Below are 143605 nucleotides of genomic sequence, written 5' to 3' on the forward strand. Positions count from 1 at the left end.
ACCAATGGGCAGAGAGAATTTCTTCTTTCTTTATAAAGAATCATTTCCATTTGACGAGTCAAGCTTTGGGGAGTTGTTTGATGTGGTGACTGTCAAAAGGCCGCTGTCAGGCTCCTCTCCTCCCACGGACATTCAATATGGCAATTACAGGACTCTAGCATTAAACAGTAAATATTAGTTGGTAGTGGAAGTTGGTCTTTTGATAGTGTGTGGAGAAACAAGCGGTAGAGGAAGTAGATTATGCATTTACCGGGTGAAAGGGGTTTGATCTTTCTTAAATATTTTGGATGTCCGCATGTATTTTTATCAGTTAATTCAACAATTTAATCAACTTGAGAAACTGTATATTGCTACATTATTTCACTTGTCTAAATCTTTGTGACATTTAAGAATTGGGATGGTGGTGCTGGTGGAGGGAGATTTGTTTATTGTACATATTCTTATTGTTAGATTCTAGTCAACCATAGTTTTATGCATTCTTCATATCTAAGCTAAGCTATGTGTCTCAAACTTATTCATGCCTTATGCCTCAAGCCTACTCTTCGGACACCAGAGTGTTGTATTTTTGATCTTCGAGATTGCATACGAAATCTTCATCTTTGAACCGATCGATACACTGCTGAACTATCTTTTCTTGTTTTGTCATCGAATTTTCAATCTGCATTGTTTTTCCTAAGTTATAGGAAGTTGGGGGATAGTGCTGGATTGTGATTAGCTAAAGATCTTTTTGGACATATGGTTTTAAATTTGCAACTTGCTATTGATTACATCTTGATTTTAGGTACAGGGGGGGAGTAACATGTTTCCAAATGGGGTGGTGGTTGTATGTGAGGCTTCATTGAACCAATAGTTATGCTATGTTTTCCTTGTTACTCCAGATAATGCTTCCCATTTGGAGAGGGTGGGTGAGAACTCCCTGCAGAAAACACATCACCGAGGCAGGCGGAAAAAACATAATTGGAGATTGATTGACGCCCGAAGATAGCTAATGTGCAGATCGTTGGTGCATAACGAGTCCCGTCAGATTTTCTGTTGGCAGCTCACTTTTGTTTCACATGTTGAAGCTGTTGAAATGGACGGTATCTGAATATCATAGTGAACTGCTTTACTAGTGAATATTTAATTCTTATCTAATTGTTGTTTAGGGTCTGGAATGTGAAAATACTCACTATGTCGTGTCGTTGATGGATCTGTATCTCTGGTTGACCTCTGGTATTTTTACTTGCATTTTACCATCAAAATGGTGGTATGACGCATCCCATAAATAGAGGAAACAATTTTGTTTGATATGAATTGTTTTTTGTCTGCTTCTCACGTCCATATTTCTCTTTGAGACCGTCTCACGGATACCAACGAGTCAATTCTATCTATATTCACAATAAAAAGTAATACTCTTAGCATAAAAAATTATACTTTTTCATGAATGACGACCAATCTCACAAATTCGATCCGTGAGACCAGTCTCACACAAGTTTTTGTCTTTCGAAGTTCAAAGTCTTCCGCATTGAATGTTAATCTGTTTTTGTTCCATGTATTGTTGAACAGTCAAATTATTTCTATTTGTAAAAGTTAAAAGGTAAATCTATTATAGCTACGTGCTTTAAGTCGATGGAACAAATTTTAAACTTCGAACTAAGAGATATCAAACATATACTTGAGATAATATAAAGCACTTTGTGATTTAGTAACTGTGGTTAACAGGATTCCCTACGGATAAAGTTTAGTTTCAGACAGGCACTTATATTCGCTTGCGTCAAAAACAAAACATGAGTAAATTTCAGAATTATCGTTCAGAGAAAAGGTCCAAGTACAAAAAAAATTTTGTTCGCAGGTTCTCTCATCCACATGAAAGATACATGAGAGCGGAAAAAAGTGCAACAAGTGAATCATCAAGTCATCTAATCTTCATCTATCAACATGGCTTTCTCATCTTGTTCTCCCTCACTTTCTGGGACATGTTCATAAGTTTTGCGACTATTCGATTCGCTGTTACCTGAGATAAAAGATACAAGAATGAGTATGATTGGCTTAACAAGGGCAAGTCTCCACTTTTGATTGAATAAAATTGTCACACTTGCTTCGGATTACTCAAAATGAAGCACACGGTCATCAGATCCTCATCGCATGAACCAAACCATTAAAAATGCATGAATTATCAGATAGGAAAAATGTACCACATTCGCTGAATATGACTCCACCCGAACACAATCCTTCCTCAACTTTCGTGAGTTGAAGTGTCATCCTAGGTCCGACTTCTTGAAGTTTAACAGCACTTTTGTTTGAAGCTCTGTTAACCCTACCAATGTCTGTCGGAAGACTTACAGTGGCTGCTTCGTCATCCACTTCGCTTTCTGATCCATAACCAAACCTTAAAGAAAGCAAAGAAGATGAGCAAAAATAAAAGAAATACATTTAGGAAACACCTGCATTAGTTTGAAAAACGATATGGGTTACACCAGCGTGATTCAATTAGAATGCAATGTATTGTGGTAACTAGCTTTTATATTAAAAAAATATCACCTTAAACTCGGCAGCGAATTTTTCGAACTCAAAGATAAATTTCAAAAGCAGGGACTTCTTTCCCAATCACAATTCGTCTTCTCCCCTACTTAACATCTCCAAGTCCCCGAGAGAGACAATAAAATGCATAGAGTACAGTACGTTCAAGTTGTAGATAGGATGTAATAGGCTATTGAGATTCAAGCATAAAACCAAGTTTTTTAAATAATTCTCAGGCTATGAATTCGATTGATATCTTCATTTAAAAGACTGGCAGAACCAAATCCCAAAACTGAACCACATCTAAAACCGATTAACACAATTTTAAATGATCCAAAAACCTATCAGGATCTAAACTCCACAGCAACAAAGTATAATTCAATCTACATAAATGAAAATGTAAAAAGTATATCCTGACTACTTTTAACATTTACCATAAACCTGTGACCTACGTCCATCGCATAAGTAAGGAAAAGGGGTTGTGTGTGTCAGTGTGTATGAGTGAGCGAGAGGAAGAGATCGTACTTTGTCACAAAATCACTCACATCCTGAAAACTTCTCAAATCTGGAACCTGATGGTTCTGCACAAACTTCCTAATTCTCCGGGAAACATCTATAGGCTGCAACTTGATGGAGTATTGCCGGAAATCGATAAGCTTCGTGTCTTTATTATAATTAAGTAACACAATCCTTTGGCACGACGGAAGTTTGACCTAAATCACATAAAATGATGAGATGGAAGTCAATGCTCGAGCTGCTATTAAATCTGGGTGACAGCTCACAAAACTTACAGTATGTATATCGATGGCAGGAAAAATGTTCTGAAACATTATAGTGGTAAGCTTTAGATGTTGCTCCCCTGTCCCGAAACCAGAGAGTACTATCTAGAGAATTCAATCAAATACCTCAGTATACCATAAAACACTAAACAAACTATCGTTAAGTTAATTCAGGAAAAATTATGATAATACCAGGGGTGGGTTTTTAAACAGATCTTTAGGGCATCTAGGACGCAGTTGAGATTGAGCAATATCAGAAGCTAGTGAGTATTCATGTATCTTAAATGTAAGAGTTGGGCCTTGCGGCGTCCTTGCAATCCGCAAGTATGGAGCGGATTCAGTTTTAGACAAAATGAGAAAATGTGTAACACCCATGGGCCCCGCAACATTCAAGAAGTCTTTGAGATTATTCCGCTTTTTTTCCTGAAAAGGAATGACAATGAGCAAACTACTAGCTGACTCAAAGAACTTTATATCCCATATATAAGACAACCAGATGAGATTGATCAATATAACCAGAAACTAAACTAGATCTAGATGCATCCAATTTCTGCATAACTTATCATTGTGCTCCATACTAATTGAATGAAACCCACAATTTGTTTCACAAAAGGCTTTTATACTTCTGGTGGTAGCTTACATTTTGAACAACCAAATTTTCATGTATTTTACAGGACTTAAACAACATTTCTTTAAAATGACCAGAAAGGCACATTTGAAGGTATAGAAGATAAAACTACCAAGCTTTGCATGTAACACATGGTCGCAATTGACCAGAAAGACGCATTTGAAAGTACCTTAATTGTTGCTTCAATTTCCGAAAACCAAATGCACAACCTCAAAAATTCGCAGCTCATTGGAACATATCTAACAAGAAAATCGGATTCTCATCCTCAATATGAACTACACACACGAATCACAAAGAAAATGCAGATTTCTGAAACATAAATCAACACCTACCTTGAGCTTTAGAGCAGTGAAAGGAAGCATCAATTTTCTTAAATCCATTTGCAGTTGTCGAAGTGGGCCAGGTAATTTCCCACGGGAAAAAACAAAACTCTTGGGAATTTTATCTCCTGTAACATGATCTACAGTCGGCTGTTTCTTACGAATCGGATTTACGAAGGGAATTCTCTTCTTCTGAATAATTAGAATAAAACACGGAGATAAATAATTAGAGCAACTAATAATCAAATTAGATACCTGAAGATAACTTATACAAGCAAAGGAATTTTCGACAAAAAAGTTGCTTACATTTCGGAAACGAGCCATCTCTGTTCGAGGTGCAAATTGACCTTATGGTTCAACAATGGCGACGATATTTTCTGATTTGTAACTCTCGACAGTCCCAGAATAGATTGGCACGACGGCTGACGATTAGGGGACAAGGGTTTTTTGCTTTTTATTGCAAATAATCCTAAACCCTACCAAAGAAAACTCAAAAAACAAATCTTTTTTGTTTGAACCCCGCGACATATTATTATAGAATAGAATAGGACTATCGGAGTAGGAAAAGACCGGGTTTTTTAAATAAATAAATAATATAAAAACTTTACAGAAATGTTGTTAAAACAACAGATTCCTCTTTTAATTTTATTTTATTTTTACCAATAATAGTTGTCCAAATTTCTTTTTTACTTTGAAAATATGTAAAATCTAAATCAAAAAAGTTGCTAGTAGGTCTCATGTGAGACCGTCTCACGGATTTAAATCCGTGAGATGGATCAACCCTACTCATATTCACAATAAATAGTAATATTTTTAGCATAAAAAGTAATATATTTTCATGAATGACCCAAATAAGATATCAGTCTCACAAATACGACCCGTGAGACCATCTTACACAATTTTTGTCAAAAATTGCTTGCATTTGAGAGAATAAATTAATAAATCTATCAAGTTACTTAAAATATAAAACTATTAGACGAAAGTATTTTGGTAAAATAAATTTTTTTTAAAAAAACGATACAAGTGATGTCATAAATTTTTGTCCTGAGAACTAATGATGAATACACAAACTACTGGTTTTCTAAGAAATAATAGCATCGTTAGCTCCCAATTTATAGTATTTATTTTAAAAAAAATACCTTTTTAAATTTAAAACGGATAAGCAATTGATTGATGGTTCGCACGATTCAAATTGAACAAGCAATAAGAAAATACAGCGACGCCACGAAAATCGAAATCATCAAATCAGATCTTAAAGTAACAGCATCTGTTGGTTTTGAATGATAAAATGAGAGGAAACTGTAACTGAATGACACCCTCCTCCCCAATGCCAAGGCATTCAGTCCTCGATCAAAACACAAATTATACGAGGAACTCGAGTTGATCAAACCTAAGGTGATGCTTCTCATAGACAATTTGATGTTCATCCTTAGGCAGCGGCCCCTGTACAAGCTGTCACTGGCGCATCCCCGTGTTTCTTCACAGAGCTGTATTTACGGGTAATGAATCTGAGAAAACAAGCTGTTGTTAGATTTCTCAAGAAAATTTTCTAGACGCGAGTGTTGACCAGCTTAGCTACGGATGACGTTACCTGAAAAAATCCCTCCATAACAATTCATACATTAACCAGTTCATTCCAGTATCCGAAGAGCTGCCACTGCCACTATCTTTCTTGTTAGTGACAGCAGAAATCATGCTGCAAATACAAGGTTCCAAAAATGTCACAGAAAACATTGAAAATGAAAATAAAATACTGACCAAATTAATAATGGCAACCAACCTTGAAGCAGACTTCTTCAGCTCATCGAACATGGAGCGAGGAGAAAGGCAACCAATGGCAAGCCAGGGGGATATTTTGCATGAGAAATTTGCACCATATATGCTGCTGTTGGTCGCATCTTTCACTCCATTGCGTGGTTTTTCCATGCATTCAGTTGCAAAATTTTTTAGTCTTTGCAATGCTTCAGTCTCACCTCCCATAAGAAAAGCATTAGCAGTTGTTTTTCCGTTCTTCAAATAAACACAACATCAATCCAATCAAGACCATATGATAACGATATTCCCACACTTCCCTCTCCCTCATGGTCGACAAATTTTCAACAGCACACCACATTATGAACACATATAGACACCAGATTAGCTTAGCATCAGGATGCAACAAAGTTGATAAAGTGACTATTGACTAGCAACACATGCGGTTATAGGGATTGTTGAGTAAAGATTCATACAATTGAACGTATAATAATTAGTAACTCTTACAACAAGAAGGGCACCATAATGTATGAGAGCAGCAGTAACTCTTACAACATGAATGACAGCATTTAAAATTCATCAATTATCAAGATACCATCGCATTATTTTATTTTATTTTATTTAATTAAATTAAAAAGATCTGCTATGCTGATCGTCATAAGAAAACATACTACTATCGCAGACAAATCCTCTCGCCAATAAAAATCAGTATTCAGAGTGACAATAAGGTGAAAGAACCTTCTTGCATCTAATCTTCACAGAAATCATATTTCGAGACGCACACCTTTCCACTTTAACTTCCAACCATTTCTTATAGTGAAAGAGATATCATGATTTTCTTGAATTTCTCTCATAATGTGCGAAAAGAGATAAAGAAGGGGAGGGGGTGAACCACATACACACATCATAAACCAACCTCAAAGCTGGGAGTTTATACAGCATAACTCACTTTTCGGGTAATCTCACCGTGCTTGGCAGCATAAATCTAGACCATGCACCCAAATTCTAGAAATCAGATGCATAAAAATTTAACAAAGACCCTAAGGCAATGGTTATCTGCGGTGAATAAACGTACTTTTCCTTGAAGATTGATTGATAATTTCAAATCAGTCAGTCCAAGATGCAAAATTTTTGCAGTAAGGTTCGAAAACTTAAAAAACAGTTGAAAAAGCCAATTACCTGACCCATGGTTGCATTTGGGTTAAGTCCCAAATCCACCAAAGATGGAATTTCACCTGGTTCGACATTCCCTCTCGTAGGTAACCCTACCAAGCGGTCCAAAGCTTCAATGGTCTTCCTCACCTTCAAACCTTTGACTTTATCTTTAAATCCTCCATAGTTGGTTGGCATTTCCTCCAATTTAAAAGGGAGATCATCCAAATGGTACAACGTGCTTCCCCAGAAGGAGTTCAATTCCACTCCCTCGTCCTTCATCACCTCCTCTATCTTCTCCTCAGCTTTGACTTCATCGTTGGAAACCTCTTTATGGACGTAGACGGCCTCTGCGCCAACAGCTTTAACCAGCTCCAGAAGGACGGTCTCTGGCCTCCCAATCCGGACCACAAGATCCGACCCTCGAGACTGAAGATTCTTCCGCAAATCCGAAACCGACTCTATGAGAAACGTAGCTCGATACGGGCCCGTTTTGTCGAACCCGGAAGTGGATTTTCCGTAGTCCCGCGGGTCGAAGCAGTAAACAGGCAGAACAGACATGGAGTCGTTGTTGGCGGCGGCAAGGCACTCGTTGTCGTGGACGCGGAGGTCATTTCGGAACCAGACGACTGAAGCGCGCCGGAGTGCGGCGGCGCCAGAGGGATTGGAAGGGCGTAGGGGGTTGGAAGTGAGCGGGTTTTGAAGGGGATAGGCTGAAATGGTGGATTTGTAGAAGGGTTTGGTAGGTGAGGGGGAGAGAGCAGAGGAGATTGAAAGAGACGAAATCTGAGAAGGGATTCTAAGATTGTTAGTTGGACTGAAAATGGAGGTGATTTGTTTGGGCGGGGAGAGGAAATGGGAAGGAAAAAGAGTGGAAAAGGAGAGTGAGATGGAGGCTGCGGGAACGTGGGGGGATGGATCTTCTTGAGAGGGTTGTGGATCCATTTTTGGGCTGCTGCACATTTCAATCTCTCCAAAATGTATGTGCTGAGGAGGTTAGATAGGTGAACTAGAATTCTTGTGTTCATAAAAAGACCACCATCTTTCTAAATTGTTTAAAGCCAAAAGAAAAAGAGAAGAATGAATCAAAAACACTATACCAACCACTCGGTTTTCTTTTTTTAACTCATTTGTGGTGCTTATTTTCTTAAAAAAAATTGATTATGTTAGAAAACGAGAAACATTGTCCACAGTATGTGTATATATATATATATATATATAAAAATTATATATTTGGGTTTGATTTATCTCCTCTGCGATAACATTTGGATTAAATGATTTGTGGCAGTATAAAAATTTGAAATATGTGAAGAATAGAACTTACACTTAACTCAACTCTAAAAGTTAGCTCAAAGAGAGGATTGTCCAAGCTCATATATACAACTCTCAATTATTTATCCAATCGATGTGAGACAATTAACACCCCCTCTCACGTCCAGGAATGAACATATGGAGCGTGGAGTTCACATATGACCCAATTATGGGTAGAACGGGTGACCTAATTATAGATAGTTTAACACATAACAGTGGAACCTGGGCTCTGATACCATGTTAAGATTAGGAACTTTGACCTAATTCAACCCAAAAAACTAACTCAAAGAGGAAGGATTGTCCAATCTCATATATATAACTCCCAGATTATTTATCTAACCGAAGACAATTAACAAAATCGATCCAAACTACTTGGGATTTGGATAATGAAACATCTATATGTGTGTGTGTGTATATATATATATATAATATCTATACTATTCTATACTATATTATTAAGTGTGTGGGCATGATAGTAACCACCCATAGAGGACACCAACATTTTCTTCCAACTTTACCCTCATATGATCCTAATATTACACTTTTGTTTTTTTTAATTCAACACATATTTTTATTTTTATTTTTTAAATCATTCAAATATCAATTTAGTCTCTCCATAATTTGTCAAATTTCACTTTAGTTCATCGATAATAATAAAAATATTGTACACACGTATCACGTGTGCAGAATAACTAATATATATATATCAAGTGCGATCAGCTCGCTGCTTCTCTCGCAAGCTGGAGATTGTATTTATTTACATATATATATATATATATATATATATATATATATATATATATCCAAGTGCGATCAGCTTGCTGCTTCCCTCGCAAGCTTGAGATTGTATTTATTTACAACAACAATTGAATTAATTACAACATACGATGGATCTCAAAGTGGACCAACTCAGAGACCTACTAGCCAAACGCGGTCTCAGCACCACCGGAACTAAGTCTACTCTGGTCGGTTGACATTGCTGCTTCTTTTTCCCCTGAAATCTTTTGTCACCTTTTTTTTTCCTTTCAAGGTTAAGAGATTGGAGGCGGCTATACAAGAAGACCGCAAGAAATCGGCGGATACAGATGGGGATTCAAGCAATAAGCGCAAGAGGCCGATGGATTCCGATGTTAAAGATTCTGATTCCGATGGTCAGCGCAAAATCAGGACCGCTGATGAGTTGGCAAGTATGAGTGTCAAGCAGCTTCGCGATGAGGCCGAGTTTCGAGGGATTTCTGCTACCGGAACTAAAAGACAGCTTCTCCAGAGGCTTTGCGCGGATGACAATCCAAGCGACAATGACCAAGGTAATATTTTACTGTTTCTTTCGGTGGTATTCTATTCGTCATCATGATTTCGTGAAGCTATCATTTTCGCTCGTTTGCGGTATCTTTGGATTTTGGCAGCACCGGAGGATAGCAAGGAAACTAAAATGGAAACAGCTGTGAAGAAAGGCTCTGCCGTATTGGATAAGTGGCTGCCAGACCATATTAAGGCCCAGTTTCATGTTTTGCGAGTTGTAAGAAAATAAGTGTTGCCTTATCCAAATAGCCCGTGATTCAGTACACAGTGCCTGTCGTGACTTTATTTCTCATGCAGGGTGAGGAAATTTACGATGCCATGCTGAATCAAACCAATGTCGGCGACAACAATAACAAATTTTATGTCATTCAAGTTCTTGGTACGCCTATATTCTTAGTGTCTGGCGCACAATTCCATTTAACTCTAGAATTTTATTATGGATAAGAGAGATATTTGATGCTAACCAGCATGTTATGGTTTAATGCACTTTTCTTCGCGATTTAAAGTATTTAAGGTCTGTTATATAACTTAGAAATCAAGCACATCAGGCAATAATAGTTGCAGCTGTACTACTTTATTGTCCTCTACCCATCATTGAATATCATAGGATAAATTTCACTTTCATGGCCAAACTTCTAATTGCAGAATCTGATGCTACTGTCCAATTCATGGTCTACAGTAGATGGGGAAGAGTTGGTGTGAAGGGACAGGATAAATTAAGTGGCCCCTACAACTCCCAACACACTGCCATTTCCGAGTTCGAGAAAAAGTTCTTTGACAAGACGAAGAATTATTGGTCCAGTCGCAAAGACTTTGTGCATCATCCAAAGTGCTATACTTGGTTGGAAATGGATTATAGTAAAACTGAGAATGAACCAGCGGTGCGTTGTTTCAAATGATTAACATGTGATTGTATCGATCAAGCGTGAGAAATTTTACTAGCATTTGCACATAGATCATCAACCTGCTTCGTATAAAAATCTTGGCTTGTCATTCAAATTCTTTTTACGTTGTTTAGCAAAGCTTAGGGATCTGAAATCCTTAAGAATCATCTATAGGTTCAACGAAAACAGGAATCTACATCAAAAACTGAAACTCAAGAGTCGAAGCTTGAGCCTCGTGTAGCAAAATTCATCTCTCTTATTTGCAACACTGACATGATGAAGCAACAGATGATGGAAATAGGTCAGTAACATCAAGTTTTTGGCTTTTACATTTTCTACAAAATATTGATGGCACCAGTACTTCTATATTCTTTCCGAGCATTATATTGTTTCTTTCATGACCCCAGTGCTTTTCCTCTCTCATATTTTTTATGGCTTCTCCCTCGCATAGTCAGATTTTTCAGGCAAATAGCAAACTTTATAAAAGCTTGTTGTGAAGCATTCGTGGTGAACTTTGACATGTAACTGTCATAAAGTACAGAAACTTTTGATTACGCTTCTGTTTCATCTTATTCTAGGATACAATGCTGAAAAACTACCATTGGGTAAATTGAGCAAATCGACCATAATAAAGGTGAGTTGCATGACTTGTACAATGTGCGAAACTTACTCTGGTTTGTCCTGGATCTGCATGTGAGCTCTTGTAGCTTCAAGGCTAAATGTGATTGTATCGTAGTGAGTAGAAATTACTTAGCAATCCAAATGACACCGTATATGATACCTTGAATTATTTTGCGGCTTTTCACTTCTTGCTCTTCCATACCCTTGAGTTTTCAATTTTAAATCTCTATTCTTGAAAATTCTAGTTGTAGACTTGTACAAGTATGGAAAAATATGAATTTTCTTGTGCACTGCTAATTTGATTTGAAATTTTGTTAAGCCTGGTCTGATGAATGTTCAATTTTCTGAACACCGAACTGACGTTCCTCTTCATCCCATGTTTTGTCATTAAAGTTGTTTTTGGAAACAGAAAGACTCATTCAATATCTCTGTCAACTCAGTAAAGCCTCTGCAACTTAAATTTAATGCATACAGGGTTATGATGTCTTAAAAAGGATTGCTGATGTAATTGGTCGAGCAGATAGGAAAACACTTGAGCGGTTAAGCGGGTAAGTGTTCAGTCCATATCACATGTTTATCTTTTACATTTTCCTTACATGTTCACAAATTTGGCAAACAAACCACAATCTTGCAACCCGTCTATTTTAAGATAACTTGATTCAACTCGCGACTGTGTTGTCCTAATTAGGCCTTTTATTTAATGACAGGGAATTTTACTCTGTTATTCCGCATGACTTTGGTTTCAAAAATATGAGTGAGTTCTGTCCCCTCTTACATGATTCTTTTAAAGCTTTCCTTGTAATTGGTTTCTTTATAATCTATGTTGCTGGCTGTATTATATATGCATGTGAACTGGTTTATTATCATCTCCGGAAAGCTTGTGAAAAATTTATTTGCTTTTTAAGTGGCTTTATTGCTAAATGTGATGGCAGGTTTGTTTATCATTGATACTCCTCAAAAGCTCAAAACCAAATTGGAAATGGTAATTCCTTATTCCCTATACGATTGATACCTTTATCAGCATGTGTTGTATAATGAAGTTTTATAACATGGAGTCCTGGCTGGTGTTTGTTAATGAATTATGTAGTTGATTATACGAGTGCTTGGCAAAATAAATCAAGATAAAACTTCTGGTTTCATATCTAGTAATATCTCACATATTAAGTGTTTATAGTTTACTGATTCTTGCTAAAACGTACAGGTAGAAGCACTGGGTGAAATAGAGGTAGCAACAAAATTGCTGGAGGATGACATTGATTTGGAGGTATGGCCCATCAACTCTGTTACTCTTGATTGAAAATTTGATATTTTGTCCTTGTCCTTGCAATACGAATCTTGATCCGGCATAATATATTAGTTATATATAACCATGCACAGATGCATCTTCTTTGTATTCTTGATTACACTAAGAGTCTCATCATTTAGATTCTTGTCAGAGTCTAGCTGCTTCTTTGTTTTTATATCGTCTCCCTCCATGATTATCAGTTTTAACTCTTATTATTCTGCCTCTGGCTTGCAGGATCCCTTGGATTCTCAATACAGGCGGCTTCACTGTGAACTGACTCCACTTGAAGTGAACTCTGAAGAGTACGCCATGGTAATAATATTTTTATTTTTTTCCTTTGTTTTCTTGTTCATTTGGCCTATAAGGTTTCCTTTAAATAGAACTCGTGCTTCTGTTGTCATGAAATTTACAACGTTGATAGTGTAGTTCATTTATCGGTGTTACATTGTTAACTTTTACTTATGTGCTCTCTGAGATCCTGCTGATTAAATAAATCTCTTTATGCCACAGATTGAAAAGTACACGGTGAACACTCATGCAAAGACACACGAGAATTATGCTATTGATATCGTTCAGATATTTAGGGTATCGAGAGAGGGTGAAGCTGAAAGGTTCAAGAAGGTGCTTAGTGAATCTAAATTTGAGTTCTCTTTTATACAAAAGAAAGATGTGGTGTAAAAAACTTATTCTTTCTTTATGCCATATCTGCCTTTAGGCTTTAAGTATGACGGAGTTCATTATATTCTGATATACAGTTTGCTGAGACAAAAAACAGAATGCTTCTATGGCATGGTTCCCGACTCACAAACTGGACTGGGATTTTGTCCCAAGGTATTTGCCTGAAGAAAATAAAAATGTAATATAAGTGGAATTGATCTTGCTATATTTGATTAGGTTCTTTGATTTGAAAAAAATTGCTAGGTCTACGCATTGCTCCTCCAGAAGCTCCTTCAACAGGTTATATGTTTGGGAAAGGTGTCTATTTTGCCGACATGTTCTCCAAAAGTGCAAACTATTGCTGTGCATATAGTAGTTCCCCCTCTGGTGTGCTGCTTCTATGTGAGGTGATTGGAAATGCCTTTTGGATTACTAACACGAGTTTTTTCTTGGAATATATGAGACGCTGGAACTACAATTTATCTTATAAAGTTTACCCTTTTGCCATGGAGTATTGAATTCGACAAGCTCTTAATCAATGAATCATCATGTTGTTCATTATGTATGTATTGCAAATGCTTTCCACCTAGGTTGCTTTGGGAGACATGGCTGAGCTGCTGGCGGCAAACTATGATGCTAACAGATTACCTCCTGGAAAGCTAAGGTTTGTTATCTCACTAATTTGACGCCTTAGTCCTGATAGCACTAAATATTGGAATTAATGATATACTGGATCATTCTACAGCACAAAAGGGGTCGGTGGTACTGCTCCAGATATTGGAGAGGCTCAAACGCTTGACGATGGTGTTGTTGTTCCGTTAGGAAAACCAAAAAAGCAACCAGGGCCAAAGGTCTTTCCTACCTATTAAATGTCATTTTTGAGATTCTTCCTTCCAACTTTCCTTAATTTACTTACAATCTTTGTGGTTTACATTGCTGCAAGAACCATACTCAGTAACACATGTTTTTTTTTTTGCCAGGCAAGTTTGTTGTATAATGAATATATAGTTTACAGCGTGGAGCAGATTAAGATGCGGTATGTGGTCCATGTCAATTTCAAGTTCAGATAACAGCTTTCTTCACCTCAGCCTCTCAAGTCCCAGACACCATTGATTTATGAATTTTTAGTGTTAAACCTATGAAACTATGGAACCCCTAATACAATTATCGATTCTCACTTCATATATATTGTTCCGGAAGTACTTTGTTGAAGTTATCTAAATGTTTGTCCATCTGGGGGGAAAGGAAAAGCAAGACCAATATGTGTTGATTGGTAGTTAAAATTGTGGTATGAGGTTGGATGCACATCGATTATCTTGTTTACATTGCAAAAATGATTTTTCAAATACAATTTATTATCGTTATCAATTGATACATTTTTGAATACGTAATTTTAATTTATAACATATAATTAAGTTTTAAAAAAAGAATCTTATATGTTTAATATTTTGACGGCAAATAAGTTTTCCGATCAATCAAATTGGAGAAATGTAAAAAGAAATTATGCATGGCTGAAAGACCATTTTATGCAAACTCATCCAAGCTAAGTGGTAACCTTCAAGGCTTTTCTATTTGGAATGTTTCTTTGGTTCTCTACATCATTAATGCATAATGTAAACTTTATTAAAATACAAGAAATTTACATGATTCGATGATACCTTTAATCCAACGAATGCAATGAACAATATTGGCTACGATTACTAGAGAAAACGTAATTGGTTTATAAATATATGTCACATATATCGTTTGAAAATTTTCAAAATTTACTATGATAGTTTCTCGTCGAGGTAAAGTACTTCCCCGACTAAATTATTAAAAAAATGATTTTTACAGTCCTATTTAATTCCCAACATCTCGAGACTATTTCTAGTTGCAACTATTAATATGATTTTAGTTTGTATATATTCTATAAGTAAGATAGTTTTTGTAAAGTAATGGGTTCAAACTATCAAAAGAAAAAGAAGTATGAACAAGAAAATAAGTTGATGAAAGCATAGATGATAGAACCGAATCTTGTTTTCTTCTCATGGTTATTCGAGACAAAAATATAGCATTTAATGATGTTGGAGTGATAAATTAATATGGATTAATGTTTGCATTGGTCACAAAAGTGAATTGGAGGGAAAAATTGGCAATTTTTGGGAATGTTGTGATGGCATCTGGTCTGAAAGTTATAATTATTGTTGGCTGCTAGGAATAACTAAATGCCTCGAGCTCCAAATAGGGTAAATTGAAGATGAATCCCTAAACCCACTCAATTTTATCCCAACTCTATACACATAAAAAACTTTGTTTTCATTCCCTAAAAAATTAAAAAAGACAAAAATACCCTTAATAACCTTACAATGTTGATAATTTATTTTCCTGGGAGAAAATGGTATCACAGTTGAGGTAAAATTATTTCAAACATACAATTTATTATTATTATGTAATTAAATGTTTGAGAAGGAGAATTTACTCAAATAACGTGAATCCGAACCCAGGTTCGAGATTAATTATTTGCAGGATTTATTCCAAGTCTTTGGAATATTTGAAGCATGAAGATCTACCCAATGTTAGATAACAAGAAAATAGGGGAACTTATCAGGGTCCAATGGTAAACTTATAATTCAAAATAAATGGTTCCTAGAAAAATAGTACCGGATTCCTCTAAACTTTCCGGAGATTTTAGAGAAATTCAAAAGACATTACAGAAATATGGCAATATGTTGTATTAATATTCTTGGAATATTAAAGGATATTCGAACAAAAATTCAAAACCTAGAACAACCAAGTTCTAGTAGAAAGACTTCAGAAGGAAGGTTACCACCATCATTTGGTATTGAACCATTACATCAAAGAAGGAATGCCAAATTGATACCGAAACTTTTAACCGAAGAAGAAAAAATGATCAATCTAATCAAAACAGTCTCAGAAAAGAAATTAACTTTAGAAAGAATTGGTCTAGAAGATCTTTTGCAAATCTCAAGGTTGTACATCTAAAGATGAACACAACTAGGGGTGAACAACCCACCATAACCTGGTCATATTCACAGGACCACAAAGAGAAAGTGTGGGATCTCATAATATAAATATGAGATATTCCCAACCAAACTTTTACACTGGAGGAGAATCACACCCAGCAGAAACGAAGTCAAGGAAGAATCAAATTCTTTTGAACCAAACTTCATATGGAAATCGATTTTAGAACATATACATCTTTATGAGGTTATGCTTAACCTAGATGTGTTAGACTTCAAAAACAGAGAAGATCTCATAGATGATTGGATATCCGCTATGAGAATCGCAGCAGGTACACTTGATCTCAACAAAGGAGGATTCATTAAACTTTTAGAAATAAGTCTTATGAGATCGGTTAAAATTTCTTGGAACATGAATTTAGTAGAAACCAAAAAATCAGTCCTAGCCGGATAATCTCTTAGCGAGATAGCCAGAAGAATGTCTACTTTTTTAAAGCACAAGTTATAGGAGTAGATTATTTTAATAGTTAAGATACATAGAAGAAAAAAAATATACTCAAGCTATGTATAGTCTTGAATTATATGACATATATTTAGTGGATGAATATATTATGTTATTCACTAAATATAGATGAAAATTAGGGGTCAAAGAAAATATAGCAATGCAATTTTTCTTCTCCAAAATGCCAAGTCCCTGAAGAGAAATGCTAATAAGGAAATATGTCACTATCAATCCAGATACATTTACATGAAGAGCCTCTTTTCTCAAGGAAAATTGGCAAAATGGTGTCATCTGGCAGCATTACAAAAGAATTACAAACGATTAAAGGGTATTAACAAACGTACTCCTTTGTATTATAAAGAATATGATCTTCCAACAATTATTGAATGTAAACCACAAAGGAAGAAGAGGAAAAGTTTTAGAACTCGTCCTTATGCCAGAAGTGGAAGAAATTCTTGGAAACCAATAACAGTTTGGTCTAGACAAAAAGCCAGATATTACAAATCTAGGCAAAAAGTGGATCATCAAGAAGTATTATATCATTTCAAGCATCGAGTACATATCGAAGAATAGAAAGAACACCTGCGAAGAAAACTTTCAAAAGAGCTCACACTCGAATTAATGAAAGTTTTAAGGATTGTAACTGCTGGACATGTGAAATAAGAGGTCATATCTCAACTAACTGTCCAGAAAATGAAAAAAAGAGGTATTTAACGGTTCGATCCAACCTCGGATGTTGAAGAAGCAGTTTATTATCAAGATCTTATTCAACTACACTGATTTGAGGATATGGCCTCAGACGAAAGTATATATGAAGAAGAGAAATTTTTAAATCAAGAAGGATCTATTGGAACAGAATCAAAATCTGACTGAAGACGAGGTGTTTCAACATGAAACATATGAAGATTTGTCTGGTTTCTTTAGCCAAACAACAATATCCCATAACATGATCCAAATGATCATGAGAGAAAATCTTAGTCTTCAGAAGTATCAGGGATTCTCTGCGGGACAGGTAGAAATTTTTTAAGAAGTATTGGCCTAAAAAATAGAAAGCAGCATCTAATCTATAAAGTTTCCAGAAAGAAAATGGCAATTCCGATGGAATTTACAGGAAATAAAATTGAGATGCGACTAATTCCTTCCGAAGAAATTAAGAAGGAATTACAAAAACTAAAGATAGAAGTAGCATGAACAATATCAGAACAATCAGATTATGATAAAAGCTACTTTTAAAGAAGAAATATATTCACTGATTGATATCGCTATATACGATAAACGAATGGGTAACCTTCAAGATTCAGTACTGGGAAAAAACTCAGGAAATCTTTGTGCTGGAAAAATTTTAGGAGTAATTTATCCAAGAATTGCCTGCAACCTGGCAGATCGAGATTTCAACCGAGCTTTGATGTTGCATCAGAACTTTAAAGAAAAAATGCTGATGAAAGATGACAACAGACTGTATTATATTATCTATCAAATTTCATATGCTCTATCTAATACACATCATTCAGAATTGTTTATTATAAATGAGTTTATTGAAATACCTGATATACTTGAAAAAGTGGCTCAGGCGATTTATCCAGAAAGAGTTGAGTTTCCTTTAATACGGGAAATATATATCCAAATACAAGACAAACCGATTCTACAGAAATCAAAATATTAGATTGGAATCAAAAAACTATTTTTTCAAGGAGATAAAATTACGAGGTACAGGTCGTGAAAAACACTTGTCCAAGAAACCCAACATGCACTAAAAGCTTTTCGACAATAGGAAATCTTAGATGTCCTGAAGGGTGGAATGAAGTAGAAATTGTATTTGATAATACGAAACAAAAAAATCAATTTCCTTGTAATACTATATACTATTTAGAACAACCTATGATAGGATTTTACCAAAGAATGATCAATATCGGAGAATTGGAAGTTCATATCAAAGGAATTCCAGGAAAAGAACCAGATCGATTGGTTCTTGGGCTAGAGTTTATTGAGAATCATAAACCTTGGAAACGTCTAGAATATGGAATTAAGTTTATGGCCTATGATAAAATGTGAAAAATTTAATGACCACAAGCTCATTCTCGATATACATTTCAGTAGGAATATTATACGAACAATATAAGGCAGAATATTTTGCTGCTTATATTGATTCAGGCGCTGGAATCTGTACATCCAAAAGATGAGTTTTTCCAAATAATTTGGCCGAGGATTTACCTAAGATTTCTTGAAGAGAATTCCCTAAAAGGATTTTAATCTTATGTAAAGGGATTAAAATGACAGAACTCTCGATTGGAGGTGCTGGACAAACATTTTGGTATAAGGGAAAAACATCACCAATTTATTTTCATGATACAAGAGCTGACATTCTGTTTAGAAATAATTTTCTACAAATGCTTAAGTTATACACGCAAGAAAATGAGAAAATACGCTTCGGGTTCACAACACCTTGTGATCACAAAATCATAGTCCAAACACTAAGAAAGACATTTTACAAAAAATTGCCAATTCAGTTTCGCAGCAAGCATGGTGATGAAAGAAAATTTCTAAACCCAAAAATGTAGGATACTTGACTTTTTGGAGAACAATGCTCCAATTAAGAGCAGATAAACAACGCCAACAAGAAGAAATAGAATACCTCAATATAGTTATACATCAGAATGATGTAGAGCTTGAATTAAGTGTATCATTAGAAGATGTCAAGAAGAGGATCGAAGAAAATTGCAATGAAGATTCCTTAGCATGGTAGGATAAAAATCAACTCAAAGTCTGTCTTAAATCAAGGAAGGAAAATAGTATGAATTTTTCCGATGCAAGCCTATCCGAATGAACATAATTGATCAAAAGGATATACAGATTATAATCAAGGAACATCTGGATCTTGGTTTAATTAAAGCAGTAATTTCACCATATAGCAGTCCAAGATTTCGTGTAAGAAATCATGATGATATAAAAAGGAACAAACCAGACTAGTTATTAATTACCAAGAAATTAATAAGATTCTAGATTTTGATGGGTATTTTTTACCTAGTAGAGAATATATAATTAGTTGCATACGCAATACAAAGATATTATCTAAATTTGATTGTAAGTCTGGGTTTTATAAAATTTGGATGCAGGAAGAAAGCAAGAAATTCACAGCTTTCTCCACATTACAAAGACACTATATTTGAGAAGTATTACCAGTGAGATTGGCTAATTCACCCCAGATATTTCAAAGAAAAATGGTTAATCTCTTTAAATAATATTCCAAATTTATGTTTGTCTATATTGATGATGTTTTAATCGCATCTAAAAATATGAAAGAACATACTAAGAATTAAGAGATTTTCTCTAATGTTTGTAAAAAAGAATGAATGGTTCTATTTGAGAAGAAAGCGGTCATTGCCACAAGAAATATTGAATTACTCGGAATAGAAATCGATAAGCCTGAAATAATTTTGCAGGATAATGTAGTATAAAAAGTGAAAAAAATTTCAAACGAGCTAAAAAAAAAAGAAACAAATTCAAAGTTTTCTTGCAGTTGTTAATTTTGTTGGGATGTTATTAAAAACTTAGCAAAACAAAAGAAAGTGTTCAGTCCGTTATTGAAAAAAGATGAGAAATTTATATGGACGAAAGAGCACGCCCAGGGACTTTGCCAACTCAAGAAGATTTGTAAAAATCTTCCAAAATGGCTATTCTCCATGATGAAAATGATTTGGTATTATATACAGATGCCAATAATTATTAGTGGGTGGCAGTTTTAACTAAGGTCACAGCAGAAGGAGAACAGTCATGCAGATATTGCAGTGAACTTTTCTTTCATAAGATGACATATCAACGAACAAGAATTTAATGTAGTAAAAAGGACTTTTGAAAATGGCCATTATTTTTACTTGCAAAGAAATTTACTTTAAAATTTGATAACACACAGGTAAAAGCTTTTTTGAGGAATATAATAGAATCTAAAACCGAGAATCCAAATTATTAAGATGGCAAGCATTATGTCAAAATTATATTTTTGATATTGTAGTTATTAAATCTCATGAAAATATTCTTGCATATTTTTTAACAAAAGATGGACAGCGGTGATATCGATGTCATCATAAAAATACAGAGGTATTTGAGGGAACACCTTGAAAGGCTTTAAAACGAGTTCAATAAGCTTGCCATAAATGCAGAAGTTGCGGGTAGGCTACAACAAGCCGATAAAAGAATTATCTCTGATCGAATCACAGGATGTTTACAGGCTTATACTCAGCTATGGTTTGTAATACAAAGGTCTATCCTCCAAGGCATTGAGAAGCAATTGGTTTCTCAAATAGAGAGTTTTCGAGTACATGACTCTATACCTGGAGCAAGGGATTTAAATACCCCTAACACAAGTGTTAAGTCGGGATCATCTCTAGATGAGTCGGCTGAAACAAAAATTGAAACTCCTGATTCATATCTCGAGTTTTCAAGACAACCCTTCACCTCGGGGATCAAAGAGGGAAACTTCAACCTTAGACCTAATACAGACAAGGGAAAATCTAAGGTTGATACTAATGAAGCTACAATTTCTCCATTTCAGGTTTATCAACAAATGTGAGAGATTAAAAAAAAAGGTAGGAACTAACCCCGCCACAATTAGGGTTGATGTTTCAGGAAAATATCATAGGGCATGGACGAAACCAGATTCATATCCAAATGAAGTAAAAGCCTGGTATGAATTCGGGGCTTTTGCCTCGGTTTATACTACATCACCTAGCTTCCCCGGAATTTCAGAACTACCTAAATGGATTCAGGAATCGGTTCATGAAACATGTGCAAATAATGACTATTTGTTCAGAGGAGACATTCTGGAGCTTTACTTCTTTAACACAACACTAGAACCAGTAGTAAAAGACTCTCACGAAGCCTTTCATTTCATCAAGTTAAGGAGACCAGATATTAATGTTAAAAAATTCATCAAAAATCATCCGATAGAAGAAACACCCCTTGTTGCTTCAATAAATGAAAATGACATTTCCACCAGAAGAGCAAGAGGTTTATGGGTCTGTCTAACCGAGATGGACAAAGTAAAATTTTCATTTAAATTTTATCATAATTCGGTAAACGGATCATTCCTGTTAAATACTATGACAGAAAAAACAACAAGTTTTGCAGAAGATTTATTTGAAAATAAAATAAATCTTTTACGGAATAGCAAGCTATCGGGGAGTAAAGAAACTCGTTGGAAATTCTGTAACGTGGTTCATGTGGGAATATGGTCAGAAATATCTGTCTAGAATCTCCAAATCAAAAAGAGCCAGAATTTGGCAAGGGCTTCAGACCTCGGTCAGACATGAAGCATCTTGCAGAGACAAGACCAAGTGGTGAAAGTCCACAACCATGTTTTCCTCGGGGACACCAAAATTTTAAGATTCTCCGACAAAAATAAGTGGACATGTGACCACAATCACTTTTCTCTGGGGATAACAAAATATAAATATTCTCCGACAAAAGCAAGTAGGCATGTAATTTGCCAACTAACTAAAAATACTGGACCCAAATACACCTATAAATACAAAGTAAATGGGAACAAGAAAATCCACAAGAATTAAAACGAAGTTTGGAACCAAAGAAATGTATTCTACATATTTCAAGGTTTCCAAAAGACGGATTAAGGCGATAAGAAAGCAGCTGGTAATCTTCAAAGATCTATACAAACGATTAAAAGAACCAAGGAATGAGATTTCAGCTGATATGATCCAAACACATATCTACTGGTTATGCCAGGAAATAAAAATGGAAGAACAGTTGTTCTAAATTAATGATCTAGAAAAAAGACAATTCAAGAAAAAGTGGAGGGACAATTCAACAACCCACTCAAGAAATAATTTCAAACAAAGCTGAAAGACATTAAAGAAAAGCTAAGGCAAGTTTTGAAGTCCGAAATTCATATCCACAAAAGACTTCTATAAATACCAAGACAAAAGGAAGATGATGACATCATTCAACCTCTTCATTTTCTTTCGAAACGTTATAATATTTTCGTTTTAGTATATATATTTTTTAACTTTGGATGCTATAAGTAGCTAAACAAGTTCCTACTCTACAGGAGGTTACTATGTAATAATAATTTTTTATGTTTGAATAAAAAGACCAAGGCTTTTGCCCCTCTCATGTATTATTTTCGAATTGAGCTTTTACTATACATCTTGAGGTGAGAAACGAAATAGAGTTGTGTTAAGTGCTGTTGAAGAAATCTGCGTCAGGAACCATCTGTTGCGACTTCTTGATTAAGATGTGAAGAGCAGTGTAACGCCCCAGATTCGACGAATGTCCTCATTGTATCAAGACGGGTCTTTCCAGCGTGCTTATGTCCTCACTCACACGCACCCTGAGAAACTTCCCAGGAGGTCACTCATCCCAAAATTGCACCAAGTCAAGTACGCTTAACTTTGGAGTTCTTATGTGATGAGCCAAGTGTTGGCCGAGTGTTCACAATGAAACTCTATGTATAAACAGTCTTTATTTTAATAATATTTGAAATTATTGTTTTGACACTTCTTTATCTGTATACCCATGCTAGTTGCATAGATAAAGTCCTTGAATATACAAATAGTAGAAATAATATGAGATGCTCATATGATGAGTATCATGAAACTCATATTCGGAATACTGTATATTCTAAACAGTTCCTAGTCGATTCAGCCGCCGCTAAGAAGGATATATGCCGCTCGATTTCGAGACTAGTATCTGCGATGTGAGTACCATGTTTCATTGGTAGGGGACATTGTGATGTCCGAGCATGCAGATATGTGCTCCTTGTAGAGTGCACTGAACAACCCTCCATAAAGGACTTTCCAAGTGGTTCTCACTTATCGAGTGGAAACGTCCTAGTTTATGGTTGTACACCATTAGTCCTTGTGACCCGGGACAACATTGAGACTCTATGTGCTAGCATTACACTTTGACTTGTTTACCGACTTTCATGGGGTCATCAGATGGCAAGGTTGGGTATTCTGTCGAAACATGTAGGAGTCGATGCATTGTAGTCGGGGATTCACCGCTTACCTTCGGGTATGGATATCCTATGTGATATCATGTGTATGTAGTTTGAAATCTCTGATCAGAGTATGGTGGTAATTATGAAACGGGTTTCATAGATTACACCATCGATGCAACTACGACATGACACATAGTATCGATTCATTGACAACTCTCGATATACCAATGGTTATCGAATCGGTCGGGATATATGAGTTGAAGGGACCGTACTGTACGCTAACCATAATCGAATGGTTCTTGCAGGCACTATCATTTGGTACCTAGGGAATCATGTAAGCGACGCTGCTAGGCGTTTAACATGATTGGTTGGGTACTATCATACTTGAGTTCTGACGTTCTTGTTTTCAAGGAGTTGATAAGTAAGAATGGAGCAATTGAGGTATGCTCAAATAAGGACATGTTTAGTTCGAATCACATGGAGATGTGAACCCACGGCTAGTTGTATCAATGAACCATTGAGGGCCACACAAGTACTAGCTTTCTAGATCCCGTTGAGAAGTAAAATAGTTCAATGTGTTGAATGGCTTATAAATGAGTTTATAAGCGTAAGGAAAAATAGAAATATGACTTCTATGAGAGAAATATAACTTTTAATTTGTGGAAGTGTTCCTAAATTAAAAGTTGGCCAAACAAATAATGTATTTGAAAATTGTGATTTTCATAAATATTATTATGGACTAAATTAAATTAAATCAAGTATTGAATTAATTAAATACTAGTGGGCCTAGTAGAGTTCAAATAATTAAATTAATTAAAGTGTTGAATTAATTAAATAACATTGGGTCTTGTTGAGCCCAATTAGAAATAATTATTAAACTAGTGGGCTTGAGTAAAATCAAGTAAACTTTAAATGAACTCAAATATATTAGGGACATTTAAATAAAAGCCCATGAGCCTTGTAATTGTTACAAGCCCAAGTCAAAAGCATGCTTGGGAGGTGAAGGGTTGGGTAATACTTTTATTAAAAAATTGCATGGCATGCAAAATGTTTTTTCTAGCGTGCTTATGTCCTCACTCACACGCACCCTGGGAAACTTCCCAGGAGGTCACTCATCCCAAAATTCTCCCAAGTCAAGCACGCTTAACTTTGGAGTTCTTATGTGATGAGCTACCGAAAAGAAGATACACCTTCTTGATATGAGTAGTATCAATCAAATCTTTTAAGCCCTCCTCAACTGTACAGTCCATTACATTGAACAGTCTCGGAACCCCTCTCATTCCGGTGTGAGATCAGTTCATTCATGTTCCCTCCACCTAGAAGCCTGCCAAGAGCCGCTCATTGTCCGTGCAATCTCATGGCACCGGCGATCACCCCCCGCCCTCTTCGGCCTCGGGCCTCACATGCCCACCAGCTTCCGTTTGGTTTGTCCCCGAACCACACCGTACTAAGAGAGGTCGGCTCTGATACCAACTGTAATGCCCCAGATTCGACGATTGTCCTCACTGTATCAAGACAGGTCTTTCCAACGTGTTTATGTCCTCACTCACACGCACCCTGAGAAACTTCCCAGGAGGTCATCTAGGCAAGAACTAAGCATGCAATTAACCTAATTAACAATAATCAGAGATAACAGCGGAAATAGTCAACAAAATAATGATTATACAACCCAATCGAAGTCTAGAATAACTCAAAATGAAATACCCAATACAACCATATCGAATCAAAACAATACCGATAAACTAAACCAACCAGCTACTCAACGTCCTCCTCCTGCTCCTCCTGAGCTGTCCAACCTGAGGTCTGCCCCGTGGGAATGGGGTGTCCAAGAATAAACAAAACCGAGGACGTGAGCGATAAGAACGCCCAGTACAAAAGTATGAGTATACAGACCTATATGAAATGCACATGCTATGATCATGATACCGGGGTAGTCAAGAAACAGGAGTCACAAAAGGATCTCAACAATGCTCAGTCTAGAGGCGCCAAGTGGATAGTGCCGCGCGGTACACCTCTGGGTCACTGCATCCACTACAAGACAGACGTGGACCTAAAAATGTCCCGGACCACCGAAGCCCTCCCGACCCGTCGGCCACTGTGTACTCTCGGTGTCCATGCGTCCACAAGACAGGGCTGAGCGGCCCCAAGATATAGCTTATCTCGAAAGAGATACAGCTCAACAGTAAAGGCTATCTCGAAGAAGATACGGCTCAACATGAAATGCAACGTGCAGTAATAAACGTGACATAATAGCATGCATCATATGACATATATCAATGCACCACATAATCATGCAACACATATAAGAATGTATACTCAACCAGGATATCTCGGATAGTACTTTCGTACCTCTATCACAGCAAGCCTAGCCTTACGCAACACCGCTAATCAGGTCTAGAACAAGCCTACGCATCAAAAGCATACTCAATCAATACTACCATGCTCGACTAGCAAAACCAGTACTCCCTAGTACTACCAAAGGTTTAGGGTTTACCTTCGTCCGTCGACAGCCCTTTGATGTCGATTGCCTCGTAACTCAGGCGCCGCTACGCTACTACTCCTGGCAGCTCTTGGCTATCGCCCATCCCAAAATTTCCCCAAGTCAAGCACGCTTAACTTTGGAGTTCTTATGTGATGAGCTACCGAAAAGAATATGCACCTTCTTGATATGAGTAATGCCAATCAAATATTTTAAGCCCTCTTCAACTGTACAGTCCATTACATTGAACAGTCTCGGAATGCCTCTCATTCCGGTGTGGGATCAGTTCATTCATGTTCCCTCCACTTAGAAGTTTGTCAGGAGCCGCTCATTGTCCGTGCAACCTCATGGCACCGGCGATCACCCCGCGCCCTCTTCGGCCCCGGGCCTACATGCCCACCAAACATATTTTATAGTCTAATTAATCACTAATTAGGCTTAGGCCCATTAAGTAGGTAATTTAGGTCCATTAGTGCTTAATTATAATTTTAAAAATAGTTAAACCCCACCCTTAACCCTACATACTCACGACCACACACCCACAATCAAATTCAAACTCTTTCAAATCATGGTAGGCGACACACACAAAATAATTTGAAGAAAATTCGATGAAGCTTCAAGGGTTCCAAGCCAGGTCCCGTCGTCACCGTTCTTCGCAATCGTCAACGTATATTTGTGCGTAAAATACGCAAAGGCACGCCATATTCTTTTCTTTACTCATCATCGCACCATATTATGTATTTGTTTATGAAATTGCATGAAAACAAGTTGCACTTTATTATTTTCGCACAAGCACCTTAGTCGGGTTTTAAAACATGTAATTTATCCATAAATCATGAAATTATTGTGGTTAAGGGGCTGCCATGATTAGGGTATGGATTAAGGGTTGTTTTATACAATTTTAACGGCTTAGAAACATGCACAATAAGCTGCACAAAAAAATAACAGAAGCTGGAATCCATTCACGTATATGTGTGTCTTGAGGGCTCGGTTTATGGGTGCTTGTGGCTTGGCTTGGATTGGCTTGGCTGGGGCTGGACCAGGCTGGGCTACGGTCATGTGTGAGTCAGGGGAAGAGTCCTAGCCATGCTAGTACTCGAGAACCAGGGGCTGGGAGGAGTCCTTGCCAACAAGGACTCCATCCGAGAGCTTCTATGGGGCAGCGCAGGTAGTTGTTGTTGTGCAGGAAGAAAGAGGCTCGGACTGAGGGCTTGGGCTGGGCTAGGTCAAGTGGTTAGGGTCCTAGGAGGGTGCTTGAGGGGTTGATTCAAGGTTGGCTCGGTGGTTGGGGACCTAGCAGCAAAAACGTGGGAATAGAGAGTTGTAGCAGCAAGGGAACGCGCAGGGTTGTGCTTATGATCCAAGAGGCTTGTGCGCGGGTTATATGGTCTGGGTTGGTCTGGGTATGGTCTGGGCGTGGTCCAGGGTCAGTTAGGGTCAGGGTGGCTCGATGGTTTAGGGTTGGGAGGAGTCCTAGATTGGTTAGGAGTTCTTTTGTTCAAAAACACTCCACCTGCACACACGCATGTAACAGGGTCCAGGTTGCAGGAGCTTTAACTCGGGTCAGGGGCTGGTTCTTGGGTTTGGGGGTGGTCAGTAGGGTTCATAGATGAGTTGGTTAGGTTTTGGTTCAAGGTGGCTCGGGCGTGGCTCGAGTAAATTAGGATTTGGCTCGGGTGGTTCGGTTATGTGTCAAAAACGAGATATAGGAACTAAAAATTGAATCCATGGGTCCACGGATGTGGCTCATGACTTGGAAGGGTAAAATAAATCATAAATATGTATGTTTAAAATTTGGGATCAAAATAATGAGTTTTGGATTTTTTCGAGATTTAATCGCCGCACGAAACGCTAATTAACGAGTTAATTGAAAAGCCTAATTTTAAGCTTTATAAAAGTATGAAAAATTAGGTTTAGGCTTAAATAATTATTAAAAGTCTAAGTTTTCAATTTAGGAATTTTATATTAGGGTTTGGTTTAATTCGAGATTAAAACACATTCATACGTCATATTTAAAGATTAATTTAAAGTCCTTGATTTAAACTAAATAAAAATCTGAGAAAATTCATGTAAACTTAAATAATTATTTGAGACATGATAGAGTCAATGAATTTAAGATAATATCAGAAACGTGAAATTTTAGGTCCAGGGATAAAACGGTCTTTTTACACCTAAAAATTAGTAAACGTCATGGCAGTGTCCTGAATGCTTTTTATATGCTAATATGATTATTTTCAATGATTATGGATGTTTATATATTAATATGTCAATTTTAAATGTTTATGAATTTATAAGATAATATGTTTAATGCTTTATGATTTAATATGCTAAAACGTTTATTTTAAATATTTATGATTTAAATGTTTATTTTAAATGTTTAAATGTTAAAATATTTATTTTAAAATGTTCATGGATGTTTATGATTTTTAATATGTTAAATTATGATTTTTAAATGTATATGATTTTTATGATTTAAATTGGACATTTAAAAGATATGTTGCATGCTTGGTTTCAAAATAAAATGATATTATATGCATGTTTTTATTAAGTGATGAAAATACGACATGTTGAAGGATGTGAAGGATTGTGACTAATACATGTTGGAGATATCGTGAGGGTTATGGTCCCAGTGGGAGCCCGACGATCGTGTTTCTTTGGATACGAATACGAATACGAATACGTGATATGAATACGTGATACGAATACGAAAATGTTAATACGTTGGCCAAGGCCCAATTGACGGGTGAGAGTGTCGCTGGTGTCCCCGCGGCCCAATACTGTGGTTACATGTAGATGGATCCATCGCCCAATACGTTTACGAATACGAGTCACAATCACGATCTGAATTCAACATACACGAACATGAATATGAATATGAGGACATGAATATGTTGATATAAATATGGATATGAATATGAATATGTTTATGTTTATATGAAAATGTTTATGCATAAGATTATGAAAATGTTTTTATTTAAAAGTTTTATGCATCATGAAAATGTTTACGAAAATTTTTATGTTTATGCATCTTCATGAAAACGATATTTTAAGTACAAGTATTTTTCACTGTTATATGTTAACTGTATTATGTATACTCGTTATCAATAATATGACGTGTTGAGTCTTTAGACTCACTAGGTGTGATTGATGCATGTGATATTGATTATGAATATGATAATGGAGGTCTTGATGGTTAACTTGACTGGACTGAAGGTGCACATAACCCGAGGACCGACGTTAGTTTTCCACACGAGTTATTATTTATGATTTTAAGCAATGTTAAAGATATTTTATGTCTTTTATTTATGTTATGAGAGATTTTTGAGAGGTTATAGTATGAGCTACACTTTTCAAATAATGTTTTTAGGTTGGTAAAACGTTTGACGATTTTATGCTTTAAAATATTTTCCTTTGGATTTTTAAATGGCTGTTGGATGTTTATTTTTAAAATGATGTCAAAAATAATTTATGGTTCGGCTGATGCTAAGTGAGGTTTTAAAAAAAATAAAATTTCTATCACGTTTTAAGAAAACGAATAACAGACGTTTCAAGCAGTCTCTAAAACCCAGTGGATATAAACCGACAACGCTCTGGTCAAAGAGGTAAACTGTACAATTTATTATACGGAAGCATGATAAGCAATTTATATATATATAAAAAAAATTTGATCATCTAAATATGATATATATGCTGGAAACCTTGCGTAGCTGTATGTCTTGGAGCTATACGTCTTTAATAACATGCTCGATATGTATAACATGTCACATACCATAATTATGAAAAGTAAGGGTAATTTGGAAAATTTAAAAAAATTGGGGAGTTAAAAAAAAAGATTTGAGGGGATGGGAAATTTAAGAGAAAGTTGAGTATTGAGATGGAAATTTATTGTAAAATTATCCCTTCAAATAAGATATTTATAATATTTTATTTTAAATATATATAAACTCATATCATAAATAAATATATATTTGATCTTGGACTTTTTAAATAAATATTATAAATTAAAAAAAAAATTCAAAAATATAACAGATTTTAAAATTTTAAAAGAATATGATAAGGTGGGGTTTGTAACCCCGCTTCATTGAGGAGTCGGGGTCTGAGACCCCGACTGCTAATTGTGTTTTTCGAGGAGTCGGGGTTTGAGACCCCGACTCCTATTTTTATTTTTTTTTTCCCGACAACTTCTTACAATTGATTAATGTTGATTTTTTTTTTGTCATTTTGTATGACAAATGTATCTGATAAAGCCAAATTGAACACCCGTGATGGTCAAATTGAACACCCGTGAATCTATACTGAATTCAACTTGCAATATCAGTGATGCTCGAACATGTAATTGCTTGCTTTTATCATTCCTTTCCCTCATGTTCTTCTTCTAAGGTGCATGTAAGTTTTTTCTTCTTTTCTATCTTTTTTTTCTTATTTCAATCTATTTTTCCTCTTCAACACCAATTTTTTTTATTCTTTACTTTGTGTTTATGATGAACTAACAAGAAGCTTAAATTTTTTTCTTAAATTTTTTTTCTTTTGTAGGTATAAATTTTTTTGAAAAATCAATAATTTGAAGTTCTTCGTCAACAAAGTAAGTGATTTTTTTATTAAACAACAATTGTTAATATTTTTAATTAAATTTATCATGACTTTGTTATGTTTAGTGTTATCTCATTCATACTTTGTAAATAATACAATTTAAGATGTTAAAATTTTTTAATGGTGACAAATATTAATGTTAAAACGGATACGAATGCCTTGAAAAATTATAGTAATCAAAATTTAATTGTTGAATATTAACTAGTTTGGAGAATTTGGATATTAAATATAATTTAGATACAATCTGATAAATTTTAAAAACTTTTTTTATTCAATGAGTTTTCAGTAGAATGAAAATTTTGAGCAAATTAAAAATAATTTTGTGATATTAATTAAATTTTAAGTATAAAAATGTTTATAAATATTATAAAATAAAAATCTTGTAGCAAATTTTAACCGACATTTGAATTATAATTTAATTTTTTTTGGTCATATATTTATCAATATCTGAATATTTATCAGTATATGATTTTTCTAACTAAATATCTATTCATTATTATATATCCTTTCTAAACATAATAAATATAAATTGTATAAATAGTCAAAAAGATGTTAGTATTTATAATACAAAATTTTTCTAAGATCAAATAATTATTTATAATCTTTTTTAAAAAAAAATTCTATCAAAATCGATTGAGAGAAATGTTTTATAATTACAAAGCTTTTAATGATAAGTTTGAAAAAAATAAATTGGTTATACGAAATAAATACTAATTTTATATACACATATACGTGAAAATTTTCTAATAGTAAATTTTTCATTAATAATATTAAAAATATTGTTTATATATTTAAAAAATTAAATAGTATACTCATTTTTTTATATCATAAATGATATAATTTCAAATATTTTTATGTAAATATATATAAAAAAATATTATAGCATTTTTCTCATAACATAAATATACTGAACTTTCCTAAAATAAATTTATTAATTTTTGTACACTTAAAAAATATATTAATTGTAAAAATATAACAAAATAATGTTTTATTAGCTTTTTGGACTTAAAAAAATATTGTAATGTTAAAAATATAATTATAATTTTGTATTATTATTTCTAATTTTTTGAAGGAATATTATTATTTCTAATTAATAATAAATTATTCTTGTTATGTTTTACAAGATGGGGGCATATATCAAACCGGTCGACCATAGTGTCCTTCACTTGCAGGAGACTCATATCTCAAGAACAATATCAAGCGATAATATCGATACCATTTTAGAAGTCAGACAATCGGATAACTGAATTTCGAAACTTTATAGTTCTGGCTTAATTCACAATCGTGTTCTGACCCTCTTGAATGAGATGGGGTTATATGGTGTTCTCCGATGTGGCTTTCGACCTATTGACAATCATCTAATTACAGCTTTAGTTGAGAGGTGGAGACGTGAGACTCATACATTCCACCTACGTGTTGGTGAGGCCACCGTCACACTCCAGGATGTTGAAATAATATGGGGTTTGAATATTAAGGGCCAACCTGTAACGGGAACCGACATGAGTCACACGGCTGAAGAATGGCGTCAAAAATGTGTCGAGTTACTAGGTTTTGCACCCACTGCATCTTTAGTGACTGGAGGACGCTTATCGATATCTGTTTTAGACGCACACACTGCAGAGAAAATCAGATTGACAACGACAGTTCAGACTTGGAGGTGGTGCAATATACTCGATGTATTGCCCTGATGGTAATTGGAGGATGCATGTTCCCTGATTCTCGTGGTGGTGTTGTGAGTCTTATGTATTTGCAGCTACTTCTTAATATTCCACGGGTGAGTATGTATAGTTGGGGAAGCGCTGTATTATCCTTCCTGTATCGCGAGTTATGTAAATCATCAATTATAGGGAGGAAAATAATTTGTGGGCCTTTGTTGATCTTACAGGTAGCTTTATTATTTTGTTTATAATAATTTCACAATTTTTGTAAGCCAAAAATAATTTGTAGGCCTTTGTTAATGGTGCTTTCTTTAATGCAGGTTTGGGCATGGAGCAGGATGACATCGCTTAGTCCTGATGTACATGGTTATTGCCATATTGTTCCTGCAGCCCCCGATGTAAATGATAACGACTATGATACAATTCTTCCAATTGCTCCTTATGGTGCAAGGTAAATTTTTGCAAATCAATTTAGCATTTGAGTTACAAAAATATTTGAAATTATTTTTGTTTCTTTAGGTGGCTCGTCATTTTAGTCATACTCATACATCTACCCACTCAGTACGTATTATACGTGAGATACTTGATCTTATGGAAGATGGTCAGGTGTTTATCAATCAATATTCATCAATATTAATACTAACATTCAATTAACACTCATATTGATTTTACATTTTTTTTTATTAATTGCAGTTTAATTGGACTGTTTACAATTTCGAAGCGCTCGATGTGCAAGCATTCATCACAGGACATCAAGGGGAAATATGGCGATGTGTATGCCCTCTAATTTGTTTTGATATTGTGGAAATGTATCGTCCAAATCGGGTGTTGCGTCAATTTGGAATGCGACAACGAATTCCCGAACCCGCAACTGATGGGGATGATCTACACAACTTGTCCCGAGTAGGACATCGTAATTTTGATTGGAAAGAATTTCATAGTGGTCCGATTGAGATATGGAAAAATAAGGAAACACATATCGTGGAGGATATGCTCGTCTCTGGACACATGATGGTGGACTACCAATATAAGAAATGGTACGACAACATCACTATACGATTCATTTCTCCAAATAGCGAAGGAATTGGTTACTCCAGTGGACAAGCATATTTCCGAGCCATTGTGGTTAGTGTTAATGCAAATTTATCAAAGTAAATTATTTGTACTTATTTTCTAATGTTTTCTTAATTGATATGATTTGTGCTACATAGGACGAGGAAGCGACCACACTCACAAATCGATTCAGAGGGCTTAGCGTACATGAACAATCGAGGGAGGCACTTGAGGAAGCCATTCAAGATGATTGGAGAATTGGTTCACGTCTTCGTGATGCACTGAATAGGGTATCTAATGATGAAGAAGTGCAACATGATATACCACGTAGAAACTCGTTTCAAAATCTTGAGGAATGTAGCCGTCGTCGTTAACGTGAATCGGGTTCTAGTAGCTCATCTGGTTCACAGCAACATCGTAGACCACATGGATTCGATGTCACTGCCACTTCACATGGACATTGCATGTGTGGGTCATCACGTGGTCATGACATGTCTGGAACGTCACATAGACCATCAAAAGTGTCTAATGTTGACTATCGACCATCAATGCAATACGGTTTTCACACTCCGTACGTTGCTAGCAGTGTATCATTCACTGATCTACTAAATTCTGACCATCGACAGTTTGATGATGAAGTACGCTCGTTTAATCATGAAGTGCGTCCAAACTATTTGACTTCACCGATTCCATTCCATGGATTTTCTGCCACATCATCTGCTAATTATCCATATGGTTTAAACAGAGAACAAAATACGGAGGCAGAACATAATACGGATATGGAAGCAAAACAGTTGAACTTGCGAAGAAGTCTACGAGTGCGTATACCACGTGGTTGTGGCACTAGCCATTTCTATTACTACTAGTATTAGTATATCCTCTATGCATGTCAGTTTCATATTCTCGTCAATTGTAGTTTGTTGTTTTATTTTGGTATTTGTATTTTGGATGTGTTATGATATTTTTATTTGAAAATAATATGATATATAATGTCATTTGTATAATATATATTATACAATAAAAAATCATATATTTGAATATATTATTATAATACTATGTAATAAAATTTATTTTAAAAAACGTTAACTTATATGTAATTAACTAAGTTGAAATATTGAATTATACTTATATAAATCATATAACATTATATAAATTTATTGACAGAATAAAATATCAATAGTCAAAGTAAAAAATCAAACATCAATTACAGCCAAAACAACAACTACAATTATTTAAAAACTTTTGATATTACACATTCGTAATACACGTAACCACACTTCACTTGCAACACAAATCTTAATATTATTATGATAAACAACACATGAAACTCCATTGTTATGATGTACCACCACGTGCATAAGCCTGTCTCTCTCTTGTTGTTGGTCGATCCATCTCATTATGTATCCTTGATGTTCTATGTCTACCAGCTCTTCGTTTTTCACGTCGACATTGGTTATGGTTTAATTCAAATTCAGCGTCATCCCAATATCTTTCATCTGGTATTGGGATAAATCTTCCTTCATATGTTTTAACATATCGTTGCATACTAAGCCACGGCTGCATTAATTCCATCGGGTCCAAACCGTACCACTTTGCTGTACATATGGCATGAGAGCAAGGTATTCCGAAAATTGTCTATTTTCCGCAAGAGCAATCACGAGTACTCAAGTTCACAACTTGTACATGTTCATTATGTCCTAGTCGTCCTCGTGTTACTACGGATGCAGATTTGTCACTGATTTCGTATCTGCTAACACTGTGATTGCTTGATTTGATTGACCATTTCTCGTATTTGTGGAATGCAAAATCAGGCCACGGTTGGTTGTTTGCCACCATATAGGTAATTCTTTCCTTACGATCGAAGAAATATTTTACACAACGTCCAATTGTTAACTGCACAATTACTGAAATAGGAAGACGTCTTGCACCCTTCAACACACCATTCAAACACTCAGATATATTTGTCGTCATCACACCACGACGCCATCCACCATCATGGGCCATCGTCCACTTCTCACGTGAAATCCCACACAAATATCGATATGCATTCGGGTTAAGGTTTTTAAGTGCATCCATTGTGGCATCAAACTTACGTATCTGATGTTGAGTGCCCGCTCGCCAACAAAGATCTTTCAAATGAACATTCTTAAACTGATTGTTGAAGTTTGAGCATACATGGCGCAAACAAAAACGATGTACTCCACGAGGAGGTTTGAAATCTGGTACATTATCCACGGCGCTTACAATAGCCCGATGCCTATCAGAGATAAGACATATACCTCTAGCCCCACGAATGACATGTTTGCTTAGATTATCAAGAAACCATTTCCATGAGTCGTACGTCTCTTCATCAACAATCGAAAAAGCCAATGGCAATACCTGATTGTTTGCATCCAATCCCACTGCTATCAACATTTTGTGCTTGTACTTGGTATATAAGTGGGTTCCGTCAATGCTAATAACCGTACGACAATGTTCAAACCCATCTATGCACGGTCTGAATGCCCAAAACACATAGTTCAAAATCTTCATTGTTGGGTTATACGTATCAATATGGTTCCACTCAACGATAGAGCCTGGATTGTGCTTCACGAGGGCGCCCATATATCTCGGTAGTCGTCGAACAGAACTTTCCCATGTTCCATAAACATTTTGTTCATTCTCTAAGCCTGATTTCGAGGACGAAATCTTTTTAAGGGGGGGAGAATGTAGTAGCCCGAATTCCAAATTGGGTAATTAACGGAGTAATGGTGATTAAGAAGGTTTAATGTGTAATTTTGACCGAGTCATGATCGGACGGACCGAAGATGGTTCGGAAGCACCGAAGAGTTCGGAAGGTCCGAAGTGGGTTCGGTGGATCCGATCATGAGGTGTCAAGAGCAGCTGGACACGTGCATGTTCGGACGGTCCGAAGTGTATGATCGGAGGATCCGATCATGAGCTGTCAAGAGCCAATGGACACGTAGCGTTCGGACGTTCCGAAGTGTTGTTCGGAGGATCCGAACATGGCCTATAAATAGTGCTCGGATTTCTCATTTTTGACTTGCCAATTTCTTGAGTTTTCTCTCATTTTGGAGAGTTTGGAAGGTTTCTAGGGTTAGTTGTTGGTCGAGCGATAGCCAAGAGCTGCCAGGAGTAGTAGCGTAGCGGCGCCTGAGTTTCAAGGCAATCGACATCAAAGGGCTGTCGACGGACGAAGGTAAACCCTAAACCTTTGGTAGTACTAGGGAGTACTGGTTTTGCTAGTATAGCATGGTAGTATTGATTGAGTATGCTTTTGATGAATAGGCTTGGACTAGACCTGTTGTTTGGTTATTCCAGTGGATTAGGATTGCTGTGATAGAGGTACGAAAGTACTATCCGAGATATCCTGGTTGAGTATACATTCATATATGTGTTGCATGAGTATTTGCTGCATTGTTATATGTCATATGATGCATGCTATTATGTCACGAGTTATGATGCATATTGCATATCATGTTGAGCCGTATCTCCTTCGAGATAGCCTTTACTGTTGAGCTGTATCTCTTTCGAGATAAGCTATATCTTGGGGCCGCTCAGCCCTGTCTTGTGGACGCATGGACACCGAGAGTACACAGTGGCCGACGGGTCGGGAGGGCTTCGGTGGTCCGGGACATTTTAGGTCCACGTCTGTCTTGTAGTGGATGCAGTGACCCAGAGGTTGGACCGCGCGGCACTATCCACTTGGCGCCTCTAGACTGAGCATTTTGAGATCCTTTGTGATTCCTGTTTCTTGACTACCCTGGTATCATATCATAGCATGTGCATTTCATATAGGTTTGTATACTCATACTTTTGTACTGGGCGTTTTTATCGCTCACGTCCTCGGTTTTGTTTATTCTTGGACACCCCATTCCCACGGGGCAGGCCTCAGGTTGGATTGGCTTCAGAGGAGCAGTAGGAGACGTTGAGTTAGCTGGTTGTTTTAGTTTTGCAGTGTTTTCCATTTGATTTCGATATGGTTTGTACGGATATTTCATTTTGATTGTCTAGACTTCGATTTCGATTGGGGTTGTATACTATTGTTGTTGGCCATATTTCCGCTGGTTATCTCTGATTATAATTAATTAGGTTAATTCATGCTAGTTTTTGATTAGTAGGTGATTCTGGAACGGGTCACTACTTTAACGAACTATACCACAAGAGTGTTTGCCGCCATGTTCATGTCCATGTTATGATGGTCAAGGCCGACATGACTAGAGATACACGTATGTGACCCTCCATACTTAGTGATTTTCCAATAGCCCGACTTCACCTTGAGCGATGCTCGAAGACCCCAATGACATGGCATAGTTGAAGACTTATTTTTGCAGCAAACTTTCCAGAACGTCGGTGAGCTTTGGACGACACGGTACTCACGTCGTGCGACCCTAACAGAGTAGTCCTTGACACTGGCAATCAGTTCTTTTTTGTCCTTGAATATCATGTTGATGCACAAATCGCCTCTTTCAGGGTTGTAATAGGTCGTGATACTTGCATATGGGAGATCTGTAGAATCTGGAATTTGCTCATCGTACACTTGGCTGAAAAATGGTGGATCTTCACAGATTATCGACCTATCCGCTTGAATATTGTCAGGCACCGTACCTTGCCTCCATGCTTGAGATGATGTACCCTCATTTGGACCTTGTGAATAACCGACATCACGTTCAAATGCATTATTATCATCATTTTCATCAACATTACCATCTTCAGAATCGTTGGAAGGTGAATCTTCATCACTATCCTCATCGTGGTAACTATCCATAAAGAAATCACGTCTCGTTTGTTCATCATATGATGTGAACGGAGTAATTTCATACGGATTACACCTTCTTCTTGCACTAGACTCCCATCTACGCCCATCATCTGCCCATGGAATGGTTTGTTCAACCACATGATTATTCGCATATCGATCCCAATTATTTGGCTGTTCATCTTCACCTACAACAACATTTGAAGTGCCTCCTCCATCATCGAAGCCCATTGTACTAAATCCTTGTGTAATACATGGGATGTAGGCTTCTAGATCATTGGAACAAACATTATTTTGTACCGACTCAGACTCAATATACAAATGTAAACACTGCAGGTCAATCTGAGATGTCATAAAATGTAAATTATCGTCATCTTCGATACAAAGTTGAAACTCTATTCTATGCGTCATCTCCATGTAGGCATATTTGGTTGTCAACTTCAGCATAAATTCCTTGCTGTTAATATTTAACTTTTTATACAATCTCTTCATCAAATCAGAATAAGTTATGGACCGTGGTACCATCATCATCTTCACAGCAGGCTTGCTGTATTCCACAGTTCCTTGTTGTGCAACTACATAACCATTGACATACAACGCCACTGATATAGTGTCCATTTTCTGTGTTACGTGAATATAATTATAATTAATCACAACACAATATATGTTATAAAACTATGAAATTCTGAATAAATTAACCATGATCGTAAAGTGATTGATTTTAGAGAGAAAAAAAAGTTCATTTTAATTAGTACATGTAAATAAAATTGAAATAAAATGTTGAAGAAAAAATACCTTTATATATAACCAACATTCAGCTATAAAATACACTACCACATCATCGCCGAATGCATCTTCATCAATGCCAATACGAATGAATTATTATTCATGTAAGTTATACATATATAGTGGGACGAATGAATTATTAGTCATGTAAGTTATACATATATAGTGGGAAGAAAGCATAAAAAAACAAAAGAGGATTCAATGAATATATTTCAATCAGACATTTGTCCCGAGATTCGCGGTGGTTACTGTAACGGTCAAGGAGTCGGGGTCTCAAACCCCGACTCCTCGAAAAACACAATTAGCAGTCGGGGTCTCAGACCCCGACTCCTCAATGAAGCGGGGTTACAAACCCCACCTTATCATATTCTTTTAAAATTTTAACATCTGTTATATTTTTGAAATTTTTTTTAAAATTTATAATATTTATTTAAAAAGTCCTTTGATCTTTCAAAAAAAAAAAAAAACCCTTGTATAAATAGATTTAGGTGGGCAGGGCTAGGCTAGCAAAAATCAGTATGATCGGGGTGTGGGTCCCTTGGTGGAAACAAGGCACGTGCGTACGCCTCACAAATATTAATTCAAATTGTCTCCTTCTACATTTGACTCCATATTACGCCGCTCGAATCCAATTATCTGATGATATTCCTTTTTATTTTTAAAATAATGTTGGTCAAATTGCTTGAAATAGAATGTGCCTATTTATTCATTTGGAGCTGGCTGTCTTTTTATTTTTCAGCTTGGCACACGTTATTTGTTTGTGTGATTTTCTCCCTATTAATTGCAGTTCAAGGTCTTTGAACGAGGTGAGGACTCGAAGAAGAGAGACATGAAGAGGCTTGTAAGTATGTTCGTTGTTTCTTTTTTTGGTAATTGATAAATGTAGCTGCTTTACTTTCTCGATTATGGTTTTTTTTATATATATATATGGAGCTTTATGTGATCGTGTGTGGATTTTCTTCCTTCCTGGGTTTCTGTTATTCGTGCTATTTCCTTAATCTTTGACCCCTGCTGTGTTTTTTTTTTTTTTGGTAATGGTTTCCTGTTTTAGTTACTGTAGAAGGAATTGGCTTTTTATTCGGGTCAGTGTTGGTTAATTTGATGAGATCTTCGCCGTTTTTGAGCAGTTAATATGTCTACATTGGCTGTAAGTTATCGTGTGCTAGTTTGACGGGTATTGGTAGTGATTTTGATCAAATTTTGAGCCGTTTCTGTGTTCTTACCTAGCATTTGTCTTTCCATGGGATCATAGATTATGCATTTTCTGACAAGTGATCTGTTTTTTTATGTTGGTTACTGCCCTTAACACAAGTTGCATTTTTGGGTTTCCTTTCTCAACTTGTCCAATTGTCTGTACTTGAGAAAGTACTTTTGTTCAATAAGATATGGAAGCCTTACTCTTGGGAATTCAACTAGACGTGCTCCAGGGTAATGTACAATGTAATGCTCTTTCTGTGTTTCTTTATTACTCATTTCTTCTCAGGCAGTACTTCTTTTTCTCCTGGTATCGAGTTATGCTGTAGAGTACAATGGAGAATGCAAGACTGCCTGGCCATTAACTCCCAGACATCACAGCGTTTCTGTTTCTGAATTTGGGGCAGTTGGAGATGGGATAACTTTGAACACTATAGCATTTCAGAATGCCATTTTCTATCTCAAGTCCTTTGTGGATAAGGGTGGTGCGCAGCTATATGTTCCGGCAGGCATGTGGCTTATCGGATGCATCAATCTTACTAGCCATCTTACCTTATTCCTTGAAAAAGATGCTGTTATTCTTGGTTCTCAGGTCATCAATATAATAAATATATAAAAAAAAACTAAGTCTTTTATTTGGGGAGCACAAGTTTTCAAAATCTATCAGAATGTGAATTATTCTACGCTGAAGTCTTTCTTTTTATATGTTGTTTATGCAGGATTACAGTCACTGGAGTGTCGTTGGACCACTGCCTTCTTATGGTGGAGGCCTTGAGGTACCTGGTAGATATCGCAGCTTGATCACTGGTCAGAATTTAACTGATGTGGTTATAACTGGTAAAGCTTGTAGCCTGATTTTCCCAGTTCGTCGAATATTATTAATTACCGTGACAGTATTCTGATTTTGACGTGATTTATTTGTGCACTGTACCATCTATACAGGCAATAATGGAACTATTGATGGTCAGGGTTTGGTTTGGTGGGAAGAAGTGAATGAACAGTCCTCAAATCACAGTCGACCACATTTAATAGAATTAATTGGCTCCACCAATGTTTTCATATCAAACTTAACCTTCTTGAATGCACCTGCTTCGAACATACACCCAGCTTATTGCAGGTAGATTGCTGAATTTTTGCACCTGAACCATTTGTTTTATTATAAATATTACATTAAACATATGACCTCTAGATCACTTTTATTCCAAAGTCTGTTTTTTTTGTTCTGTTTCTTTGATGAAGCCACTTGCGAGTTCAGAACATTACTATGTATTCTCCACCTGACTCTCCATATATTAGCGGAATAGTTCCAGGTTCGTAGATATCCAGATCCCTTTTAGTTAATCACATGCATTAACTGGTTCAGGGGTTGATGCAAAATCTTGTAAATTCAGATTCTTCCAAGCATATTTGCATTGAGAACTGCAACATTAGCATGGGATATGATGCAATTGCTCTTAAAAGTGGTTGGGACGAATATGGCATTGCATACGGCAAACCAACCACCAAAGTTCACATTCGAGAAGTTCTCCTGACATCTTCTTCAGGCTCAGGAATAGCATTTGGTAGTGAAATGTCTGGTGGCATTTTGAATATCCTAGTCGAGCACCTCCATATAGTTGATTCATTATCCGGCATTCAGCTAAAGACGGAGAGAGGAAGGGGTGGTTATGTAAAAAACATACAAATATCAGATGTTTTCATGGAAAATTTAAAGGAAGGAATACAAGCTACAGGTCATTATGATTCTCACCCAGACAAAAAATTTGATCCGGATGCTCTTCCAGTGGTTAGTGAAATCTCATTTAAGGACATTGTTGGTGTAAATGTTACTACACTTGGTAATTTTTCAGGAATTGATGAATCTCCATTCACTTCTATATGTCTGTCAAATGTTTCATTTTCATTCACTTCCGTTGATCCATCTTTGCGGTGGTTGTGCTCCAATGTCATTGGCTCATCTATTAATGTATCACCTGAACCTTGTACAGAACTCCAAAGCCCATTTTCCAATTGTGAGAACCCAAATTTTTGGGCACGTAATTAATTAAATATAGACATGTATAAGAATTTATTTTCGAGTTATAATAAACTTGAAAATATAAATAATACATGGAAATCGAAATCCAGTGCAAGATACACAGTAAATTAATGCTGGATATCTACCTAATTGGAAAGATTATATCGCATATAAGGAAGTTTTCTCAATAATGAAGCTAACAAATTTGCAATACAGTCCAGATACGTCACGAACCTGTACAAGAAAGCAGTCTACGTTCATCCGAGAGAGATTAGTGCAATCACCCATTTGATTAGCCATCAGCGTCATTCGTGGAACGACTTCAGAGCTTACCTTGTAAGCTGATTTTCCGTGCCTATAAATAGGAGGACTCCTCATTCAGAACTTGCACTCCCAAATCTCGAAATCCTCTCTAGCATCACCGTATTTTCGAAGCTTTCATCCTCAAATAGCGAAGCTCTGCCGCAATCTCACCATTCACGTTTCCTTGAGCTGTCAGAATACTGTAAGTGGGCTTTTGATATATGTATTCCTTCGTAAGCGGATTTTTGATATTATTATATAAAATTGCACACTTATGTTTATTTTAAGTGGCTCTCGATATTTATATTCTTTTGATAAATACGGTTCACTTGTTTAATTATTTTTAAAGTGGACTTCTGAATATATATGTATTATCATATAAAAGATTTGGCACACTTATTTTCTTTTTAAGTGAGCATGATATATTTCGAAAACAAATTAAATATGACTTTGAAAATTCGATCGGCATGATATATTCATTTATTTTTGGTATGAAATCCCCTGAATTATTCGTTTTTCGATATCAGTTATAATATTTGAAAGCATGTTGAATTATTTGAAATGCACTGTAATGATTTGATTTAGAAATGGTAAAGGAAATTCCGAACTTTGATATGCTTTGTTTAGGCCCTGATGCGGTGGGTTATAATAACCGTTCCTTTGGCCTCGCCCCTTAGAGGAGTAACATATAGGGGACTGATCAGTAAAAACCATAGAAAATGAGATGATTTTCAGTGCTATATTCGTATTTGTGTTAGTATTTGTTTCAACATGCTTAATATTGAAATTTCGATAATTTATTCGTAAGTATATCCTTGATATTTGTTATGCACGATCGGCCCCCATTTACTGAGTATTTCCCAAAATACTCACCCCTTACATTCCCACCCAGATAAGAATGAGAATCAAATTGAGGATGAGGAGCAAGACTACTTTTGGGGATGGTGATGAAGCAGTCTAATTCGGGACCGGTCGATTATTCTGTCTTATGATTTTAGTATCGTGTATTTACGCTTCCGCATGTTTCTATTTCTTTTGAGTTGTAAAGACAGTGAACTTTTGGGAAATTTATGATAATAAACTGGTTTTGGTTTATACTGTGCTACGAGGCTTGTTGTTTTCAATTGTGTGGTTGTAAAACAACGCCGGTGTCGACTAACCCCGGTCTCGGGGCGTGACATTTAAGTGGTATCAGAGCCGCCAGGTTCATAATCCGGTTGGGGAAGAAAATTATTCGGAAAAAAAAAAAAAATCGGTGGAATTTTAAAAATCGGCCAATGCAGTGCCATTCGAAACGACCAATGAGTAATATCACAACTTGTTGCGAGGCTTAGTCTGAAAACACGAAATTCCTTTATTTAGATATTCGAAATCGCGTTTTTGCTATTTTAGGAAAGTTTCGTAGAACTCATAACTTTTCGTAGAAAACTCAGAATTTAATTCCGTCAACTGTTCTAGAATCCTCTCAACGTATTATTTCTATCCATGGGTCAATGTCCAAACTTTCTATTTTTGGAAACTTTCTCGAAGTTCAACGTGTTTCTTGAACTACTTGTCGAAATTTTATGGAATTGTATTATGAAGACAATTAGTATTTGTATTTATTTTTGGGAATATACCTATAAGAGATAAGTTAACTGAAGCTTCTGATTTAAGATAAAAGATTTGACTCGGGGATGATAAGTTATTTATGGAAACTAATATGAGAAAAGTTGATATAAGAACTATATCACAAGTTTTGGGTATTCCAATAGAGAAGTTGATTTTGTGGTAACAGTTAACTGTATTGGCATTAAATTTGGGTTATTAAGAATGTTAAGCGCTAACTTTAAATATGTAGGACCTTGGAATATCTTGTGAGACAATATCTCCAGGCTAAGAAATTTATATTATTTTGGGATAACAAGTAGGTTGTGACTTTATGTAAATAAAATAAGTTATGAGATATGGTGGGTATCAAAGGAAGTATAGTACAATAAGTTTTGACTTTTTATGGTACTAAGAATTATTCAAAGAGAATGACATTCAATGAAATCTTTTGTGTTAGAGCGTGATAGGTTCATGGTCTTGATGAAAGTAAGATTTGGTAAAAGAATAATCATTTGAGGTAACGATTAGGTTATAATTTTCGGGATTTAAGTCAATAAGCTATAGATCGATATTGAGTTAAGTTGCAATATTTTATATGGGTTTTAATTTTGAGATAGTAATTGAGATAATTTCAAGATAGAAAAAAAAAATCAGTAGTAAATCGATTATATTCAGTGCCGACTTGATTCAACTCACTTCAGTAGATTTCGATGCCATATTAGGGATGAACTGATTATCTAAGAGCCATGCAATAGTAGATTGCCAGAGTAAGAATGTCAAACTCTGAACCTCGAACCAAGAAGAAATAAGGTACCATGGCAACGCCAAGGAACAGAAATACATTTTTTTCTGTTTCCCAGACTTGGAAAGCCATAATATCGGGCGAAAAAAAATTACCTAGCAATGGTAAACAAAGTGCAAGAGTAGATGAGCTGAAGTTGGAAGATATTCTAGTAATACGAAAATTTTCGAGCGTTTTTCCAGAAAGGCTTCTTGGAATGGTCTTGGACGGTGAAGTAGAGTTCGAGATAAATTTGGTACCGGTGATGCACCAATCTCCAATTCACTGTACCGAACTGCTTCAGATGAACTCAAGGAGCTAAAAGAACAAGTCTAAGAGTTGTTAGACAAAAAGCATATTATGTCAAATGCATCTCATTAGGGAGCTACAGTCCTATTTGGCGTCACTTATTTGTCTTACTCATATTCAAATGCGACATTGCATGGCGTCCACCTCAAAAGACTGGAATAACTAGGTGATTGATCAAAAGGGAAGACCCCATTCATTATTTTAAACTATTGAGGATTGATTAATTGTTTTTTATTAGTGTAATAGAATTGCGCATAACTTTTCACAAACTTCGTTAATACTAATTAATAATCATTTCAGCAGTTAATGAGAAAATCCAATGTCTGCAAGTATGGAGTTGTTCAAATGGCCGGCCAATAGGAAACATTCATTTTTTATGATGTAATGTTTTGTGCGTTTCACAGAAACAGAGAATGTCCTAAAAAGTAAAATGAATCGATTGATCCCTCGTATCCAAACGCTATCACCCTGGATTGTTTATATTTTCTTAAAATGTCTTCCCTGTGAAATACTTATCACTTGTCAGGTGTCATCGTTATGATGTGCTAAAGTTTTTCATGCAGTTTCATGTGCAATATTCGTGTCAAGTTTTAAAAAATCGAAGTGACGACTTTAAATTCAAGATTATGTTGTCGTCCATTGGAAAGTGAAAGCTGATAGTTTTTAGTATGAAATACGATAAAACAAATGAACACCACCAGGGATCTTGTTTGTGCATTACTTGTTGATAAAAAAAATAAACAAGATCGTCAACTTAATATATAACTGGTGATTTTATTGATGCAGTGTTTCGGATGTAAATGCACAAGTGAGTTTTTAGGCATTTATGCATGACAAATATAAAAATAGAACATAATATAATAAAACAGTGAGGACAAAAAATGCAAGGAAAATTAACGAAGTTTCCAAGATAAAAAGAGTGCAGAATTTTCTTGCTTTACTGCACGTTATTAAAACTTTATACTTCACAAGATAGGATTAAAACTCACAGCCTTTTCTCAAGAATTAAAAGTAAAAACTCACATCCTATTTCGACACAAAAGAAAAAAAAACATCGAAAAGGTAAATGACCACATGGTACAGAATAGTGAGCAAATGAAATAATTGCTGTGGTATATACACGAAAAAATGACGCAAAGCAACCAATAAGGAACTAACTATATGTATACTTCTCAGTGAAGTAAAAGTAAAAAAAAAATGAGAGATTGGAGGAATGACAGGAGAAAGTCCAGCTGTGACTCTTTTACTTTCTAATTCCTGTCTTACGGTGTGTTTCAAGAGTCTGCCTTCCATTCCTGGGAAGATAATGACCTTGACGGGTTCCATTAACAGTTTTTCCAGATGGTGATGGTCCTGATTTTGGTATCATGGTCCTGATAGACACAGTCAAGAAAATTAAATTTATCACAATTTTGAACAGATAAACCACGGATAAGTATCAAGAATCCAAGATGTCAATATGATGATGATTACCTGATTTCTGGATTTATGACTTGTTTTTTATCAGGTTTCTGAACTCTTGAATCAATGCCATTACTGAAGTTACCGAGTTTAGAATGATTGAACTGCCAGAGCAAATCTGGCTCAGATGAATCACTTGTTTCAGCGTCAACCACTTGCAAATCATCAGCAGTATTGACGACAAACTGGTTTTTGGAAGAGAATAGATCATGTGTTTCTCAGGGTAAAATTTGGAAGAATACAAGACATCAGACATGTTAACACTGTTGGTTTCCCAACGTCCAATGATTTCTTCAGCTCCATAATTAGGATCTAGCCTGTTTACCATGAGTTTGTCCACCCACTCACCAGATCCCAATTCTCTATCATCTTCCCCATTGTTTTGGTGAGGGCTGCAGACTGGAGGCCAGGGAGGGGAATTTCCAAGCAGTTTCATCTAAGTCCAGGCTTTGCCTTTTTTGCCTGGGTGAAGAATTGCCCCGGACCTGTCCATTCAGCAGATTTTGATTATTAAAACCAGAATAACAGATTTTGAAAAAGTGTATTCTGCAAAATGCATTCTCTGTAGCGGTAAGATGCTCGATTAGTGTTTAATGGAGATTTTTTAGGTTAAATAATACAAACCTTGCCATAGCAAAGTGAGAATGCTAACAAAAGTATATTCGTTTAGTTACCATTATATTGCCCACATCTTCCATCAGTCTCCCAAGGCCATTTGGCGACTGCATGCTAACAAAATTTGGTTGAAAGGATGATGGCTGCATGCCTCATGGACTGCCAGGTAGCTTTTGCTGCATTGAAACTGGTTCTCCTTCTTTCCTTGCCAAGACAGCTTTCAAGTTGGCAATCTATCACAAAAATATTGTTTTGAGCTATTGACTTTTCAATAGTTTGAAAACTCAAGAAGCTAACAGATGGGAAAGAAAGTGGATAATTAGAGTAACGACCTGTTCCTTTAACTCTTTAACATATACAGAATCTTTATTTACTCTAGCGGCACCAAGCTCAACAGTAGCAACACGCTCAGCAAATTTGAGTGTACTAACGGTCTCTCCAGTAGCATCAGGTTCAGGACTCATGTGAACAAACATTAGGGTCTTTGCTTGCCCTCCTGTATAGAATGAAGCCATTACTTTGAAGAAAAGAGAAAGGTGAAAATTTGTAAGATCGAGGGATTTATACTTGGTACTTACCAAGTGAATCTTGAAGCAATTGAGTGAGTTTGCTGTTTCTATAGGGGACATGCACATTCTTCTGGGCGAGAGAGGAAATCACATCGCCTAACGCAGAAAGATATTTATTAATATGCTGTGCCTCTCTGAGTCTATCCCCAGTTACTTCTGATTTATCAACTCTCTCACTGCCAGCCAAATCAACTAGATGCATGCAACCACGAAGAATAGTTCCAGAAGTCAAATCTTTTCCTTGAACATGAACTGTCAAACAGCTGCAATAATAAAATGTTAGATTAAAACTCATTTAAAAAGCATAAGTTTGTTAGATTAAAACTCCCTTAAATAGCATGATTTTGGTTTCAATTAGTCACCTGTGAGAACGAATGCTACGGTCGTTGAGTGCAGTTGCGCACCAACTGCACGATTTCTTTGTCCAGTGGTCATCAGATCAAGAACATCAAATTTTGATGAGACACGAACTAAGCTGGCATCTGGCACGCTAAAACCAGTTTGAGAATTGTTACGAATTTCTAATGTATGCTTAGTTGAGGAATCCTTGTATAGCAAGGTTGAGAGAGTTTCTCAAGATAGAACTGAAAGTCACGTACATCACCACCACAATATTGAAACTCTAGTCCATGATGTTCTCGCATAAAATAAAGTTTGAAAATTCTTCCAATCACAATACTAAATAAAAGGTTTTGAAAAGGATATCTTTTGCTTAGGCTTTCAGTGAGTAGATCTCTAACTTGCTCATTGTATATCTCAATCATCTGAACCGACACATTATAGCAGAAAGTATCCTTTCTTTGTTCTGCAAGTAGGAACAAATCATTTAAAGCCCTGTAATTCACTCCTTGATCATGCTCTGTGAGATCCTTGGGTCCACTCTGTTAAAGCATGAGAAATAATCGTTGGGTGTATTTAATTTTGAGCAAAAACAGGTTGCAGTAACTCATTATTTTAACAAATAATTTGCTTTATCTCTGACCATAGTATATGTTTTTCCAGACCCAGTTTGTCCAAAGGCAAAAATGCAAACGTTGTAACCATCAAGTATTGATCTTATTAGTTGTTGTGTGTCTGAAAAAACTTGCTCTGCAGAACAGAAAGAAAATTGTGAAGATGTTCTTTAATACTTAAAATAAAACTTACATCAAGTGTTACAGTAACTGACTGACGAACCTTGAGTTGCAGATGGACCAAATACTTCGTTGAAGTGGAACGATTTTCGCCCTTTTCCATTCTTTGCTAAAGAGTTCACTGTAATACTTCCTTCTTCTATTTGTTCCACACTACTCAACGAGTTGAACTGGCCCGGCAAAAAAGGTCTCACACGACAATATACTCTAATATTTCCTGATAGAGTTTGAATTTTCAACATTAACATAAAGATAAATTCAAAAGCAGGACTTCGAGAAAATTACCATACCCTTTAGGTCCTGGACTTTATTATAGAGCTTCCGGTTTTCCTCAAGGACTCTATGATAACCAGAAGCAGCTTGAGCTAACCCATGAATATGAAGGCCTTTGATTCAACCAAAATGAAAAATCTCAGAAAAGATAGATAAACCTCCTCTAATTTCTCATCCCTATATTCCCCGAAATGAAATATGTAAACATATCAAGAAACCAGAAGTTTCCAAATTCTCACCAAGATTTTGCATTTCTTCATGGAATTTCATCTGCATAAACTGCATACCAGCTTTTGTAGTAGAAAGATTTTGCTTCAGCATCTAAAGAGAGGAAAAAAATGAACATGGCAACCTTTATATTTAAAAAAAGATACGCAAAAGCTAATAAGAGGTATGTCAACTTCCATAATTCTTTACCTTAATGTCCTTTTGCTGATGGTCAACAATCACTTTCTGCTTTGCAAATTTACTTTCAGATTCCTCACCATGAATTTTGTTAATTTGTGGCATATCATCTTTCTTTAGCGATGTTGGTTTCTTCTGTTCCATCTTATGAGTTAAATAGTAAAAAATGTATCAGTAGAGCAAAAATACAACAGTTTTTACGGGAGAAAGGGTAACAAACTACCTTCATACTGGATGGAGTACTTTTTAGTACAGATTTATCGCCATAAGAAATAGTGGAGTCTTTAAGGTTAACCTTCCTCTGATAGAAACACAAACATACAAGAGACAGACAGAAGTGAGATCCTCTAAAGCAATATTTGTGTGTTTCAAGATGCAATAATTTCAAATAATTATCACTTATCAGAAATGTGAATAAATTATTACCAAGTAAATTAATTGTAAATCATAACAATGTGTAAGTGACTAAGGCACTATAAAGAAAATAAGCCTATACCAATTCAATTTGGCTTGCAATATGATGCTCAAACTCCTCCACAACCTTACTTAATACGGATTCAACAAGCTGCAAAATCAAAAAATAAAATAATGACTTATTAGAATAAGGTATTAATAACATTATAAATTATTACCACAGTATGTCAAGATTCAAATAGAAATATGTAACTAGAATTTAGAAAATTATATAAAGAAATAATCGCGATTTACATGATAGTTTTTCCTATTACATAAAATACGAGAAACAAAACATGATGACTGAATTTGTCCAAGTTCCAACTTTTTGGAACCTCTAATGGAAATACAATTTTTAGGTTGTGGAATATATTACAGTTCGCTATAAACTTGCATATTTGCACTCACGTTTGGAACTTCTTCAGGCTTCTTATCCAATAAAATTGCTCGAACGAGAATACCCAAGGAAGAACTAGGCTGCAAGATAAAAATGGAGAAAACACGAAAATCATGTTTAGTTACTCGGGATAAAATGTCCTCTTCAACAACAGCATACTTACCATTCTATTTACTTCTGCATCACTACCTACACCATTCAAGGATTTCTCATTTGTTAACATGCACCTTGATAGAGAGCTTGTGAATGGCTCGGGGTTTTTGCGAACAAGTTGCTTTCCAGATTCAGTAGGTTTAACATTTCCACCGAACTTCCAAACCCCATTTCCTCCTGTCAGTTTCCATTCACTATAGGACTTCAGTCCCAACACACAATTCACGATTCTTGACGATTTTCCTCCCTGAAAATTCCGAATATTCTCATATTGTCAATGTCGCAGCTTTTCAATAATTAATTATATCCTACTCACATAAAATTGAATTTGGTAGCAAATTATTATGGACACATGAAGCCATCCTTCTTCTAATTCAATAAGGAAGTAACTGCTGTCCCCTTCCCTTATATTTGTCAGAAATTCAACACTAGCATCCACATTTACCGGCTCGAGGTCAGAGGCCTCAAAAGTAGGCATCCCCATCTCTTGCACCGCTACAAGAAAGTTCCTTGCGTTTTCAAAATACAGGTAAGCAGACAATGCAGCACCATCTGGTATAAGAGCAGAGTCACATGGACTTTCAACAACCTGAAACCAAACTATAAAGATCAAGATTGATTCTTTATGATAAATAAAGGCTGCAATGATGCACATGAAGAAGGTGTGATGTGTGATAATTAAAGGCTGCTATATATATATATATATATATATATATATATATATAGAGAGAGAGAGAGAGAGAGAGAGAGAGAGAGCTCATTGTAAATCTTTTATATACCTTTTGCACTGCTCCAGGCTGAAGTTTATTTAGTGCTGTGCAGAGAAGTATTCCACTTCTTAAACCAAGCCTAAATTCTTCTTCTGAAGGTTCTGAGGGTAAATCTTTTGCACCCACTACTCCAACCACTTTTCGTAGCCACGCAGCTGCTTCATATCTTCTTATTGCTGCACATGCAGAGATTCATTACCTGCGGTTGATCCCTTTTAAAATTTATTAAAAAAAAAATCAATATACTAATAAGTATCTTTAAGCATTTAAACTTGATTTAAGACACTGAAAAGTCAAGTTTACTCTACACTACAAATCATCATCCGAAACAAATGAATCTATATATATATATATATATATATATATATATATATATATATATATATATATATATATATATATATATATATATATATATATATACTAGATAAATGCACGTGCGTTGCACGTTGAGAAATAAAATAATTTTTATATGATAATTTTATATAAATATGTTTAAATTATTTTTGAAATAAGAATAACTTTTAATAGATAAATAATTAATTATTTGGTTACAATCGAAATCATCACATTTTTTGTCTTTGATTTGAAGACTTCTTGAAATTTTTTTGTGTCCGTCAGTTTTATCTTCTTATCTCTTTTTTTTGTACTCGGCAATTGATTCTTCATCTCGAATCTCTATTTCATCTGCGTCTTCATGGATCTTCATGTTTTTGTTGATGTTTATTTCATTTGATTTTTCTATCTTTGGTGCTACACTGCCTTGTTTAGTTGTCTTGATAATCTTCCGAGATCTCCGTTTCTTGATATTGACATTTGTTGTTGGATAATTGTCATATATCTCAATAGCTTCTGCCACAATTTTTAACATTTCATCATGTTTTTCCACTGAATTATCCAACTTGAACAAGAATGTGTGGAGCTTGGAGCTTGGTTGATTTAGCGAATCTTTATATGGATTATTTGGTAAATTCTGCATTGAAAATTTTTTATTGTTAGATGCAATATTTATGTAGATATAAAATCATTTGTTTGTTTTATCTTATATATGGTTATGAATTTGAATGAAATCTTCAATAGAACATCCAACAAAAGACGCTGCAACTTTTCCAAATAATGTTATTGTTGCGATCTCATTCTCATCTTCAATTGTGATTGTTATTCTATACATGTAACATAAAGAAGTAAAGTAATGATCATATTTTTTTTATTGTGATCTAAAACTTGGGTTGTGTATTGGTAATTTGTTTTTACATAAAAACGATTTGAATTCTTTTTATTTCTCTTTTTTCTATTCATTTGATGTACATAAGAGTAATTATTACACATAAAAACTAATTTAAACTCATTTTGATTCTTTTGAAGTGTTTTTTTATTGTACCAAACAATTATTTGTGTTTGTCATGCATAGGGTTTTACAATTTGGCAAATTGACAGGCACGTCAATGCAATCCTCATTATGTTCACCATTTGCTTAGTATAGGGCTTTGCACGATAAATCACAATTATAATAAATAAATATTGCGTCGTGGGTAACAAATATAACTTTTTACATAAATATTAAGCAATATTCGAACTAAAAGATAAATCTTTCACTATCATTCGGTTTTGTTAGGTTAAACGTGCAAGAGTGAGAGTAGCATTGAGATGAGTGAACTCCAGTGAAGTTTTCGTGAGTTACGCTGCTGACATTGTGTCGCTTATTTTAAATTTCATTAAAGATATAATTTTTAAAAAAAAACTGTAAATTTCATTCCAAAAATAAAATTTCATTTTTCTTCAATTATTATAAAATTCATTAATATCTGAAAACGAACAAAAAAAAAGACATTTATTTATTAATATTATTTAACGAAAATAACGACATAAATGTAAACTGACACAATTTTATTATAGTTTTCAATTTTATTAGTCGTGTTTATTTAAGTTATTAATGGATATTAATTTACTCAAGTTTAAAATAAAAATTGCATAAAAACTCCTACGAGGCTGTTTCACAGGAACATGTCTCATATCCTACCCTAATCATGAAAAATCATTGTTTTTTCACTCAAAAAATTGACCGGTGACCCATCTGAAAGATATATCATTGAGACCGGCTCACATAAAACCAATTCAAAAATTGGAGAACTATAAAAATTCATAAAAAAAAAAAAGAGAAGTCAAACAAAAAGAATCATTTTTAAAATAAGGATATAATTCATTTTGTGAAAAAATATATTGTAAATTTTATTATTCTTCTATTCATTTTAAATTATATTAAAGATATATTTTTTAAAACAAATAAAGTATAAATTTCATTTCAAAAAATGGTGGCTAAATTTAATTTTGTTCAATTTTATTTAGAATTAATTGATAGTTGGGAAAAAAACAAACAATAGAATATATATTTATTATTATTATTTCAAATTTTATTAAAGATATTATTTTTTAAAAAAATGATGTGTAAATTTCATTCCAAAAAATGAATGCTTAATTTAAATTTCATTCTAAAAACTGGTGGCTAAAATTTATTTCTCTTCAATTTATTTTAGAATATATTAAATAATAGATGGAAAAAAACAAACAAGCGAAGAGAAGTATATTAATTATTATTATTTACGTTATTCATAGATGTTAATTTATTTAAGTTAAAAATAAAATTGACACAGAAACTCCTATGAGGTTGTTTCACGAGTGAATTTTGTGAAACATGCCTCATATCTGACTTGAATCGTGAAAAAAAGTATTTTTTTCACTCCTGAAATAACTGGGTCAGCCCCTCTCAGAACTATATAAATGTCTCATATAAATAGAGTACAAATTTCATCACAAAAAATGAAGACTAAATTCATTTATCTTCAATTTATTTTAAATTACATTAATTAATAGATGAAAAACATATAAAACCAAAAATAATAATAATAATGGAGTGCAAATTTCATCAATAAAATGAAGGCTAAATTTCATTTTTCTTCAATTTATTTTAAATTTTATTAATTAATTAATATATGAAAATAAAACAAAAAATAAACATGTATTACTGAAGAATGAAGGCTGATGCTAAATTTTATTTTATTTTTATTTTTCTTCAATTTAGTTTAGATTCAATTAATTAATAGATTAGAAAAGACTAAAATTCATTTCTCTTCAATTTATTTTAATTTCATTTTTCTTCAATTTATGTAAATTCACAATTCACATTTACACACTCCATATTTAATTTTATTTTAAATTTCATTAATTAATAGATGAAGAACATGAAAAACAACAAAAAAAAAATTAAACATTCATATATAGATATAGATATAGAATAGATATATTTTAAATTTTATTAATTAATAGATGAAAAACATTGAAAACAACAAAAAAATTAAATATGTAGTGTGTAAATGAAGATAAGGACATTTTTGTAAATTCACAATTCACATTCATATATTTATATAGATATAGATATAAAGATCGTATGTTTACAAAACGGGGAAAGAAAAAAGTAGAACCCAACGCACAATCACAAATTCACTCCTTGTTCAGACTATAGAGTACGTAAAATTTGGAATCTGATCGAAAAACATAGAATTAGACTACAGAGAATTAGACTTCATCGAGGTCTCGAGCTCTCGCAAATTATAGATGCAACATAATTTCCAGGTAAAACCAAAAAAAAAAAAAACAGAATTTCACTAGAAAACAAAAAAATCCCCATGATCATGGATGAGCTCACTATCCCTGACACATCTCAAGTCTAAATGAAAGACAGGTCCGTCAAGGACCCAATTAATCTCCTATCAATATCAGGTTTAACATGGGTGTATTCAACCTAGAGATTTAACGACTTTTAATGACTTTTTTTAATAAGAGACTTTTGTGGATTTGACAGACATTTGTAGAATCTCACAGATTTCTAAACAGAATTCCATATACTCCTGTAGACTTTTTGCAAGACTTTTGTAGACTTTTGTTAACTTTTTCATATGAAAATCCATAACTCTTGTAATATTTTTATGCGAGTATATTCAACCTAGACTCTTCATTTGAAATATTATTATTATTATTATTAATGTAAATAAAATTTATTTAAAATGTAAATAGATTTTATTTGTGAAAACAAATAATGAATCACTAGTCAATTTAGAACTCAAAATTGAACTTCTTGATCCTAACCAATTCAACATAAATTATTAATTAATCAAAAAATTTAGAATATATAACAATTTCTTTTTGTGAATATTAGATTAAAAAATCAAAATAGTATGACAATTTGATAAAATTTCAACAGTAGTTTATGAAATAAATGTCAGAATTTTTCTCAAAATCATGTTTTTCACGTATATATAAACATGATATATAATATGCGGAAGCTTAAATCGAGTTACCTCCGGCAATTGAAAATTTTGATTTCTCTGTTTTTCTTCTCGGTTGAAGCCTTCTAAGCACTCCACCCTCTCAATAGATGGTGTATATTTCTTTATGAGGTGTGTGTGCTTAGGGACCTCAATCGTCTCTATTTATAGGCATCTCATACCATCAACGAGAAAAATAAGGAGTCTGAATATTAGAAGAAGAAACATGTACGTATCTCAATTTCTGAAGTTGAGCACGTTTGTCAAAAGTTTTCGTCAAAAGTTGTAGGCAATGACCGTCGTCATTTCCTACACGTCTGTTCTTCTTCCTTTCTGATATGTGTCATATTTTTCTTACATTCTCCCACTTGACACATATATCTCATGTACCATAGGAGAAAACAAAATACATGAATCATGGCGATAGATCATCTTAAAACGAATATTATCTTCCATGTATTACAATGCATTATGTCTATCAAATCTGTATAACTTAATGAATAAACCCAATGTTTATTCGAAGTCCGACTTTATTGATATTTCTCGAATAACTGAATGTGTGCACAACATATAAGAGAATATATCACATCATAGTTTCATTAATTTGTTCTTACAACAAATATTACATAAAGGAACCAAGTCCCATTCTTTCTGTATGATCCTTAAATTTCAATGGTGGCATGCCCTTAGTCAAAGGATCCGCAATCATCAATTCAGTACTAATGTGCTCGATAAGTAACTTCTTATCTTTAACACGTTCTCTTATGGCTAAATACTTAATGTCGATGTGCTTGCTTCGACTACCACTTTTGTTATTTTTAGCCATAAAAACAGCAGCTGAATTGTCACAATATATTCTTAATGGCCTAGATATAGAATCCATAATTCTAAGTCCTGAAATGAAACTCTTCAACCATACACCATGTGAGGTTGCCTCAAAACAAGCTACGAACTCAGCTTACATAGTGGAAGTAGCAGTCAATGTCTGCTTTGCACTTCTCCAAGATACAGCTCCACCAGCTAGCATGAAAATATATCCTAAAGTGGATTTTCTTGAGTCAATGCAGCCAGCGTAGTCTGAATCAGAGTAGCCAATTACTTCCAAATTTTCAGTTCGTCTGAACATAAGCTTATAATCTTTGGTCCCTTGAAGGTACCTCATGACTTTTTTTGCAGCTTTCCAGTGGTCTAAACCTGGATTACTCTGATATCTTCCCAACATCCCAACAATAAATGCAATGTCAGGTCTAGTGCAAACCTGAGCATACATTACGCTTCCGACAGCAGAAGCATAAGGAATGTTTTTCATTTGTTCCCGCTCTAGATCATTCTTTGGGCATTGGCTTAAATTGAATTTATCGCCTTTCACAACGGAAGCTATACTTGGTGAACAATCTTTCATCCGATATCTCTCTAAAACTTTGTTTATATAGGTTTCTTGAGACAGACCTATAATACCTCGAATTCGGCCTCTATGTATCTTAATGCCAATGACATAAGATGCATCCCCCATATTCTTCATATCAAAGTTTTTAGAGAGGAATTGTTTCACCTCATATAACAGACCCTTATCATTGGTTGCAAGTAATATATCATCCACATATAGAATAAGGAAACAAATCTTGCTCCCACTGACCTTCTGGTATATATATTGATCCATGGGGTTCTCAACGAATCCGAATGAAGAGATAACATCATGAAATTTTAAATACCATTGACGAGAGGCTTGTTTCAATCCATATATAGATTTCTTAAGCTTACAAACAAATTGCTCACCATTACTAGAGAAGAATCCTTCAGGTTGTTTCATATAAACCTCTTCCTCTAGTTCTCCATTGAGAAAAGCTGTTTTCACATCTATTTGTTGTAAATCTAAGTCAAAATGTGCAACTAATGCTAGAATGATACGAAGAGAATCTTTCTTAGATACAGGAGAAAAATCTCCTTGTAGTCGATTTCTTCCTGCTGAGTGAATCTTTTAGCAACGAGTCTTGATTTATACCTTTCAATGTTGCCTAATGAGTCTTTCTTTGTTTTGAAGACCCATTTACATCCAATGGCTCTTACACCATCAGGCAACTTACCAAGATCCCAGACTCCATTAACTGCCACAGAATTCATCTCTTCTTTCATAGCATTAAACCATAGTTTTGACTCATTACAACTCATGGCTTGTGAAAACGTTTCAGGATCATTTTCGGCTCCGATGTTAAAGTCCGATTCTTGTAAATACACAACATAATCACTAGATATTGCTGATCTTCTTATCTAGTAGATCTCCTTAGGTTGTTTGGTTGATCAACAATTTCTTGTTGTTCTTCATTAACAACTTGATCCACTGGATTTTCGTCAGCAATTTGTGGAACTTCAGTAACTGGTTGTCTAACACCTATTTGGTCTTGAGAGGTGTGAATAACGACCAATCTGTCATTTGAATAAGAGGGTTGTTCATTAATGTGATCATTCTCAAGAATTATGTCATTTGAATGATCACTCCCACTAATCAAATCATTTTCAAGAAATTTTGCATTTCTTGATTCCACAATTCTAGTGTTGTGAGATGGAAAATAGAATCTGTACCTTTTGGATTTTTCGGCATACCCAATGAAATATCCACTTATAGTTCTTGGGTCCAGTTTCTTTTCATGTGGGTTGTAAACTCTTATTTATGAAGGACAACCCCAAACGCGTATATGTTGCAAACTCGGTTTCCAACCTTTAAATAACTCAAATGACGTCTTTGGGACAGCCTTAGTTGGAACTCGGTTTAATATATACTTAGCTGTCTTAAGAGCTTCAGTCCACAAAGATTTAGGAAGTTTAGAGCTACTAAACATGCTCCTCACCATGTCCAATAATGTTCGGTTTCTCCTCTCAGCTATGCCATTCTGGTCCGGAGAACCAGGCATAGTATATTGGGCAACAATCCCATGTTCCTGGAGAAACTTAGCAAACGGACCAGGTGCTTGTCCATTCTCAGTGTATCTACCGTAATATTCTCCACATCTATCAGTTCTCACAATCTTAATATGTTTTCCACATTGCTTCTCCACTTCAGCCTTAAAAACCTTAAAGGCTTCTAGTGCTTCGTTTTTGTTATGAAGCATGTAGATATACATGTATCGTGAGTAATCATCAATGAAAGAGATGAAGTATTTCGAACTTTGCATGTACATATCTGGACAACAAATATCTGAATGTATGATTTCTAATATTTATGTACTCCTCTTGGCACCTTTTTTAGACTTATTGGTCTGCTTTCCCTTATTGCAGTCCACACAAGTCTCAAAATCAGTAAAATTTAAAGTATTGAGTACTCCATCATTTACTTACCTTTTAATTCTCTCTATGGAGATGTGTCCCAATCTCCTGTGCCACAATATAGAAGAATCTTCATTTATAACACATCTTTTAATACCTCCTTGAACATGCATAGTGGTGTTATTATTTTGTAAAGAAATAGAGAAAATACCATCAACCATTGTACTATTTCCAATAAGATTTGATTTATAAAACAAATTTATTGATTTATCCAAAAACTGAAAGGAATAACCAAAAGGTACAAGTTTTGATAGTGAAATTAAATTCATAGAAAAACTAGGAACATAAAAGGTCTTTTCCAATTTTAAAATATAACCACTATTCAACGCTAGGCAGCAAGTCCCAATAGCCTCCACATGCGAAGACATCTTGTTTCCTGAATAGATGCTCCGCTCATTTTCTATTGGTTTCCTTAGGTTTTGCATACCCTGCAAGGTATTTGTAACATGGATTGTAGAACCAGAATCAATCCAACATGTGTTATAAATCATATCAACCATATTAGATTCATAACAGACAAATGAAGTAGGAATACCTTACTTTTCAAGCCAGTCCTTAAATTTATTCCAATCCTTCTTAATGTGTCCCGTCTTTTTACAGAAGAAACACTTGGATTCTTTCTTGATGTCAGGTTGGGGTGGAATTATTCCTTTCCCTTTTCCCTTGACTTTGACTTGCTTTTTATACTTTCCTTGTGTGGTCATAAAAATATTATCACTTGTTTCCATCAACAACATTCCTTCCTCTTGAACACACATGGTCATTAATTCATTAATCGACCATTTATCCTTATGTGTGTTGTAGGAAATTTTGAAGGGTCCATATTGTTGTGGAAGAGTGCATAAAATGTAGTGCACAAGAAAAGTTTCAGACATTTCCACTTCAAGTGTCTTTAGCCGAGCCGCTATATCCCGCATTTTCATTATGTGCTCTCGCACACGTCTCACACTGATGAGCCTTAATGAAGAGAATTCCATAATTAGGGTGCTTGCAAGAGCCTTATCTGAAGATTGAAACTGTCCATCAGTAGCCTTCAGTAATTCTTTGACATTATTATGTTGATCGACAGAACCACGCATACCAGCAGAGATTTTGGTCTTTATGAACATTACACAGAGTCGATTAGATCGCTCTCATTTTTCATAAAGATCCACATCATCCGGAATGCTGTTTTCAGTAATAGCAGATGGTTCGTCTTTCCGTATAACATAATCAATATCCATCCACCCTAATTGAAGAAGAATTCTTTCTTTCCAAATTTTATAATTATCCCCCTTTAGATCGGGAATGTCACATTTCATATCAGAAAAAGTCGCAGGTTGCATAACTGCACAAAATATCATATGCTTAAAATTTTGAGACAATATCATGTTTTACCAATGTAATTCATGTTTTAAAAATCTAGTGACATAAAATTTGTCTGTGGGCTAAATTTTAATTCAATAAGATTTTTCTGTAACTTTATGATAAAACTATCAAAATATATTTTCCTTAACTCCTGTGGGTAAATTAAGAAAAATATAATTTGATATTTTAACCTAATTAGTTATATAAATATAATAAAAATCCATGTGAGGTAAATTTTATTATTTTTATATAATTAATTACAATTGATGTCCATTATGTGATCCAAACCCACTTAATGCATAATTTTTCATAATTAAGGATGCTGTGACTGGACAAAATTTTGGCTTTACTTAATGTTTTATATAATAATTATTTCGCAATCAACACTTTCCAAGAGTGCTCCCAGAAAGATAGGCAGTGCTAAGGCCCTTTAAATACCCAACTCCTAGACAGCGCAATGTTCATCAGGGAGACCAGTGGCTAGTCAAGGCAGTTTAAACCGACCTATGAAGAACTCCCTCAGATCATGTTTTCTTACGTCACCTTATAATTATTATTCAACTTAATTATCCACATTTATGTGAATCTTTATAAGCCAAAAGTTTTTCATTAAATAACTTTATATTCACATTTTTACTTAATATGAACAAATACATTCTCCATCAGTTTTTCTCTTCCATCAGAGTAGTGATAAAGTGAGGATCACATAAAAATGTGGGCTCCTCATCAGTTTTTCTATTTTATCAGAGTAGTGATAAAGTGAGAATTATTTGTTCATTTGTGAATATCTGAAATATTTTATTATATTCACATCTTACATGATATGTTCATTTTAAATTATAAACAACTTAATATAATTTAATATGAACACAATGTGAATATTGATGTACCAATTATTTTTCAATATTATTTGCATTTTAAATTTCAAAATAAATGCAAACATAATATTAAATTTGCATGTAAGCATGTATACATCAAACTCTTTATACACAATATTTGACATTATATCTAACATGTAAAAATAATTTCTAAACATATATTAGAAATTACGTTGAATTTGAAATTATTTTAATGTGTACAAATTATTTAACCAAATGCTATATGTATACTGAATTATACATATAACTTAATTACATCTTAATTATTTATTTTTTATTATTATTATTAAAAACAATAAAATAAATAAATAAATAATATTATATCTATATCTATATATATATATATATATATATATATATATATATATATATATTAACCGAGACATGCACCAATCAATCATGAGGGTCCCGCATTTATTATTATTATTTTTTAATCAATCATGCGGGTCCCGCATTTATTATTAATTTTTTAAAAAAAATTAATAATAAATAAAATTTTGAATTGATATCCGACAGTCTGCCATTGAATTAAATTTGTGGGTCTTTCAAATTCAATGTTGTATTGCATGATTGATTAACATAATCGAGATTCATGCCACAACTCTTCTTCTTCAAGCTTTCTGCGTATCGTTCCAAACTTTCTCCCAATTTTTTTTTTTTTTTTCATCTCGTAAAAATTTCAGAAAGCAAATCTCCCATTTTTTAATTTCAAAGAAGAACTTCAAGTTCAAGATGCTACCGAGAACAAATTTTCAGGTAAGTTTCTTACGCAAATTTCATAAATTGAAAAATGAATTTTCAAGGTAGAGGTATCACGGCTCTGATACCAAATGTCATAATTTTTCTCAAAATCATGTTTTGCACGTATATATAAACATGATATATAATATGCGGAAGCTTAAATCGAGTTACCTCCGGCCATTGAAAATTTTGATTTCTCTGCTTTTCTTCTCGGTTGAAGCCTTCTAAGCACTCCACCCTCTCAATAGATGGTGTATATTTCTTTATGAGGTGTGTGTGCTTAGGGACCTCAATCGTCTCTATTTATAGGCATCTCATACCATCAACGAGAAAAATAGGGAGTCTGAATATTAGAAGAAGAAACATGTACGTATCTCAATTTCTGAAGTTGAGCACGTTTGTCAAAAGTTTTCGTCAAAAGTTGTAGGCAATGGCCGTCGCCATTTCCTACACGTCTGTTCTTCTTCTTTTCTGATATGTGTCATATTTTTCTTACAATAAAATCTAACTTATATCGACAATATGATCAACATCGCTCCACATTTGATTTGCTATAGCATCTCTCCATGCATTAGCATTTGTCCGTTGTTGTTCTTGTGTATCGAATAATTCACCAAAGTTGTCATCTTCGTAAACTTGTTCTGATGAAAATGGTGGAACTTCAATCTCGGTTTCAACTTGAAATTCATCAGAACGACACTCCTTGCGAAAAAAATTGTGTAATGCAGCACAAGCCAATACAATCTCTGTCTGTGTTGTATATTTAAACGGAGGAGCAGTTTTGAATAATTTGAACCGCGATTTAAATATGCCAAATAACCTTTCAATTACGTTCCTCAAAGAAGCATGACGGAGATTGAACAACTCTTTTGCATCTTCAGGGTGGCGACCTTGGCCAGTGAAATCTTGGAGATGATAACACACACCACGAAAAGGAGCCAAGAATTGACGTCGATTTGGATATCCACCATCCACTAAAAAGAATTTACCTATCAAACCATATTTTGTAGGATCAAGTAACTAATGTATAGAATCTATAATCCTAAAAAATAAAAATAAATTAAATAAGCTAATAGCATTAAAAAATAACATTGTGTCACTTTAAGCCTGTTATTTCTTGATAAAGCATCTGTCAATACGTTTGAATCATGTGCAGATCCCTCCCATCCACTGAGCACATATATGAATTCTAAATCAAAGTTACATACTGCTAAAACATTTTGAGAAATCGTCCCATGACGATTACGATAACTATTAGTATCACGCCCAAACACCGTGACAGGAATATGAGTGCCATCAATAGCTCCAATGCAATCCTATAACAACAATATAATAATAATTACAACAACATCAATAACAAAAACAACAAAAAGAATTTCATTACTTACTTTGAAATAAGGATAAAATCTTGTACTCTCTCTTATTTTTTCGGGCACTGCAGATCCAGGTTTGACCATCATATCTGCTGCAATGCTATTTAATGCTTTCAATACCTTGTTGAAGTTTTGGCTTGTATTGTAGTGTGATCGTTCAAAGGTTTTACGAATTAAGCAATATCGGGTATTATGACCAACAACGAGTAAAAATACGACCAGGAATTAGGTTTGTGTGCATCGAATTATTCTCAATAGGATTTGTGTGAATGTGTAGACAAAATCGTGAAATTATATAGATTTATGATAAATAATCATGATCAAACTGACAAGGAAAAAAGAAAAATGAAAAACCATAATAATTGATAAGTCAACTTGAATTTGTACAACAACAAAAAAAAAAATCATGACTGAAGAAGGGAATAATACCTTTGAAGGAAATTGTGCAGAGGAAGAAGAGCGGCCGCCGATATGGGGTGCAAAAATTTGTTGATAAAAGTCTACCAAAATCTCTAGGGTGAGTAGAAGAGAATTTTTATTTCTAATTGTTGTACCTAGTGTTTTAAATTTTGTACATAAAGAAATCTATAAGAATCATGGAAAATCTATGGAAATTTTGGATGCTTATAGATTTTCATAGAGTCTTCAAAAATCAAATTTGAATACCACTTTACTTTTAACAACTCTACAAATCCTAATTTGGATACCCCAAAACTTTTATAGAATCTACAAAAATCCATGTGGAATACCTCTAGATTTCTAAAATACGTGAAAGTCATCAAAATAATTAAATTTCCTAGATTGAATATACCCCCATAAGTGTTTAGTTGATTCAGTCACTATATCGTTTTCAGCAGCACCCTTAGCTGCTCCCTATATATCCTCAGTCTCTGACTTGAGCGTCGGAGGAGCTATGCCAGGACACCCTCCTGACTCCCTCCTAACGATCTTATTTGTGATTTCAGACTCGGGACAATTTTAAAATATGTGTCTATATTAGTGACATTTGTTAGAATCGGACCCTAAATTTCCCGTAAATAGCAGCAGGGTTTTGGATTCCTCCCGTGTTTATATGCAAGGCAAGTCCGCGCAGGTGAAATTTTGCGATAGAAGGGACCCGATCTATGTTCGGGTGGATCCGAATACCCGTGGACTGCCGCGTAGTTATAGTCAACTACCGCTACTTTTTCTTCTTCACCGCCCACGAAAGCAACACAAATATTAATGTGTGTTTTTAATTAAAAAAATAAAACGGAATCCGAACTGGGTGAGTATCCAGTAAATCCCAAGCCTCACTGCAACCGTATTGCCGTATTGGGTTCCGAAAATAAGTTGTTCAGAGAATCGAACTTATGTGCATCAATTTATTTTATCATTTTGGACGTTCCAACCGTCTGTTAATGTATTGTAGTAGTCTCTTGTAAAACGATCTCATAGATTTTTATTCGTGAGACAAATTTACCCAATTTTCAATTGATCGACCAAATAAAGATAATTAGTCTATCCAACAATCTATTTTCTAATAATTTCATTATTTGCAATCAATGAGAATTAAATACATGACATTAATTATCGTATATCGTAAGAACGAGCACTTATAGTTTGCCCAAAACTTTCGTTCCTACACTGTCATAATCTCTTCAGAGGGTCGAGCATCACAAAAACCATTTAACAGTGAATCTTTACTTGTATTAACAATTATAAAATGATTTTACTTTTTTAGATGAGATCTGGAACAATATTTGGAGGATTGCTGGTAAAATAAATATGATGTAACTCGGCTTTTGAATTAATTTGCACCCAAAGAATACTTCAAACTAAAACATAATAGCAATCCCTGGGCAACAAAAGCACACTAAAATATCATTATGAATTTTGTATATCTAAGTGATATATTTGGCAACAAAATATGTATAATACAATGATAAAGAATCGAACTAATCACTGATAGCTACAAATAAAATAACATTGAAAAGATGGCGATGAGTATAAACGAGGATGAATCAATTTTATAAGAATCGCTGGGAAGCATTGTTGGCAGCGAGCATTCCTCCCCATTGAAGTAAACTTTTGTGGGGAAGCCATCTCCTTGGCTTACTTCAATACCCTGTGTCTGTTTCTTGGTAAAAGATATCACCGATTGTTGAGTGCCCGGAACCGGTGGATCTTTTCTGGGGTTCGATCCGTTTCTTTCGGCAATCAAGTAGTTTTTTCCCGGGAGCCCCTGTAGAAACAGCGTGGTGTTGGCATTAGGAAGGGCTTTTCCATCTATGGAGTAAACCTTTTCAAATCCAGGCATGGCTTTATCCAGTTCAGCTGCGGCATACCAATCTGCGATATCGCTTTCCCCCCAGTTAAAAAGCGTGATTCTTGAAGTCCATCCATCTCTGAAATCGCTGAGCAAGTGCCAGTTTATGCTGACTCCACAATTATCTCCACAAGGCAATGGATTTGGGACGTCCCGGCTTTTCAAACTCGCAAATTCTTTGGCCATCCTAGTTCTGTTATCAAATGGGACTAAAAGGGCTTCTGATGGGAGGAGGAGTGGCGGCTCAGTGGCGCTGCAGACGTTGTTGGAGTTGCTAGCATTGTTGTTTCCGCAGCCACAGGCGCAAGTGTTGCATGGAATGATGGAATCGTTGAAAAAGGAAGAGAATGACACGCAACACTTCGGCTTCTTTGAATTTAACCTGGTGATGTTGCAGGTGACTTGCCAGCTGGCGACGGTTGATGTTGTGGAGGGTAATCCACTCGGGTCGGGGAAATGGTTGGGGATGACCCGGATTGGCTGCCCGCACTGGTAATCAGGCCCGACCGTGCTGTTGATTTTCCAGTTCCGTGGAGGTGTGAGGTGAGTGCTATTGAGGTTTGGTGGCATCTTGTAGACTTGCATCTGAAAGGCCGATTTGGATCTTCTCAAGTCCATAAAAGGCGAAAGAATGGTCCCGTTTCGACAACAGAAAGGAATCAATCCAAAATTCGTGTCGTTAGTCCTAGAAAGAGGGAGATCCATGATTGTAGGGGTTCGGTCACAACTCAAAACCTTGGAGAAATCGAAATTCTGGTAGAAGTTGCCCTGATCACCAAATATACAGTCACCAGCATCAACAACTTTAGGATAAGCCCCTCTCATGGAATTGATGAATTCCCCTTCCATCCAATCCCACTTCAGGTTCCAGTTATCGAGCCTACCAAAGGGGTTTTGGTTTGATATTGTGACATGTACCCAGTAGTATGATTCATAAGTACTCGTCACATCGTACATGATTGAGAGATCACCATTTTGCAGTTGCGAGAAATCTTGGTCGAATGTGCTGTTTTGGTTTGAGTTCAAGTCGGGGATACAGCAAATACCAGTCTCGTTGCCTGCAAAACAACATATTGCAGCTTAATCAGATTGAACACTTCATCATTAATAAGAAAAAGATGGTATTAATAATTTGAAACCTCGAGTAGAAGGATTTAAGCAAGAATAGCCATCATTAGCAAGACTAATACTATGGGGCATGGGAACAGCTGGAGCCCTCACTCCAAACTGAGTGCCGACCAAATCGATCCGCACTTCCATTTGAGTAACATCTCCTGCAGTTTGAATGGCTGAATTGAGATCAGTCACGGAAGAACCCGACAAAATGGTACCATTGCCAACGTTGGCCGGCAGAGCTGTGCCATCAGCAAGCACCCCACCATTAGCAGATACCAAGATTTCATTGTGCTGGAAGCCCACAAAAACTCGCCAGTTGTTGAGTTTGTTGGGCCCGTTGTTGCGGACAAACAAGGTGGATACGAAGCGATACGGCTGGTGGGTGGGGTCAGATGGGTATAGGATGGGAGAGATTTCACTCCCGGTTTCGTAACGGTAAGTAAGCAAGACGCCGTTGCACACTGCAGGTTGAGAAAGAGAAAGGGGAAGTACAGAAAAGATGGAGAAAATTGAAAGTGTTATGGAGAAGCTGGGAATGATATGAAAAGAGATGGCCATTACAACAAGAAGAGATGTAGTTGAGTAAATGATGATTATTTGGGGATAATAAATATGAAAGATAAGTGACCTTAGCTTGGTTTGAAGGAAACATTACCATAGCATAGGAAAATAAGTTTGAAATGTTCTTGCAGACCACACATTTTTTTATGTTTGATTAAGCAAATGCCGGCTTTGAATGGTGCTGCTGCTGCTGCTGCTGTGCAACACAGAGAATCGGTCTACGTTGTCGATTTCCTTCATTGTCCAGTTCTTGCATTAAACTTTCCTTCTGAATTTAATAATACCATTTTGTCTTGTGTGTGGTCGCACACATTCAGCTTGATTGGTTGATATTAAAATTGATTATGTAAAATATTTCAATAGTATTAACTTCCAATATAAATGTCGACGCAGTATTTTGTTGATAGAATGGATTATACCTATCGTTAATTTTCTTGTATAAGCTACCATAAAATTCTTTTGCATATAACTACTATACAATTGTATTTAAAATTTTATAATAATCTTGAAAAAGTATTTTAGATAATGTAAGAAATTAAATTGCTATTGCAACAATGATGCAATAGTTTCATAAATTTCGGACCCTGTAATTTGGAGGAAAATTCCTGATTCGATCTCATTTGTTGAGGTCACTCCTAGTTCAGTCTCAAATAAATTTAATATGCTAATATATATATATATATATATATATATATATATATATATATATATATATATATATATATATATGAACATGGACTGATCCAAGAACTAGAATTAGAGGAAATTGAACAAGGTCTGTTGACAACATATCAAAACTATAATCTAACATATCTAACATATACCACTTCAAATGTGAATTTTCTTATATATCCTTGTTCATTTAAGTTGGCCAATTAAATTATTAGGTTATCTTAAGGGTTTTTTTTTTGTAATTCATTGTCCATCTTAAATAAATTTGGACATCAATACACATTCCTCTTTATTTCTTAAATTTTATGCCAAAAAATTATTTTTTTACATTTTTTTGTTCATTTAAATTAGAAAATTAAATTAATATGTCTTTTTAAGGTTTTTTTGTGATTTATTGTCCATCTTAGATTGATTTAGACATTAATTCACATTCTTCTTTATTTTCTAAATTTTATTTATTTACATTTCTTAGTCAATTTTTGTGATTCATTGCACATCTTTAATATATTTGGATATAAATGCACATTCTTCTTCTTTTTTTTCTCTAAATTTTAAACTAAATTTATGATATAATCTTTTAAAAAAATTAATCAATATAATCCTTATAATAAATATAAATTATATTGATAGTTTATTATCATTTGTTATATATTAAAATTTTACATAAATTTTTTTTAACTAAGTATTACATATTATTTTATTTATATATATTTTTTATTATATATATTTATTTGAGTGGTATTATGTTAAAATTTTATTTCTCTTAAATTATTAATCACCAATATTAATTTATAAATGATTGATTCTGATATAAAATTATTTATCTATAATATGTATTTTAAAAAAACATAAAAATTAAATAAAGTGTTAAAAGTTAGCAAAAGCAAAAGTGATATTTACCTTAATAACAAGTTTAATAAATTTTGTTTAAACATTATTATGATAATTTAGTAAATTAAGAGATTTTATTTGACGTTTGTCTATGTGTATTCTATTTAAGTAAATTTTAGTTTTGATTTTGATAAAATTCACTATTCTCTTAATTTTATTTTTATTGTTTTTTTCATTTTGAATGATATTTGAATGAAAAATATTTTTGTTGATTTATCATTTAAGAGAGATGTATTATGTCGCGGATTGAAAAATGTCATATAAATAAGTTAATATTTATGATTTATTGTCATGATCATGTGTGATGCACGTGGGTGATTAATAATGAAATATATACTAACAAGATTTAAATAATTTTTAAAATCGTTTGAATAACATCTTGTTTATGAATCTTTATTGATCTAAATATATCAAAACATAATAAATAAAAATACATCGTAACGATAAATCAAATATATTCACATATATAACATTTTTCAATTTGCATGATTATAACATAACGATAGCTTTCTCAAATTAACAAAGATAATTTTCATCAAAATATCATTCACAATGGAAACAATAAAAATAAAATTAAAAGAATAGTAAATTTTTCTAAAACCAAAATCACAATGTATTTAAATGAAGTTCATATAGTGACTGTCAAATAAAATTCTCTTACTTAACTAAATTATCATAATGATGTTAAAATAAAACTCAGAAACTTGTTATTAATTTAAATATCAATTGTGTTTTTGTTAACTTTTAACTCTTTGTGAATTTTGTTTAACTTTTTTTTAGAATAGATATTACACATCAACTCAAATATTTTAAACTGTATAGTAGCTCGCTCAATCGTCATGATTCGATCAATGTATCCAACAAGGACAATTATTGCAGTCCAACAATATCAATGATTACACTATTTGTAATATATGATAATTGATCTCATGACTTTGACTCTTATATATACCAATTGTAGGACATGTATTTGTCGTTTTACCAAAAGTTATAACAAGAGTAACGATGCAACATTAACTAAAATCTTTTAAAATCGTAAAACAATTCAAACGTCACATTTTGATTGTTATACCTTACACAAATAATTATTACACCTAACAATATGATATAGTTGTTATTTTACATTATAGATATCATGTTTATATATACGTGCAGAAACATGATTTTTGAGAAAAAATTCTGACATTTGGTATCAGAGCCGTGATACCTCTGCCTTGAAATTTTGTTTTCTGAAAATCCGATATCATGAAATTTTGAAAATTTCTTTCTGAAATTTGTTTAAGAAGCTTGAAAATCGGATATCATAAACTTTAAGAAATTGATTTCTGAAAGTTTACGTAAGAAATTTGAAGTCGGACATAATAATATTCAGAAAATTACCTGAGAATTTTGTTCTCGGTTGCATCTTGGAGTTCTTCTTTGAAGTCTTGAAGATTATAATTGAGTCTTAAATTTTTATATGAAATAAGAAATTTTTTTCGGGAGGAAAGTTGCAGAAAACTTTCGGAGATTATGAAGATGAAGTGCATGATTCAATCATGCATTTGAATTCAATTATCGTTCATGTATAATTATTGCATGCGGAGCCCACACCATTTAATTTTACAATTCATTTGATAAACCATTTTTTGTTCGTATGAATGAATGTTAGTAAAGTATGAAAGTGACCATATATTTTTTATTATTATTATTTAAAAAAATTTAATTAATGTGGACCCACAATTAATGTTGCGGGACCCACATATTTGACAAAATTTGTCAATTTACGTTAAAGTTTTTTTTAATTATTATTATTAAATTTATAATAATAGTAATTAAAAAATAAATAATGATTAATGTGTTATTAAGTTATATGTATAATACGTATGACATTTGGTCAAATAATTTGTACACATTAATTTAATTTCAAGTCCGACGCAATTTTCAATACAAGTTTAGAAATTATTTTTGCACCTTTTTGCAGTTGCGCCGTCGCCTCCGCCGTCAGAATTCCAACCATCTTCCCTGCCGCCTCCAACTGAGTTTCTGCTCTGAAACCCTAGGCAGCTATTCACCCAACTAAGTATAAATCGTGGTTTTGGTACAACGCATAAACGCTTCACCGATATTATAGAAGCGTTTATGCGTTGTACCAAAACCACGATTTATGCTTAGTTGGGTGAATAGCTGCCTAGGGTTTCAGAGCAGAAACTCAGCTGGAGGCAGCAGGGCGAGATGGTTGGAATTCTGACGACGGAGGCGACGGCGCAATTGCAAGAAAGAATTGTTATGTTGCTTTCTCGGTGGTAAGCCCTTCGAATGGCCATTGAAAATGAGTGGGGCGGCCAAGGAAGCCAATAGAAAAAGAGCGGAGCATCTATTCAAGAAACAAGATGTCTTCGCATGTGGAGGCTATTGAGACTTACTGCCTAGTGTTGAATAGTGGTTATATTTTAAAATTGAAAAAGACTTTTTATGTTCCTAGTTTTTCTAGGAATTTAATTTCAGTTTCAAAACTTGTACCTCTTGCTTATTCCTTTCAGTTTTTGGATAAATCAATAAATTTGTTTTATAAATCCAATCTTATTGGAAATGGTACAATAGTTGATGGTCTTTTCTCTATTTCTTTACAAAATAATAACACCACTATGCATGTTCAAAGAGGTATTAAAATATGTGTTATAAATGAAGATTCCTCTATACTATGGCATCGGAGATTGGGACGCATCTCCATAGAGAAAATTAAAAGATTAGTAAATGATGGAGTACTCAGTACTTTAGATTTTACTGATTTTGAGACTTGTGTGGACTGCATTAAGGGAAAACAGACTAATAAATCTAAAAAAGATGCCAAAAGGAGTACAAAAATATTAGAAATCATACGTTCATATATTTGTTGTCCAGATATGGACATAAAAATCCGAAATACTACATCTCCTTCATTGATGATTATTCACGATACATGTATATCTACATGTTTTACAATAAAAACAAATCACTTAAAGCCTTTAAGGTTTTTAAGACTGAAGTGGAGAAGCAATGTGATAAACAAATTAAGATCGTGAGAACAAATAGAGGTTGAGAATATTACAGTAGATACACTGAGAATAGACTAGCACCTGGTCCGTTTGCGAAGTTTATCCAAGAACATGGGATTGTTGCCCAATATACTATGACTCTCTCCAGAAATCTCAGCAGCTGGGCCATGATCTTTTTCATTGCCTCACGCAATCCAAAGGTGTCTTCCGTCTTCATTAAATATCTATTGGATTTGCTAGTTCCGCTGAAGATTGGGTTTTAAGGCAGACCCCAACCTGCATACATGACAAACCGAAACATCCTGTATACATAATAAACTTAAACATAAGTACACCCAGAGAAATTGAGCCTTACCTCAAGAAACACAAATCCAAACAACACAAAAAAGCGGTCTAAGTGCAAAGATCCCAAAAGGAATACAGAGCCAACTGGAAAGGGGTCAAAAATTATGAGAAAACTGATAGTAGTCCCCAAAACATGAGGGTTCACTATCAAAAACTTACAGGCCTCCGAACATCAATCCAAATATTTCGCAAGCATCCAATCCACTCGCCATGAAGAAAGACCCACGAGACAAGGAAGAGGTAAAATGCGCAAAGTTTTGACTTTAAATATCAGGAAGTTGGATAACTTTTCTTGCATACCTTCAAATTTTACACATGAAATGAAAAAACAAATTGCTTACACGATGCTGCTGGATTTCGAAATCATCACCTATCGTTTCCATCTAAGGAAACAGAAATATAATCGAAACTTGCGGAAATTCATCAAATAATCTGAAAAATCATTACCACAACTTCACGGCCCGTCTACACCGAAAGCACAAATTTTTGTATTAAAGAGTTTCAAATAAAGTTACAGCTACAAGAACAAGAAACATATAGCAGACCAAAGTCGCCTCCACCAAATTCCCACTTTAACGAGGAGATGATCCTCATTTGCGGCCAAGACCCAAAACCAATCTTCAGCGGAACTTGCATCCAATAGATATTTAATGAAGACGGAAGATACCTTTGGATTGCGTGAGGCGATGAAAAAGATCATGGCCCAGCTGCTGAGATTTCTGGAGAGAGTCATGGCCGCCCCACTCGTTTTCAACGGCCATTCGAAGGGCTGCCAACCGAGAAAGCAACATACCAATTCCTTCTTGCAGTTGCGCCGTCGCCTCCCACGTCAGAATTCCAACCATCTTCTCTGCCGCCTCCAGCTGAGTTTCTGCTCTGAAACCCTAGGCAGCTATTCACCCAACTATGCATAAATCGTGGTTTTGGTACAACGCATAAACGCTTCACCGATATTATAGAAGCGTTTATGCGTTGTACCAAAACCACGATTTATGCTTAGTTGGGTGAATAGCTGCCTAGGGTTTCAGAGCAGAAACTCAGCTGGAGGCAGCAGGGCGAGATGGTTGGAATTCTGACGACGGAGGCGACGGCGCGATTGCAAGAAAGAATTGTTATGTTGCTTTCTCGGTGGTAAGCCCTTCGAATGGCCATTGAAAACGAGTGGGGCGGCCATGACTCTCTCCAGAAATCTCAGCAGCTGGGCCATGATCTTTTTCATCGCCTCACGCAATCCAAAGGTATCTTCCGTCTTCATTAAATATCTATTGGATTTGCTAGTTCCGCTGAAGATTGGGTTTTAAGGGAGACCCCAACCTGCATACATGACAAACCGAAACATCCTGTTTACATAATAAACTGAAACATAAGTACAACCAGAGAAATTGAGCCTTACCTCAAGAAACACAAATCCAAACAACACAAAAAAGCGGTCTAAGTGCAAAGATCCCATTGGTGCTCGCCTGGCAACAATGGAATTGAAAAAAATAAAATAAGTGAACAAGTACTACACTTTTTGTCATTGACTGATAACCAATGTAAAACAAACTGTTTGTGGTGCAAATTACCACATGTTCTATAAGAGTTGAACCTCACAACAGATCTCAACAAAGAAAAAAAGGTATATTTCATTAAAAAAAAAAAGAAGCACATTTCAATCATCAGATCTTCTGTAAAATTAGTGCAAACTTGGGAAAGAAAATTAAAATGAAGCATGGAAGTTCAAAATGAACAACTATATCACGTGTTACATGAAAAGAAGGATTCTATTGATTCTAGTCATAGAATCAAATGCATATTTACGTAGTTGTTGACCAAAAAAGGAAAAAGGAAATGATGAGACAATTAGACTGCTTACGACTGAACAGCCAGAGGAAAAAATCTTTTTAAGAGGAAACAAATATTCAACATGTATGCCATTCTCTCTTAAACCATGTATTTTAAAAAATAAATAACCATTATCTAATATAACGACTGTTTTGTCAAGAACATAACTTAAATTAAACACATCACTGACACTAGAATATAAACAGGGGAAATAGCTCTAAGCACACAAAAACGAAAATTTTGACCCCGAAATTCAGAAAAAAGGCGATAATCACTTGTCTTGCATAAGAGATGCTGGGAGTATTTGTTTCCTTCAACTTCTTTATCGAGTTAAAATTACCTTCTAAACATTCTTCACGCATTACCATCATCTTTTCTGCTATCTGCACCGAGATGAAAATTTCAGAAAACAGAAAATTGTCACAGAGGGAGGTGGACGAAACGAAACGAAATGGGCAGAATCTTGTCTGACTTCAGTACTTTACAACCAGGCCATAAATTATGAGATTACAGAAGCTTTACAATATGGAAGCTTATGAATGAACATTTAGCGATAATAGAATCAATGTACAAATACATAAAGAAATCTTACCTCCTCAATGCTGCCATCTCCTATTTCAGTATTTAGAGAAAGCATGAATTCATCAAGCATGTCCTCCAAATCGTCAATGTATACTTGTTCTGAGCACCAAAATAACAAATCACAATCACATTCAGTAGTTACAAGACAAATGGTACAACCGTGTTTTTAAGAGAAAACCACTGAGTGACGGGGTTTTAAGGCAGACCCCAACCTGCATACATAACAAACCGAAACATCTTGTATACATAATAAACTGAAACATAAGTACACCCAGAGAAATTGAGCCTTACCTCAAGAAACACAAATCCAAACAACACAAAAAAGCGGTCTAAGTGCAAAGATCCCAAAAGGAATACAGAGCCAACTGGAAAGGGGTCTAAAATTATGAGAAAACTGATAGTAGTCCCCAAAACATGAGGGTTCACTATCAAAAACTTACGGGCCTCCGAACATCAATCCAAATATTTCGCAAGCATCCAATCCACTCGCCATGAAGAAAGACCCACGGGACAAGGAAGAGGTAAAATGCGCAAAGTTTTGACTTTAAATATCAGGAAGTTGGATAACTTTTCTTGCATACCTTCAAATTTTACACATGAAATGAAAAAACAAATTGCTTACACGATGCTGCTGGATTTCGAAATCATCACCTATCGTTTCCATCTAAGGAAACAGAAATATAATCGAAACTTGCAGAAATTCGTCAAATAATCTGAAAAATCATTACCACAACTTCACGGCCCGTCTACACCGAAAGCGCAAATTTTTGTATTAAAGAGTTTCAAATAAAGTTACAGCTACAAGAACAAGAAACATATAGCAGACCAAAGTCGCCTCCACCAAATTCCCACTTTAACGAGGAGATGATCCTCATTTGCGGCCAAGACCCAAAACCAATCTTCAGCGGAACTTGTATCCAATAGATATTTAATGAAGACGGAAGATACCTTTGGATTGCGTGAGGCGATGAAAAAGATCATGGCCCAGCTGCTGAGATTTCTGGAGAGAGTCATGGCCGCCCCACTCGTTTTCAACGGCCATTCGAAGGGCTGCCAACCGATAAAGCAACATACCAATTCCTTCTTGCAGTTGCGCCGTCGACTCCGCCGTCAGAATTTCAACCATCTCGCCCTGCCGCCTCCAGCTGAGTTCTGCTCTGTAACCCTAGGCAGCTATTCACCCAACTAAGCATAAATCGTGGTTTTGGTACAACGCATAAACGCTTCACCGATATTATAGAAGCGTTTATGCGTTGTACCAAAACCACGATTTATGCTTAGTTGGGTGAATAGCTGCCTAGGGTTTCAGAGCAGAAACTCAGCTGGAGGCAGCAGGGCGAGATGGTTGGAATTCTGACGACGGAGGCGACGGCGCAATTGCAAGAAAGAATTGTTATGTTGCTTTCTCGGTGGTAAGCTGAAGAACCTAAAGGGGGGGTGAATAGGTTCTTTTAGGCCCTTTAGCGTTTTTAAAACGAGTTTGCAAAAATTGCAAGCGGAAGACTTGAGGGACAATCACAAATAAAATGAATGCGTAAAGTAAGTGCGTAAAATAAATGCGTAGTAAAGTAAATGCGTAAAGTAAAGAGGGATAGAGATGTTTATGGAAGTTCGACGAAGAATCGTCTACGTCTCCCCTTCTCGATGAGGATCGAGGTATCACTATATCGACTTGGCTTTAGGAGCTCCAAGCTAGCTTTTACAACCACGCCTCGATGCGTCTACTTGGCCTTGAGGGCTCCAAGGATAGCCACGAACTTTACAACCCACTCGAGAGTATTACTTTCACTCTTTTTCTACAACTCTTTTGATATTACAACTCTTTTAATCAACGCACACAAGAGATAGTAGAAAGCTTTGTAAGAGACAAGAGAGAGTGGAGTGGGATGATTGAAAATGCATCCTCAAAGGCCTATTTATACTAGTCTTGGACGCCAAGGTTCGGATCTTCTGTTTATGCTTCGGAACGTCCGATGTGATTGAAATCAATTTGCGTAATTCTGGGAGGACTTCGGATCGTCCGTTCTTGACTTCGTAGGGTCCGAACATATGCTTCGGAGGGACCGATCCAGCTTCGTTTCTTCCGAACGGTTCTTTCAGACAGTGTATGACCAGCTTCGGAAGGTCCGAACTCAAGTTCGTACCGTCCGAACATTCCCGCGTTTCCGGAGATTTGAAATCTTCAACACTTCGTAGCGTCCGATCATGTCCTTCGTAGCGTCCGAAATCTTACTCAATCAACAGTCAGATCAATTTGTCTCCGCATTCAAGTGATTTGATTGCTTGTGTTCGGAACGTCCGATCACGTCTTCGGACCGTCCGAACTGGCTCCTCGCAGCTTCCGAACAGCTTCCACTTTGCTTCTGATCGGCACCTTTTCGGAACGTCCGAACCAACTTCGGATCTTCCGAACTTAACTTTGTTCATAGTTTCCTGCATGCCTCAATATAAAACATTAGTACATTTTTAAGCCAAGTTTTGGTATCATCAAAACAAAAACTTTGGGATATGTTACAGCATTAAAAACATTAATCTCATCCTCGAGATTTGTATGCGTTTAAGGCGTAACAATCTCCCCCTTTTTGATGATCACAAAACTTGGTTAAAAATTGAGAAACAATAATCAACATAATCTAAATTATTATTAAATAACTCCCCCTTAATCAAATAACAAGTCTAAGAGGTTGAATTAAGGCGAATTTATTTAATAACCATTTGATAGCAATTTTAACCAAATAAATTCTCCCCCTTTTTGTGATAAGCAAAAAGACATAAACATAAAGAGAGACAAATAAACAGGTAAAATATCCACTAATAAATGCAAGTCTTTTATACAATGATGCATAAAGATAAAATAAACAAAAATAACAAAAACATAATCTAAGAATCCGCATCCCGCGACTCTATATGGCTCGGTTCGGACGATCCGAACACGTTCGGTGGATTCCGAAGTAGCCAAGATGAGGAACACCTAAATTTTAAAATATTTAGCACATAAATGAATGTTGAGCCATAATTATGGATAAATACAATTAATTTGTATTATCCGACATTATAATGCTCACATTAATAATACTCCCCCTCAATTTAACAAATATGTACGAGAGTATTCGACTAGTGTTTACAACTCAATCATGCCAAGTTCACCACGCAAACGAGTAAAAGTAGATTCATCTAGTGGTTTTTTAAAAATATCAGCAATTTGATTCTTGGTGTCAACATAGTGAAGTTCAACATCATTTTGCTCAATGTGATCACGAATGAAATGATGTCGAATGTCAATATGTTTAGTACGAGAATGTTGAACTGGATTCTTTGTTAGACATATGGTGCTTGTATTATCACAAAAGATTGGAATTTTTGAAAAAATAACACCATAGTTTAGTAATTGATACTTCATCCAAAGAATTTGTGCACAACAACTACCGGCAGCCATATACTCGGCCTCGGTCGTTGAAAGTGCAACACAGTTTTGCTTTTTAGAAAACCATGACACCAAGCAATTTCCCAAAAAGAAACAAGTTCCACTAGTGCTCTTTCTATCCACCTTATATCCTCCAAAGTCGGCATCACAGTAAGCTTTTAAATCGAAAAATGAGTTCTTAGAATACCATAATCCGAGATTTGGAGTATTTGAAAGATATTTGAAAATGCGTTTTAAGGCGAATAAGTGTGATTCCTTTGGACATGATTGAAATCGTGCACACAAGCAAACACTAAACATAATGTCAGGTCTACTAGCAGTCGCATAGAGTAGGGAGCCAATCATGCTACGAAATAACTTTTGGTCAACAGGTTTACCTCCCTCATCTTTGTCGAGTCTGACTGTCGTGCTCATAGGTGTGGATGAGGCTTTGGAAGACTCCATCCCAAACTTTTTTAGCATATCCTTGATGTACTTCCCTTGGTTGACAAAGAAACCATCCTTGCATTGCTTGATTTGGAGACCAAGGAAGTAGTTGAGTTCGCCCATCATGCTCATCTCAAAGTGATCCTGCATAAGCTTAGAAAAATCTCTACACAAGTGTTCATTAGTAGCACCAAAAATAATATCATCTACATATATTTGTACTATCAGCAAATCATTATTTTTAGTCAAGGTAAATAAGGTAATATCAACTTTACCTCTACAAAAACCATTAGACAACAAAAAGGTAGATAATTTCTCATACCAAGCTCTAGGAGCTTGTTTCAAACCATACAAAGCCTTATCAAGTTTATACACATAATCAGATAAGTGCACATCTTCAAAACCAACAGGTTGCTCAACATACACTTCTTCTTTCAAATCACCATTAAGAAAAGCACTTTTAACATCCATTTGAAACAATTTAAAGTCTCTAGAGCAAGCAAAAGCAAGTAGCATGCGAATGGATTCTAGTCTAGCAACAGGGGCATAAGTCTCATCATAATCAATTCCCTCTTCTTGACTATATCCTTTAGCTACTAGCCTAGCTTTATTTCTAGTGATTGTACCATGCTCATCTAACTTGTTCCTAAATACCCATTTAGTTCCTATGACAGGTCTATCAGTGGGTCTAGGTACAAGATTCCAAACTTTATTCCTTCTAAATTCATTTAGTTCATCTTGCATAGCAATAATCCAAGAATCATCAAGTAAAGCTTCTTCTATGTTCTTAGGCTCTATGTGAGAAAGAAAAGCAAGATAATTGCACATATTAGAAGAGCGAGTAGATACTCCCTTCGATGGGCTACCAATGATGAGGTCCATGGGATGATCCTTGTGTGTAGTCCACTCCTTCGGAAGAGGTGCGTCCTCTTGATCTTTAGGAACATCATCTAGGCTTGTGGACTCCAACTTTTCGTCAAGGATATCTATATCATCATCATCAGAAACAACAGTTCTAGGCAAGCAAGGGTTAGTTTCATCAAATATGACATGAATAGATTCTTCAACTAGTAAAGTACGTTTATTAAAGACTCTATATGCTTTGCTAGAAGTAGAGTAACCAAGAAAGATACCTTTGTCCGATTTAGCATCGAACTTACCCAGGTTGTCCTTACCATTGTTGTGGATGAAGCATTTTGATCCAAAAGCGCGGAAGTAAGAAATGTTAGGCTTTCTCCCTCTCCATAGTTCGTATGGAGTTTTCTTGAGAATTGGCCTTATTGATACGCGATTGATGATGTAACAAGCAGAACTCATTGCTTCAGGCCAAAAATATTTTGGTAGAGAATGCTCACATAGCATGGTCCTTGCAATCTCTACTAGGGTCCTATTCTTCCTCTCAACGACACCGTTTTGTTGAGGAGTTCTAGGACAAGAAAAGTTGTGACCAATGCCTTTGCTTTGACAAAAAATTGAAAAATTTTCATTTTGAAATTCCTTTCCGTGGTCACTACGGATTTGTTTGATCAAAAGATTTTTCTCATTTTCAACCTTTTTGACAAAAATTTTGAAATGATCAAAGGCATCATTTTTGTGGGCTAAAAACAATGTCCAAGTAAAACGTGAAAAATCATCTACAATGACAAAAGCATAAGATTTTCCTCCTAGACTAGTTGTCCTCGAGGGACCACATAAATCTAGGTGAAGTAATTCAAGGGGCATAGAAGTGGATACAAAATTTTTATTTTTGAAAGATTCCTTTGTGTGTTTACCAAGTTGACAAGCATCACAAAAAGAATCTAATTTTAAATTCAGCTTTGGCATTCCGGAAACTAGGTCAAGTTTTAAAAGTTTTTCTATGGTGCTCATCCCAACATGACCAAGTCGTCTATGCCAAAGAATGTTGTCATCAACATTTAATGTTACAAGGCTTTTTATTTTTGAAAAAGATGAAATCTTTAAATCGACCTTGTAAACATTTTCACTTCTATAACCTTTGAAACTAATGGTTTTGTCAGTTGTGAGTGATACAGTGCAATCGTGTGGTGTGAATTTGACTTCATAACCCCTATCGCACAATTGACTAATGCTTAGGAGGTTATGTTTAAGCCCTTTCACAAGAAGTACATCATCAATAATAGTAGAGTTAGATATACCTATTGAGCCGATGCCTTCTATGATCCCTTTGCTGTTGTCTCCGAAGGTCACCGATCCCTTTTCTTTTGGTCGAATGGATTGTAGCAGCTTCTTTTCTCCCGTCATGTGTCGAGAGCATCCACTGTCAAGATACCAAGTGCTCGATGACTTGTCTCCCCTTTGTCCCTACAAGGTTGAGATACAGTTTGATAGTTGGTACCCGTTTCTTTGGGTCCTTTGGGGTTAGTAGTAGTTGGGGATTTGGGGATCCATTTCCAATAACTATTCTTGTTGTGTTGGTGTCTAAGTTTCTTGCATTTAGGTCTTATGTGGCCTATCTTACAACAGTAAGTGCATGTTGGTGGTGTTCTTGGTTTTGCCTTTGCGATAAGACTAGCGAAGTTGACTGATTTCTTTTCATATCCTAGACCTCCTTTGTCGAAGTTACACCTTTGCATGCTCAAGAGGTTTTCTAGTTTACCGCTACTCACATTGAACTTGTTGAAGGCTTTCTCTAAGTCTCTTAGGTTTGTCTTGAGCTTAGTGTTGTCATGCATCCTAGCTTCTAGTTCAGTTTTAAGTTGCTTATTCTCATTTCTAAGTGACTTAGCCTTATTGTACATACTAGTGTAAGCGGAGAGTAATTCATCGTAAGAGGGTACCTCGTCGTCATCCGAGTCGGTCAGATGATCTTCCTTCGCCATGAAGCATAGGGTAGACTCCTCTTCGTTGTCGCTGTCGCTCCACGTGGCTAGAAGGGCCTTTTTCTTGTCTTTGCCGGCCTTCTTCTTGGAGGGACACTCGTTTGCATAGTGACCCTTTTGTTGACAGTTGTAGCAGGTCACTTCCTTCTCAAACTTTTTGTCTTTCTTGTTGAAGTTGGAACTCCGCATGAATCTTTTGAACTTTCTAGTGAGGAGTGCCATTTCTTCATCGTCGCTATCTTCAAGTTGACTGGTCAAGGCGATCCCTTTCGCCTTTACTTTATCGTCATCTTTCTTTGTCTCCTTCCGGGTAGATACTTCAAGTTCATGGGTCTTTAGGGTCCCATGAAGTTGATCAAGGTCGTAGGATGCCGCATCTCCCTTGTTGGATTCAATGATAGCCGTGCGCTTTGCATCCCATTCCGCCGGTAATGCTCGAAGGGCTCTCCTCCACACTTGTTTAGTTGGGTAGTTCTCACCAAGTTGGGCAAGCTCATTGATGATTTGGGTGAGCCGCCGGAACATGGTGTCGATATCCTCCTTGGGTTCCATCTCAAAGGTCTCGTACTTGAGTTGGAGAAGGTCTATCTTCGTTTCTTTGACTTGATTGGTTCCCTCGTGGCAAATCTCCAATTTGTCCCAAATCTCTTTGGCGGAGGTACAAGCCGAGATTCGGTTGTATTCATTCATATCTAGAGAACAATGAAGAATATTCATAGCTTTAGCATTTTGAGAGATAAGTTTCATATCGTCCTTGGTGAAGTCATCCATTCCCTTAGGAATTTCCTTATTATCCACCGTTTTCATGGGGATATAGGGACCTTTCACCGTTATTTTCCAAAGGTCGTAATCGACGGATTGGATGTATAGAGATATTCTATTTTTCCAATATCCGTAATTAGTACCATTGAAAAGAGGGGGACGATTTGTGGATTGTCCTTGGGCATACTCGCTTGCTAGATTGGCCATTTAAAAGATTTTGAAAAAAAACTGGCTCTGATACCACTTGAAGAACCTAAAGGGGGGGTGAATAGGTTCTTTTAGGCCCTTTAGCGTTTTTAAAACGAGTTTGCAAAAATTGCAAGCGGAAGACTTGAGGGACAATCACAAATAAAATGAATGCGTAAAGTAAGTGCGTAAAATAAATGCGTAGTAAAGTAAATGCGTAAAGTAAAGAGGGATAGAGATGTTTATGGAAGTTCGACGAAGAATCGTCTACGTCTCCCCTTCTCGATGAGGATCGAGGTATCACTATATCGACTTGGCTTTAGGAGCTCCAAGCTAGCTTTTACAACCACGCCTCGATGCGTCTACTTGGCCTTGAGGGCTCCAAGGATAGCCACGAACTTTACAACCCACTCGAGAGTATTACTTTCACTCTTTTTCTACAACTCTTTTGATATTACAACTCTTTTAATCAACGCACACAAGAGATAGTAGAAAGCTTTGTAAGAGACAAGAGAGAGTGGAGTGGGATGATTGAAAATGCATCCTCAAAGGCCTATTTATACTAGTCTTGGACGCCAAGGTTCGGATCTTCTGTTTATGCTTCGGAACGTCCGATGTGATTGAAATCAATTTGCGTAATTCTGGGAGGACTTCGGATCGTCCGTTCTTGACTTCGTAGGGTCCGAACATATGCTTCGGAGGGACCGATCCAGCTTCGTTTCTTCCGAACGGTTCTTTCAGACAGTGTATGACCAGCTTCGGAAGGTCCGAACTCAAGTTCGTACCGTCCGAACATTCCCGCGTTTCCGGAGATTTGAAATCTTCAACACTTCGTAGCGTCCGATCATGTCCTTCGTAGCGTCCGAAATCTTACTCAATCAACAGTCAGATCAATTTGTCTCCGCATTCAAGTGACTTGATTGCTTGTGTTCGGAACGTCCGATCACGTCTTCGGACCGTCCGAACTGGCTCCTCGCAGCTTCCGAACAGCTTCCACTTTGCTTCTGATCGGCACCTTTTCGGAACGTCCGAACCAACTTCGGATCTTCCGAACTTAACTTTGTTCTTAGTTTCCTGCATGCCTCAATATAAAACATTAGTACATTTTTAAGCCAAGTTTTGGTATCATCAAAACAAAAACTTTGGGATATGTTACAGCATTAAAAACATTAATCTCATCCTCGAGATTTGTATGCGTTTAAGGCGTAACATAAGCCCTTCGAATGGCCATTGAAAACGAGTGGGGCGGCCATGACTCTCTCCAGAAATCTCAGCAGCTGGGCCATGATCTTTTTCATCGCCTCACGCAATCCAAAGGTATCTTCCGTCTTCATTAAATATCTATTGGATTTACTAGTTCCGCTGAAGATTGGGTTTTAAGGCAGACCCCAACCTGCATACATGACAAACCGAAACATCCTGTATACATAATAAACTAAAACATAAGTACACCCAGAGAAATTGAGCCTTACCTCAAGAAACACAAATCCAAACAACACAAAAAAGCGGTCTAAGTGCAAAGATCCCAAAAGGAATACAAAGCCAACTGGAAAGGGGTCTAAAATTCTGAGAAAACTGATAGTAGTCCCCAAAACATGAGGGTTCACTATCAAAAACTTACAGGCCTCCGAAAATCAATCCAATTATTTCGCAAGCATCCAATCCACTCTCCATGAAGAAAGACCCACGGGACAAGGAAGAGGTAAAATGCGCAAAGTTTTGACTTTAAATATCACGAAGTTGGATAACTTTTCTTGCATACCTTCAAATTTTACACATGAAATGAAAAAACAAATTGCTTACACGATGCTGCTGGATTTCGAAATCATCACCTATCGTTTCCATCTAAGGAAATAGAAATATAATCGAAACTTGCGGAAATTCATCAAATAATCTGAAAAATCATTACCACAACTTCACGGCCCGTCTACACCGAAAGCACAAATTTTTGTATTAAAGAGTTTCAAATAAAGTTACAGCTACAATAACAAGAAACATATAGCAGACCAAAGTCGCCTCCAACAAATTCCCACTTTAACGAGGAGATGATCCTCATTTGCGGCCAAGACCCAAAACCAATCTTCAGCGGAACTTGCATCCAATAGATATTTAATGAAGACGGAAGATACCTTTGGATTGCGTGAGGCGATGAAAAAGATCATGGCCCAGCTGCTGAGATTTCTGGAGAGAGTCATGGCCGCCCCACTCGTTTTCAACGGCCATTCGAAGGGCTGCCAACCGAGAAAGCAACATACCAATTCCTTCTTGCAGTTGCGCCGTCGCCTCCGCCGTCAGAATTCCAACCATTTTCGCTGCCGCCTCCAGCTGAGTTTCTGCTCTGAAACCCTAGGCAGCTATTCACCCAACTATGCATAAATCGTGGTTTTGGTACAACGCATAAACGCTTCACCGATATTATAGAAGCGTTTATGCGTTGTACCAAAACCACGATTTATGCTTAGTTGGGTGAATAGCTGCCTAGGGTTTCAGAGCAGAAACTCAGCTGGAGGCAGCAGGGCGAGATGGTTGGAATTCTGACGACGGAGGCGACGGCGCAATTGCAAGAAAGAATTGTTATGTTGCTTTCTCGGTGGTAAGCCCTTCGAATGGCCATTGAAAACGAGTGGGGCGGCCATGACTCTCTCCAGAAATCTCAGCAGCTGGGCCATGATCTTTTTCATCGCCTCACGCAATCCAAAGGTATCTTCCGTCTTCATTAAATATCTATTGGATTTGCTAGTTCCGCTGAAGATTGGGTTTTAAGGCAGACCCCAACCTGCATACATGACAAACCGAAACATCCTGTATACATAATAAACTGAAACATAAGTACAACCAGAGAAATTGAGCCTTACCTCAAGAAACACAAATCCAAACAACACAAAAAAGCGGTCTAAGTGCAAAGATCCCATTGGTGCTCGCCTGGCAACAATGGAATTGAAAAAAATAAAATAAGTGAACAAGTACTACACTTTTTGTCATTGACTGATAATCAATGTAAAACAAACTGTTTGTGGTGCAAATTACCACATGTTCTATAAGAGTTGAACCTCACAACAGATCTCAACAAAGAAAAAAAGGTATATTTCATTAAAAAAAAAGAAGCACATTTCAATCATCAGATCTTCTGTAAAATTAGTGCAAACTTGGGAAAGAAAATTAAAATGAAGCATGGAAGTTCAAAATGAACAACTATATCACGTGTTACATGAAAAGAAGGATTCTATTGATTCTAGTCATAGAATCAAATGCATCTTTACGTAGTTGTTGACCAAAAAAGGAAAAAGGAAATGATGAGACAATTAGACTGCTTACGACTGAACAGCCAGAGGAAAAAATCTTTTTAAGAGGAAACAAATATTCAACATGTATGCCATTCTCTCTTAAACCATGTTTTTAAAAAAATAAATAACCATTATCTAATATAACGACTGTTTTGTCAAGAACATAACTTAAATTAAACACATCACTGACACTAGAATATAAACAGGGGAAATAGCTCTAAGCACACAAAAACGAAAATTTTGACCCCGAAATTCAGAAAAAAGGCGATAATCACCTGTCTTGCATAAGAGATGCTGGGAGTATTTGTTTCCTTCAACTTCTTTATCGAGTTAAAATTACCTTCTAAACATTCTTCACGCATTACCATCATCTTTTCTGCTATCTGCACCGAGATGAAAATTTCAGAAAACAGAAAATTGTCACAGAGGGAGGTGGACGAAACGAAACGAAATGGGCAGAATCTTGTCTGACTTCAGTACTTTACAACCAGGCCATAAATTATGAGATTGCAGAAGCTTTACAATATGGAAGCTTATGAATGAACATTTAGCGATAATAGAATCAATGTACAAATACATAAAGAAATCTTACCTCCTCAATGCTGCCATCTCCTATTTCAGTATTTAGAGAAAGCATGAATTCATCAAGCATGTCCTCCAAATCGTCAATGTATACTTGTTCTGAGCACCAAAATAACAAATCACAATCACATTCAGTAGTTACAAGACAAATGGTACAACCGTGTTTTTAAGAGAAAACCACTGAGTGACGGGGTTTTAAGGCAGACCCCAACCTGCATACATAACAAACCGAAACATCTTGTATACATAATAAACTGAAACATAAGTACACCCAGAGAAATTGAGCCTTACCTCAAGAAACACAAATCCAAACAACACAAAAAAGCGGTCTAAGTGCAAAGATCCCAAAAGGAATACAGAGCCAACTGGAAAGGGGTCTAAAATTATGAGAAAACTGATAGTAGTCCCCAAAACATGAGGGTTCACTATCAAAAACTTACGGGCCTCCGAACATCAATCCAAATATTTCGCAAGCATCCAATCCACTCGCCATGAAGAAAGACCCACGGGACAAGGAAGAGGTAAAATGCGCAAAGTTTTGACTTTAAATATCAGGAAGTTGGATAACTTTTCTTGCATACCTTCAAATTTTACACATGAAATGAAAAAACAAATTGCTTACACGATCCTGCTGGATTTCAAAATCATCACCTATCGTTTCCATCTAAGGAAACAGAAATATAATCGAAACTTGCAGAAATTCATCAAATAATCTGAAAAATCATTACCACAACTTCACGGCCCGTCTACACCGAAAGCACAAATTTTTGTATTAAAGAGTTTCAAATAAAGTTACAGCTACAAGAACAAGAAACATATAGCAGACCAAAGTCGCCTCCACCAAATTCCCACTTTAACGAGGAGATGATCCTCATTTGCGGCCAAGACCCAAAACCAATCTTCAGCGGAACTTGCATCCAATAGATATTTAATGAAGACGGAAGATACCTTTGGATTGCGTGAGGCGATGAAAAAGATCATGGCCCAGCTGCTGAGATTTCTGGAGAGAGTCATGGCCGCCCCACTCGTTTTCAACGGCCATTCGAAGGGCTGCCAACCGAGAAAGCAACATACCAATTCCTTCTTGCAGTTGCGCCATCGCCTCCGCCGTCAGAATTCCAACCATCTTCCCTGCCGCCTCCAACTGAGTTTCTGCTCTGAAACCCTAGGCAGCTATTCACCCAACTAAGCATAAATCGTGGTTTTGGTACAACGCATAAACGCTTCACCGATATTATAGAAGCGTTTATGCGTTGTACCAAAACCACGATTTATGCTTAGTTGGGTGAATAGCTGCCTAGGGTTTCAGAGCAGAAACTCAGCTGGAGGCAGCAGGGCGAGATGGTTGGAATTCTGACGACGGAGGCGACGACGCAATTGCAAGAAAGAATTGTTATGTTGCTTTCTCGGTGGTAAGCCCTTCGAATGGCCATTGAAAACGAGTGGGGCGGCCATGACTCTCTCCAGAAATCTCAGCAGCTGGGCCATGATCTTTTTCATCGCCTCACGCAATCCAAAGGTATCTTCCGTCTTCATTAAATATCTATTGGATTTGCTAGTTCCGCTGAAGATTGGGTTTTAAGGCAGACCCCAACCTGCATACATGACAAACCGAAACATCCTGTATACATAATAAACTGAAACATAAGTACAACCAGAGAAATTGAGCCTTACCTCAAGAAACACAAATCCAAACAACACAAAAAAGCGGTCTAAGTGCAAAGATCCCATTGGTGCTCGCCTGGCAACAATGGAATTGAAAAAAATAAAATAAGTGAACAAGTACTACACTTTTTGTCATTGACTGATAACCAATGTAAAACAAACTGTTTGTGGTGCAAATTACCACATGTTCTATAAGAGTTGAACCTCACAACAGATCTCAACAAAGAAAAAAAGGTATATTTCATTAAAAAAAAAGAAGCACATTTCAATCATCAGATCTTCTGTAAAATTAGTGCAAACTTGGGAAAGAAAATTAAAATGAAGCATGGAAGTTCAAAATGAACAACTATATCACGTGTTACATGAAAAGAAGGATTCTATTGATTCTAGTCATAGAATCAAATGCATCTTTACGTAGTTGTTGACCAAAAAAGGAAAAAGGAAATGATGAGACAATTAGACTGCTTACGACTGAACAGCCAGAGGAAAAAATCTTTTTAAGAGGAAACAAATATTCAACATGTATGCCATTCTCTCTTAAACCATGTTTTTAAAAAAATAAATAACCATTATCTAATATAACGACTGTTTTGTCAAGAACATAACTTAAATTAAACACATCACTGACACTAGAATATAAACAGGGGAAATAGCTCTAAGCACACAAAAACGAAAATTTTGACCCCGAAATTCAGAAAAAAGGCGATAATCACCTGTCTTGCATAAGAGATGCTGGGAGTATTTGTTTCCTTCAACTTCTTTATCGAGTTAAAATTACCTTCTAAACATTCTTCACGCATTACCATCATCTTTTCTGCTATCTGCACCGAGATGAAAATTTCAGAAAACAGAAAATTGTCACAGAGGGAGGTGGACGAAACGAAACGAAATGGGCAGAATCTTGTCTGACTTCAGTACTTTACAACCAGGCCATAAATTATGAGATTACAGAAGCTTTACAATATGGAAGCTTATGAATGAACATTTAGCGATAATAGAATCAATGTACAAATACATAAAGAAATCTTACCTCCTCAATGCTGCCATCTCCTATTTCAGTATTTAGAGAAAGCATGAATTCATCAAGCATGTCCTCCAAATCGTCAATGTATACTTGTTCTGAGCACCAAAATAACAAATCACAATCACATTCAGTAGTTACAAGACAAATGGTACAACCGTGTTTTTAAGAGAAAACCACTGAGTGACGGGGTTTTAAGGCAGACCCCAACCTGCATACATAACAAACCGAAACATCTTGTATACATAATAAACTGAAACATAAGTACACCCAGAGAAATTGAGCCTTACCTCAAGAAACACAAATCCAAACAACACAAAAAAGCGGTCTAAGTGCAAAGATCCCAAAAGGAATACAGAGCCAACTGGAAAGGGGTCTAAAATTATGAGAAAACTGATAGTAGTCCCCAAAACATGAGGGTTCACTATCAAAAACTTACGGGCCTCCGAACATCAATCCAAATATTTCGCAAGCATCCAATCCACTCGCCATGAAGAAAGACCCACGGGACAAGGAAGAGGTAAAATGCGCAAAGTTTTGACTTTAAATATCAGGAAGTTGGATAACTTTTCTTGCATACCTTCAAATTTTACACATGAAATGAAAAAACAAATTGCTTACACGATGCTGCTGGATTTCAAAATCATCACCTATCGTTTCCATCTAAGGAAACAGAAATATAATCGAAACTTGCAGAAATTCATCAAATAATCTGAAAAATCATTACCACAACTTCACGGCCCGTCTACACCGAAAGCACAAATTTTTGTATTAAAGAGTTTCAAATAAAGTTACAGCTACAAGAACAAGAAACATATAGCAGACCAAAGTCGCCTCCACCAAATTCCCACTTTAACGAGGAGATGATCCTCATTTGCGGCCAAGACCCAAAACCAATCTTCAGCGGAACTTGCATCCAATAGATATTTAATGAAGACGGAAGATACCTTTGGATTGCGTGAGGCGATGAAAAAGATCATGGCCCAGCTGCTGAGATTTCTGGAGAGAGTCATGGCCGCCCCACTCGTTTTCAACGGCCATTCGAAGGGCTGCCAACCGAGAAAGCAACATACCAATTCCTTCTTGCAGTTGCGCCATCGCCTCCGCCAGTCAGAATTCCAACCATCTTCCCTGCCGCCTCCAACTGAGTTTCTGCTCTGAAACCCTAGGCAGCTATTCACCCAACTAAGCATAAATCGTGGTTTTGGTACAACGCATAAACGCTTCACCGATATTATAGAAGCGTTTATGCGTTGTACCAAAACCACGATTTATGCTTAGTTGGGTGAATAGCTGCCTAGGGTTTCAGAGCAGAAACTCAGCTGGAGGCAGCAGGGCGAGATGGTTGGAATTCTGACGACGGAGGCGACGACGCAATTGCAAGAAAGAATTTTTATGTTGCTTTCTCGGTGGTAAGCCCTTCGAATGGCCATTGAAAACGAGTGGGGCGGCCATGACTCTCTCCAGAAATCTCAGCAGCTGGGCCATGATCTTTTTCATCGCCTCACGCAATCCAAAGATATCTTCCGTCTTCATTAAATATCTATTGGATTTGCTAGTTCCGCTGAAGATTGGGTTTTAAGGCAGACCCCAACCTGCATACATGACAAACCGAAACATCCTGTATACATAATAAACTGAAACATAAGTACACCCAGAGAAATTGAGTCTTACCTCAAGAAACACAAATCCAAACAACACAAAAAAGCGGTCTAAGTTCAAAGATCCCAAAAGGAATACAGAGCCTACTGGAAAGGGGTCTAAAATTCTGAGAAAACTGATAGTAGTCCCCAAAACATGAGGGTTCACTATCAAAAACTTACAGGCCTCCGAACATCAATCCAAATATTTCGCAAGCATCCAATCTACTCGCCATGAAGAAAGACCCACAGGACAAGGAAGAGGTAAAATGCGCAAAGTTTTGACTTTAAATATCACGAAGTTGGATAACTTTTCTTGCATACCTTCAAATTTTACACATGAAATGGAAAAACAAATTGCTTACACGATGCTGCTGGATTTCGAAATCATCACCTATCGTTTCCATCTAAGGAAACAGAAATATAATCGAAACTTGCGAAAATTCGTCAAATAATCTGAAAAATCATTACCACAACTTCACGGCTCGTCTACACCGAAAGCACAAATTTTTGTATTAAAAAGTTTCCAATAAAGTTACAGCAACAAGAACAAGAAACATATAGCAGGCCAAAGTCGCCTCCACCAAAATCCCACTTTAACGAGGAGATGATCCTCATTTGCGGCCAAGACCCAAAACCAATCTTCAGCAGAACTTGAAAATCCAATAAATATTTAATGAAGACGAAAGATACCTTTGGATTGTGTGAGGCGATGAAAAAGATCATGGCCCAGCTGCTGAGATTTCTGGAGAGAGTCATAGCCGCCCCACTCGTTTTCAACGGCCATTCGAAGGGCTGCCCACCGAGAAAGCAACATACCAATTCCTTCTTGCAGTTGCGCCGTCGCCTCCGCCGTCAGAATTCCAACCATCTCGCCGCCTCCAGCTGAGTTTTGTTATGAAACCCTAAGCAGCTATGAAACCCTACTAAGAATACGAATTTATTTTTTAAAATATGATTTTAATAATTTTTTAATTTACTTTTGTTGATTTTATACAAAACACTTGTTTTATAAGTGAAGGGGTGGTATTCATTTTATAATTTTTAATGATTTTTTTTAAATGATGGATTTTGTGGAGTTGATGAATTTTTATTGACTTTTATAGAATCTCATAGAATTATAAAAAAAATTCATAGACTCTTGTAGACTTTTTTTTCAAGATTTTTGTAGATTTTTGTAAAATTTTTAATAGAATTATGTGAATTTTGTAGTTTATAATTGTGATTTATTTTTTATTAATTTTTTTAAAATAATTATTGGACATAGATAACATCTTCAATTTTAAATTATTTTTTTTATTTATGAATGTAAATGAATTTTACTTAATAAAAGTTAAATCAATTTAATTTGTGAAAAACGACAAATGAACTATCCAATTTATTGAAAAGCCACAAGTTTCAGATACAGTCTCCTCAAATCAATAGCACGCTTAATCCCACGCTGCGAGAGGTGCGCCTGCGACGAATGTGAGGTCTTCTCTGGCATATTCGGAAATGCCTTCTGGCATGAAAATGTAAGCCACACGATGCATTGCTGGCTAAACAAAATCAATGTCACAAGTCTTCCAATGGCCGGATTCACACACCTCAGAAAGATTTGCAACGCAGGGTTCATAGTCGATAGCAATGGCAATAACACATACACAAAGTCGTACTTGTGTTGAATGAGGCCTGAAGCAAAAATTGAAAAACGGGTCTTCTTATAGCAGTGATACATATAAAATTCAATTTATAAATAACAAATATACTAATAAATACATAAATATACCAAAACCAATGTATTACATCAATAAGAACTCAACAAATATTTAAAATAACTATATAAATACTATACGTCTAGCTGTTTTAGAAGCAAAAATATTTATCAAATATGTGTAATCCAATTGCCGGACAATTTTTTTCTCAAAAAATTTGTACCACATGCGATAAAAAAATTATAGTTTTGTAATTTGCATATATTAAAGACAAGTATATTTTGAACCAAATCACCAATCACTTTCAATTTTTAATTTCTAAAATAATAAAAATCAAATTAACAAGCGTCTAACTAAAATATCATTAAACTTTTAGTCTCTATAAATTCAAATGATTCCCAATACCAAGGAAAAAATCCAACATAATAGAGAACCTAAATACTTCCAAATTTCAGTAAATTGCAGAAAATACAAAATCAAAGAATTTCTTGAGTCGAAATAACAAACCACAAAATCAAAGGATAAAGAAATCCCAAAAACAACGAATTTCATTTTTCAACGAATTTCATTTTTCAACAGTCCACACATTGAAGCTCTATTCGCAATTTATTTTATTTCCTTAGACTATCCATTGATTAATTACACAAGTCGTACATAAAATTTATACAAAACTCATAATTCAATTATAACAAATTAAAGAATTTAAATCATACGATGCTTGCTTTAGTTATATATTTAATTAACATGATCTCTAAGCACATTACAGTGCCCATATCACAAGTAAATTTCATTGTCATTGAGGATCCTTTGGTAGATTAATCTACAAATATAAATATAAATATAAATGTGTATTTATAAAGAAAATTTGAAATGGAATTAAGGCATAATTCATTAAGAAAATTACTTACCTTCAAGCTTAAGAGAAGTAGGGGACCGTAAACTTTATTTGTGGAATGATGACAAGAATTGAGGTGGAGATTTAGAGTGAGTTAGATAATAAATAATATATATATATATATATATTATAAATATAAATTTGGGCCCTTTATGGGGCTGGGCCTTGAGGCAATGGTTTGGTTGGCCTCATAAAAGGTACGGCTCTGCACATACATGGTTCACCCCGAAAGAATGGCATTACCGACACTGTACATATCCGGTGGACGTACGCTTCTTGTTACTCCAGAAACTTCATTTCTTGCTAATAAGTACATGAAGCTGCACCAGCCAAATTACAGGCATGAAAGAGTTGTTGTAGATGGTTTTGGCCACTCTGATCTTTTGATTGGAGAGAAGTCATATGAAAAAGTTTTTCCTCACATTACAACACACATTAGATTGGCTGAAAAGGGTAGAATTAGTTCAGTGGATTCGAGGGATAACAGGTACAAAAAAGAAGTCTTGGGATGGAGTGAAGATATGCACGAGGATGGAGGAAGTGTTGGTATTTGGGTTTTTTGCTTAATCTTTGTTGTAATAGTTGTGATGCTCAAATCCTTTTCGTTTTCCTACTTTTCATGAGTTTTGTTTCATCTATTACGAGGAAATTGTCTAAAAATGTTCTTCGAAGCATTGGATATTATGCCCAATAGTAAATGTTTTTCACCAAATTTTAGACTCTTGTTCGACTCAAAATATTCCAACAAATTAATTTGAACTTAAGTTTAGTTAGAATTCAACAAATATGAATCAAATATTTTTTAAAGCCACGTCGAAAATCTTACAAACAAGCTCTGTCTGTTTATACGCATGAACTCTTTTAAACATGGAGTAAAAATTAGAATGAGTATTAGGGATACAATTTTTTTTAGATAAATTGAAGTGCTTGAAAATTACAATCATGTAAAACTAGGTGTTATATCGCCTAATATGCTTTAGTTTATGCTATATTCCTTTTAAAGTTCAATTATGTCCACAAATTATAATATGTGTGCTTTTGAATTATTTTTCTAACTTTCGTTTGATACGCTGTCTAAGTTGATAGCAAACTGTCATTATTTGAAAAATTAAAAATTCATAATGATGGCAATAATAGGAGACATTTGTGATTCAAATTTGAAGTCATAAAGTTTTGATAGAGGTGGGGGAAATTGATACACAAAGTTTTTAAATTGATATTTTTGTAATTCCTCACATGAAAAGGAAATTAGAAATGGACTTATCTATTCAAACTCAATCATTGGGTGAAACAAAGGTAAAATAAAAATATTATGTTATTTTAATTTTTTTTAAGTAAAGATATTATTTTTATATTACAAAGATATAATGTAATTGTCTGCACTATTGACGGAATTGAGCATGTACCCGAGACTTGCTTATCTTGTGTAAAAAAAAATACAAAGAAACAAATAAATCTATCTAAATAAATTAAAAAACTACACACAATCAACGAGACTCGAATCTAAAATCAACAAGATTTAGAATCTCAACCTTAAACATTGGCGATGTTATTTTAATTAGTAACACATACAAATCAGATTTCAATTTTAGTTTAATTTAATTAAATTACTAATAATATGCTCAAAAATGGAGTTTCGGCCTTCTCCGTACTTAAAACAAAAGAACAGGGCTATTTGTGGAATATAAAAGTTATCCCCAAACCCTAGCTATAAATCATAGCATCTCCGGGCTCCCGTGATACCAGCTGCTCTTTGCTCATCGGAAGTCAGGAAGCAGCTAAGCCCTCCCTATTCGCTCTCAGACGCGCCAAGACATGGTAATCTTCGTCAAAAGTTTCAACTGATTCATACGAACATTCGTTATACTGCGTATTTGGATCAGTAATTGCTCAGTTTTAATCATTCTGGCATTCATTTCAATTATTTGTTTATTTCTTTATGATCTCGGTTAATCATTATCCTCGTATTTGTTTGCCCGGTGGAAATGGTGTTTGGTACTATGTTTTAGATTCTGAGTTCTAAATTTGGTCGAATATTTTGTTATTTACATTCTCTGTTTGTACGAATGCTTGATTATTTTTAATTGTAGCTCGTGGATGTTACAATGTGGAGAATCAATGTGATTCTTGAATAATACTCTCTGCTTGTTTGTGTAAAATTTTCATTTTTTAATTTTTCCACAAAATTGGCGGGATCCCGTATTATGTTCCCCAAAACGAAATCTGGGTTATTTCGTAGTTTTCCTATCACGCTATGGCTTTTGGTTAGATTTTTTGATTTAGCTGTAATAAGCTTCTTCATTGTAAATCTCAGGTTGTGCTTTTCTGGTTCTATTGTTTTGATCTTGCCCGTATTAGTTCGTTTCTGCACGAGAAAATAGTAACATAAGATTTTCGGCTTCTCAATTTGCATCTACTCAAAGACTCAACTTTTACAATTTTATAAGAGTTGGCATAGCAGTGAAACTCTTTGGTGGCATTTGTGTTTTTTTCCAGTCTTGCGTTTAATTTCAGTTGTTTTTTTCTCCTTTTCGTAATCTGCTCTGTTTGGAGTGACAGTCGAAAAGAAGGACCAGAGAGCCCAAGGAAGAGAATGTCACTCTTGGACCTGCCACTAGGGATGGAGAAATAGTATTTGGTGTGGCTCACATCTTTGCCTCATTCAATGACACCTTCATTGTGAGTATTGGATTTGATTCATGAAATTATGTTTTTTTAACATTGTTTTTGACAACACTAGAACACCATTGGTGTAATCTCTGATCGCTTTGGCTTTCTGCATGCAGCATGTGACTGACCTGTCTGGGAGGGAGACCTTGGTTCGTATTACAGGTATGGAATTAGCATTTTGTCTTTGGTTTTCTATATGTTTGCTGTGCCGCAAATCCAGCTGTTGAGCGATGGTTTGTCATTTGAGTAACTGTGCATTTTGATATTGTACATGGAACCTTTACCAGTAGAAGGGTAAGGGACTGGGATTGATGAAAATTGGCCAGCAGTAGGGTGATGTGGTTAATATCATGTGAGAAATGGGGATTTGTGTTTTAATCCTTTTGTTGCATTATCAACTTGGGGGCATGATACAAAGACTGTTATTTGTTTGGTTTTTTTAGAATTGATCCCTTGTTCTATAAAAAGTCCTATTAGGAATAGATTTAAATTTACTTACAGTAACAGAACATAAATCTTAGCTGCATTTTAATAGGGTCACTTGGGCGTGCCTTTGAAAAGTTTCATTCATAGTCAAGGCTATTGGAAGGTTGCAAAATTATGCGTTGAAGGTGCATATATTAGTAAACCGACTAGGTTAAGTTTTTATTTGATATATTAGATAAGTTTGATCAACATGCTATTATGGAAATTTGATAACATTTTCTTCTACTTGTTTTGTGAGGCAATTCTTGTCTTTGAGAGATGCGATTTTAGCCTATGTTTACTTCTCGACAAATGCTTAATATTGGTTATCATGTCTGTGATTTGGAAATATTTTTGCGAGCAGCAGTCTAATTTGTATCAACGCATCTTTGGTTGTAGGTGGAATGAAAGTAAAGGCTGATAGGGATGAATCCTCTCCATATGCTGCTATGCTTGCAGCCCAAGATGTTTCTCAGCGATGCAAGGTTTTATAGTCCATCACATGCCTTAAATATCATGGTATATTATTTGTCTTTTTTTCGTTGACAAGCACATCTATCATGCAGGAGCTTGGGATTAATGCTCTTCACATTAAGCTTCGTGCTACCGGGGGAAACAAGACCAAGACTCCTGGTCCTGGTGCCCAGTCTGCTCTGCGAGCCCTTGCTCGTTCTGGCATGAAAATTGGGCGTATAGGTATATATATCGCCTCAGATTCTTTACTTTTCGAAACCCCATCTCTGATTTAATATGAATTTATCACAATATTTACGATCTCTTGTTATTGTTCGAATCCAGAGGATGTGACTCCAATTCCGACCGATAGCACTCGCAGAAAGGGTGGAAGAAGGGGAAGGAGGCTGTAATTCGTCATCTGCTGGTTAACAATTCTTGCTCCTATAATTTTGATAGTTTTCTCATTTCTGAGATTGCAAGGATTTTATCCGTGTCTAGTGTTTGAACGAAGATTTTAGATTAAACATGAATTTTGTTGATGTTTTGATCATTTTGGGACATTTGCATGTTATTATGTGTCGGCAAGTTTGCTGGATTTGAATCGCTTAGCTTTGAACTTAGTGCTTTATTTGTCAAAAGTAGCCTATGCAAAAAAAGTTTTCGTTGATTAATATGTGTGAAGAAAACATTTTATAGATAGTCATCACTTATTAATAGCTAGCTGTATTTAAGAATATATGTTTGTTTGTTACTATTTTTTTAATAAAATGAAAAAATATTTTTTAAAACCATTACCAAGCTTGGACTTGATTATCGCACGTCAAATTGCCCTAATAAAATTTATGCGGGGTTTAAACCTAAAGTGAGAGCGTTTTGGGCTGTGGCACCGTTATTTTCGGGAAGAATTCTATTGTAATATTTTTAGTAATGTTGAAAAGAAGTTAAAAATTATTAATTGAGAACTGTCTTTTGCGTGGAATATCTATCTCAATTTCTAACAAAACTTGGAAATTTTGCAATTAACGTAAGTTATATTTCGATTTCTTAACTTTTTTCTTCGATCAATCGATTTTATTTCAATGTGAAAAAATATTAAATTAAATTTATTCTTTTTGTTAATTTTGTTTGTCCAGTCTTAATTTATTAGCATCAGAATGTTAGTTAAATCGGGATCTACCCCTCTTGAAGTTAGGTTTTTATCAGCAACTTACTTTACACAACTATTTTTTTCTAAAAAAAATTATATTAGTTTAACTATATCTGTAATGCCCGAGAAATTAATTATCGTAATCTGATAGGATTATTGATTATGAATTGATATAATTATAAACGGGCTATTACGAGACCAGATTGGGCAACGCATAGGAATTATGTAAATTTTGTACAGTACTGTTGGCGCCCGAGCGGAAGAAAATAACCGCCCGAGCGCCAATGTTCAGCAAAGTAGGCTTTGGGCAGAGGATGTGGCGCCCGGGCGGTAGTTTTTGACCGCCCGAGCGCCAAGACTTGATTGGGAGACAGAACATCTCGCGCCCAGGCGGTAAGTTTTAACCGCCCGAGCGCCGAGCACGTGCCCGAGCGGTAATTTACCACCGCCCGAGCGCGAGACGTGTGGTGTGAAGAATAAGCCATTTGGCTTGATGCATGCACGAGTGTGTATATATATATATATATATATATATATATATATATATATATATATATATATATATATATATATATTATGTTCACAACTTGAGAAAAGAGAAATCGAAGGAAAACTTTGGCAAAATTGTTCCTGAATCTTCAAATCGCGATTGTGAGAAATCCGTCCGTCTGATTTTAAATCCGACTTCAGTACCGAGTTCCTAACAACGTAGGCTACAACTTGACGTAAGTTTTGCTACGTTTTGACATACTTTGAAATTATGCTATTGTCAGAATTGAATGGAATTCAGATATGATGTTCTTGATATGTTAGACATCGTAGAATCGAAATCAGATTAAGAAACGGACTGATTATGGAATTGTTATGAATTTTCTGGGGTATATTAAGTTATACCAAATAGATTCGAATTACGGTTGGATTACAGATTATATTGGATATGAGTTATGATTTGTAATTGATGTCTGTTGATTTGGTATTGACGGGGATACTGAGATTGTACCGTTATGCCGTTGATTTTGAATTAAATCCAGAATAATCAGATTGTTAGTAATTCGAAAGGTATACTGATATGAGATTATTGGTATTGCCATTGTCAGATTGAGGGATTGACAGAATTTGGATTCCAGACCGAAACTACAACGAAAGGTATAAGTCAATGTGTATTGGGACATCGACTCAAGTAGGATGTACTTGAGTTTCCCTAAATCACATACTTATTATTTGTTTATCATTGTATTTAATGATTTGATTTAAATGCTTGTTCTATGGAGTCATAGGAGCATGCATTAGACGAGTAATCTTGTGACAGAAGTATCTGATAGTGGCAGGTAACCACGGGTACATTGCACGATGTCACAAGATATGAAGATAGATCATAGTCTATGACGGATGCGTCTGGACACTGGATGTTGGTTATATCGACTTGGATAGAACTGGAGTCTTTTCTATTACTGTTTGTCGATATAGGAATGCCACATCTGGACACCGGGATCCCTAGGCTAGATTGAGTCTAGTCTGCATCGTGGAGTCACGAGTATTGTCGACAGATTGATATTATTTACATTTCTGATTTTGATATGTATTACTGTTATTTGTTTCATGCTTTGTATTGAATATATGACTGCATGTTCTTTGATTTATACTGGGATTTATTCTCACCGGAGTTATCCGGCTGTTGTCTTGTCTGTATGTGTACTTGACAACATGTTGGACAGGTTCAGGGTCCAGGAGATGAGGAGAGATCGTGATTAGAGTGGAGGCTCCGGACTTGGATTGTATATAGGATGCGAACATTTGATAGTAGATGTTGAACCTTAGTTTGTATTGATATGTAGACGGTACAAGACTTGTACTTTATTATATACTGAGTTGTATATTATATTTTTGTCACTACGTTCCGCATTTAAAAAAAAAAATTTAGACACTGTTTTATAATTGATTAATTAGTCCAATGACGATTATGATTATGATTAGCGTCCGGGTCCCCACAATATCAACAACCATATTTCATTAATTGTTATTTAATACATTAAAATTTAATCTATTATATGATTTGTGTGTATAAATATTAAGAAATAAGTATAATATCAATTAGGGCACCCACACCCACCACATCATCAATCAAAAATCGTAGAGTCCACATGCCACATACACATTACATTAACACCTTCATTGAGAAAACCAGATCCAACACTAAATTCATCATGGAGAATATTTTTTTATATAGATATATGTCGGATATGGTAAATATATTGAAACTGTATCCCTATGTCATTTAAGAGGAAACACATGCTTTGAATAATTCAGGACAAAATTATTAGTGTTTGGTGTGATGAGCCTTTAAACTTCAAAAAATAAAAAAAAATAGATAATAATAATAATAATAATAATAGCGCAACTGTAGTACGATTCATTTATTGATCGCACGGTACGGAACCAATTTATTTAGTATTTTTTTTATTGCTAATTTTTTATTTTCAAATTACTGTTTTATAAATTTCTTAACCATGACGGTTTAGTCCTTCACATTTTATAAGTTTTTTTTAGTGTAAATGATGAAACATTAATAATACTGCGTTTTCAACTTTTATAATATGAAATATATATTATAGATAGATATATATAAGTAAATCTATTTGTGTTTTACTATTTCATTAAATTCGAGGTCCTTTTGAAAGTACCATGAATATATACGAGAGACGCATTTATTAGTACAAAGTTCAATTCGTTCTAACAACTCACAACTTCCTCATCAATCGATTAACCAATTAACTACTTAAATGAATTAAGTGGATAAATTTCGAGATTTTTGAAAAACTATTTTACTTGTTTTCAAATATCAAACACACATATATTTGAAAACACTTGTGGATTCTGTATAATCATTTAATGGCTTCTCCTTTATTTAATTACATCGATTAATATTAATATTTTTTTATAAATTATAAGAACTGATATGATATTGAAATCCGAATCACACGATTTGAATAATTTGTTTTTTTTATCGTCCAAGTTTGTTTAAAAATTTAATATATACCTCAAAATTTATATTAAAAAAAAACTAATATACATAGATACAAGTTTTTATTTACAAATATATATACATAAACTTCATTCTTAATAATAGTACTTTCAAATGACATTTATTAATTTTATATCCAAAGTCTTTTTGATATTTTACAATTTTGAACCAAATAATTAATCAGTCGATATCAAACAAGAGATCACATGTTCATGCATGCAGCATTTAGGTTGAATAATCGTAAGGAAGATAGATATAAATTCTTCACACATCTAATAATAATTATTAATATATATTCTTGGTGAGGAATTTAATTAACAAATAAATATTTTTCTATTTTTTTTTTGGCATCTTATATCAACACGATATGTGAGAAAATTGAGCACAACTCACTTCTTTCATGGATAACTTTTTGGCAAAATTAACAAATTTTATATGAAAATTATAGTTTATACCAAAAAAATATATTATATCAAAATTTAATATATGTTGTGAGAACCCGAATTTCCATCAGTAGCTAGCATTTTGCAGCAGCTAGCAATATTTAGCATCAATGCAAAAATTTCAGCAGGAGTTTAACAATTCCAGCAGCAACTAATAGTTCAGAAGCTGATATTTTCCAGCAGATAGAATCCAGCAGCAGAAGAGTTCAGTAGCGCGAAATTTCAGCAGACAGCTACTGATTCTGCTTATGACTTGTAACTGAGGCATTTAACATGGAATAAAAGCTGTTAATGACACGTCATGACAGATTATAGACATTAATTGAGAGGCTAACAGTCAGAATTTTGCCTATAAATAACACACTCAAATCTCTGAATTGGTGTTACAACAAATCTTGAGTTATCACTTGAAATTCGAGCTAAGAGAGTGCTTTTTTCGAGCAGTAAAAATCTAGTAGCGAGATCAAGCAAATGACAGACTTCAACCGAAACTTTCTAACAAGTTACAGTAAGTGGACTTATGTATAAATATCTTGCAACAGATATAATAAAAAGATTAAACATCGAGACTCAAGATGTAATTATGTAATTAAATCGTCCAATCAAAAAATGAAGAAAGAAGAAAAATCAAAACTAAATATCCGACAAATTATAAAATTACAAAAGTACGATATAACAATAGAAGCAATACATGTAAGTGGATCGACTTATCAACCTTTCATTGAAATAGGATCTATACAAGGAAAAACACTTGTCATTCGTTGATTTAGGGACATCATGAATATTCGGGTCGAAATATGACTTTCAATTTAAGTTTCGAATTAGTTGATTCTGTCAAAAGCAATGTCGATACAAAGATTAAACCTCGAGATGTAATTCTTTAATTAAACCACTCAACCAAAAATAAAAAAATTAGAAAAGTCAAAATTAAATAAACAAATGACAAAAATAATTATAGTAATACTAAAAGAGAAACTTAAAGCATACCAAAGACAAATATAAGATATATCAAAAAACTAGATAGATAATAGATAAGTATAATAATGTACTTGAGTTAGTGCCATTTTAAGGTATCAAATTGCAAAGTTTGGTACCATTTCCAGCCAATTTGTACGGAGCTTTGGACACTATTTGATTTGATTTGTTTTATGGTTTGAAGTCTTCATTGACCGAATGGATCGGAATAGTTTCTTTCTGGATGGGTAAAACATTGACTACATTTAATGTAAACAAATTAAGTAATACTATTTAAAATCTGAACAATTAATACATAATTACAATAACAGGATATTATAATTTTGTGTTTGTCAGAACTGTTACAATAATTACTATGGCTTAATGGAATAAAGTACTCCTCCACTTGATAGCAGCTGAATTAAGACTCACATTTAAAGAAAACCCTATTATTTACATATTTGAGTACCAAAATGGTTGAATAAGCTTCCGTGTGAAGAAATGGCAAACTTTTGTACCTTTTCAACCTATCAGTGGATTTTTTTGACATAATTTATTTCTTTCTTTTAAGCCTTCTTTAGACGGGGTTGACTAGTTGGGTTGTAATACTTTTTGATTTTTTGGGTGGGTTCTTAACGTTTTCAATCATATTATTATTATTATTATTATAATTCATAAATAAATATCGACTAAATGAATCATTTATAGATACTCGAATGACACACACATATGTAAACTATACTAAAATCTTTTTAATGTATAACAACACAACTCTCAGATTTCAATCACAATCCTATCATGAACAATTATCGATTAGTAATACTACTCTAAAATTACATATATCGTACATGTTCTTGACCCTAATTAATACTAGGGTCGAGGACTTGTAATTTTACTAAAACCATGATTGGTGGTATTAGTAAAACTTAAATCTTTTAATCCCTGTAGTAGCCAAAGTTCACCCTCACCCTCTTGTTGGTGAACGTTAAATAGGAGATAGTTTGAAATCTAGCTTTTTTTGAAGCCATATATATGTCTGTGTGTGTGTGTGTGTGAATAAGGATGGGAAGTGATCAACAACAATAGAAAAAGGGAATATCTAAAACAAAGAGACTCTAATAATCACCTAAAATTATTGTTTTACACTACTTGCTGTCCTCGGTTCTCTAATTTACATTAACCGGACAACTGAAACATAAATAAACATTACAATGTAATAGACAGAAGCATATATAATGGATATATTTTGTCCCTGGTGACCTTACAACAGCAACAAACAAAGGTACACAGATGAAAATCTCACAATTCATAAACATACTTGCCATTGTAACAGCTGACCTTTAAAGAAAAGTCGAAATGTCTTCCGGGGGTTCGATCCAGATGCTCTCGAAAGGATCTTGTTCCCCCCAATCATAACACTGCTTCCGGGGTTAGTACCTACCCTTGTCGAGCGAATAAGAAACACAGCGTTTCCCATAAAACCGTACCTTCGAGAAATAAACATTATTCCTCAGACTTCCAAGGAGATCCATCCTAGCATGGGAAGATAAAAAATTTGCAAAAAGTGTCATCCCTCCTAAAGTTTCCATCTCACCCACGCTTTATTCGCCTTGTCTAGCTTATATATGACGGGGTTTACAGCTGAGCACGTGTATATAGCGAAGATATCTCCATTGTGTTCTGCCATAAATTTGCCTTTCCACCAGTTTTTGACAAAAAAATTTTCTGGGCATTTAGGTGGAGGTACAGTATGGACAGCCCAAGTATTTTTCTCAGGGCTGTAAACCCCTAGCCAACCAGTAAGACTTAAACAATAGAAAAGACCATTGCAAAAGACGAGCTTATTCCAAACACTACTACTGACGAATGGCAGTCGGTTTTGGTAATTTACGGTATTCCACTCGGTCGCACCAGGATTACATGTACTGACCGCAACAACAGTTGGGCTGACATGTTTCACTGTAAAAAGGACACAGCCGGGACACGTTGGGGCGGCAGAAAAAGCAACTATTTGGTAAGTTAGTTCTAATCTAGGCAATTTGATCAACTCCCGAGTATAAGGGCAAAAGAAGAACACACGGTGAGTTCTAGGCTTGTAGAGAAGTAGCCAACCATCCTTCGCAATTCGCATAGCAAATCCTAGAGGTACGTAGCTCTGGCAACTCAAGCCAGTATGTCTTGCGTTGAGAAGGGTCATAGAATTCATACAAGTCCCCAAATTTGGGAAAGAACATAAGCCAGGGAGGCTTATTTGCTATTCTGACAGAGATTGCAATGGTAAGCCATCTTTTGCATACAGCAGAAGCACGGACATTATCTCTCAAGGATAATTGAGAAAGAATCAGTTCCAAAAGCTCAGTCGGAAGCTCGGAATGCAAATACTGTTCATATGGCTGCTCTCTTGAAGCTCGTCGGCTGCCTTTAATTGTTTCAGCCAATCTACACACATGACATGCAATAAGCTCCAACTTAACGAAATTAGAAGGGTGAACAAGATACTTTCAGTTTCTTAAGCAATTTCTGATCTCATTTGTTCATTTCAACAATTTCTGATCTCAGTGGAACTCTGAAACGATTCAAACTCAAAAATGAAATTGCGATCACCAGCTTTGATGCACTTCGAGATCCACAAATAAGAATACTATTCAGTGAAGAGAGACAGGACAAAAAATGAATAAAATGAAAAACAAATAATGAAAAAAAAAATCATCAGGAGACGCAGAGTTTGAAATTGCAAATTCTTCTAAAAAAAACATTTCTATTTGAAAGTTGAAACACCTCTTACTGTGGCCCAGATAACAAATATGTCAATAAATACCAATTTGCATGAGTCCATGACAAGTCCAATTTAAGTATCAAGAATCTGCCATTGAAACGTGATCAGTCCTCACTTATGCAGAAAACTCGGGTAATATCTTGAATCTAACAGCCTGGATATATTCAACCCCCCACAAACGGGATGCAGTGGGAAGAAATATAGGCTAACAATTCTGTTACAGCTGTCAGTTTTCCAAATAAAATCTGTTTTTTCACGTTTTTAAAGCGTTCCATTAGTCCAACCAACCAAAAACAAAATTATCTAGAACAGCCAAGGGCGGTAAGCCCCTATGCCTAAAACAGCAACAAGCACCTCACTGCATTTCTATCTTGGAGAACAATGACCTGGACACGTAATTTTTCTTAATACACTCAAGTAGAATCATATGGGTCATCAGACCTGAATACCCATTTGATAAAAGGTACTGAATTTTACAGAAAAAATACTAGTCTGGCTTTGAATCGCACAACAATTTAATGGATCGAGAACACAAAACAAAACCCCATATCCCATAGGACATATCAAGACTTTCTTGCTAAATTGAAGAACTCCATAATTCACTCAACTTCATTGCACAAGCACCCAAATCTAACAGCATATAATGACAATTTACCCTCAATTAAAGGCCCGAGAGATATCTAAGTGAAGAAATTCAATCTTGGTACACGATTACAATGATTAAATCTTGGTAAAGGCGGTGAACAAACGAGGTTTTCATCTACTGAAGAATAATATCGAAAACAACATGAATTCAACAGTTAACTGAACAAAAACCTGGCTAAATCGAACAAAGAAACTTACGATTTCAAATTTTTTCCGTCTTCTTCCAGCCATTATCAGGTAGGGATTTCCACAGAGCAACACTTTCCGATCTTTCCAATCGGGGTTTGGAAAGAGGGGTGCGAAATGAAATGAAACGAGGGTAAAAGTGGAGAATGATTGGTGTCAGTGCGTGAGAGTGCTACCAAAACCCCTTACCTTAACACGTGTGGCTGTTGGGGTGGTAATTTGGTTCATATTTTGGTTAAAAAATAATTCAAACCAAAACAATTACGTTAATATATAAAAAAATAATGTAATGAATTTTGATATTTTAGTGTGAATTTTTTTGATATAAAAATAATTTATTTGATTTTTAGTTTCTATTCAATTATTAACTAGCTTTATAACAATTCAATTACATCGATAATTTATTCGTTGCATACAAATAAACAGAATATCCCTAAAGTTCATGATTTTTTTCAATTTTCTAAAATTCTTTAGACGCTAGTCGGATGTCATACCAACATTTAGTGCATAAGAGCTAGGCGCCCGCCTTGACGAAGAGCTAACATTCATGATAAACAAAAAAAGAAAGGTGAGAACTAAGTCCATTTGAAAGTTAACTGACCCCAATCGTCTGTCGAGAATGTCTCTGCTAACTCCTGGATCCAACTATTGACTGTTAATGGATGACCTATAGTATATCAATATTATTTTCTTGTTATGTTACAAGTTGATTTTTTTAACTATTTTTAAATCTTAATGAGGAAAAAAGAAATATGTTTATGAGATTAAAGCGTAAAAGTGTACTCTCGAGGAGATATTTCATGTTTTGAGATATTTATGATGTTTTGTTATAAGTTTAGTATAAAGTAAAGTTCTGAAAGATTTGTTTTTATGAAAAGCATGTCGAATTTTTCTAAATGTATTATTTGTTATTTATGCATTCAAGGTCACTAGATTTTTTAAATGTTAATTCAGCTATTTACGTTGTGGTGTGTTCAAATAAATTATTAGGCATTCCTATCGGTACATGAAGACAGAATTTTGTTTATGCGCAAGTTAAGAAAAATCTGGGTCTGGATACTGGAATTGTGAATCTAAAGATGGAATTTGTGGCTGAGAGAATGATTTGCGGGATATATATATATATTTTAAATGACTCCATGTTATAGGAATTTGTAATTCATTATGTTAGTTAATAAACGGAAGAAAAACGTAAAGGGAGAATTTCAAATAATGGATGATCGGATTCTACGCGCGTCCAAACTTATGGGATGAATTCAAATTTTGGAATTGAAATCCTCCCATACAAAATGCACCATAAGTTTCTAACACGGCCAAATTAGAGAGTCGATTATTCAGTACAATAGAGAAGACTCTACTTACGAATTATAGATTCAGTACACCAGATAAACATGTTTTAATACTTTTTGTGGTTCACAGGGCAAATAATCAACAGAAATTGAGACAACTCCCTCACCAAGAAAAAAGAGTAATACCAAAAACTTTAGGGTTACACCTTAGTTCCTCCTGCCTTTGTTACGCCTGGATGTAACTACGGTCCATCCATCAACTTCAGGTACATCTTCTTTCAGGTGAGAACCATTGGTTGTGGTGTTCGTTTGGTTGACATTTGACTCGTTTAGAGGATTGTCAACCTCCATTTCTGATGAAGTATCTTCTCCTGAATTCCCATCACCATCACCATCAGCCTCGTCACTGTCATCCTCACCATTGGTGCTCGCCTGGCAACAATGGAATTGAAAAAAATAAAATAAGTGAACAAGTACTACACTTTTTGTCATTGACTGATAACCAATGCAAAACAAACTGTTTGTGGTGCATATTACCACATGTTCTATAAGAGTTGAACCTCACAACAGATCTCAACAAAGAAAGAAAAAAAGGTATATTTCATAAAAAAAGAAGAAGCACATTTCAATCATCAAATCTTCTGTAAAATTAGTGCAAATTGGGAAAGAAAATTAAAATGAAGCATGGAAGTTCAAAATCAACAACTATATCACGTGTTACATGAAAAAAAGGATTCTATTGATTCTAGTCATAGAATCAAATGCATCTTTACGTAGTTGTTGACCAAAATGGAAAAAGGAAATGATGAGACAATTAGACTGCTTACGACTGAACAGCCAGAGGAAAAAATCTTTTTAAGAGGAAACAAATATCAACATGTATGCCATTCTCTCTTAAACCATGTTTTTAAAAAAATAAATAACCATTATCTAATATAACGACTGTTTTGTCAAGAACATAACTTTAATTAAACACATCACTGACACTAGAATATAAACAGGGGAAATAGCTCTAAGCACACAAAAACGAAAATTTTGACCCCGAAATTCAGAAAAAAGGCGGTAATCACCTGTCTTGCATAAGAGATGCTGGGAGTATTTGTTTCCTTCAACTTCTTTATCGAGTTAAAATTACCTTCTAAACATTCTTCACGCATTACCATCATCTTTTCTGCTATCTGCACCGAGATGAAAATTTCAGAAAACAGAAAATTGTCACCGAGGGAGGTGGACGAAACGAAACGAAATGGGCAGAATCTTGTCTGACTTCAGTACTTTACAACCAGGCCATAAATTATGAGATTACAGAAGCTTTACAATATGGAAGCTTATGAATGAACATTTAGCGATAATAGAATCAATGTACAAATACATAAAGAAATCTTACCTCCTCAATGCTGCCATCTCCTATTTCAGTATTTAGAGAAAGCATGAATTCATCAAGCATGTCCTCCAAATCGTCAATGTATACTTGTTCTGAGCACCAAAATAACAAATCACAATCACATTCATATTCAGTAGTTACAAGACAAATGGTACAACCGTGTTTTTAAGAGAAAACCACTGAGTGACGGGGTTTTAAGGCAGACCCCAACCTGCATACATAACAAACCGAAACATCCTGTATACATAATAAACTGAAACATAAGTACACCCAGACAAATTGAGCCTTACCTCAAAAAACACAAATCCAAACAACACAAAAAAGCGGTCTAAGTTCAAAGATCCCAAAAGGAATACAGAGCCAACTGGAAAGGGGTCTAAAATTCTGAGAAAACTGATAGTAGTCCCCAAAACATGAGGGTTCACTATCAAAAACTTACAGGCCTCCGAACATCAATCCAAATATTTCGCAAGCATCCAATCCACTCGCCATGAAGAAAGACCCACGGGACAAGGAAGAGGTAAAATGCGCAAAGTTTTGACTTTAAATATCAGGAAGTTGGATAACTTTTCTTGCATACCTTCAAATTTTACACATGAAATGAAAAAACAAATTGCTTACACGATGCTGCTGGATTTTGAAATCATCACCTATCGTTTCCATCTAAGGAAACAGAAATATAATCGAAACTTGCGGAAATTCATCAAATAATCTGAAAAATCATTACCACAACTTCACGGCCCGTCTACACCGAAAGCACAAATTTTTGTATTAAAGAGTTTCAAATAAAGTTACAGCTACAAGAACAAGAAACATATAGCAGACCAAAGTCGCCTCCACCAAATTCCCACTTTAACGAGGAGATGATCCTCATTTGCGGCCAAGACCCAAAACCAATCTTCAGCGGAACTTGCATCCAATAGATATTTAATGAAGACGGAAGATACCTTTGGATTGCGTGAGGCGATGAAAAAGATCATGGCCCAGCTGCTGAGATTTCTGGAGAGAGTCATGGCCGCCCCACTCGTTTTCAACGGCCATTCGAAGGGCTGCCAACCGAGAAAGCAACATATACCAATTCCTTCTTTCAGTTGCGCAGTCGCCTCCGCCGTCAGAATTCCAACCATCTTCCCTGCCGCCTCCAGCTGAGTTTCTGCTCTGAAACCCTAGGCAGCTATTCACCCAACTAAGCATAAATCGTGGTTTTGGTACAACGCATAAACGCTTCACCGATATTATAGAAGCGTTTATGCGTTGTACCAAAACCACGATTTATGCTTAGTTGGGTGAATGCCTAGGGTTTCAGAGCAGAAACTCAGCTGGAGGCAGCAGGGCGAGATGGTTGGAATTCTGACGACGGAATTGTTATGTTGCTTTCTCGGTGGTAAGCCCTTCGAATGGCCATTGAAAACGAGTGGGGCGGCCATGACTCTCTCCAGAAATCTCAGCAGCTGGGCCATGATCTTTTTCATCGCCTCACGCAATCCAAAGGTATCTTCCGTCTTCATTAAATATCTATTGGATTTGCTAGTTCCGCTGAAGATTGGGTTTTAAGGCAGACCCCAACCTGCATACATGACAAACCGAAACATCCTGTATACATAATAAACTGAAACATAAGTACACCCAGAGAAATTGAGCCTTACCTCAAGAAACACAAATCCAAACAACACAAAAAAGCGGTCTAAGTGCAAAGATCCCAAAAGGAATACAGAGCCAACTGGAAAGGGGTCTAAAATTCTGAGAAAACTGATAGTAGTCCCCAAAACACGAGGGTTCACTATCAAAAACTTACAGGCCTCCGAACATCAATCCAAATATTTCGCAAGCATCCAATCCACTCGCCATGAAGAAAGATTTGACTTTAAATATCACGAAGTTGGATAACTTTTCTTGCATACCTTCAAATTTTACACATGAAATGGAAAAACAAATTGCTTACACGATGCTGCTAGATTTCGAAATCATCACCTAACGTTTCAATCTAAGGAAACAGAAATATAATCGAAACTTGCGGAAATTCGTCAAATAATCTTAAAAATCATTACCACAACTTCACGGCCCGTCTACACCGAAAGCACAAATTTTGTATTAAAAAGTTTCAAATAAAGTTACAGCAACTAGAACAAGAAACATATAGCAGGCCAAAGCCGCCTCCACCAAAATCCCACTTTAACGAGGAGATGATCCTCATTTGCGGCCAAGACCCAAAACCAATCTTCAGCAAAACTTGAAAATCCAATAAATATTTAATGAAGACGGAAGATACCTTTGGATTGTGTGAGGCGAAGAAAAAGATCATGGCCCAGCTGCTGAGATTTCTGGAGAGAGTCATAGCCGCCCCACTCGTTTTCAACGGCCATTCGAAGGGCTGCCCACCGAGAAAGCAACATACCAATTCCTTCTTGCAGTTGCGCCGTCGCCTCCGCCGTCAGAATTCCAACCATCTCGCCGCCTCCAGCTGAGTTTTGTTATGAAACCCTAAGCAGCTATGAAACCCTACTAAGAATTATTTTTTAAAATATGATTTTAATAATTTTTTAATTTACTTTTGTTGATTTTATACAAAACACTTGTTTTATAAGTGAAGAGGTGGTATTCATTTTATAATTTTTAATGATTTTTTTTAAATGATAGATTTTGTGGAGTTGATGAATTTTTATTGACTTTTATAGAATCTCATAGAATTATAAAAAAAATTTCATAGACTCTTGTAGACTTTTTTTCAAGGTTTTTGTAGATTTTTGTAAAATTTTTAATAGAATTATGTGAATTTTGTAGTTTATAATTGTGATTTATTTTTTATTAATTTTTTTTAAATAATTATTTGACATAGATAACATCTTCAATTTTAAATTATTTTTTTATTTATGAATGTAAATGAATTTTACTTACTTAAAAGTTAAATCAATTTAATTTGTGAAAAACGACAAATGAACTATCCAATTTATTGTAATCAAAATTTCAATTCTTTATGTCAATTCAACATATTAATGAACAATATTTTTATAAGTTCATAATAAAATTTTATTAAATGAACACTCAAAATAATGAGTAGTCTTTAATAAAAAAATCTAATCATTACTGATAATTTGATCAACATCCTTCTACATTCCATTGGCTATGGTATCCCTCCATGCATTAGCATTTGCTCGTTGTTGTTTTTGAGTATTAAATAACTAATCAAAGTCGTCACCTTCATATACTTGTGCTGATGAAGACAATTGAGCTTCATTATCTTGTTCAATTTTAAAATCATCAAATTGACACTTCTTTCAAAGAAAATTGTGTAATATAGCACATGTCAATACAAGCCCTGTTAGGGGTGGGAAAAAATACCGAATTTTCGGTATACCGAGATTACCGTAACAAAAAAATATTGAATTTACCGAATTTGAAGTATACCGAAAATTTCGGTACGGTAACTGTATGCAATTTGAAAATTTTGGTATATACCGAAATACCGAAAAAATATACAAAAATTTTAAAATATATAATATTTTAAAACAATAAATCATAATTTTTTTTAAAATGTAAGGTTTTTTTGGTTCGGTATACCGAAAATTTCGATATAATATCGATATGAATTTGCTTATACAATAATTTAAGATATAGATTAACTAAAATTAAAGAAAATAATTAAAAATAAAATGTTATATAATAATTAATAACAAATTAAATTTTAATTATGTTTTTAAAAAGTACAAATAAAAGAAAAATAAATAGATGAGAAAAGAATGAAAGTTTGTATTGAGTATGTAAGTTTGGGAGATTTCTCAATTAAAATGTCAACAAAAGTCTTTGATTCAACCTTTCATTCTCCCAAACTTACATACTCAATACAAACTTTCATATTACTCAAGTATGTAAGTCTTTGATAAAATGTCAACTAATTTAATAGTAAGGAACAGTCACGACACAACTTGATTTGGCAAACTTTTTAGTTGGTTAGTGGAAATAATCAGGGGTTTAGGATGTAAAGTATTATTTGGTTGACAAGATTTCAAATTTTGTATCCCTTTTGATCCCCCCAGAAATTTTTAATTAGCGTAAGTCTTTTGTTAAATTAAATTAGATTAATATTTGATCCAATATAAACATTATTATTAATTATTATTGAATGTAAAAGACAAGATCTAAATCGGACGGTGTTGTTCCACAAACACATACAGATGTGTACCGAATATGTTTCATATAAGTCATAAAAAACATCTACGCAAAAATTAAAATTATGAATTAAATTTTCTGTAAGAAAAAAACTTTAAAACCTGATTTGGGCGAAAAAATGCAGCTTCACGTAATGTTGGAAGATCGCAACGATGAGCAAACCTACAAAATAAATACGAAAACATGTTAGTACAAATTAAAAAAATCGAAACTTCAAAAAAATTGACAGAGTATAGCTACTACCAGAAAGAGAGGTGAAAATCGTGTGAGGAAATGTTCGCGTATTTATAGAAGAATAGCGACGGTTTTTTAAAACCGTCGCTATGTAGCGACGGTTTAAGCAACAACCGTCGCTATGTCGGCGACGTTTTTGAATCTAGATCGGCGACGGTGCAAAACTAGCGACGGTTTTTTCAAATCCGTCGCCGCATAATCGTTAGTGATATCGGCGACGGTTTGATAAAAACTGTCGCTATATAGCGACGGTTTTAATAAAACCGTCGCTAAACCTTGCATTTTTTTGTAGTGACAGTAATGAGCGGACAATTAAGTACATGATTGTAAAATAACATATTGTCGTATATATCGCAGATTTAATAGTTACTAGCTACTTTGCACACGCGGTGCGTGTGTACATTTTTTTATAATTATCGAGAGACTAAAGTGAAATTTGACAAATTATCGAAAGACTAAAGTGCTATTTGAATTGTTGGAAATTTAAAAAATCATAACAAAAGTGTTTTTTGAAATAAAAAAAACAAAAATAAAATTGTAATATTGATATCACATAAGGATAAAATTGGTGTCCATTTTTATCTCTATTAAGTCAATTTTTTTATCTCAATTTTACCCTTTTGTGATATCAATATTACACTTTTGTTTTTTTTTTTAAAATTTCAAAAAACGCTTTTGTTTTTATTTTTTTAATTTCCAACAATTCAAGCAGCACTTTAGTCCCTCGATAATTTGTCAAATTTCACTTTAGTCTCTCCATAATTATAAAAAATGTGTACACACGCACCACGTGTGCAAAGTAGCTAGTATATACTATATTTGGCAGGACGATTCAAATTTTGGATTTAATACGTCAATTTAAAGTAACTTGGTCGATCGAGAGTATTCTTCAATTTGTTTTGAAAAAAGTTAAGAGATGCCAATATTAATTATGTTACCAAGTATTTGTCCAATAAAAACGAGTACATAAATGCAATCATCTATTATACCCATCGGGTTTTGCGGCGAGACAGGTCTGGGATCTGCGAAACCCGCCTTAACCGACCCTGTTTTAATCCTTACTAGGATTTAGTCGACCCGAATTGAGCTAGACTAGAATTTATGCTTAAAGCTCATTATAAAGAAACGACTCATGTCATATATTTTAAAATTCAAATTCATTCAGATTGCGTTTGGATTAACGAATAAATAATACATTATGATAAATTATATGATATTTAAATTAGATAAATTTGTATCTATTAGGTCGAACTTATTTAATAAGGGTGAACACAAATGACCACGTCAAAGACATGCAACAACCTTTGGTTCTTGGGCCATATCCTTATTGTTCATTGGACTCAATCCTCTCTAACCATTCGTGTCCTTCACGCTCTCACCTTCGACGTGGCACTCACTTCTCCCGTCCGTGACCTGTAGGCGTAGCCCAAAGCGATCGGGAAGGGTGGGTTTCTGGTGGGCTGACCCGTATCCGATTTCTATCTAAAACAGTGTTCTTTTCTTTTTGCCGATTTTTTTTTAGATTTACAAAATAAATTAAAATATATTTTAAACAATATTCGCTTTATTATTTTCATATTTCTCTGATAATTTATACTATTTGGTAATTATACATTGGCTAAAATTTTGAGTAATAAAATAAAGAGAGAAATGGAAGGGAAGGGAGAAGTGTGTGCGCCGCGGTGCGTGTGTAAATTTTTTTTGTAATTATCGAGAGACTAAAGTAAAATTTGACAAATTATCAAGGGACTAAAGTGTTATTTGAACTGTTGGAAATTAAAAAATAAAAACAAAAGTGTTTTTTGAAATTAAAAAAAAAACAAAAAACAAAAGTGTATTGATATCATATAAAGGTAAAATTGGAAAATAAAATTGGTGTCAAGAGAGAAATGGAAGGGAAGGGAGAAGTGTGTGCGCGCGGTACGTGTGTACATTTTTTTTATAATTATCGAGAAACTAAAATGAAATTTGACAAATTATTGAGGGACTAAAATGTTATTTGAATTGTTGGAAATTAAAAAATTAAAAACAAATATGTTTTTTTGAAATTTAAAAAAAAAGCAAAAAAAAAAAGTATAAAATTGATATCTTATAAGGGTAAAATTTGAAAAAAAATTAGTGTCTATTTTTGTCTTTATTAAGCCCAACTTTAATATATAGTATAGATAGATAATAATTGTTAACTCCAAAATTGAACGGTGAATGAGTTTATATTCTTCGTATATTAAATATTATTTACCTTAAAAAAACATAAACCTTATAAAATAAGGTAGAGCTAGACAAAAGTTAATTTTTCGTACCGCTTTAGGCGAAAAACTGAAATTCCTTGGCTCATCAACGCATTTTTGTTATTTACTTCTTAATATAAATATCACATATTCTTGATCAAGCAGATTTAATATGTATTAGAAGTATTCTAAAAGAGAGTTTATGCACAATATTACGTTTTTAGAAAAATCAGAAGTTGATAGTGCTGAAAATAAACGTGAAAAAACTGAAAATCATAAATGAGTAGTGTTTGATATATAAGTGATTTTAATCATGATTTTTCATCAGAATCATTTTTCTAAAAGTAGAATCAACATTCTTACTAAGAAACTAGAGTTAATCTAAGTTGATTAAGAATTCACACATTCTTACTAAGAAATAGAAAGAAACATAAAAAAAAAAGTGGACAAAGATAAAATTGATACCCTTTTGGTTGTAAACCAGCATATACCTTTCTTTGACAAAATTTTATTTATTTTAATTTAATTTAGCTTGGTAAAAAATCACACCTGCCACTTTACTAACCTAGTCTGACTTAGTTGAAATAATTATATATATATATCACTAATTATTTATTATATAATAATCCATAGGAGAATGACATAAAATCACATCTCATTATATTATTCATCCGCCTAATACGTTTACTGAAGTAGTATTATTTGCAATCTTTAAAAAAGGGTAATTCTTCTGCTTGCAAACACTATCTAATTCTGTCATTTTGGGTCCATGAACGAGGAAATAGCTACATGTTGGATCTCGGCTTTCTACGTGTCCAAACGCAGCGGAAGTTTTAAAAAATTTTATTTTATTTTGAAAAACAAAATAACTTTTGGACACTCGTATGATTTACACGAATTAAACATGCATAGGATGTTTAGAAAATTATACATTTGTGATCTAAATCACTTGGCTCCAACTAATCCGGTATAAACGGATTAGCTCTTGATGATTCCCACGAACTTTCTTCAAAAGAATTCCTTTCTTTTTCTTCTAATCAGGTCCACGACTAAATTATTTTTTCCTCTTCTAATTTGCACTAAAAAATATGATAGAGATTTTTACGTAGAGATTTTTATGAACAAAAATTGCTCAAAGCCCTTTTTGGAGAGCAAGGAGACGGCGATGGAGAGTTTCTCCTTTTTCAAAAACAATTTTGAAAGCCTCGGTCTTATCTCTTAACCAACCAAAGTAATATATATTATTATATTAACAAATAATTACTTTCCTTAATTAATCATATCAATTAAGTTAATTATTTCAACATATAGATTTGTTTCTCGAAAATTGCACACCATACGCATGCATATATTTTGAAAATATGCATATGTATATTATTTAGCTTTGTGTGCAAAGTTTTAAAATTATGGTATCATGAATATTTCCATATTACATAAATCAATACCATATTTTATAAAAATTTAATGGGCTATATTTTAACTCAATTAAAATATAATTGATTATTAAAGTCCATTTGAACTTTAATAAATTTGCATAATGTGCTTATACTCTTACAAGCACATGATCCATGCTCTCATTACATTAATCTCATCATAATCCCGATCGACGATCCAATATCATCGATGTGACAATTTAAACTTGTTTGTTATTATGATGCACACTTTAATTTCGAGATCACCAATGTCTAAATAAGGCAGGTGTACTTCCTTTGACTGTCTTAACAGTCATGCTCTCAAAATTTCTATAAGCTTTTATAAACATCATTTATAAGCTTATCGATTGATAATATCAAACTTATTTCTTATAAATTCAACTTATTGAATTTATTATCTCAAAGGGAAAAAATAATCCAGTACTTGTGTGACCCTCAATGGTTCAGGGATACAGCTTGCCGTGGGTTCACAACTCTTTGTGATTCAGGACATAATCCTTTATTCGGACTTACCCTAGTTAGCCCCATTCTTTTCATCAACACCTTGATCAAGAATGTCAGAACTTATTTCTGATTGCACCCATCGGATCATGGTAAGAGCGTCTAATAACATCGCCCCATGATTCCCTAGGTATCACTGATAGTGCCTGCAAGAACCAGTCGATTATGATTAGCGTACAGTGCGGTCCCTTCATTTCATATATCTCGATCGAATCTGCAACCATTGGTTCATCGAGGGTTGCATATTAATTCGATAACTATGTGACACATATAATAGTGGCATCGCGTGTACTATTGGAGAACTCCTTCTCCAACGTACATCTCATACTCTGGCCAGAGATTCCATGCACTATTATTACATCAGATCACATAGGATATCCACACCCGTAGGTGAGCGGTGAATCCCCGACTACAATGCACTGACTCCTATATGTAATTGTACTCAACTTCGCCACCTGATGACTCTTCTGGAGCCGGTAAATGAGTTGATTGTGAAATAATTATTATATAAAGCATTAAATAAAGTCAAAATTTTTGTCTAGTGATCCGTATAATTTTAAATAATTAAGGTTTAGCCACAACACCCTTAATTATGAGAAATTATACATTAAGTCAGATTTGGATCACATTAAGCGTATTTATTAAGTATAAAAATAAATAAATAAATAAATAAAATTGTCCAATGATCAGTATAATTTTAAATAATTAAGGTTTAGCCACAACACCCTTATAAGAAATTATACATTAAGTCGGTTAAGGATCACATAAAGGATATTTATAAAATCAAAATTTATGTCTAGTGAACCGTCTAATTTTAAATAATTAATGTTTGGCCACAACACCCAATTATGCAAAATTATACATTAAGTTGGCTGAGGATCACATGAAAGACATTTATTAAGAGCATAAATATTTAAAAAATTGTGATTTAATGTCTTAGTGATTCGTATAATTTTAATTTATTAAAGAATATCTATAACATCTTTAATTGAATTAAAATTATACATTAAGTTTTTAATCACATTTAGTTATAACACACATAAATTACATCAAATTATTCATCATTTTGATAATATTTTGAGATGAATAATTATGAAGAATAAATATTTTATGCATAAAAAATTTAATATCCTAGTGATTCGTATGATTTTAATTAATTGAAGAGTAGCCACATCATTTTTGATTGAATTAAAATTATACATAAATTATGAGGATCACATTTGGTTATAAGGGATATAAATTGTAATTAATTATATTTGAACATTGAAATTCATCCCACAAGAAATTTCGTTATGTTAAATATAATTAATTAGGATACAATATTGAATTATTTTCTTAATTTATTCACATGGATTAAGAATTGAATATAATTCAATAGTTTTATCATTAAGTTATATGAATCTAATTGAATTAAAAATTCAGTCCACAGACAATTTTTATGTCAGTGATTCATATGTGGATCATGATTTACATGGGTAAAACATGACATATGGTTTATTGCTTCATTTAATAATATTATCATGTATTCATTAATTTTGCAGCATATTGATATTACTCTGATATTAATTTCTAAAATTCAAGTTGATAATTTTAAGGTGTGAAATTGAAGATTCAAAATTAATTAAGAATGACTTGATTAGTGGGAGCGATCAAATTCAGAATATTGATCATTATGATGTTCATTCATCCACACAAGTTATATGTATTGATTGCTATTCACAACATCCTCCAATTAAAAGGTGTGTTGTGAAACCAATCATATAAATTTCATAAATTGTTGTTTCAATTGTCATTCATTTTTAGATGAGTCTTCAAAACAAATAAAGTCTCATTAAGCAACATTGAACAACATTAAGAACATCGTATGGATTGTAAAATGTCTCACATTAGTGGTATTTCATGTTTTACAATATTATCTCTTCATTAAGTTTTGTTGAGAATATTGTGGGCCATTATGAATACCAGAAGGTTAGTGGGAGCTTAATTATTATCATAGTAATATAAGTATTAGACCACTAAAAAGCTGCAAAATGTTTTGGGATACCTTTATGGTAATAAAGTTTTACATGTTTATGTGAGACGGATTGACAATTTGGAAAATGATTTGCTACTTCTACTAATGAGTCAAAATTCGTCATTGAAGCACTATTGTGTGGTGTATTTTAAGGAGTTTCATTATGGGCTTAGAATTATGGATTCTATGTCTAAGCCATTAAGATTATATTACTGCAATTCAGTTATGGTTTTTGTGACTAAAGCGGTGGTCGAATTAAGTATATCGACATAATGCATTTTAAACAGTTGGAGAACGTGTTAATAAAGTGGTCATTGAATACATTAGCACTGAATTGATGATATTTTAACCTAAAGACATGCAAATTTCAGATGTTAAAAGATCATATTGTAATTACTGATGGATTTGATTCCATAATAAATTTATGTTATATACATTTGGTTTTGATAATGAAACGCATTCAGTTATGATATTTCTCATATTCAGTTATGTACATATTCAGTTATCTTGAGAAAAATATCAATAAAGTTGGACCTCGAATAAACATTGGGTTTATTCATTAAGTCATTCAGTTATTTGAGAGATATAATACATTGTAATAAATGGAAGATAATAATCGCTTTTAGAGGACCTATCGCCATGATTCATGTATTTTATTTTCTCCTATGGTAAATGAGATATATGTGTCAAGTGGGAGAATGTAAGAAAAACGTGACACATATTAAAAGAAGCAGCGTGTAGAAATTGAACTTGGCGACGGCAAAGAAAATTTAGACGTACACGACTCTTCCTTTGGAATAAGGCTCCCGAATTTTCTCGTTGATGGTACGAGAAACGCCTATAAATACCTGATAGGTAATGTCCTATTTAATTTTTGGTGATAGTCCAATTATTAATTATATTAGTTGTCCAATTCAATGTTAAAGCCCAAATTGCTTGTAAAGGCCCAAGCCCACTAGGCACTCTCGAAATTCCTATAAATAGAGGATGTCTCTCATTATTCAAGGTATGCTTTCATTTTTTAGAAATTCTTTAGTTCTTTGAGTTTTCTCTGAACTGCTTACCGACTTGAGCGTCGGAGTGTCTACGTCGGGAACCCTCCCGACGCCCACTTGACGAGTGTTCGTGACGCAGGTGACGCCCAACAAATTAACCGTGTCTTGTCTACGTGGATCCGTTTACCAGTCAGGCGTGATCGTTTACGGGCCAAGTGGACAAGTTTACTAACCAGTCAGATCTCGCGTGCGCAGTCTACACTACTCATTTATTTTAGTTTCATCTTGTCTACGTGGATCCGTTTACCAGCCAGGCGTGCTCGTTTACGGGCCAAGTGGACAAGTTTACTAACCAGTCAGATCTCGCGTGCGCAGTCTACTCGACTCACTTATTTTAGCTACATCATCTTGGCGCCGTCCGTGGGAAACTGTCACTTCGTCACTCGAGGATGCACACTCGTTCGCACACCTCTCGCAACGTTGGGGGTGAGAGACACCAGCCTATTATTCCTTCGCAGTCAGAGATGCTCATCACCGAAGAAGCGCTGAAAGCCATGATGGAAGAGACAGCCACTCGCGCAGCAGCTGAAGCAGTGGCCCAGATACTTGCACAACATCCACGTGTTAATACTGGTGAAACAACTCCCAACGACCGTTCGAATTCCCGTGACCCCAGCAAGACGACCAGGCACGATGATGAAACGTGCAATGAAGATGAATCAGATGGACATACACATCGCCCTTCTCCACGAAGAGAAAGTATCTCGCTCCACACTTACGCACGAGGATCTCGCACTTTGAATGAGCAAGACAGCCGATTGGCCATTTTGCCTTCTCGGCGCAGCCCTTTTACCACTGCCATCTTAGCTGAGTCGGTACCAGTAGGAGTGAAAATATCCAACTTGCCAGAGTACGAGGGAATGGGCGACCCACAAGATCATCTCAACAAAATCTATGCGAAGGCAGATTTATACGATATTAGTGAAGCCGCTTACTGCAAAATCTTCCGAACTACGTTAGCTGGTCGTGCGCTTACTTGGTTCAACAAGCTCCCTCCAGGAACCATAGATAGCTTGGAGCAACTAATTCAGCGTTTTCTCCATCAGTTCTCTATCAACAAGAAATACCCAAAAACAACAGCTTATTTATTTACTATAATTCAGAAGGAAGGGGAATGCCTGAGAGAATATGTTCAACGATTCACGCAAGTTGTGCACGAGGTTCCCCATGTTAACCATGACCTGTTAGTCGGAATAATGCAGCAGAACCTCCGTCATCGAAAATTCAAGGAATCTATAGCTGGAAAGCCCCCAAACACTCTGGAAGAATTGTTAGAAAGAGCCAAAAAACATATACGCATTGAAGAGGCCATCAAACCACGATACTTAGGGAAAAGAAGAAGGGAGGATGAGAGACCGGAAGGGACGAAGAGGGAGTAAAAACGAACGGCCCAAAGTCCGAGACTCCAGTACACTCCTTTAAAGGCACGCTTGTCAGACATACTGGTAGTAGCAGAGCAGCAGGGTTTACTGCAACCCCCGCGCCCGATGAAACAAAATCCTAAGCGTCAAAGATCTGACAAATACTGCCGATTCCACAAAGATAAAGGTCATTCCACTTAAGATTGTTTCAGCCTTCGAGTCGAGATAGAAAAGTTGATCAAACGAGGATATTTAGGTGACTATGTGGACAGAATCCGCAGTCAGCAGAGAGGAAACAAGAAAGGAAACAAGCATCCCGATGATAACCGCCCAAGCGAGCAGCAGCGAGAACGGGTCGAGAGGGGCAAAAAACCCGAGCAGAGAGAGGAGAACATGCCCACCGGAGGCATAATCTCTGTTATAACCGAGGGGGCCCGCCTGTGGTGATTCAAACAGTGCAAGGAAAAATCTCACGCGGGCAGCCAGACGTGATCAAAATTCCTCATGTTTAACCGTAACTCAGTCGATTAACGAGGTATCGAAGAAAGATGAAAATTTGTTTTTTGGAGAAGAGGACTGGTAAGCCTCTCGGGGGAACACAATGCTGCCTTGATCATTTCCGCCACGATTTCTAACTTTTGGGTAAAGAAAATATTGGTGGACTCAGGAAGTTCTGCAGATATCATTTTTCATGGGGCATTCCAAAAATTTGGGTCTGAGTAATGCGCAATTAACGCGAGTGAATACTCCTCTCGTCGGTTTTGCCGGAGAAGTAGTTGAAGCAGTAGGTGAAATCGCTCTAACCATATCCTTGGGATCTTACCCGCGGCGGAGCACGAAGATGGTGAAGTTCTTAGTAGTGAAAGCCCCCTCGGCTTACAACGTGATCCTTGGCCGTCCAAGCCTCAATCTGTTTCGCGCCATTGCATCCACATACCACATGAAGCTGAAATTCCCTACTTTAGAAGGGGCAGGAGAGGCGGTCGGAGATAGCAGACTCGCAAGGGAATGTCATGCGTCCATTTTGCTAAATGCAGTGGAGACTCGAAGAAGACAGGGACCTGACATAAATTCCTCGAAGGGAAAGAAACAAAAACTTGAGCAAGTTTCAAATGAAAAGGGAATACATGTCGTGGATGGAGAATCAAATAATAGAGAAAGGATGACCGCAACAGAAGCTCTCAAACAAGTCGAAGTAATGCCCGGTGATCCAAGAAAAACCCTCAAGATTGGGTCAGATTTGTCGATAGAAGTGGAGAACACATTGACAAATTTTCTGCGGCGCAACATCGATACATTTGCCTGGAATGACGAGCCACCTCGGACAACGGCGCTCAGTTCTCTGGAGAAAAACTAAAGGAGTGGTGTCAGGGTCTCTCTATCAAACAACTATTTACGTCGGTCGGCAACCCACAAGCCAATGGGCAAACAGAGGTAACTAACCGAACAATCTTGCAACATCTGAAGACCCGTCTCGGCAGCGCTAAAAGAAACTGGGTGGAAGAATTGCCAAGCGCATTGTGGGCTTACCGAACTACACCGCGCACATCGACAGTGGAATCACCTTTCAATCTAGCTTACGGTATTGAAGCTGTAGCCCCCGCTGAGATAGGAGAAACTTCATTCAGGGTGAAACAGTACAAGCAGCTTGAGAATGATCAGGCCCTTCGAGCCTCCTTGGATTTAATCAACGAATTGCGAGAAGAAACATCCGTCCGGGCAGAAAGGTACAGGGCACGCATGGCTAAGGTTTACAATGACCGAGTAAATCCAAGATCCTTCCAAGTAGGAGACCTTGTGATGAAAAAAGCTGATGTCTTGCGTCCAGTTGGAAAACTTGACCCTAAATGGGAAGACCCTTACAAAGTAGTGGAGATAATCAAGATGGGAACTTATCGCCTCCAACACCAAGATGGGAGAGTACTACCTCGGCCATGAAATGTAGCAAATTTTAGGAAGTTTTACCCATAGAGGGATGCAGCTGAATAAGAGAATAAAAGTTTATATCTTGCTGTTTAAGCTTTGCATTTTTCTCCATGTAATTCCACCATTGCGAGTTTCAATAAAGCTGTCGATTTTCTCTCTTTTATTAGCAATTACTAGTTGTGTGTAATACTCCATGCGCTAATGCTTAAATCGTCACTTATATACCCATGTAGTCGTCAAAGGTTTCCAAAAAAAAAAGGGGGTCTGGCCAACCTCACAGGATCGCCGGCATGACGACACTATAAGAGGTCAACGACGACATAAGTCCCGGGATACCTCACCACCCTTAATGGGGGTTTAGGACTTCCCCTTGAGACAAAATCTTGAGAGATTGATCCCCTCCTAATCGCCGGCATGACGACACTATAAGTGGTCAACGACGACATAAGTCCCGGGATACCTCACCACCCTTAATGGGGGTTTAGGACTTTCCCTTGAGACAAAATATTGGGAGATTGATCCCCTCCCAAGTATAAAACTAAGCATTGCGTTAACATAACATACAAAGCTCCCGCGTAAACAAAATCAGCAAGATGCTAACATAATCAGCACACTACCTGACACGAGTTCCACCAAGAGAGAGCGCAAATGAATCTGTAGGCAACGACACCAAATGGACCATGTCATGGTCCCCCACAATGCTCCGTCCCTTTTTCCACCCAATCTCAGGGTCTTCTAAATCCCAAAAAGAGTCAGCTTTCTCCTTATGATTGACCTCATCTACAAAGATATGCTTAGCACGCGAATGCAGAAGAGTGTGGAGAGAAAATCTCATGAAATCTACTTGACGTGCTCAATTTGAGGGATTTTTAGTTGCCAGGAGATTTCATTGGGCAGAGGATTGCAATCCCATCAATCGGCTACACAAACGCACCGAAGATAAAATTGTGTATTTCTTGAGAATAACGATAGTAAAGAATATAAAAGTGAATTAAAATGCTATTAAAAAAAACAAAACAAAACAAAAAGCAAAATTCTTTCTAAATTAATTTTCGTGTATAAAATTTACTCTCAGTCACTTCACCTAATTAAAAGTGTCCGAGAGTGGGGGGCTTATGATAGGTAATGTCCTATTTAATTTTTGGTGATAGTCCAATTATTAATTATATTAGTTGTCCAATTCAATGTTAAAGCCCAAATTGCTTGTAAAGGCCCAAGCCCACTAGGCACTCTCGAAATTCCTATAAATAGAGGATGTCTCTCATTATTCAAGGTATGCTCTCATTTTGTAGAAATTCTTTAGTTCTTTGAGTTTTCTCTGAACTGCTTACTGACTTGAGCGTCGGAGTGTCTACGTCGGGAACCCTCCCGACGCCCACTTGACGAGTGTTCGTGACGCAGGTGACGCCCAACAAATTAACTGTGTCTTGTCTACGTGGATCCGTTTACCAGTCAGGCGTGCTCGTTTACGGGCCAAGTGGACAAGTTTACTAACCAGTCAGATCTCGCGTGCGCAGTCTACACTACCCATTTATTTTAGTTGCATCTTGTCTACGTGGATCCGTTTACCAGCCAGGCGTGCTCGTTTACGGGCCAAGTGGACAAGTTTACTAACCAGTCAGATCTCGCGTGCGCAGTCTACTCGACTCACTTATTTTAGCTACATCAATACCGAAGGCATTGAGGTCTCTAGATACACAATCTCATACAGAATAATACACCATCTAAAGAGAGATTGGAGTGTTTAGAAGGCTTCAATCGGAGGAAAAGCAGAGAAATCAAAATTGATTCAATGGCCGAAGGTAACGCTCGATTTAGCTTCCGCATATAGTTTTATCATGTTTATATATACGTGCAGAAACATGATTTTGAGAAAATATCTAACATGTCGATTTCCTTCATTGTCCAGTTCTTGCATTAAACTTTCCTTCTGAATTTAATAATACCATTTTGTGTTGTGTGTGGTCGTACACATTCAGCTTGATTGGTTGATATGAAAGTTGATTATGTAAAATATTTCAATAGTATTACCATCTAACATAAATGTCGACACATTATTTTGTTAATAGAATGGATTATACCTTTCGCAAATTTTCTTGTATAATCTACCATAAAATTCTTTTGCATATATTAAATAAGTGAGTGTCACCTAAAACGATAAGCAAGATAGGTGGACATTATATACATGATAATACTTAACAACACTTTACGTTTTGCTGTTATAGTAACTTTCTTCTTCTTCTTTTTTATGCTAATACTTAATTTTAAGTTATTGTTTGGTGCAATTCTATTATTTTGTTTTTATAAAATAATTAATGTTGATTTAATTTTTCATAAGATATAAGAGAAAACATATGTAATTTTCAATGGACATGGGATTTGTGAACAGACAAACGCAAATGAAAAAAATTTAGCGTACTTCCCTCGGGTCATATCTGTGTCCGTCTGCTAAGATTTAGGACGTTCATTTTAGGGGAAAAAAAGGTTATTATTAGCCATATATGTATTAGAATACGACATATTTAGAAACATGTATTTTGTTGAATTAGTTATAGTCTTGTAATTATATTTTTACAATCAATTTTCTCGTCAAACTTATATAATTAAATTATTGCTATCATTGTTTATATGTATAATTACATTGTTAAACACATGTGTATATTATACGATATTTTTTAACCACGTGATTATAAAATTTAGTATGATATTAATATTTTAATTACATGATTTAGGCGAGAAAAATTAAATTGACGTCATATAATTATATGAGTATAAATGAATTAAAATATATATATATAAGATTAAAAATATCATATCGCAATATATACAAATAGACAAAAAACTGGATTTGAGTAAAATTAAAACGTTTTGGGACTGAATGTAATCGTTTTCTAAAAAAAAAGGTAAATGATATTTATACATCCCCTGACATCTGTAACACTATAAAAACATACGGGCTAAAATTTTCAAAACTACCATCAGTATCAACCTTACATTTATATTCTCCCTCAAAATATATGTCAATTATCTCCTTGATTATGAGGGAGGGGACGGTGCTAAACTAGATAAAAACTCAGAGGATATGCATCTTGTTTTTAAACTTAAAACTTAGAATTTTCGTAGGGGATTAACAAGAGATCTAAACCAGAATTTCCACTGTGGTAAGGATTGGATTTGCCGTTTAATAGCTAGCACTTAGCAGTAAAGCTAAAAGTTATAGCCAACATGTCAACAAAAGCTCAATTAAGAGGATGGAATGGCAAATGTCTGTCTGCAGGGCTATCCTCAACAGTTGTATGCATAGAATGTCTGCATGGCGCATTCAATTTCTTACAACCAGAATCACACAATGTACATTATTATTATTGTGGGAGATTGGATGATAAAAGACAAAATTCTAGTATACCAGAGCATTTATATACAAGTTGAAGTAGTATCCAACAGTCCAAATGGCTTTGAATGTTTACTTCAACACACACACACCCCAGTAACATATTGGGGAAAAGAAATTCGCATGACATCTGCAAACAGCTTAGTCGTCTAATATAATATATGGGTGTTTCCAGCTCACAACTCTTTGTTTATCCAAGAAGAAAAACATAATACAAACCTAGCAATCTCCGAATCATCCATCTTCAAAGCTTCGGCCTTTTCACCACTAATTTATTACAATCTAAAGACTGGAACTTTTTACCATAACAAAATATTATCCAAATACTAAGGACAACCACCGACATGTGCCATAGACATAGACCCGGCCACCACCACTATTTGCATTATTTAAGAATACGTTTTTCGTAAATCATTCTCTAATAACAATTCCCTTAGTGAAGAAGACCCACCAACCAACTAAACCTTAGCTGTCATATATTCCAATACAGGTATGGCTAATTACTAAACTAGACGCAAGTAGGCCGACAATATCTAGGCCTCCGGACTTTCCAAACGTATTTTAGTCATTTACAGTCGGAAAGCGACGGTTCTTCTAGTTCCTATCAAGCCAGATAATTAATTCCGCAAGCAAAAGCGACGAGGACTTAACTTTGCCATAAAGAAACAATCTTGAACAAATTAATAATGAGGCATTCTTTTTCTTTTATTTAAAGGGGATGGGAACAACAGAATACAAATCAGGAGTTAATTTTTTTTTAAAAAAAAAGTTAAAGAAGAAGGAATATTAAACAAAATGGATAAAAACAAATAAAAATGTGAAAAAATTATGATAAAAAAAATAAGTAGTCACTGGAGCAATTTACCGGCTAAGTGGTGTTACATATTCACGCAGAGTGTCGGTACAAATCAAATGGGGCCCACAATGAGTCGAGTGGACAAGGTTGATTAGAGTCTAGCCGGAGCCACGGCTTGCCGCTGCCGCTCCAGTGTAGCAAGCTCACTGGACCGGGGTGAAGGTTCCTGCAGCTCCCGCGCACGTTATCCCCGCCCAGGCCATGCTGATTCCAACGGTGCTCAATGGGTGCCACGTGCCCCGCGAACACGAGCAGATACGGCGGGAGTGAGCCGAGCTCGTATATCCTGTACGGGTTCGTCTTCTGTATCTCCATCCACCATTCAATCTGGCGAGTGTACCCGAACCGCCTCCACTTTCCGAGATCTATAACCATCACACCTGTGTTGAAATAACAGGGGCTCCGGCCAGAAAACACGCCGGCGAATCTTGCGTCCAACCAGAAATGCTTCGAGAAATACTTGGTGAAATTGGCGTGGCAATATTCGGGTGCCCCGATAGTCTTATTCCCCAAACTAGTGCTCCAAAGCTTCCAAATGTCATCGACCAGAACTAGATCCGAATCCAGATATATGACCCGCTTAACGCAGGATTCCAGAAGATCCGCCAGATAATTCCTAGCATAATTCAGGGGCTGTTCAAGCGCTTGCCTCACGGAGCTTGATATCAGGCTCCGGACTCGTTCAGGGTCAAAATAATAAACTTTGCATTTCAACTGGGGGAAAGTTGAACGGACTATGGTTTCCACACCCGTTTCTGAAACAAGGAAATGGAAGAACACGCTTTCCGGACACTTGGAATGCTGGAGAATCGAATGGACGGCGGCCAATGAACCTCGCAGATACTCGATATCGAGAGTAATAGCCACGTGAACGAGAGAAGGATCGCAGACGCTGGGTTTCCCCAACGGTGACGAGTGGCACTCGTGGGCATTGCGGAAGGCTTCGACTTTTCGAAAGGAAAAATTGTCAGAAGGCTTTGTAGATGTGCGGAATCTGTCGGTGTGAGACGATGTAATAGCTTCTGCAGGGTGAAAAGATTGCAAGGAAGGAGAAAGGACAAGCATAACCATTGCTGCGGAGAAAAAACCAGAGAATCTCATAATCCACAGCATTTTGGGTCTATGGTGGGTTTACAGATAGGAGTGGATGGAAGAGACGAGGTCCGCCAGAGTGGGAGGATTCAGGAAAGACATGAGAGAGAGAAACAAGAAAATCGATGGGGCGCTCACTCTCTGTCTATCTGCTTCGTTTTAGGTTTTCAGGAAATCAAAGTTTCTGGGTTTTGTTTGTTATGTTTCCACCATAGAAATCCACAGAATTAGATTTTGTGTTATTTGGCACTCGAAATCTCTGTGTGTGTGTAAAATGATCGAGTATAAAAAAAAGGGTGGTGGCAGAGTTGGGAAAGGTGATTTGAAATTAATTTCCAATGTAGGAATTCAAATGGTTAGAGATATCCACTGGTAAATAATTATTACAACTTTTTTTATTTGGCAAATCCAATTTTATATCTTTTACATTGAGCGAAGTTTCAAACGAACGAAAGAAACATGTTGTGAAAGGACTTGTTTGTTTCCATTTATAAATTAATATTTTTAACATTAATTTTAAATATCACCATCTCACCGACACTCTTTTACTCGCAAAATAAATGGTTGCAATATTAGCAACAATGAGTTATATTTCTATCGACTTTCATGTAACTGTAAGAACTGATTAATTATCATTTGTTTCATAATTAATTAATAAAAAGAGTAGCTCGTGACTCACTAAATCATCCACAACTTGGAGTGTTGTTATTATTCGTCGTGCTGGCCAACAATGACATTATATTTCTTTTTCTCAGAAGTAAAATATTTGGTATTCATCTTTAGAGATTTATCCAACTCCATAAGTAGCGCAATGTATAGGAGAAGGACAATGTATGTATACAAAGCAACTAATTGAAATAAAATAAGCGAGTCTTCAACTTCCATTGACCGAATATTCACGTTATATATCGATCAATTAATTGAATATTAATTACGAAAACAAAACATTATTTCATGAAATTTACAACAAAAGTTTAGAGTCCATATTAATGTTGGTTCTAGGATCTCCATCTTTAATTGCCATCCAATAATAACATGATTAATTATAACGACAGCAAGTGATGATTTGTTGTTGGCCCTGCGCTTTGAGCACCGATTTGTAGATTTCAACGATGACCCTGTCATCGTACTCCTTGATGGGTCTCTCTCCGAACCCATACGCTCCGCTGTTGGCGATTCTCATCATCATATGCACGTAGGCGTCGCGCAATCCGAGCAAAATCTTCTTCGGCGACAACCGTGTCTTCAGCTTCAGCCGCCGCGTCAGCTTGATCCACCGCCGCCGATCCTTCCTTTCCTGGCCACCGTTTAGCCTCTCGTAGTCTTTCCTCCTCAGGTATCGCTTCACAGCAGCTGAAACTCCTTCCATTTCTCTCTACTAAAGTGGAAATCAATCGAGCTAATTGTCAAACTCCCTATTAATAGGAATGAGGTTGGGGGATGGTTGAGTAATTAATGCATGCTATTCTATTTTATTTATTTTCATCATCGATGTTAATAAAAATCATAAGCCTGCTAGTAGATCAGATTTGAATGACTAAATCGAACCTCGTTTTGGAAGCTGGGGTCTACTTTTCGTATCTAGAAACACAAACAAAAATGTTAGAAAAAGATCAAAAGATTGTTCCGGTGTAGTTTTTTCGACACTCAAGTCAGATAATAAGAAAATATAAAGAGTATCGTGTGTGCTTAATATAAATGAATATATGAATGAATAAACAATCATTATAACCAGGTATTTATAGGAAAATAATCTTTATGTGAGTAGGATTTTTTGATAATTAAAACTCTAATCTTTGTAGAATTCTAAATCTATTAGAATCATTCTGATGTTGGACTCTAGATTTTAGATAATATTATATTAAATCTCTATGAGCCTTATATTTGTAGATGATATATTGATATATTTGACTGAGAGCTCATTTGAGGCATGGGCTCCTCTGCTGTGTAGAGAGCATGTTCAAGTTTTTTATGAGAGCATGGCTCGGGAGGTTGGCAAACTCCTTTTCAATCGTTGTAATAAAATGTATTATACGTATATCGAGCGAATTTACGTGTTTTGGCAGTTGTTTGTGTCATTGCAAGAATTAAGCATGAGCGTAACTTGCTACCAACAAGGAATAAATTAAATGCCGAAATGGAAGAATGAAGCAAACAAGAAAGCAGATGAAATGCGAGATAAAAGTAGACGCGAGCCAGTGCGCTCCAAAGTGGGCCGGCCATTCCAAGGCAGAACCACGCACGCAAAAGAAAAAAATGACAGTGTTGGGCGCGTGGGTGCGCAGGATCCCACACGCCAAGCTAGGCAGAAACCAGAAGCTTTCGCACGACCGCGTGGAATCCTGAGCAACCGCACGCATAGGAAAGACATGACATGCGGGAATCTGACGGACTTTTTCTTGGGCTTTTGCAACCATTCACACACTTATAAATATTGAAACCTAGCCATGGAGAAAATGGGGGCCGCAGACGCACACAAAATGTAGTAGCCCGAATTCCAGATTGGGTAATTAACGGATTAATGGTGATTAAGAAGGTTTAATGTGTAATTTTGACCGTGGTCATAATCGGACGGACTGAAGATGGTTCGGTAGCACCGAAGGGTTCGGACGATCCGAAGTGGGTTCGGTGGATCCGATCATTAGGTGTCAAGAGTTGATCGACACGTGGGAGTTCGGACGTTCCGAAGTGTAGGTTCGGTGGATCCGATCATGAGGTGTCAAGAGCCGATGGACACGTGGGAGTTCGGACGTTCCGAAGTGTAGGTTCGGTGGATCCGATCGTGAGGTGTCAAGAGCTGATGGACACGTAGGAGTTCGGACGTTCCGAAGTAGGTTCGGTGGATCCGAACATAGCCTATAAATAGTGCTCGGATTTCCTCATTTTGTATTGACAATCCTTGAGTTGTGTCTCATATTTGAGAGATTTGGAAGGTTTCTAGGGTTAGTTGCCGGTCGAGCGATAGCCAAGAGCTGCCAGGATTGGTAGTGTAGCGACGCCTGAGTTACGAGGCAATCGACATCAAAGGGCTGTCGACGGACGAAGGTAAACCCTAAACCTTTGGTAGTACTGGTTTTGCTAGTTGAGCATGGTAGTATTGTTCATTGGGTGCTTTTGATGCGTAGGCTTGTTCTAGACCTGATTAGCGGTGCTGCGTAAGGCTAGGCTTGCTGTGATAGAGGTACGAAAGTACTATCCGAGATATCCTGGTCGAGTATACATTCTTATATGTGTTGCATGATTATGTGGTGCATTGATATATGTCATATGATGCATGCTATTATGTCACGTTTATTACTGCATGTTGCATTTCATGTTGAGCCGTATCTCCTTCGAGATAGCCTTTACTGTTGAGCTGTATCTCTTTCGAGATAAGCTATATATCTTGTGGGGCCGCTCAGCCCTGTCTTGTCTTGTGGACGCATGGACACCGAGAGTACACAGTGGCCGACGGGTCGGGAGGGCTTCGGTGATCCGGGACATTTTAGGTCCACGTCTGTTCTTGCAGTGGATGCAGTGACCCAGAGGTAGGACCGCGCGGCACTATCCACTTGGCGCCTCTAGACTGAGCATTTTGAGATCTTTTGTGATTCCTGTTTCTTGACTACCCTGGTATCATATCATAGCATGTGCATTTCATATAGGTTTGTATACTCATGCTTTTGTACTGGGCGTTCTTATCGCTCACGTCCTCGGTTTTGTTTATCTTGGACACCCCATTCCCACGGGGCAGGCCTCAGGTTGGACAGCTCAGGAGGAGGAGGAGGAGGACGTTGAGTAGCTGGTTGGTTTAGTTCTTCAGTACTTTTTGTTTCGATATGGTTGTACCGTATATTTCAGTTTAGTTGAGTTGTTCTGGATTTTCGATTGGGTTGTATATCTATCATTTGTTGGTATTTCCGCTGTTATCTCTGATTATTATTAATTAAGTTAAGTTGCATGCTTAGTTCTTGATTAGTAGGTGATTCTGGAACGGGTCACTACATTTATGGTATCAGAGCATGCTTACGATTTTGGGATATAGATTTCTGTTTTGGGATTTTCGTTGACCATTTTCCCTATTCTATCTTGTAGCGATGGCTGACCACTTTGGTGATGAGAGTAGTCAGGGGAGTGTAGGTCGTTGGGGTAATCAGGACGATCGTAGGCGTTACTGTGAACATCGTCATCGTCGGGATGGTCCTAGGCGTTTTGATTTGCATCGTTTTATTCAGATGGGGCCTAAGTCTTTAGTTGGTGGTGAGACTCCCGATGATGCTGAGGATTGGTTAGAGCGCATGGAGAGTTGTTTCCGTGCATTCCAGTGCACCGAGGAGCAGAAGATAGAGACCCTTAGTTTTCTTCTCGAGGGCCGTGCGCGCAAGTGGTGGCGATCGACTTCTGCGCCGATAGTCCAGTCCCAGGGTAGGGTGACTTGGGCCGATTTCCGTGCAGCTTTCATGCAGCTGTATTTTCCTCCAGCCCTTCGCCAGGCGAAGACGATTGAGCTCCTGAACCTTAAGCAGGGGAGTATGTCTGTTGATGAGTATCAGCAGAAATTCTTCGAGTTGTTACCCTTCGCTCCTCATATCAGTGGCAGTTCTGAGGCCAAGTATGACCATTTCCTCCAGGGTCTTAACCAGGAGATCTTTGATCGAGTCACTGTCTGTGATAATCCTACTTCTTACGATGGGTTAGTGAACCGGTGTCGCCAGGCAGAGATCAGTCTCCAGCGTGGTAGGGCTATTTTTTCTTCTAGACCTCCGAGTACTTTGAGCCCAAGGTCTCAGTCGTTCAAGAAATCTGGTTCTTCTTCTTCTGGATCTGGATCACGGTCTAGCGGTGTTTTCCGCTTTGGTGATAAGAAGGATGCTTGTGTGCATTGTGGAAAGAACCATCCCTCGGAGCAATGCCGATCAGTCGCGGGAGCTTGTTTTCAGTGCGGAGAGATGGGGCATATTAAGAAGTATTGTCCTCAGTTGCGAGGTGGAGCAGGATCTGGTTCCGGATCACAGACGACTGTTCAGCAGAGGAGGCAGGGTCAGGCAGTGGGTAGTTCGAATCTTCGACCTCGTGCCCAAGGTCAGGTATTTGCGCTGAACCAGGATCAGGCTGCAGATGACTGAGAGAGTCATAGCAGGTACTTTTCGTTTATGCGGTATTCCTGCTTTTGTTCTTATTGATACCGGAGCATCGCATTCATTCATTTCTGCACGATTTGTTAAGCGTCATAAGTTACTGTATGTTTCTCTTGATGTCATTCTTTCCGTTTCTACTCCGATGGGTCATTCGGTGTTAGCTAAGCGTCTAGTGATGGGTTGTCCCTTAGATTTTGAGGGTAACGATGTTGTTATTTTCGTTTTGTTCATCCTCTAAACTTGATTTCGAGGACGAAATCGTTTTAAGGGGGGGAGAATGTAGTAGCCCGAATTCCAGATTGGGTAATTAACGGATTAATGGTGATTAAGAAGGTTTAATGTGTAATTTTGACCGTGGTCATAATCGGACGGACTGAAGATGGTTCGGTAGCACCGAAGGGTTCGGACGATCCGAAGTGGGTTCGGTGGATCCGATCATTAGGTGTCAAGAGTTGATCGACACGTGGGAGTTCGGACGTTCCGAAGTGTAGGTTCGGTGGATCCGATCATGAGGTGTCAAGAGCCGATGGACACGTGGGAGTTCGGACGTTCCGAAGTGTAGGTTCGGTGGATCCGATCGTGAGGTGTCAAGAGCTGATGGACACGTAGGAGTTCGGACGTTCCGAAGTAGGTTCGGTGGATCCGAACATAGCCTATAAATAGTGCTCGGATTTCCTCATTTTGTATTGACAATCCTTGAGTTGTGTCTCATATTTGAGAGATTTGGAAGGTTTCTAGGGTTAGTTGCCGGTCGAGCGATAGCCAAGAGCTGCCAGGATTGGTAGTGTAGCGACGCCTGAGTTACGAGGCAATCGACATCAAAGGGCTGTCGACGGACGAAGGTAAACCCTAAACCTTTGGTAGTACTGGTTTTGCTAGTTGAGCATGGTAGTATTGTTCATTGGGTGCTTTTGATGCGTAGGCTTGTTCTAGACCTGATTAGCGGTGCTGCGTAAGGCTAGGCTTGCTGTGATAGAGGTACGAAAGTACTATCCGAGATATCCTGGTCGAGTATACATTCTTATATGTGTTGCATGATTATGTGGTGCATTGATATATGTCATATGATGCATGCTATTATGTCACGTTTATTACTGCATGTTGCATTTCATGTTGAGCCGTATCTCCTTCGAGATAGCCTTTACTGTTGAGCTGTATCTCTTTCGAGATAAGCTATATATCTTGTGGGGCCGCTCAGCCCTGTCTTGTCTTGTGGACGCATGGACACCGAGAGTACACAGTGGCCGACGGGTCGGGAGGGCTTCGGTGATCCGGGACATTTTAGGTCCACGTCTGTTCTTGCAGTGGATGCAGTGACCCAGAGGTAGGACCGCGCGGCACTATCCACTTGGCGCCTCTAGACTGAGCATTTTGAGATCTTTTGTGATTCCTGTTTCTTGACTACCCTGGTATCATATCATAGCATGTGCATTTCATATAGGTTTGTATACTCATGCTTTTGTACTGGGCGTTCTTATCGCTCACGTCCTCGGTTTTGTTTATCTTGGACACCCCATTCCCACGGGGCAGGCCTCAGGTTGGACAGCTCAGGAGGAGGAGGAGGAGGACGTTGAGTAGCTGGTTGGTTTAGTTCTTCAGTACTTTTTGTTTCGATATGGTTGTACCGTATATTTCAGTTTAGTTGAGTTGTTCTGGATTTTCGATTGGGTTGTATATCTATCATTTGTTGGTATTTCCGCTGTTATCTCTGATTATTATTAATTAAGTTAAGTTGCATGCTTAGTTCTTGATTAGTAGGTGATTCTGGAACGGGTCACTACACAAAAAATACAAAGAATACATATAAAGAGAGCGAGAATGTAATGCCCGAGATTATTGTGTTGATGAATTGATTTGATTATAGAAGAAAAAGCCCGAGGAAGACGTGAGAAAAGTATGTATTGTATGTGTGGAGTCCAGCAGACCTCGCGCACATGCGCGGAGATGAGGCGCGCATATGCGCGAGAAGCACATGCCGAGACAGTAAGATATGCGCGAGCTAGTGAAATCCTTAAGTGCCGAGACAGTAGGTCTCGCGCATATGCGTGACGAAGGGGCACGCATATGCGCGAGCATAGCAAATGTTATGCGCTGAGACAATAGGTTTCGCGCATATGCGCCATTGAGGGACGCGCATATGCGCGACACGTGCTGCATAAAGAGTAAGCCACATGTCTTGCCATGCACATCACCATGTAAAATCCTCTCTTTTCTCATTCAGAAGTAAACGATCAAGATAACCAAGACCCTCCGAGGAAAATTCTCAAACTTCTGCAGTTGATTTTAAGAAACTTGATTGTGCAAGATCCGGCCGTCCGAATTGCAATCCGAGTTTATTTCCGTGCTTCTAACATCAAAGGATTCGAAAGCATGCAAGTTTTCTTATGTTCTTGCATGATTCAAAAGTTTAATTTTGGAGGAATTATGATATGATTTATATTATGTGTTCTTGAGAAATTGATAATCGTATAATCGAAACCGGGTCGAAGAACGGACACCTTATGTAATTGTGATGATTTTCAGATTATATTTGATTGAGATCATGTAGATTTAAGAATTGTGATTGTGTTTGTTGATGATTATGCGTTGTTCAGATTGCTATCTGTTGATATTGAGTTACCGGGATATCTCAAGACTATGCCGTTATGCCGTCAGAATGTGATAAGATTGAGTATTGAGCAAATTATATCTTGTTTGAGTTGTATGTGATATTGTACTTCTCGAATGTCAATCCAGATTGGTATTGAAGATTTGAAGTCGAGAATTCAACTTCAGAATTGGTAGAAGAACGAGTCAAACCCCGATAAAAAAATGTATAAATCAATGTTAAACCGGGATTGATAACTCGAGTAAGATGTAACTTGAGTTTTCCAAAACCACATACTTACTTATTATTGTTTTGATACAATTGAATTCCTTGAATGTGTATGCTTGTTCTATTGATTTATAGAAATGCATAGAATAGAAGATAGATATTGTGACAGAGTCATTGGCAGAGGTGCCAGGTCACTGGACGTTTGGTTTATATCGACGTGCTTAGGAGTATATCGGCTCCTATTGTAGATATTTGATATAGTGGACCAAAGTCTGGGAATAAGAATGTACCACCATCTAGGAGGGGAGAGTCGATGGGAGACTTGTTGCGTTCTTATTCAAACCGGGATCCCTAGATAAGAGTCAAATCAATGATTAAGAGTTAAAGAGTTTGATTTACAGTTTTGTATCGATTTATATTTCTCAGATTATGATACATGCTATCTGATAAATGTTTTATGCTTTTGGTATATGATTATATGAAATGCATGTATACGTTGTTTATACTGGGAATATAATTCTCACCGGAGTTATCCGGCTGTTGTTATATTTGTATGTGTGCATGACAACAGGTGGGATAGGATCAGGGTCGAGAAGATGATGAGAGATCGAGATTAGAGTGGAGATCCGGGCCTAGATATAGAGCTGGTTTCAACACTTGATATGTAGTTATTGAACCCTAGTTTGTTATAACTTGGATTTGAACAGATTTTGTATCTTTGATCTTGCTGTAAATATTGCACTTGAACTTGTAAATAAATAAGATGGATTATCTATTACATATTGTAACAACTTGTACATTTATGAATTTTAAAAAAAAAAACGCCCGGGTCCCCACAGAGAATGAAAAACGAAAATGAAGAGCGCATCTACTGTGACAGAGTCGCAAATCTGATTCGATTTTCTTCATCTTCTTCTTAAATTTTTCGTCAATTACTGATGTTTGAAAACATAAGTTTATTTTATCGTTTTTAATTCATGAACTAATTTATTAAATATAGAGGACGTCGTAGCTTGGTCGGATCTATGTTGTTGAATTGTTGATTTACATATTCAGATTTCTTCTTGGTTTGTTTATATTTTCAAGATCTTATTGTGTTCAATTACTTAATCAATAATTGGAGCATTGTGATTATTCGAGATCTCTCACTCGGGAGAGAGTATTTTGGATCGTAGGAAAATATATAATTGGTGTTTATAAATTTTGGGAGACTTATGACTTCAACAAACCCACTAAAATAATTGTTGCACTATTGGAATTATTTATAGTTTAATTTTTAATAGGAGATGATTAATTCGTACGCAGTACTTGGGAAAGAGAGTAGAAAGAGTTGATAATGCTTGGATAGTAAACGAGTGAAAATTATAGATATAGATGTCAATGATAATTAAATGTAGTGAAGACCAAGTAAAATCACACATCTAGATTCTTATTCTCAGTGACTTCAAATTGTTTGCGCGCTTAGATATATTTTAGGTTATAACTGATAACTAAAAATTTGATTTAATTGTCTAAATAAAGTCTGATTATTTTAATTGTGGTAATTAATTTATTATTAAATTGCACTTCTTGTAGGAACGATATTCATGCTCTACTGCACACTAAAACTTTACACCGTACACTTTTGATTAGCAAAATAGTACAACACTTTACCTAACATCTGGCTTCCTCTGCTTCTATGCATCTTTAAGGTTTACGCATTTCTTAACTCAGCTTAGAAGCTCATAATTACTGCAAGTGGTTTTTTTACTAAAGAATTTAAAAAATGTGCTTCCCGAGGGCCTTGCAGAAGGCATTTACTAGAGTCTCGGTAGCGGCAACCGGCACCTCCAGGGCCATGCTGTTAAATTGACTGATGAAATCCCTTAGTGACTCCATTGCACTCTGCTTCACATTGAACAAGTCCGGAGAGTTCTTCTAATATTTCTTACTCGGCGTATTGGTTCAAAAGACGACGCTGAATTCCCGAAAGTTTCTAATAGATTGGTGTGGCAATAGATCGAACCACCTACGGATAGGACACAACGAGGTGATGAGGAAGACTAGGCACTCCACCCCATCTGAGTATCTATGTAGCAGGGCGACATTGTTGAATCTCCCCAAATGTTCTTCCGTGTTTCTACTCCCATCGTAATCCTTAACAATCGACTAACAAAAATTGAGAGGTCTTGATGTAGTATTTCCGGGGAGAGCAAGCTCTCCCTATACAATGACGGAGGCCGACCTCCAATTTGTCTGCCCAACCTCGTGATTTCCTCTCACATGGCATCTAGATGCTCAGGCGGAGAAAGATAGGACAGAGAGGAAGGGGTGGGGGTGGATGGGCCGGCGACGACGACGACAGTGGCGGAGTTTGATTTTGAGATCCTAAGAATCTTAGAAAATGTTAGATTAAACTTCTATGAACCTTAACTATGTGGATGGTATATTGATATATCTTATTAGGAGCTCATTTGAGGCATGAGCTCGTTTGCTATGCAGTGAGCATGTTCAAATATTTTTATGAGAGCTCGTTTCGGGAGGTCGGCAAGCCATTTTTCAATCGTTATGACAATATGTATTGGGAGGCCAGCTGTAATACATGAAGTAAATATCACAATTTATTGAATTAGTAATGTGATATTACTAAAAATTAATGATTTTTAAACAATGAAATATGACATATTTTGGCCATATGAAGTCCAAATGATTTGAAATTTGGATATGACGTAGAAAACTCAAAGATATAGAAGTTTCATATTTTGAGTTTTGGCAAATTCGATCGTTTGACTAGTCCTAATGGATATACCGGTGTTAAAAATGTTAAATATTATATTATATTATATTATTATAATATAATATTTAAAAAAACAAAAAAAAAACAAAAAAAAAGATAAATTTGAAAAGATTGACACGAGATCTTCGATTTGTGGTATAAATTTTATAGTTTTGATGATGTTTAATATTCGTCAATTTTTGGAATAAATCCGATAAATTGTTAAATCATGCAGAAATTGAAGATTGTTGAATAGTGTATTATTTTTTTTTTAACGAAGTATTGAAGATTATAGTGTTGTTATTTGTGGGGACCCGGGCTCTAATTCTTTTTCTTGGGATTAAATAGATTGTTATTAAAAACGTGGGTCAATTTTTCGCTTTTTACCTTAAATCTAATGTAAACAAACGAGCATGAGTTCTTTATTTAAATACAACATACAAACATCAAATACATGTATTATTCTGTATGTTTTCCTTAACCAGTAATAAAAGACAGTACATAATAACAGACAACTACTGGTCCATCTGCTAGGCCCGAGATTTCCACGCTAACACGATCATCTCTGTCTCGACCCAAATCCTGCCCCACCTGTTGTTATGCACACATACAGACATAACAACAGCCGGAAAACCGGTGAGAACAAATCCCAGTATAAACATGTGAACATGCATATAAATACTATAAAACATGAAACATGCTGATATGAATGTCATTCATATAAAATCATGAAATGCGAGCCTAATCATGTCTAGATGCGACTCGACTAAAACTCTAGGGATCCCGGTGTGAATAAGACGATCTATCACCTACCCTCCCAATCGGGGTGACGGTACGTCTTATTCCTAGACTTCGGCCTGATCTGTATCCACGTCTACAATAGGGGCGGTGATCTTCCCCTAAGCTGGGATAGAACCGAACATCTAGTAGTCTGCCTGATCTCCAGACTGCCCTATCTTAATGCATGAATACAAAATCTGTAAACAAGCATAATCATCTAATGCAATGTAACATGATCTGTAAACAAAGCATAATAGGATTTGAATACAAGTTCTAATAAACATCTAATGCAATGTAACATGATCTGTAAACAAAGCATAGCGAGATTTGCATATAAACAAATCTATAATAATACCTATATCAAGATATAAACAATAAAACTCGTATGTGATTTTAGTTGGGAAACTCAAATGTGATCTCATTTGAGTCGTGATTCCCCAAAACAAAGCATGTAGTATACCTTCCGTCGTAGAATTGCTGTTACAGTCGTGAAGATGAATCTGCAATAGAATGTCTACCACTTTCTAGGAAATGTTTCTTTAACACTTACTTATCAAATGAAATCTCGCGCCTGTATTTATAGACAATGATCGGAAGATCCGATCCACTTCGGACGCTCCGATCTGACACACTTCGGACGCTCCGAACTCACCTCGGACGTTCCGAATCCTGCATGTCTTCCACGTCTCTAGCCAACTGTCTCGGATGATCCGAACTACGATCGGTCGATCCGAACTCTGCATGCCATCCATGTGTCCAGCCACCTGGCTCGGACGCTCCGAACTCCGAACGGACGGTGCGAACTCTGATCGTACGTTCCGATCTCGGTTCGGTCCTTCCGGTCTCACCGAAATATAAATAAGCCAACATTCTCGATATCGGTCAATCTAATCTCAATAGATATCATTTCGTATTTCTTATGGTTATGTACAATCTTCACAACATATCTATGAATTCGTACATGTCAATCATTGCTCTGGGCATTACATTATTTTGAATTATTCCTAATTTATTATAATTATGGATTTTTAATCGTATGATTGAGATTGGAGAGTTGTTTGTCAGTTGTTATTAATTCTGATTATATATTCGCAGTCTACGAAGTATAGGATACACGTTGATATAAAGTTTTCGTAATTTGACGGATGTTGTAAAATAGCCTATTATTTGGAGTTAATTTATTAGGGTGTATTTTATGTTAGTGTTGTGAATTAAATACATCGGAATATGAAATTGTTGAACGATAAGAATTTATAATCTAGTTTTATGTTTTGTTGAATTAATTGTTGTTGAGCTATTTGATGTTGTATATTGAGGCTATTATGATTGTATTGATACGGTGACAATGATCTGATAATTGTTGTTGGATTATTTAGATACAACACACGTCTCGAGATCAAAGAAATATCCAGATTTTATATATACTCGATTGTCAGGTACGTGTTGACGTACGAGCATATGTTGTTATTGTTTAGTATTGATGAATACTATTACGTTGAACGATGATAAATCAATGTAATTGGGTGATTTTATATTATATATGTTGTTGTTTATTATTGTTGGCTGTCGTTGTTTGGAGACGTCACGTTGATGTTGTTCGTTCAACGATATTGCTGTCGTCGAAGTTGTGGTGCGACGTATCGTCGATGTTATCATTTCAATAGTATGAGAGTGATGTTGTTGATGTCGCAGATGGTTGGTGAGTTGATTATCCAGAGACAGCAATTGGAGTATTTCTGTTATCTTTCCTGTTATATTTTATGTTGTTAATATAACTGTTATGTATTACGATGATGATTGTTGTGTATGCTTACCCTTTGGGGCTGTTTCCGTTGGACATGTTACAGGGTTATGCCGTGAGACAGGATAGTGGTGAAGGACTAGGTGTGTCTAGTCAAACAGTCCTGTAGTTGATAGGAGATAGAGACAGTATAACTTATTGTCTTATTTGAGTTGTATGTGTGTATTTATTATACTGTTTCTGCTACACTGATGTAGACAGTGTGATGATTGCACTATTTTGTCGTATATGCATGATATTATTACGTTGTTGAAAACAAAATTTTTATGCATATGATGTCACATGTTGTATGACTACGTGGCGAGGTTTGGGCCGCCACATCAGCTATGACCATCACTGGGAGGTCGGCTCGAGAATTCGATAAATTTCTTGGAGAATCGATAGTTACAAATATATGGGAGGTCGGCTGGGATGAGCTTCTAGATGACTTCCCATCGAATTTAGGGAAATGGGACCCAAGGTAAGTCCCTAATTGACCCGATGGATCTTGGGTGAATGTGATGACCTCCCAGTGAACTCTAGTTATTAAGATGATCTCCTTGGGCTACCCGGATATTGGACATGACTTCTATCAGGCTGTCAAGAATAGGTCGACCAGATCTCATGATATATCAATTATTGTTAATAACAATAGGTAAACAGATCATCAGTGTCAAATTCTGTTGTAATTGTTATAGCACACTTGTTAATTGTGCCTGATAATATACAAATGTAAGACTACTTAATAAAGATTACACAGTTGTTTTGTTTTAAAATACATTGAAATATGCATTTCGATTTGTAGATTATTTTACCAAAAACTAAAGCTCGTAATAACAATACAACTCTAATATTTTTAAATCATGAAATAACTTATACATCATATATCGATTGATTTCTTAGCAAGTAATAATTGTGAAACAATATATAATTTAAAAAAAATTGTATTTATATAATTTAACATATTAAAATATTATTCGAAAATTAAAAGTTAGTACAAATTACAAAGTTTGACGAGTTAGTATAGTGAAAGTTAAAAAAAATGAAATTTTCTTTTAAAATATATTAACAGAGTAGAAAGATATTGATACATTTAGTATTATACTCACATTTATTATTTAAAAAGTTATAATTAAGCTCAACCGAACATCTTTACACTTTACTCTATCATACATACTGATACTTGTGGACGCACAACAAGAAAGTAGTGGCATGGAGTTGATAAGCCTGAGCCATAGAAAATGGTCGGTTGGGTATTATTAAATGATTGATTTGGAATCAATAAACACACATGCATCGACTATGTTCCTTAATGGGGGACTTTTTATTATTATATTTTCTACGATGGTTAATTGGTCTTTATTTAAATATATATTTAGTTGAAACCATTCATCTGGTAGCAGATATGAAACGCTGGAAACACTGGTTCAAGATCTCATTCAATTAATTAAAATAAAAATAAATATACGTGTGGATTATTTAGTTATTTTATTTCCACCACATTAAATAAGATGCATGGATATGACAATATCCGAATTGAATTCATGTTTTCGTAAACATCTCATTCAATCTCTCTAGCTAGCAGCAAAGACCTAGCTAG

General features: G+C 35.8%; 14 protein-coding genes, 1 long non-coding RNA gene and 2 pseudogenes across 22 annotated transcripts; 4 read left to right on the forward strand and 13 right to left on the reverse strand.

The window, feature by feature from the left end:
* Positions 1–1752: 1752 nt before the first annotated feature.
* LOC140830378 (peter Pan-like protein) lies at positions 1753–4734 on the reverse strand. Of its 2 annotated transcripts, none has more exons than XM_073193642.1 (7): positions 4533–4734; positions 4239–4418; positions 3471–3701; positions 3291–3383; positions 3025–3212; positions 2175–2368; positions 1753–1993 (listed from the first exon to the last, which is right to left on the reverse strand). In XM_073193642.1, exons 1-7 carry the CDS (start codon positions 4548–4550, stop codon positions 1899–1901), a joined length of 999 nt encoding a protein of 332 aa, XP_073049743.1. In that variant the 5' UTR covers positions 4551–4734; the 3' UTR covers positions 1753–1898. The 2 variants fall into 2 exon arrangements, with proteins under 2 accessions (XP_073049743.1, XP_073049744.1); XM_073193643.1 differs by lacking the exon at positions 4533–4734 and adding an exon at positions 4076–4145 and having other exon boundaries at positions 4239–4379.
* Positions 4533–8175, reverse strand: LOC140830377 (blue-light photoreceptor PHR2-like). Its single transcript, XM_073193641.1, has 4 exons — positions 7158–8175; positions 6007–6236; positions 5818–5922; positions 4533–5734 (listed from the first exon to the last, which is right to left on the reverse strand). The coding sequence occupies exons 1-4, from the start codon at positions 8091–8093 to the stop codon at positions 5656–5658; spliced, it is 1350 nt and encodes a 449-aa protein (XP_073049742.1). The 5' UTR covers positions 8094–8175; the 3' UTR covers positions 4533–5655.
* A 1061-nt stretch (positions 8176–9236) lies between these two features.
* Positions 9237–14560, forward strand: LOC140830379 (poly [ADP-ribose] polymerase 2). Its single transcript, XM_073193644.1, has 18 exons — positions 9237–9406; positions 9472–9748; positions 9848–9960; positions 10041–10122; positions 10389–10624; positions 10802–10928; positions 11206–11261; positions 11723–11796; positions 11956–12002; positions 12181–12230; positions 12450–12512; positions 12768–12845; positions 13044–13154; positions 13289–13364; positions 13455–13597; positions 13781–13854; positions 13936–14041; positions 14171–14560. Exons 1-18 carry the CDS (start codon positions 9329–9331, stop codon positions 14258–14260), a joined length of 1881 nt encoding a protein of 626 aa, XP_073049745.1. The 5' UTR covers positions 9237–9328; the 3' UTR covers positions 14261–14560.
* A 20456-nt stretch (positions 14561–35016) lies between these two features.
* On the reverse strand, positions 35017–35985 carry LOC140829569 (uncharacterized). The gene has a single exon (XM_073192884.1). The coding sequence runs from the start codon at positions 35983–35985 to the stop codon at positions 35017–35019; it is 969 nt and encodes a 322-aa protein (XP_073048985.1).
* A 1549-nt stretch (positions 35986–37534) lies between these two features.
* Positions 37535–38968, reverse strand: LOC140829570 (uncharacterized). Its single transcript, XM_073192885.1, has 2 exons — positions 38933–38968; positions 37535–38758 (listed from the first exon to the last, which is right to left on the reverse strand). The coding sequence occupies exon 2, from the start codon at positions 38753–38755 to the stop codon at positions 37535–37537; it is 1221 nt and encodes a 406-aa protein (XP_073048986.1). The 5' UTR covers positions 38756–38758; positions 38933–38968.
* A 562-nt stretch (positions 38969–39530) lies between these two features.
* LOC140829571 (probable polygalacturonase) lies at positions 39531–42134 on the forward strand (the record flags this gene model as incomplete). The annotated part of the gene is made up of 6 exons (XM_073192886.1): positions 39531–39764; positions 40407–40709; positions 40837–40954; positions 41060–41234; positions 41357–41427; positions 41509–42134. Coding segments are annotated over exons 1-6 (1305 nt in total), but the record flags the coding sequence as incomplete, so codon positions are not given.
* Positions 42135–46010: 3876 nt separating this feature from the next.
* On the reverse strand, positions 46011–51538 carry LOC140829572 (kinesin-like protein KIN-14I; annotated as a pseudogene).
* Positions 51539–60122: 8584 nt separating this feature from the next.
* Positions 60123–63412, reverse strand: LOC140829573 (uncharacterized). The gene is made up of 4 exons (XM_073192887.1): positions 63344–63412; positions 63046–63271; positions 62465–62944; positions 60123–60316 (listed from the first exon to the last, which is right to left on the reverse strand). Exons 1-4 carry the CDS (start codon positions 63410–63412, stop codon positions 60123–60125), a joined length of 969 nt encoding a protein of 322 aa, XP_073048988.1.
* On the reverse strand, positions 61827–70546 carry LOC140830389 (COBRA-like protein 7). Of its 2 annotated transcripts, XM_073193661.1 has the most exons (3): positions 70257–70546; positions 66776–66910; positions 61827–66694 (listed from the first exon to the last, which is right to left on the reverse strand). In XM_073193661.1, exons 1-3 carry the CDS (start codon positions 70279–70281, stop codon positions 65280–65282), a joined length of 1575 nt encoding a protein of 524 aa, XP_073049762.1. In that variant the 5' UTR covers positions 70282–70546; the 3' UTR covers positions 61827–65279. The 2 variants fall into 2 exon arrangements, with proteins under 2 accessions (XP_073049762.1, XP_073049761.1); XM_073193660.1 differs by lacking the exon at positions 70257–70546 and having other exon boundaries at positions 66776–67521.
* Positions 70547–73492: 2946 nt separating this feature from the next.
* Positions 73493–75821, reverse strand: LOC140830370 (uncharacterized). The gene is made up of 6 exons (XM_073193635.1): positions 75593–75821; positions 74655–74743; positions 74338–74445; positions 73804–73811; positions 73632–73698; positions 73493–73552 (listed from the first exon to the last, which is right to left on the reverse strand). Exons 1-6 carry the CDS (start codon positions 75768–75770, stop codon positions 73493–73495), a joined length of 510 nt encoding a protein of 169 aa, XP_073049736.1. The 5' UTR covers positions 75771–75821.
* Positions 75822–85138: 9317 nt separating this feature from the next.
* Positions 85139–87344, reverse strand: LOC140829563 (uncharacterized). The gene is made up of 4 exons (XM_073192878.1): positions 87097–87344; positions 86159–86247; positions 85842–85949; positions 85139–85204 (listed from the first exon to the last, which is right to left on the reverse strand). Exons 1-4 carry the CDS (start codon positions 87272–87274, stop codon positions 85139–85141), a joined length of 441 nt encoding a protein of 146 aa, XP_073048979.1. The 5' UTR covers positions 87275–87344.
* A 479-nt stretch (positions 87345–87823) lies between these two features.
* Positions 87824–89961, reverse strand: LOC140829564 (uncharacterized). Its single transcript, XM_073192879.1, has 4 exons — positions 89782–89961; positions 88844–88932; positions 88527–88634; positions 87824–87889 (listed from the first exon to the last, which is right to left on the reverse strand). The coding sequence occupies exons 1-4, from the start codon at positions 89930–89932 to the stop codon at positions 87824–87826; spliced, it is 414 nt and encodes a 137-aa protein (XP_073048980.1). The 5' UTR covers positions 89933–89961.
* A 4768-nt stretch (positions 89962–94729) lies between these two features.
* LOC140830384 (small ribosomal subunit protein uS11x) lies at positions 94730–97325 on the forward strand. The gene is made up of 6 exons (XM_073193654.1): positions 94730–94881; positions 95623–95742; positions 95850–95895; positions 96598–96683; positions 96765–96894; positions 96997–97325. Exons 1-6 carry the CDS (start codon positions 94879–94881, stop codon positions 97062–97064), a joined length of 453 nt encoding a protein of 150 aa, XP_073049755.1. The 5' UTR covers positions 94730–94878; the 3' UTR covers positions 97065–97325.
* Positions 97326–102580: 5255 nt separating this feature from the next.
* Positions 102581–105283, forward strand: LOC140830386 (uncharacterized). Its single transcript, XR_012117610.1, has 2 exons — positions 102581–103357; positions 104726–105283. It is a non-coding gene; the product is annotated as an uncharacterized lncRNA (long non-coding RNA).
* On the reverse strand, positions 103319–104658 carry LOC140830385 (F-box/kelch-repeat protein At1g57790-like; annotated as a pseudogene).
* A 1795-nt stretch (positions 105284–107078) lies between the features above and the next one.
* Positions 107079–112944, reverse strand: LOC140830387 (uncharacterized). 5 transcript variants are annotated; one of them, XM_073193656.1, is made up of 6 exons: positions 112911–112944; positions 112769–112829; positions 110770–110999; positions 108504–108592; positions 108187–108294; positions 107079–107548 (listed from the first exon to the last, which is right to left on the reverse strand). In XM_073193656.1, the coding sequence occupies exons 3-6, from the start codon at positions 110945–110947 to the stop codon at positions 107324–107326; spliced, it is 600 nt and encodes a 199-aa protein (XP_073049757.1). In that variant the 5' UTR covers positions 110948–110999; positions 112769–112829; positions 112911–112944; the 3' UTR covers positions 107079–107323. The 5 variants fall into 5 exon arrangements, with proteins under 5 accessions (XP_073049757.1, XP_073049759.1, XP_073049758.1 ...); XM_073193658.1 differs by lacking the exon at positions 112911–112944 and having other exon boundaries at positions 110770–110981; positions 112769–112835; XM_073193657.1 differs by lacking the exon at positions 112911–112944 and having other exon boundaries at positions 110770–111002.
* A 13612-nt stretch (positions 112945–126556) lies between these two features.
* LOC140830390 (probable galacturonosyltransferase-like 7) lies at positions 126557–129115 on the reverse strand. 2 transcript variants are annotated; one of them, XM_073193662.1, is made up of 2 exons: positions 127676–129115; positions 126557–126728 (listed from the first exon to the last, which is right to left on the reverse strand). In XM_073193662.1, exon 1 carries the CDS (start codon positions 128777–128779, stop codon positions 127697–127699), a length of 1083 nt encoding a protein of 360 aa, XP_073049763.1. In that variant the 5' UTR covers positions 128780–129115; the 3' UTR covers positions 126557–126728; positions 127676–127696. The 2 variants fall into 2 exon arrangements, with proteins under 2 accessions (XP_073049763.1, XP_073049764.1); XM_073193663.1 differs by lacking the exon at positions 126557–126728 and adding an exon at positions 127106–127411.
* Between the last annotated feature and the right edge of the window lie 14490 nt (positions 129116–143605).

This window comes from Primulina eburnea, chromosome 4 (genome assembly GCF_022965805.1).
Source record: "Primulina eburnea isolate SZY01 chromosome 4, ASM2296580v1, whole genome shotgun sequence".
Lineage (NCBI taxonomy): Eukaryota > Viridiplantae > Streptophyta > Magnoliopsida > Lamiales > Gesneriaceae > Primulina > Primulina eburnea.

Excerpts from the sequence above, each read along its gene's own strand:
- LOC140830378 (XM_073193642.1), bottom strand. Across the intron at positions 3,702-4,238 it reads TCACTGCTCTAAAGCTCAAG|GAAAAAAAGCGGAATAATCT; the intron begins GTAGGTGTTGAT and ends ATTCCTTTTCAG. Across the intron at positions 2,369-3,024 it reads GTGAGTGATTTTGTGACAAA|GTTTGGTTATGGATCAGAAA; the intron begins GTACGATCTCTT and ends GCTTTCTTTAAG.
- LOC140830377 (XM_073193641.1), bottom strand. The coding sequence starts at position 8,093 with ATGTGCAGCAGCCCAAAAATGGATCCACAACCCTCTCAAGAAGATCCA. Across the intron at positions 6,237-7,157 it reads CAAATGCAACCATGGGTCAG|AACGGAAAAACAACTGCTAA; the intron begins GTAATTGGCTTT and ends GTTTATTTGAAG. Across the intron at positions 5,735-5,817 it reads TTATGGAGGGATTTTTTCAG|ATTCATTACCCGTAAATACA; the intron begins GTAACGTCATCC and ends TTGTTTTCTCAG.
- LOC140830379 (XM_073193644.1), top strand. The coding sequence starts at position 9,329 with ATGGATCTCAAAGTGGACCAACTCAGAGACCTACTAGCCAAACGCGGT. Across the intron at positions 10,625-10,801 it reads AAACTGAGAATGAACCAGCG|GTTCAACGAAAACAGGAATC; the intron begins GTGCGTTGTTTC and ends AATCATCTATAG. Across the intron at positions 12,513-12,767 it reads AGGATGACATTGATTTGGAG|GATCCCTTGGATTCTCAATA; the intron begins GTATGGCCCATC and ends TCTGGCTTGCAG.
- LOC140829569 (XM_073192884.1), bottom strand. The coding sequence starts at position 35,985 with ATGGGCGCCCTCGTGAAGCACAATCCAGGCTCTATCGTTGAGTGGAAC.
- LOC140829570 (XM_073192885.1), bottom strand. The coding sequence starts at position 38,755 with ATGGACACTATATCAGTGGCGTTGTATGTCAATGGTTATGTAGTTGCA.
- LOC140829573 (XM_073192887.1), bottom strand. The coding sequence starts at position 63,412 with ATGGTCAAACCTGGATCTGCAGTGCCCGAAAAAATAAGAGAGAGTACA. Across the intron at positions 62,945-63,045 it reads CAGGCTTAAAGTGACACAAT|GTAAATTCTTTTTAGTGGAT; the intron begins GTTATTTTTTAA and ends ATGGTTTGATAG. Across the intron at positions 60,317-62,464 it reads TGATCATATTGTCGATATAA|TTATGCAACCTGCGACTTTT; the intron begins GTTAGATTTTAT and ends TATTTTGTGCAG.
- LOC140830389 (XM_073193660.1), bottom strand. The coding sequence starts at position 67,310 with ATGGCCATCTCTTTTCATATCATTCCCAGCTTCTCCATAACACTTTCA. Across the intron at positions 66,695-66,775 it reads CTTAAATCCTTCTACTCGAG|GCAACGAGACTGGTATTTGC; the intron begins GTTTCAAATTAT and ends GTTGTTTTGCAG.
- LOC140830370 (XM_073193635.1), bottom strand. The coding sequence starts at position 75,770 with ATGGTTGAAATTCTGACGGCGGAGTCGACGGCGCAACTGCAAGAAGGA. Across the intron at positions 74,744-75,592 it reads TCGCCTCACGCAATCCAAAG|AACAAGTATACATTGACGAT; the intron begins GTATCTTCCGTC and ends TTTGGTGCTCAG. Across the intron at positions 73,553-73,631 it reads TTGGATTTGTGTTTCTTGAG|GTTGGGGTCTCCCTTAAAAC; the intron begins GTAAGGCTCAAT and ends TCATGTATGCAG.
- LOC140829563 (XM_073192878.1), bottom strand. The coding sequence starts at position 87,274 with ATGGTTGGAATTCTGACGGCGGAGGCGATGGCGCAACTGCAAGAAGGA. Across the intron at positions 86,248-87,096 it reads TCGCCTCACGCAATCCAAAG|AACAAGTATACATTGACGAT; the intron begins GTATCTTCCGTC and ends TTTGGTGCTCAG. Across the intron at positions 85,205-85,841 it reads GCATCTCTTATGCAAGACAG|GCGAGCACCAATGGGATCTT; the intron begins GTGATTATCGCC and ends CATTGTTGCCAG.
- LOC140829564 (XM_073192879.1), bottom strand. The coding sequence starts at position 89,932 with ATGGCGCAACTGCAAGAAGGAATTGGTATGTTGCTTTCTCGGTTGGCA. Across the intron at positions 88,933-89,781 it reads TCGCCTCACGCAATCCAAAG|AACAAGTATACATTGACGAT; the intron begins GTATCTTCCGTC and ends TTTGGTGCTCAG. Across the intron at positions 87,890-88,526 it reads GCATCTCTTATGCAAGACAG|GCGAGCACCAATGGGATCTT; the intron begins GTGATTATCGCC and ends CATTGTTGCCAG.
- LOC140830384 (XM_073193654.1), top strand. Across the intron at positions 95,896-96,597 it reads GACCTTGGTTCGTATTACAG|GTGGAATGAAAGTAAAGGCT; the intron begins GTATGGAATTAG and ends CTTTGGTTGTAG. Across the intron at positions 96,895-96,996 it reads CATGAAAATTGGGCGTATAG|AGGATGTGACTCCAATTCCG; the intron begins GTATATATATCG and ends GTTCGAATCCAG.
- LOC140830387 (XM_073193655.1), bottom strand. The coding sequence starts at position 109,694 with ATGCTTAGTTGGGTGAATAGCTGCCTAGGGTTTCAGAGCAGAAACTCA. Across the intron at positions 108,593-109,447 it reads TCGCCTCACGCAATCCAAAG|AACAAGTATACATTGACGAT; the intron begins GTATCTTCCGTC and ends TTTGGTGCTCAG. Across the intron at positions 107,549-108,186 it reads GCATCTCTTATGCAAGACAG|GCGAGCACCAATGGTGAGGA; the intron begins GTGATTACCGCC and ends CATTGTTGCCAG.
- LOC140830390 (XM_073193662.1), bottom strand. The coding sequence starts at position 128,779 with ATGCTGTGGATTATGAGATTCTCTGGTTTTTTCTCCGCAGCAATGGTT.